General features: G+C 42.7%; 1 protein-coding gene across 1 annotated transcript; it reads left to right on the top strand.

Moving 5' to 3' along the window:
• The first annotated feature begins 738 nt into the window (after positions 1 to 738).
• On the top strand, positions 739 to 102,125 carry LOC124184626. The gene is made up of 8 exons (XM_046574564.1): positions 739 to 931; positions 1,221 to 1,355; positions 12,171 to 12,486; positions 87,203 to 87,516; positions 87,602 to 87,781; positions 97,132 to 97,304; positions 98,197 to 98,603; positions 99,625 to 102,125. The coding sequence occupies exons 3-8, from the start codon at positions 12,225 to 12,227 to the stop codon at positions 99,840 to 99,842; spliced, it is 1,554 nt and encodes a 517-aa protein (XP_046430520.1). The 5' UTR covers positions 739 to 931; positions 1,221 to 1,355; positions 12,171 to 12,224; the 3' UTR covers positions 99,843 to 102,125.
• Positions 102,126 to 124,849: the final 22,724 nt, after the last annotated feature.

The raw sequence follows: 124,849 nt of genomic DNA on the forward strand, positions 1-124,849 counted from the left end.
CTGACGTTTCAGTGCTGTCGAGTTGACTGCAAAGTGGAAGCGAATGAGGTAATTGCCGTTAAATTGACGAGTTTAATTATACCCGCGCTTGTTTTTTCTCGATAATAACAAAAAAGATGCTTCCTAGACGCATCAATCATCGGACTCTTGAAATATGAGCTGTAAAATTAGATGAGAAATAACGTGGATTAATTGATTGACAAGTATTCGTAATATTATTACTATTAATATTATTATAATAATAAAAAAAGATACGAAAACAAAAAAGTTACTGGAATTTTGATAAACAAGTGCTTGGGTGTTAATTTTTCGTTACAAACTTCTTCAGATCTCTTAAAATTTTGTTAAAATCGTAAAATTGATGCGAAACAATCGAGGCAAATGACACGAGAACCTCGCAATGAAAACAACAAATAGCACCGATATTCGCGAACCCATATCCTCAACAATACCGTCAAGTTTCACACATAAATGCCGAATCCGCTTCGTCGTTTCGTGTCATGTACTCCAGAGCTATAATCGACTAATTGTAGGCAGAGCTTTTTGCCGGTTGAAAGGACGCGGCGTATCGTGAAAGAGAAAGAGGGGGAGAGAGAGAGAGAGAGAGAGAGAGGGAGAGGGAGGGAGGGCGGGAGGGAGGGAGGGAGGGAATCTCTGTGCCAATAACACGAGAACATGCGCAAAGCTTCGGCGTCGATACACGAAGGCGAAGTCGAGTCGCGAGCTCCGCGGGAAAATTCTGAACATGGAACAGTCTCGCGTCGTTCCTCGAGCTTGCAGCGTCGGCGTCGCGACGCACTTCGAAACGCGCGACGAAACGTGAAACGTGAAACCGCAACATCTCGAGCCTTTTTTCGACCTCTCGAATCGTAACCGCGGTCAAGTTTTCCGTGTCAAATTAGTGCCGCCCTCAGTTTCTGCTCAACTTGTCGTACGACGTATTTCACGTTTTTAAATTGTCGTGGGGAAATTTTAATATTTCTTCTTTTTTTTTTTTGTTTTTGAAAATTATCACGGACACACGCGTAGTTGTTGATAAACAAATGAATATTGTAAAAGAAGACAAATTGTGAACTGTGCCGGTTTTTCTTTCGGTTTCTATAATTCAGTCGTGCGATTTTGTCGTCCGTTTTTCTGTTGTTTAAATTCTTTTTATACAATCATTTCCTTTTTTTTTCATCTTCCTTCTTCTTCTTATTATTATTCTTCGGTAATATTAGTAAGATTTTTACCGTGAGGTGATGTGAACGTCGACGATGGGTTCCAAGCCAGTTTGAGATAGAGAAAAAGAAAGAGAGAAAAGGACAACGCTTACTTACCTCAAAGAGGGAAAGAGAGAGGATATCGCGGACAAAGTGAGTCATCGTCCTCCTCAAATACTAGACCTATTTATACATCCACCATTTGGACATGTATAACCAACTGTTGTGCAGTACGTTCATTTTGTGATTCTCCATTCGATTATTCCACGACTACAAATTGATCAAATAAATTGACAAAGAAATGGGTAAATTAACCTTCGGCTGACACCTTCGTGGATTTTTAATCGAGATCATCGCAACTTGAAATTTTCTGTCTTTGTAACAATTTTCTACTACGTTAAAATGAAAAATTATTATTGCGACCCTCCTCATTTCGACCAAGGTGACAGCAATGTTATTTATACCAGATAAAGGTTAATTTACGAATAAAAATCACTCGTTTTATTCGGAATTCACGCTGTTCATTTGGGAAAAATTTTCATTACCATGTATTTTTCATTCGTCATACTTTTAATCCCAAATTTTCAAGTAAAACGAATGCGAGTAAATTGCGCTAATTAATTACAAGCTGCCCGGTCTGAATTTGAAACGTTATTATTTCACGTGTGTAAATTGCAACAATAGAATAAACGCGTGGCTAAGTAATTACACTCCTGTATATTTATTCGCCTCGTTATTTCGTTGTACGGTTATTTTACACTCGCTAATTGCACTCCCACGAGTCTTGTAAGGTATGTGTACGGTGTAAACGCGCGGTTTTCCGGTTGATTAATCAAGAGAATCTCATGCAGCCGCTACGGGCCAAGCCGAACTTTATCCCCTGCGTCGAACACCGATCGAGGGAATGTTTATTTTCGTTTCTTTCTTCCGCACAAGTTACCCACAAACCATTGCAACCAAACAAACAAGTTTCGTTACAGCAACGCTTATTCGGTAATCCTCGAATCAGCTGACAAGATAAAAATCCAATTTTCATTTTGCGTATGGGAAGATTTTTGTTTTTTCATCTTCTTTCTTCCGAAAAGGCGAAAAGATTGAAAAAAAAATCCTTATTGATTAATGAATATTTTCACGCCGTTTTGAAAGTGGTTTTGGGTTGCATTTTCTCCACGTGCCGAAGAAGGCTGCAAGCGCTTCTTCTTCTTCTTCTTCTTCTTCTTCTTCTTCTTCTTTTCCTTTTTTTCCGGCCAGTCTTGCGCGCGCCGTTTTATCTTTTTCCAGACATAATGCATCCTAACGACTTCCCGACGAGTCGCGTGCCGCAAAAACTGTAAATTCGAAGAGAAGAGCAGCTGCGTTGCAGTCTTCTAGTCTCACGTATCGTCCCGTCTCGGAGGAATGAGAGTGAAAAAGTGCCGCTGAATTTCCGACTCGCATATCTCGATTTCAGAAGGCCGAAAATTCGATAATAAAAATTCCTCACCCCCGCTGATTCTTCGCGTCTGTTATACACGTATAATAAAATAAGTTGCGAAAAACTTAAGCTCGCGCCAAATGTTATCGCGCAACTTGTAGCTGATGCAGATGCCTCGTGTCTGTTATACGCCCTTTTTTTCTTCTTCCTCTTTCCAATTCTTTCTTAAATAATGAATATTTAAATTTCGATCATTTTACTGATTTTTCGATAATGGAATATTTCATTAACTAAAAAAGTAGAGTAAATCGAACAAACTGATTTTGCGTTGCAATTACCAAAAAAGGAACGACGATAACGCAAAATGGTAACGCGTACCTCGTTTTTCGTAATTCCAAAAATATTGAAACAGTTTTTTTAACGATACTTGTTTTACTGAATTTTTTCTAGTTACTGTAAAAAATGAAATTTGTAATTCCGGCTTATTTCGCACGTGGAATTAAACGTAACTTGAAATTCTTCTCTGTTTTTCCTTTTGTTTTTCACCATCTTATCAGAAGAGGGATGAAAAAATTCTGTGACAATTTATTGCATGCAGACATTTTTAATATATACTATAGAAAAAAAAAAAAAAAAAAACGGTAACGTCTTTTGAAGAAAAGCGTTTGTTATCCACGCCTAGCATGTATCCAATATTCAAAATCTGGAGGAGAAAGTATTTCAATACCGCAAGTTTCTACGTCGGATGAAAATCTTCCCCCCCCTTCCTGTTCAGTATCCTCGATCCCGAGCCGTTCTTTTCATATATATTATACGTAATATCAGAGCGCGAAATAATGTGCGTCAAGTTGTCCTCTTCTTTTTTTTTTTTTTTCTCATTCTTTTCCTGCCTCGTCTTTTCTCCATTCCCCTCTACGTTTTGAACGAAACTTTGCAATCTCTCGGTCGTGAAAATCACATAATAATAACAGTCATGCTTCAATTTCGGGTGTGTATAATATACGCATGTGATGTATGTACGTAGGCCAAAAAAATGAGAAGTAGAAAGAAGAAGGAGCTAAAGATGAACAGCAATTTGACCGTGGAACGAAAAGTTATATATAATGATCCAAAGATTGCTTTGGATATTATAACGTACATTCCTTGGAGGGAAAAAATATTTATCAAAGTGATAAAGTATACAATTTATATACGTATATGTATATATGAGTGCATTATATGAACGGAGTTTCCGAAGAGTAATCACAGTTTTTTATTTTCTACTTCTTTTATATTTCTGTTAATTTTCGCTTCTATTCTCCGTTATTATCTCATAGCAAATAATTTTACATTCGGTGTGTCGCAGCGAAATATTTACCCGACTATTACAATTTTACAATATTCGTGCAATATTGGTGTTGATTACGTGAGAAATTTTTAATAATTCCGTAAACGGGAAGTATTTGTTAAACTGCCTGTAACAAACGTGATTCCTTGATTCTACGAAATGATATTCAATTTTATCCGACTTTACTCGAGTCACGTTATTCAAATAAATTGTTCATTATAATTTCACTCATGATTGGTAAATCATTTCTTTAATCATCTCAGATTATTCCACACGGTACGACGGTCAAGAAATTATTCGTGTACAGGTACCGCATATTCGTATAAAGGCAATAGAAAAACAGCGTCAAAAAAATTTTCTTCCTCTCCAGATCGCAAATAATCGCCGGGATATTCATTAGGGTATAAAAAAAAAAAAGAAAAAAGCGCAATTTAGGGGTGGGAGAATTTATATATTTACTTGTAAGGAATTTGGCGAGCGCATGAGTCGATTTTGAAAAATTTTTAAACAAAGACCACCCCGATACTAAATATTACATGATATGTAGAGGGAATTCTTTTTATTAACTATTTCCATTTATTTATTATACGCGTGAGGGGGGGGGGGGGGGGAGAGAGGCGACCCTAGAAATCCCGGATAAGTCGGGGCGGGTCTGAGTGCAAGCGCCTATAATACCTAAGAGGCCGAGAGGCCGAGGATACGCCGGAAAGCTTTGAATAACGTTTGAATAAAAAGTGAAAAAGTTTTTCAGTTACCTGCAGGTATATACCTACATTCACCCTCCGCGTCCGACCGACCGTTCTGACTTTTTCCGACTTCTTATATTCTTTTTACGCCCCTTCTTGTCGTCGTCGTCGTGAAAGAATAGAGATGATCTGAACTAAATATTCGCGCGGGTAAGAAGGGGGGGGGGGGGGGGGAGGAATAAAAATAAATATAAAAACTTCGACGTACCGTGTCTTTACGATTATACATATATTTTCAAATTCTTGCTCGATCGGCCGGCCAAGTTTCCTTGCTTTTGCTTTTACTCTGAGAATGATCAAAGATAATCGATTATTTTTTCCCGATTAATCGACAGACTCGATTGTTTTTCGTCACAATAAGTTTTTGTGTTTTACTCCCACGAATTTTATGCAATTCGGTATGAATTTGGGTGTTTTTAAAAGTATCGGTTGTTATCACGATTGTCTTACTTGACCCAATACGTACCTATTTCATATAACAAGGGAAAGATGAATGAATATTTTACCCTGAAATTGACAAATATTTTGTATGAAAGTTTAAATGATGAAAAAACTTTACCGCTAATGAGACTGCATACTGATATTTACGAAATTATGGTTTCATATGCACCGTTTCCAACAAAAATGTAATAATGGATTAATCGATTAATTATTACCGATTCAATCGGGTCATGTTCGATTTTTTTAATTCTCGACTCGATCAATCGATGCATCGATTATATTTAGCTTTTAGCGGCCGTCGCAATTTTACTCTTGACTTTTAGCTCATAGCGCACCGCATTCGTACCTAGTTTAAATATTATTTTCATACTTCAGCGCTACAAAATCTATAAAAAATGAATATTGCTCGAGAAAATATCTGTTCCCGTACTTATCGTCGACACATTTCGGCTCGTTCTTTTACACCGACGTCGTTATATTTTATTTATCTATTTTTTTCTTCCTTTCAATCTCCCTCCCCCCGATTTCCCCGGCGAAACGAATTTCCGTAACGCCGTAACGCGTAATACTTACGTGTTATAACCACTCTCCGGAATTTGTAACTCGAGCCACGAACTAAAATAAACTCTGTGTATACGCGCACGTGCATTATGGGTATGCACGGTATACCTGTACATGCACACAGGAACGTTAAAATGCTGCACCGCACGTGCAGCGAGCGGTGCAGTTAAATGCTTATATTCCCATACGATTCCCTCGGCTAAATTATACCTACACGTATCTCGATGTACGTATACGTACGTATTATACCCACGTATTTAGTTCGGTGTTTCGAAATAGGTATGAATATCCAACCTGCAGAATTTTCTCGTTAAATTATACGGTTTTCAATTTAAACTTTGCCTTTTGCCGCGGGTGATGCACCGATTCAATTCAATGTTTATAATAGCTGTAGAATTTCAACAGTAACGTTATAACGTTGTCACGGGCTGCAGTTTTCTTTGCAGATTTTTCGTACCTGCGTGTCTCTCTCTCTCTTTTTTTTTTAAACGAACTTAAGCCATCTGTCTATCCATGTATCTATTTTTTTACATTTGACGAAATGTACCTTTTGCTCGTACGTAATTTCTTTTTCATCAACGTCACTCGACGTGGCCGGTCTTAAGTCATCTGTACGCTCAGGCCAGGGACTGAAGATAATTAATCATTCAGCGGCTAATCAAGGATATTTTTTTTCCCCCTCGCCACGTTTCTCCTTTGCCCGATCCACACGAGATGTTAATTTTTAATCATGTGTGACCGAACTTGCGTCTAGTATATCAACCGCCGCAGCCATTCTCGGATCTTGAACATGTAATATCATACTCTTCGTATAACTTTTCATAGCTTTATTATAATCTTCCTTGCTCGACTTTAGTGGAAAAATTCGTCTATGAAATATGTATGCGACGGAAAAATTCTGTAAATATTCTTTTCACATTTTGTACGGACGAATTTCGGAAAGCTTTTGGAGTTTTTCGTCAAAGAATGTTTCAGAGAACTTCGTTGTAAGAATGTTGCGAAAAAGAAAATAAAGACTGCGACCATATTGATTTTATGGGGTATATTACAGGTAGAATAAACAACATTTTTTTGAAATGATCCCAATCTTTTCCAAGATTTTACGGAAAATTTATTTTTGGAAAGTTAGCTGCTAAAAATTCTGTACAGTTTTATTGGTTTTTTTTCGGTCAGTCATGCTCCAAATGATAAAAAAAAAAAAACAATCTCGCACATTCTCTGAAAGAAGTTGGACTGCATCGAATTTGTAGAATCTCAGGAAATTATAAACCGCCTCTTTGAATTACGTGTAAATATTAATTCAGATCGAAAGTTCTTTTTTGCCAGGGTGCAGAGAATATTCTGGTGAGCTATATTTACAAGTTGATTAGGGATAACAGATTGACGAGAGAAAGAATTATAATGATGCACAGAAAAAAGAAATTGTCTTCATCTGTTTTGACGAGGTATTATAACAAAGCTTCTTTTCGGTTTTTTGGTTATGCGAAGAGGCGACAAAGACGTTCGATAATACGACTGCGGTTGTACAGATATAAAAAGGGAGAAAGTGAGAGAGAGAGAAAGTAAGAGAAAAGTCTGGTTAATAAGAAGTGAAAAAGTTTTTCACTCAAATCGCGTAAGAGATCGCGAAAGCTAGAGAGAGAGAGAGAGAGAGAGAGAGAGAGAGAAAGGGAAAGATAAACTTGAACAAAGTCCCAGCGGGTAGAACCGAGAGAAACGAGCTGTGCGAAAAAAGAAACACACACACATAAAACGAAAGAAAAGTAAAACACGCGTAAATAAACGGAAGAAAAAAAAAAGAAATGAGTGTGATAATAAAGAAAAATATGGGGGAAAAAATAAGCGAAGATACAAAAATGAAAAATAAAAAAAGAATTAAGCTTTTGGTAAAAGTAAAATAAAAGTAAATACAAAACGACCTACGGGTATAAAGACACGAAGAAACATCGCTCGGAAATTCTTCTTCATCTTTTTCTTCTTCTTCTTCATCCGACTTCGTGTAATATCGAAGCTGCACGCAGCTTAATGCCAAACCCCGCGAAAATACGGCTCTCTATAAACCGGCCAGCTCGTAAACATAAAAATTACACTAATTAAGAATTTTTATCCTTCCGGTAGAAAATTAAAAGATGAATATATAATTTAGACTGCCCGTTCGAAAAAATGCTTATGCTCCGAGTTGAAAAATCTTAATTTAATCTTAAAAAAAAAAAAGAATATCCCGAAAGTTTCAATGCTCTATCTCACTGTTACGAGGTGCGGCTGATTTTTTTCTTTTTACTCTTTATTTTTGTTATAAAATAAGATTTTATTTGTTTCCAGACCTTGATGTATTCAAAATTTATAACGATTAAAAAGATTAAAATAAAACAAACGGTAGACAAGTAAAACTGCGATTGAAAATACTTTTTGCTCAAAGATTTTCAATTTTTCATCATGGAATATTCAACATGGCGTTCAAAAAAAAAAAAAAAAAAAAAAAAAAAACGCAACAGTATAGAAATTAGTCTGTAAAAAATTTTAAGAACGCCTAGAATAAAAAATCAAGTGATCAAAATGGTAAAAAGTATTTTCAATCCCAGATTTTCTGTCTACAGTTTGATGTTTTTGAATCGTTGCGAAATTCAAAAAATTCAAGATCTGAAAACAAACGAAATCGTTTTTTATAAGAAGATGAGAAAAAAAAACATTAAACAAAAAATTAACGGCCTTCCTTAACAGTAAGATACAGCATTGAAACTTTGAGGATCTTCTTTCTTCAAGGCTAACTCGGAATTTTTCCACTTGGCGCATAAACATTATTTTGAACGGCCAGTATATTATATATAAAGAATGTGAATATTGTACACGCGCATATTCCTATACGCAATATATCGACGAAGATTCGAGAAACGTCGAAAAACGCAGAAATAGATATATGTAGAGAGAGAGAGGGAGAGAGAGAGAGAGAGAAAGAAAGATCGAGATTATAAGGGCAGGGGTGGTAATAAATAGACCGCTGATACCCGCGCGAAGAGGGGGCTGATTTATACTCGTTGGTGGATGCGATCAACTCCGGAACCCCTGCAAAGCCTCTTCCAGTTTTTATTTTCAGTAAAAAGAACATAAAAAAAAAAAAGAAAAAGAAAAAATTATACACATATAACAATATAACGTATAGAGCGAGGAACGGAGCTTGCAGGTCCCGAAATAAATTATCATATATGCTGAACTTGTGAACCAAACTGTAAAATACAGACCTATCATTTCGCAAATCGTTTTAATCGAATTGTTTATAAACTCTGTACAGTACGAGTCCTCCAATTTTATATTCCGCATGATGACTCATTTTATTCGTGAAGGCTAATTGTAAGACTTTCCTCCTCAGCTTTATACCAGTTATAACAATCGTACGATAAATAAATCTCAATTCGTACGTAGAACTGTGTATTATACCTGCGATTATCTCGTGATAAAATTTATGAAAAATTATCGATTTTTGTCCATCTGTTACGTGCGCATGTATAATGCGTTAGTATACGTGAGTATTCGTGTATGTTTTCATTTACAATTTGCGAATCGTTACGTCGAAACTCTACGCAAATTGTAATTAAAAATATTTCGTTAAAAAGGAATGTTGTAGCAGGAAAAAAATTGTATGCGCACTGGATGTGTGTAAATAATAAGGCGCGTCAGGAATGCAATTCGCAGTAACGAGGTGCATCTATGCATGTAAAGCCAGTTCCACACGTTTCAATTTCAGCTTCGTTTTTATTTTCTTTTTCTATAATTTATTTTCTTTTTCTATAATTTATTTTCCACGGTTTTTTTCAGTCTTGTTTACTTGTTCTTCCTCATTTTTTTTATCAACGACTCTTTACTTCCGCGTTTTTGTACGACAACGAACCGTTTCCTCCCCCACTTTTTTCTCTCTCTCTCTCTCTCTTTCCTGATTCTGACGCTGCTCCGATGCAACGTGTTTTATACTCGCCGAGTGCCTTTGCCAGGCTTATCAAAAGAGAAACATCGCGTCGGTAAATTTTAGCCCTTACTTTTTAACCAAAATTTTATCAACCTTGTTCATATTTTTACTCCGTACAAGTGTTATTTAGTTATATCGCTAAAACGTGCTACAAGAATTTTTGTTTTCGCTTTTATTTCACTTTATTCAAGATATTCAAAATCGCACTATTATTTTCTCTATCCTTTCACTTCGTTTTATTTCTTTTCTTTCATATTTTACCCCACACAGCTGTGCTAGACAGAATTTTTCAAGTCTTTAGCCAAGATAACATGTAACGGGAAAATTTCGATTTACCTAATAATATGTATAATAACAATAATAATAAGTTTGAAAGAATCCACAACAAGGAACGAAAATTAATTATCGTCACGTTATTTCCTCAGTTCGCTAATTCTCATTCTCTTCTTAGGTGTTCCAATTAATTCTTAACGATTTACGAAAATTAATTCCAACACCTAATAATGTTACACTTGCACACGGATTGTATTTTACAAATCGATGCAGTATCTCATTCTTACGAGAAAGAAAGAAAGAAAGAGAAAGAAAGAAGCTAGTCACACGCAATCGATGAAACGTAAAATTTGTACCATTTTTACAAAATGTCGCGATTACAATTTTCATGCAACGAACACGAGCTAAATTCGTGTAAAAAAGGAGTCACAAATTTCATCGAGCATTCTCGGGCGGTGTTCGATTCAATTTTTTTCTTCTTTTTTTTTTTTTTTTCTTTTTATCAAGAGAACGTTGGATCCGGACACATGTTATACCTTATATCTACGGGACAGAAGGCGGAGCTCCGAGCAGTCCGACAGAACTGAAGGGGCTTTTTACCCCCTTGATTCGGCACCGTTTTCTCCTTCTCTCTCTTCCTCTCTCTTCCTCTCTCTTCCTCCCTCTCCGTCTTCTCCGGAGAGGCGAACCTTCGCCCAGTTTCTTTGCGCGGCGACGACGGGAACAGGATTAAAAACGAAAAGGGTCCAGACTGCCTCCCGTCACCTGTCCCGCTAACTTTCAACGCCTGGCGATGAATCGAACCTCCTCACCCTTATCCTCCGATTCTCGTCCTTCCTCCTCTCCCTCTTGGCGAGAAGTCCGTATACTATGGAATCTATTTGAATTTCTAACGGCGACACTTAACGATACCTCGGAATTTCCATTCTCCTGATTTATTCATCCGCATTCAATCGGCCCAATCGGTTACTCCTAATTGTTATCTCGAAACCTATCGCCCCTCTGCATATTGATTACACACTGGCCAACAGTGCTTTCGTTGCCCTTGATATTTGAGTGCTCTTAGCGAGATTTGATGTCAACGATCCTAGGAGTAAAAACGTAGTTTTTCGAAATTTGATTTATTGTCTTTTTTTTTTTGATTTTATCAACATTTTCATATATCGTTATAAAGAATAGTAACGGATACCAGACTTTCCGGTAACAGCTACAAAACTAATTTTCATTTTTTACCCAGAACTACATTTTTCGATCGTGGTAAAAAATGAAAATAGTCAAGGACTGACCGGTAACTGGAACAAAAAATTTCTCTCAGTGTAGTTACACATCCGTATCTAGGTATGCGTATTTTACGGTACATCTATAACTATATACGAGTATCCGAGGATTGAAGGGAGTAAAAAAGGTTGATAGGAATGCCGAAAAAATGTGGATTCGATTAGGCACTCGAGCCACCCCCTCGACTCCCCTTCGACCACGGCGGCGTTCAACCTTATATAGTAAATCGAACCCTGCAAGCACCGCCTTCGAGCTCGTAACGCGTAGTCCTGGGTCAGAGAATTACGAGAAAGAATTTCAATCACATTTCGAATCACGCCTCGAGTTCGCTCCTGTGGATCCTGATGGGTGGGTGGTGGGGGTTCGACGAAACGCGGCTGCAGAGGTCACGTGGGATTGACGGAGCCGCGTTTTTACATCCCCGAGGTGAGGAGAAACGAGAGAAAAAAAAGGATTTGTTGCTTTTTTTTTATTTTTTTTATTTTTTTTTTCGTCATCTTCTTTCTCATCCCAACGAGGTTCTTCTTGGCCAAATATCTAAACTTTTTATTCATTTTGTTACGAGGTGATCGCGTGTCGAGTATGTGTACGTATGTACGCTTGTCGAATTGTCTTAGGTATATACGCGAGGCTACGAAGAACTTTTCAACAACGTAAGATTGCAAAACATTGGAATTGCGAACGTATCGATGCTTCATTTTTTTTTTTTTTTTTTTTTTTTTTTTTTGGAACAGTTTGAAAATTGCTGGAATTATAGTAAAATCGTTTGATTTCACTCTGCGATTGTCGTATTTTGTCGAAAATACTATTTTTCATTTCGAAGATGAAAATTTGACAGCTAAATAAATTGTAAATTTTTTTCACCAACTGCAATCTCTTTAACGTGTACTTTTCATATTCTAAATAAAAATCGTACGTCTCTCCGCGTATATCGTTATTCTCATCGTTCTTCTCGTCATTCTTTCAGGGACGAAGAGGTGGAGGAGGATAAGGCGGAGGAGAGGCTGGAGCGCAGGGAGCGATGGTGCGCGAGAGTTTTAGAAGGCGGACCGGATCCTCGGGGGTTTCCTGCAGGCCCCTGATACTCCTGGCCTTCGTTTTTTCGGCTCTATCAATTTTCGCCGGCGTCGCCGAGGCTCAGTGCGGCGCCTCGGGCTCGAGTTCCTCCCAGCAGGACAAGCTTGCCCTCTACAAAGTCACCGTTAGAACTCACTGGTCCAGGGCTCGTTTTCCTCGGCATTATCCTGAGTGGCAACCGCCGGCTCAGTTCGGCAAGCTGATCGGTAAGTTTGCAGAAGTAACAAGAACCCTCAGGAATAGTCGGGGAATTTCGCCTGTCGTGAAAAGTCGGAGAAATGAAAAACGTACTTTTTTTCGACCTTAGCCTAAGCTCCCTTTCCGAAATGGTTGCGTTGCGATTTTCAGCTTTTAGTTGCAAAAGACGACCAACCTTATCAGAATTTTTAATTTTTCGCTGGAATAAAATCGGGGAATTTTATTCGAGGAAAATTGTCACCACCCTGTTTTTTTTTTTTTTTTTTTTTCTCTTTACACTCCGCAAACAATCGTTTCGTATATTGCGAAATTGTTTTTCTTATTTGTCGTCGTCTACCGCGTGTGAAAAACACTTTCGAAAGAAAGGGACGTTTTTTTTTATTGCCAATAAATTTCGTCTTGTCGATCGGTCGGAATCGCTAAAGCTGCAAAATACGAATCACCAATATTATGGTTTCGATTCGGAGGAGCGGATGTGTCGTCTGCCAAGAATCGAAAACCTACGTCTAGATTTTTATGGCACAGTGAATTTGCAGAGTCAACATTCAGACAAGCTCAGAATGGTGTGCAGAAAATGACGTGTAACCTGGAGCATTGTAAAATACCTAACACATCGACGTCATGTATGTGAATCGTAAATTTCCCTATGGGAAAGAATTTTCCCACCGTAAATTACGTGCAACGTGTACCTAAGATCCGTGCGAATCAGGCTTTTCTTTTTTCCACATTTCGTTCAACCCGTTATTTTTTTACGTTTTTTTCTCGTTTCGCAACAAAAATATACGCGTAATTGCTTATTTATCTATTTTCGCGTCTCTTGAAATTGATCAACAAGCCGTGAGAAAAATTTTAAGCGAATGAAAATGGGGCTGAAAAACTTTGGACTCAGCGATGCTTTAAAGCTTGAGTTATATACATATTGGAAACGTACATAGGTACATACACGTATAATAATGTCGGAATGCACAATGGGAGAACGGTTGCAGGTCATGTGTTGCAGGCGGAAGCAGAAAGGCGAAACTAACGTGGCGTAAAGGAGTTTCCATTAAGCTTCGCTATATCTACCCGAACAGAAATTCTGACTCTGTAATTCTTCGGGAGAATCTGGCGAATCCCTGCATGAAGCGATTTCGCGCCACACATTCGCAAATTCACTGCAGAGTTGGAAAAACCTGTCAGGTGTAAACCGGAAGCTCCGGATTTTTCGGGATTAAAGACGGCTGCGAAGTTTTACTTTTCATTTTGCATCTTTTTTCACCGTAATTTAAACGAAGTCCAGAATTTCGGTCGACGTATAATTAATTACGTGTGAAACGTTAACGACGCCTTCATTGCGAGTTTTATAACCGTTGAAATCTCATATTGTTTATACGTCGGTACGGAGAAAAAAGAGAAAAGAAACGACCCCGAAGTCCGAGCGCAAAGTTTGAAATTATCGCCGTAAACACGGCAATGTTAAACGCGCGTTACATCCTGCACACATAATGCGAAAATTGTTGTAATTTTAGGGCATTTATCATTGGACCGTTTCGGTCGAAGTTTGACCGTAAAACGCGAACTGCTCCGACGATTTGTTTTGTCGGATTTATTACGCAACTCTTGGCTCGTGGTAATAATTAAATTAGATCGTATAACGGGCCGGTGCATTGTCCGCCTCTGTGCATAATATATGTAAGTACCCGCGGTGGTAAATTTACAACGGCTGCGTTTAAACACCCTCCGTAAATGGCATATTGCGGCTCCAGATACATGCAATTGTAATAATTTTATTGTTACCGCGGATTATTTTATTGCTCTCGATGCATCCGCATCACGAGTTCAAGTACATTTGTTTGCGTTATACGTTGTGAATCTAAGGTAACTGAATACCAATTATTATAAAAGCAAAGTATATTGTAATATATTTCCAGAGAGATTTTTTATTCGAATCAACGTTTCAATCTTCTTTCGTATTTGTGAGTTATACCTACGGACGAAAACAATATTCGTTGTATAATATCGTAATTTTGATATTTGAATATGTATATATTCTGCAACTTTAAATTCCGTTTCTCTACCAACAGTCAAAAAGTCAAAACTGTACGTACGATAAATTCGTGAGGGGAAGCGGTAGGTAAAAAATTATCTTGACAAAAATACAGTATCTTTGACAAATGAATCGCGCTTGATTTGACGGGGGTAATTTTTCGTCAAAAAAAACCAAAAAAAAAAAAAAAACCGGAGGTTAGCCGGAGGCTGCTTCCCCTTGATTTCTTTTCGACGCGTTGAGAATAACTTATAAATAAGAATCATACTCGCAGGATTAGTCTGTTTTGACGTCGACTAGAATCAGTCAGAGGTAATGTAATACAGGCGACAAAGTGGAAAAGGAAGAAAAAATATTGTCGGAAAAAAGCGAAACGAAGGGGCGAAACCGGGACTTCCCGTGTACTTCTTAATTACTTCTCCGAGAACTCTGCTTCACGTACACGAAATCGTCACAAACACAGGGAAATTTACCGCGTTACGCGTTGCTTCGTTATTTTTTACTTACGGTAAGAGGATGGCGCGGCTGCTGGTTCAGATTATTTTTGGACCTCGTTCCGACTCTCCCGACTATCCGAGGGTTGCGTCTTCGCTCTCGCGATTAGATCCGCCCTCGATGCAGAGCTCGGTGTAAAAGCTCAGAAGCTCTTCCTTCTTCGCTCGGAAGTGTTCGGCTTCACCGCTCATTTTTAGTCCCACGTACCGTTTGTCCTTCGTCTCCGATCAGTCGACCTGATCATCCTCGGTTTTCATACCACGCTTGAACCGCTCCTTCGACTCTTTTCCGAACCTCCTTATCCAGGCAGACTGTGCAGCTATTTCTACTCTGTTATCTTTACCGAATTTACCTCGGGCTAATGCCACCTACGGAAATAAACCCCGTCTTACGACGTAATAATTTGGAACAAATATAGACGGTGGACTCGAATGTCTGACGCGCTGTGATTAGATTGGGAATTGCATGATACGTCGGGATTCGTTCGATGTTTGAGTAACCGTATCAATTTAAAGGCTGAGACGAAAGTGGACCCAGTGATATAATCGCGCAATGTCAGACCCTAATTTTATCAACTCGCAATGAGGTTCGAGTTTATTAGATAACGTATAAACGATTAATTTTAGGAAAAATATCTGTAATTTAGTAAATCATATAATGAAGCAAAACGTAATGTGTGAATATGAGGCATTCCACTTGATCGTTTTTATTTTCAAGTATCGTGTAGAGTGTACGGAAAAACGTCTTTCACCGGGTTTTAGTTTTCTCGGACCATGCGTTTGATTTTTACTGCTATCAAAAACACAAAAACCCAATTTTTGAATAAACAGCCATAATCGATTGGTTTCAAATTTTTCTGATGTAATCTTTGTTAAAGAAGGAAAGTTTTCAGAAAGTGAGAAAAAACGTATAAAATGTAAAATTGTATTCTTGAAATTTATATTTATTTCGATTTTTCTCACTTTTTGATGACTCGTTTCACCTGTAGCTTCTAAACCAAAAGCTTGCCTACTTCCATCTTGGTTTCAAAATTATCATTTTTCAACAAAGAATTTACGAGAAAAATTTATAGCCAATAACTTAGGGCTGTTCATTCGAAAATGAGATTTTTCTCTTTTTGTGAGCAGTAAAAATCAAACTCCTAGTTTAAAAAATGTTGAATGTTTTTTTTTTTGTACACTCTACACCGTACTTGAAAATAAATAAATTCGCCGAGGATCAGACTTAGGTCGGTTTGGGGTGGAATGCCTCGTACATAATATTGTAAAAAATGAATTTTCTTCCAAACTGTTTATATCAAGTTCCAAAACGGTGATTTTTCTCCCAATGAATTTCGCGGACATTGATGTTACCAATTTCAACCTCGTTCGCTCGAAGCCTTCTCCAGCTGTAAAACGTTTTCCGCATCGCAAATTTAATTTGTAAAACTTCACGCGCTCGCCCAGCTCCGCTTTCAGGTGGCAATCAGTGTAGTGACTTTTTTTCCAACGAAGGGCTGCTTCCGGCGGATCCCAACTCTCGGCCCTTACAGATAATTTTCCCCACTGTCATTCGCTCGGCAAGTTAGCGTGAGGCGCGTCTGCCTTGCAGGCTTCTTCCTTCTAATTCTCTTTCTTTCTTCTTCTTCTTCTTCCTTGTTTTCGCAAAATAACAATTCGGCCACTCGAGGCAAAAAAGTAGGATGAGAGAAGTGCTCATCTAATCTTACGACTAGCTCGTGATCGGCGACGACGATGTCGTTTTTTTCCCCCTCTCTTAATTCCCTTTTTTCTCGTCTTTTCTTTCCAACTTTCTTATTCCTTCTTGTATTCTTTTTCTCCGTCTCTCACCCCGTCTATGTTTTTGATACCCATGCTTATTTCAAATTTTTTCCTCGACGCACGCGTTTGTGTATCTTCTTTTTCATCGCTTCTAACGTTGACACTCGCGAATTGTAATATTACCGAATTACGATGATTGATAAACAACCGTCTTGCAATTATACGATATCGAGATATTAAGCCAGCGTGAGCATCTAACAAGGCATCACCTGTGAAAATGGACCGTTAACTATTGTTACAACAAGTCAGACTCGAGGCATGAATGGCGAACGAACAATGCGTCATGAATTGTTCGACGAATCAGCACGGAGAGAGTTCCGGTCTGCCAACTTCAGTATAATGTTCCGGTGAATCCCCGCCTCCGATGAAATCCTCGCAGCCTCTCGTGAGGGCTTCGATTCTGTACGAAACAAAGCTGCGGACCAGACTCGACGACCAGAAATACTTGGCCAGGTGAATTCATCAAAAAAAACTGACTCATATTCGTCAAAGTGATCGTGGTCAGTCGAGTTCGAGGCGACTGTCAACTCGGCGAATGCAGCTCAATCCTTCATTCCCGCAAACTTGATAAGCTTCGGTGTCTGATTGTGAGCTTTGAACTTTTTCATTTTTTCGATCACCCGACAAAATAAGAAAGTGGAATCCTCGTTCATCCGTTCGTCAACGATCAATGATTCCTGAATGAAGAAAATGGAGTCGCTTTTCTGCCGCTGAATATCAATTACGTCACTTTATGCTCTCTTGCTTATTACAATCTTGACGATCAGTTCGTTTTGCAGCAAATATTGCCATTCTTTTCAGCGACAATCGCTTGTACTGTATTTTTTTTTTTTTTTTTTCTTTGTGCGATAATAATTTTACCACGTTTTAACATCGACACGATAATAAACCAAGGCCACTTATCAACTCTCGCGTCATCGCGATACGAGGGTATCAAATTTCGCACCTGCCGTTTTTCCCTGCATTGGCTATCATGAGTGTTCGATCGAATCCTTTTCGAGGATGTTATAGCTCTCGAAGCTCAAGAGTCAGTTACACGCGTGTTCGTCTGTAGCTTCGCTCTCGACTTACCCCTGCATGTACGTATGTGTATACATATACAATATATATATACACACACACATATATCTTTCTCGCTCTCTCTCTTTCCCCCTACTTTATTCTTACGTTCTTATTTTTACTCCCACCCACCGCACTTCGCACTGTGCACCTATTCCAAAGTGCAGTGCAACTCGCGAGATTGACCTCTGAAGTCTACTTTTAGTACTCACTCTAGTGCGATATAAGGTATTTCACAAGGAGAAGTTAACCGAAGCTCCGCAACTGCGCGTTGTGTACATGTACATATGTATATATATGTGCTTACACTCCGCAGACTCCATGGGTGCGGAGAATTTTCTCACAGTGAATGTTGTTGGGCTTAATTTTTCCATTTTCTTTTCCTTTATTTCGTGTCATTCTTCATTTTTATTATCTTCCAAAATTGCCTTTACGTCTGTGTTTTTTTTTATGTAATAAAACTGTGATTTAATTTCGATTCGAATTTTTGTTTTTACGTGTACAATATATTGAGATTATTAGACGAGCTGCTTTTTTATTTGAAATTTGAATATTTGTCCAATTTAAGGCAAGCCAGGATCTTGTGCGGTTTTCCCTATCTTTCTACGAACCTTGAGATCCTTAATTACATTTTCGGGTCACTTCACCCTGTATATAGACATAGGTATGTATACGATATATATACCTATATATTAGGGAACGTCGAGATATTAGACGGTACGGCGATTTCGGGACTAAAAGAAACGTGGAGATGCCACGCAGTTTTAGTTTAAGAGGCTGCCCTGGTCGATTTCGACGTGACGTATGCTCATTTATTTATTTATCGAATAACGAAAGTTCACACAAGCATCAGAAATATTAGTAAACCCTAACGGAGTTAAACAAGTTACCTGTTTGTAGGATTCGAGTAACAAAGAATTGATAATAGAACAATATCTCCAAATATCGAAGTCCACTTATCGCGAACGCAAAAAGGGGCCTAAAATTCACATTCTATACACAATACTGCAAAAAGAAAAAACTCCAAAAAATTTTCATAAGACACAGAAATAAAGAAATGGCACGGATTCTACGACATTGCGAATAAATTCATAGAATTCGTAGATTGTTTGAAAATTAATCAATCTGTTATCGTATGTACTATTATATGAATTGAAAAGAAAAAAATTACCCATTTTCTATACACTCGAATTCGATTGATATCTCTATATGTAATATCACAATCTTGTGATTCTTCCGCACAAGCCTCAATTTCTACATCCTGCGGATATTTGCGCCGTGGTACAAAAGAAAAGACATGATTAAAGCTTAAAGTAACACGAGTGAAGTTTAAAGCAAAGAAAAAGAGCCAGAGGTACTTTTGCGGGTTTTGCAGCGCAAGTCCGGAGCGAGGATTCGATTCCGGTTTGCGAGTGGAATTTTATTCCATTCCGAAGCACTTGATTCGCATCAACGTCAAATAATCATCCCTGCTCATTACAGCCGCGATCGAAGGCTAATTAATTTCCCGGTCTGCTGATCCATGTATGTAGCTTGGGATCAGACGTTGGACAGGCTTTCCTTTCCAGCTTGCTTAATTAATATCGAGCTGTTTCCGCGACAAATATAGATCCCCCGATTCCGCGCCCCCGGCAACCCTCGGCACCCTTTCGCCGGCAACAAACGACAAACGTATCCCTACAACGGGGCATTCAGCCCTCCGGCTTTTGCAGCGCAATTCCTACCGGAGCTTCTCGGGATCTCGCTTATATTCTACCTGGACGACGGATCCATGGAGTCGTCCGTAGTTCGACCCGATTTTACTCCGATAATCAACTCAGCGACTGCAGCTCTGCTGCTCCGCGGTACATTCACTGCTGATTATCACTCACGTGTACTCAATTGTACTTTCAGTTGAGTAAATCCTCCACATTTCGCTCGTCTTGTCTGTCATATATTTTGCTTCACTTTGACTTCCGTTGGAATGCACATTCTCAATTTTGCTTTGACGTTTATCGCTCGCAGAGTACATGAACTGTGAGTGAAAAAATTAATACAGAAAACGCGAAACACAGAGGAAATGCATCGCATATGGCGGTGAAATTTTCTCAAATCTTTGCCTTCGTGTTGTTATTCTTTTTCTTTTTGTACAAGTCACATATAATGCAAGGATTATATTTGGCCATGTTGGGACATTTCATTCGTGAAACAATTATCGAAAATCAATTGATTTTTCGGTTTTTCATCTCGTTCCAATTAGCTTCGAGGTTTAATATTGGTTGGATGATCTGTCGACTCTTAGCGTTATTGTAAAAATGATATTGGTGATCAATCACTCGGATTTAACGATCATACGTTGATAAACATTTGAATCATAGTTTTGCTGATTCAGAATAATTCTAAAGCAATTAACTTTGGAAATGCGAGTGTTTCGGCTTCAGTACATTGTTTATTCAATTTCCAACAATCCCAAAGTTGCAAAATAATCGAAAAATTACCGTAAAAATGTATCGGCACGTTGTAACGTTCGTACAAACTTCAACTTGATCGCGTATCGGACTCGGAAGTCCTCGGCAGCAGTGGGCCATCGGGGCTCAGGGCCGCGACGAGCGTTTTGTCATTCTTTGGAAAGGTTAATTTTGGAGATTTTCTAAAAATACAAGTGGTAGGTGGGTCGCACGGTGGCAGGATGATGCCGAAGTCACTGCCTGCAACAGCAGGCACACGTGTGAACCTGGGAAGCAATCTCGTAACCCGGAATCCACGGAAACGAAAGAGGCGAAACTCGAACGGTACTACTGTTCGGATCCCGCAATCGTCGTGCAACCATTTCACCTGCAACTAATATTAATGCCCCCATCTTGTGCCATTGCCTCGTATACGCTTCTTTCCGAACCCACACTAACCCAACTCGATTACCCCTGCACCTTTATGAAACTTATCGACGCCGTAACGTTCTTCCCTTCGATTTCTACCGACTCGAATATACACATCTAGATGTTGCGATTTGTCCTGAATCGAATGTTGTTTGGTGCGAAAAGCTTTGCTGGGAAAAGTTTTCTGTAGATAGGTAAAGCTGGTTCTGGATACAAATTCCGTTACCGACGCTTAGCCAAGACACAAACCCGTTTATAAAACGTTCGAGGGTGCGGAATATCCCCACCATGACTCTGTCTACCGATCATCGAATCAATCTAAAAAGGGGTTTGTATCTTGGCTAAGTGTCGGTAACGGAATCTGTATCCAGGACCGGTTTTGCCTGCCCACTGCTTTCACTAGGCAACTAAATCTTGAGATCAATGCTCGTTATTTGGCGAGTTCCGAGATTATATAATAATAGCCGTGCATACGGGGAAAGTAATCCGTTCTCTGCAAAGTAGCGATCCCCGAATCGAGGTTCTGTGGGTAAATTATAAGTATTGGATGCGATGTGAATTGTTTCGATTCAAATTCTTTGCAAGCTAAAGGTGAAATAACGTCATTAAAATATTCGTGAATATTAATAAAAAACAGTATAACCCAAGACTCGAAGCACTGTTATAGGATGTAGAAAAAGTTTCGTGCATAGTACCACTTGGCAGTAATACGATTCTTCCACTTCTGCATAAAATCCGTATCATTCTCTCATTCGCTCAGAGGTTGGTGCACTTCTGATGACAACTCTGATATTTTCGACCCGAAGTGACTCATCCGTCTAATATTACGTGCCGCAGTTTCGAGATGCTGCCACGCAACACGGCTCTGTTTGTGAAGCGGAGAGCGTGATTGTAACCTCCATCCTGTGAAATCTCCTCCCAATGACGTTTAAAGAATACCAAAAATCACGGATCTAACTTTTAGATCTGAACGACAAAAACGTTGCGTTTCGTGTATAGTGTAACAGGCGTATACTTGTACGTATGTTATCAACAGAGATTTGAAAAGCAAAAAGCAGGCAAAGAAAAGCACGTTGTGCAGAAAAAAAAAAAAAAATTAACCATTGCTCGAGGCAAGGGCTTTGAGATTTAGGTGATGCGGATAATACGTCTCGAGACGAATCGAGATCCGCGACATCGTTCAAAGTTCTGCGTATATTGTAAGGCAGCTAAATTCATGTATAACACGGGTTATTCGATGGCGGCGGGGGTGAGAACAGCTCCGTGTTACAGCTTATACATGCCTCGACTGCAGGCCATATTAACCCGGGCTTTTGACGCGTGCGTCAGAGTTTGATGGATCACGTGATCTATCACGGCTCGGTAGACGCGATACACGTATCAACCTCTCTCTCCCTCTATCTCTCTCTGCTTCGCTCTCTTGCCGTCGCAAATCACCCCCCTCAGGCAGGCAGGCGCCCCGTTTCATCAGATGGGATAAATACCGACGGGGGGATGGCGAAGGCAATAACACTTATGACAGATTCGCGCATATCTCCCGAAGTCACCGACGGGTCTTCTTGTTCTTCGTTTTTCCCTCATCGCATCCCCCGGAGCTTGCGGGGCTCTGATTTGAATAATTCTCCTGCCTGGCTCTAGCGATGTTATTATATTATACGTACATGTATACTGCACGGCAGATGACACTAGTTGCGTACCCTGCGGAGCTGATCTTCTTGTGTGTGCCTCTCTGCTTTTACACCCCGAACACGGATAGAGAGAGAGAGTAAGAAAGAGAGAATGGCTTGAGGGAAAAAATATAATGCGAAGGAGATCTGGAGGAATGGAAGACGGAATGGAGAAGAAACAACACCACGGGCAGACGATTTTCTCTGCGTCGGGACGACGACGTAAAACATCGTACGACTCTACCTTCCTCCCCCACAATTGACTCGGAGACGTCTCCTTCCAAGATGAACTTCATCTGCTGCTCGGCTGCTGTTCTTATTTCAGGAATTTTTACGCCCTTTTAACTACACTCTTACTACCGATTCTCTCCGAGGTTCGAGATATTTCTTAAAACTTTCATTTCCAACTTTTTATTTGTAAAAATTAACTACTTGCGCTTGGGAAAGAAATTATTAACATAAAATCGACGAAACCAGTCGCAGGCTGCATATACCTAATGATATATATACGCTTCGAGTCCTCTGGATAAAATATATTCTACTAATGAAAGCAAAGAAAATAAGCTCAGATCCGATATTTTTTCAATTCCAACCGTTGATATTTTTTTTTTCGTTTTCTCCGCTGCGAAGAATCTTTTTTTGTGCTTTCTCTCTCTCTCTCTCTCTATCTGTATAGGTATATGGCTCGGTGGAAAGTTTATTTTTATTTCTCTCTTTTTTTTCTAGACAGAAATACTAGGATAAAATTCTCCTTTTCATTCCTGAAATAACTTCTATTCGCTGGTCATAGTGGCGTTGCTGCTTTTACAGCATATTACGTCGGGATTTTTTTTTTCTACTTCTTTTGTGACATGTTATTTTCTCTTGCTTTTGTTGAGGCTGTTAAAATCGGCGGTATTGTGTGACAACGCTCGATTTCACTCGCTGCCCCTTTCCCAAAGTACGCCTCAAAGCTCCGCAACCTCACCTACGTATGTATGCGTCTATGTGTTTGTATAGTACATATATATATATATATTTTATCATCTTTATTGAAGTACCAATTCATCGGGCCCGTAGCCCTTCGGAATTCAATCGCTTCCAAAATAGAAAATAGGTTTATTATATATATGTATATAAAAGAGAAAAATAATGTAACAAAAATAATAAATCGAAAGGTAAAATATCGGACAAAAGAACCTTTTTCGGTAAAAGCCTCCGGCGTCTATATTCATAATAACGAGATGTATAATGGCCAGACCAGTTCGGATCGGAATTGACCTGTAGCTCCGCTAAAAAGCGCTGCATCGGTTTCGTACGTGTGTACAACGTGTATAAATATCGATGATAAATCACCGTCGGTAAAGTTTTAACTCGAAATATCTTAGCTCCAACTGAAGAACCGGCAAAGCCATTAGTTTTCTCGGCGTTGCATTTATGTTCAGCTTTTCTTTTTCCAAATGTTTATATACATACATATATTACCTCTCTATCTGTATACGCAAATCTAAAATTGGCGAACAGTTTTGAAAAGTTGAAGAGAACAATAATAATGCCGATATTAGAGACAATCTGTCCCTGTAGCCTTAATGGCTCGGCTCTGTCGTATCGTGTAAATGTTGGTATAATATAGTACGTGTGGCGAAGTACCTACTTTGTATGTAACTACTTTGGATGCATAAACTTTCGTCACGTCGTTGAAAATGCTACGGCAACATGGGCACTTATTTTCCAACCTCGATAGTCGGACGAGCGAGGCGCCCATTAAGACCGATTAATCAATTGGATTTCGCTCCGCGACGCTGCAGTTAGTCGAGTTAACGAGTCTCTATCTCGTTGCGATTCCCCCTTTGTTTCAGTCTGGTTTATATGTATACCATATATACGTCGACCGAGACACGCCGGATTTCGTCGATCCTCGGTGAAAGAAATCGGCCGAACGATCAAGGATTTTTAGAGCTTTCTTCGGGAAAGCGGTGTACAAGCGAAAGTAAGTGCGGTCTTATAGATCAGGCCGGAAACTGGGGAAGTTATAAATTACCGAGAACGTCTCGATAACTCGGCTTTTTCTTACAGTCGTGCGCCATTCGCGCTTCGCTGATTCCCCGCCGCCCTTTTTTCTCTCAACCTTACAGGGCGCGCTTTTCGCTACTCAAACCGACCCCGGGTCTCTCGTTTCTTCAAAAGTTCAAACCCTCTATATAAGGTGCGGTGCAGACACGATTTCCGGCCGCCTTCGTTGCCTTTCCTCTTTTCCGCGCGTGCCTTTACGTATTTTCTTTGCTACTTCGTTCTCCATCTCCTGCAACTTTGCAGCCTTTCCTTAGAACTCCGGTGTATCTGTAATATCCTGCAGTCGGGCTTCGGAACTTGATCCTCGTAGATTTTCCCGCGGGACTCTGTACTGTAAGTACGCTGCAACACGTACGACTTCAATCTTGAAATATTTCTGTACCTGCAGTCGCTGCGGTCTTGATATCGGGGCTAATTATTGGAAATATCAGGGTGAAACAGCAATTTATGACGTGATCCGTGAATCGGTTCATCGATGTTATAAGAAATGTAAAATAATATGATTACGTGATTTCTCTGATGACGTTGTAAACAAGAGGATCCGTTGAGAATTGAAAATCTACATTTCTTTTCACTTTACAAGAATGTTTACAATTCGATTCAGCTCGATTATCATAAGTTTCATACTTCTTAAATCTTTCCTATTCGTCCTATGAATCCTTAAGCCGTATCAAACCATCTCCCGTTCCTGCCTCGATAAGCATGAGAAACATTGAGAGTATAAATTTAGACGAAAAATAAATAAATATTTGGCAACGCGAGTTGTGAGTTAGCGATGGACTTTGCAACGTGTGGTAATTTCTAATTTCGATAAGCCTCGCAAAATTCCCGCGTGGCATGTAAAATGTGAACCCGTGTTTCGCGGAATTTGGCTTCACAGAGAATTCACTTCTTCCGTACCATTCTGAACCCTTCAATGGAATCCAAGGGACAGGATGAAGTCTTGCCTTCGCAAGGCTCACGGGCTTTGTCCTCGCCGGCAATAACCATAGAGTCCATAATTGACGTCGAGTTAATTGAGCTGCGGTACCGAGTCCCGCAGGGACTCCAAGGGACGCCGATAATGTACACGATAGATGATGTGGATCGTCCTGAATCGAAGGCAGTTTGGTGCGAAAGACTTTGCGGAAAAAAGTTATCGGTAGATTGGCAAAGCCTGTTCTAAATACAGATTCCGTTACCGACGCTTAGCCGAGACACAAACCCGTTGATAAAATGTTCGAGGGTAGGGGATATCCCCAATATAACTCTGTTTACCAATCCTTGAATCATTCCAAAAAAGGGTTTGTATCTCGGCTAAGGGAATCCACTTTTTCCGTACCATTCTGAACTCTTCATAGGAACCCGAGCGACAGGATGAAGTCTTGCCTTCGCAAGGCTCCCGGGCTTTGTCTTCACCGGCAATAACCATAGAGTCCATAATTGACGTCGAGTTAATTTAGCCGCGGTACCGAGCCCTGCACGGACTCCAAGGGACGCCGCGCCACCGCTACACTCCGCAAGGATAAACCGTACAGTCGGGGATGCAGATTAGAGGGTCGTTGGAGCGGACACATCGCTTCAATCCTGCGGGGGCACAACGCCACCCCTCGTTGTCAGGCCGTTGGGGAGTGCACCCGCTGCCTGAAATAATAGCGATGAATTGTTGATGGCAGTAGCTCTCGCTACTCTGTATTTATGTACCGAGGCGTCCCAATCCTCCCTTCGACCCTCCGCCTCTGGTTCATAGCTGGCCACGCGTGAAAACTACCCTTTCAAATATGCACTGACCCCTTTCACGATGCTCATCATCGACTGCCCGCGACTCTCTTTACAACCTCGCTAATGTTCGACCTCAACGCCTTTTGTTGGCGTCATCCGGCATGCATACTCAAACCCTTCGGAATGCACTACGGAAAAGTTATTTCGTAGATAGTTTAACTCCGGCGAAATCGTTTCGCGTCGTTTTATGGAGTCCGAATGTTGGACGACTCGAGTTGCCACTAATGCTGACAATGAGTTCCAATAACCTGGTTACGATTATTGGAGTGTACCTGTAATACCTGACGGTGATTTAACAACTGATTATTATTGCAGCGGTTTATTCATTCATCCTTGAAATTATTTTTTATGAAGCTTGATTGATCGAAACTTCACCTATATGAATCTGATCCTCAGGTCAGTGCTCTGGCTTACATCATAAAAGAACCATTATAACCCTTCGGTGCAAATCTGACATTTCCAGAATAGCTTATGCCGATTATGAGGTAAAGACACTGCGGTTGACAGTTGTCTTTCTTGCTTATGGAACACCGTTCAACTATCGAATTCATCATCAAAACATTGTACACCATGGTGAATAATTAAACGGAACTTTTCAGTACTTACAATCGTTCAACGATCAAAGCTGATCAGACGATACAACTGGCACCGTTTGTCTGAAGACAAGCTGCGTTCATAAAATCTACCCTGTAATTCGTTTAAAAATTTTCGGGATCGATATCTTTCGAGACGAGTTCGACCTTGACGGTCCCTCTTTTTCGGATCGCCGAATTTTCCCGCAAGTCAGATTTCTCCGGCGGGTAAAAATCATCGAACCCCTGTCAACTGCAGTCTTGGTATCGGGTCTACACGTCACTCCGGATCCGTTGCTCACGGGTGGAAAGTTTAAGGTACATACAGGGTTACGTAGGCGGCGTTTAAGGCGAGCTGCCGGATGAGGTGGGTGGAAGAATTGTTTTAGAGCCATCTCCGAAAGTTTGTTTTATATTTTACGGGGATTGGGGGAAGATTGTAGAGGTAGGCTGGTACTTTCGAGTAAAAAGGCGAAATAATTTTGGTCGGGCGTTTCGCTTTATGGCCTTGGTTTTATTATTTTACCCGGTAGGCCGGGCGGCTCGTTCGTTCAGTAATACAGTGCGAGCTGAGAGAGAAAGAAAACGCGAAAGAGAAAAAGGGAGTGGAAACCTTGTCTGCGGGGGAATCAGGAGAAATCACCGGCTGGATTTCCTCCACCTTTAACATCAGACTCTCGGGAATTACCCGGCGTTTGAGGTACACAAATCTCGATGAACTCGCCTAATTGGTCGTCTCACGAAATTTCCCAGCGCCAAACGAGACTCCTTCCTAATTCCCTGAAAGAACAAACAGCTGTTGGCACTGTTTTCCAATCCTCGTATAAGATCGGCCTACCGATTTTCAAATCCAAATTTAGCCCAAGCTCAAAGCGATGCGCAAGGTGCAAAGGAACGTTAGCCTCGCTGGTACAGTACGGGCTGATTATTAATGCTCGAACAGCTAATTCCACGCCTCCACCAAACTTTGTGTAGCATTAACGATATAAGCTCGGGCGTCTTTGATCCGCGCGAAGTTCGCTGTTGCAGCAACCGATTTTCTTCGACTCGGCTCACCCTCCCCTTAGAACTCGGCGACCCGAAATCCTACATGCGAAGTTTCTAATCACTCGCACACGTCAAGCACGGAAAACGCTAGAAAGCGCGATAAAAACTGGCTCGAAGCGACCCAGATCCGACTGTCTGGCCGTGCGGAAAGCGCTACGGAGACGTAATGAATAAACGAGGCATACAACACACGCGAAACGAGGAAACGCGTGTATCAATAGAACGGAATGTTTCCGGCCGCTATGTGTGGGGATGGCGGTTGTAAAAGCACAATAAATATTGGCTCAAAAACGGGAACGGAAGAATCGCATCCTGTTTATGGGAAAACTTGTCCAATAAAAACGTATAGTGGATGGAAAGTTATAGATGCACAGCCGTACAGCGAAGTGGTTAGAAAAGAGAGAAAGAGAGGATTGCACAACCCCGATCATTTATGAAAAATTGTTATGGGTATACATTGCGTATTATATGGAGGGGGGGGGGGGGGGGGGGGGGGGCAACAAAAAGCGTAGTTAGCACTGGTTACAGATTCCTGAACCGACATTGGGCGTGTCGGTGAAATGTCGGTACAGGAATCTATATCTGACATTGGGAGTGTCGGTAAGATGTCGGTACAGGAATCTGTAACCGGACCAGGTTTTGCACCGTTGCTAGCACTGCGCGAATGGTCCCGCGGTTAGCGATGACAGTTTGAACAACTTCATTCGCCGGATGAAAACCCGACGTTTGCACCCTGATCTCACCCCGCAACACCTTCTGCAGACTGGATTACCCGGTCGAGCGGACAAAGAGACCTGCTCTGCACTTTGCTAATCCGTTATCATCCCCTCGGTCTTACAGTTCGCAATCACCAGGGGCTTTTCCCCTCCAATTATTAGACCATCCAAAGGGTTTGTGGAGCGAAATTACCAAGGGATCTCAAAATTACGAATAATTTGAACGCACGCACGTTGCATAAGGAAATTTGTCGTTAAAATTTGCCGGCGAACACGAGATTTCTGATCAATTTCCAAATCCAGATGGTCTCTTAGATGCACGCAGAATCGTAGTTTGTTGTACAAAATTCACACATGCAAAAAAAATTTTCTTACATTCAGATATTTTTTCGCAAGTCGTCTATTCGATGTTTTACATGTATAACATGTATTACTCACCGAGTAAATGCGATAAAGTTGTACGGAACCATTCGGATAATTTTACGCGACCCCCTTGAAGTCTGCATACGGATTCGTGGATTCGATCTTTCAGTCGGCTGATAAGATTGGGCAGACTTTTCGCCATTCAATCCGCGCTCGACCCTTCAATGAAATTGCCAAATCACAAAGTGACCGCCGGAAATTTTTCTCCCCGAGAATTTTGAGCCAGAGGATAAGGTCATTCGTTCGTAATGATCATTGACGAGCGGGCTATTTTGGTGGCTGTTTGAATTTAAATTTTCCCGGGTTTCTCAGGGCGGCTAACGACTCCCGTATAACGACACCCTTGGCTCTAACATCTCGCCATATTCCTCGAATCGTCGCTCGTCGCTGGCTGACGTTGCTTCTATGCAAAATCATCCCCCGAACTTGACTGTAGCTCGAGATAATTCGGTAAATTATCTGACCATTAAACCGAAACCCCGAAGTCGAGTCGTCGTCTTGGCCATTGCACTCTCAGACGACGGTCTGACCCGATAACCCCTTCGTTTTTTTTACACTCCCCTTATTTCTCCCCGCCCTCGCCTCGTAAGAATTTATGCAGAGAATCTCGGGAATTCTCGGTTAGCGAGCGAACGAACAAGCAACGGATTACGTTCCTGCGGGATTCGAAAACTCAGATTCACTTTCTTTCTTTCGTTCGATTTCTTTTTTCTTCTTTTACACTTTAATATTTCGCGCGACGAGGAACTCTCACATTCATTCAAAACGATATTCCGGGTACTCAAATTAATCCACTTTACCACTGAATCGAGGTGAAAAAAGTCACTCGAATCATTGATGAATTGATTATTTTCATTCAATGATTTGTGCGTACCATTCGGCATTATTGATCGTTCAATAAATTTCTTTCCGAACCTCGAGGGTGAATTACAGCAGTGATTGACGAATCGATCAATTGAATTTTCATGTTTCGCAGGTCAATGATGATGGATTAGTTATCAACCATCGCATACTTCGTAAATATAAATCGAATCGATGGAAATAGACCGTCAATTCAGTTCCCGGAATGAGAATTCCTGGTGAAAGTAGGGGTGTATAAAACGGGGACGGGGGTCGGTACCAAATGGTTTTGGTGCCACCGTGCTCTTGTTTATTATCGGTGTTTCGACGGTTTGACGGCAGGTATAACATGGATTAAGCTGCTGCAGCATGGCGGTTAACAATCCTGAGGGGATGGAAGGGCTGAATAGTATTTCGGTCGTTGGTCGCATCTGGGTTTTGATACCCGGCCACCACAGTCACCGGGTGGAACGATCTTTGACTTAATACCGGTCCCTCGCCTCTGCTCCTCTCCTCTCCTCTCCTCTCCTCTCCTCCGTTTTTTCGCCAGATGTCACCTCCGGGCGGTTATTGTTCATTTCGTTTAATGACGTGAAACGCGTCGAGTCCTGGCGATGCGACGCGACGTTTCGGAAAAGAGCTGCGTGGATGATAAGGAAAAAATAAAATAAGTAAAAAGAAAAAAGAAAGAGAACAAGCAAAGCAAAGTCCATTCTAGGGGGGTTGGAAATTTGCGCGGAAGTTCGATCTTTTCCAGCATCGCTGCCCTTCCACCCCGAATCCTCGTATCGCCGATTTCGAGGCGTATAACTGTATCTAACGCTTCGCTTTCAATCCCACCTTTCATTCCGCTCGGTTTAAGGACTCCGATTCCGCTCAGCTGTTCAGCTCCTCTATCCTTAAGCCTTTTGGATTACCAACGAATCGACCGTCCCTTTTTGTCGTGTACCCTTAACGCTGTATTAAATTTCACCCTTTCTTCAATCAGACTCGCAATTAGTGTCCGACGACGGAAAATCCGATGTGCGTTTTATATACAACGCGCGACTTTCGGTGATACGACGTGAAAAGTACGTCAAACGCAGATCCTTCATCAGCGGCATGACAACTCTGTGCGTTTGTGTGCCTTCAGGTCTTTGAGTGATAAGGTGTCCAGACGTTTTGCTTAAAATTCATAGATTTTCCCTACAGCGTCACTTTTCAGTCTGTGTATACAGAGGAAAAGAAAAACTGTTGAAAATGTTTCCTCTTCAACAATGTATTATAATTACATATCTTTCGTTTTACACCTCGACGAATATTGAAATCGTACACTTCTGCGATTTCTTGCCTTTTAATTTTTCCTCACTTTTGCAACGGTGCTACATGGAGGGAAAGCTGGTTTATTATACATGTATACATATGCGTATGCGTGTATTATATCTAGAAGGCATATATATATATATAGAGGGTCGCAGATCTGGGCGGGTTTCCGGTTGGGTATACCATGGGCAAGAGATAATACTTGATCAATACCGTCGTTGCTGAGGTGCAGGGACGCGATGAGGCCGAATTTCCTGGGGACGGAGAATAGAAGATGATGATAAGACCGGAATGTATATGTATGGTAGAACCGCCCGGTTACATCCTGTCTTTCTGTCGTCAAACCCGGTGTACGTACATATATATTTTATATATATATATATGTATACACCGCCCACACCTATATATACGCTTCACCTACCTGTCCATTGATCGACTATCGACTTCCTTGAGGTTGCCGGAAGAAGGCTGATTTTATTCCAAATTTCCCTCTTTCAACCATTGTTTTCCACCTTTTTTCCATTTTCTTAACAAGTTTAACCGTAGTTTCGAAGATTTGCCGAAAAGAATAACGAAACATGTGGGAATACAACAGCGCAATTGGGATTTACTTATTTTTATTTTTATTCATCCTTTATCCCGGATTTCGGATTTTACAAAAATTAATTATTTCCACACTTTCGATATCAAATTTTTTAAGTATTGTTCATGAAATTTATATATAATGTTTCTGAAAGAAATAGAAAAATTATAGGTATACGATATTTATTCTTGTTTGCACGAGGATGAGAAGAAAGGGTTATTAATTTTCTCTTCAATTTCTCTAGGTACGCCATTTTTCACAGCTTCTTTTTCCTCGCTCTCTTTTCATGCTTCTCTCGGCCGACCAACGTGACGCCTGGCGGCAATATTACCACCGGAGTGCGTGCAGCGGGTGAGAGGGAGGATATTCGTAAGAGTATCCCATAAAAGTTGGCCGCGACACGGGAAGGGTTTTGCGTTTATGGTGCGTGCAACTTTTCTATGGCCGCTGAGCGAGCCGGGTTTGACTTGACGGTCTCTGCGGAGTCTGCAGCAAGAAGTGCGATATTTTTTTCACCCTTACAGACCGGAATACCTGTCGACGTGTCTTTTAAAACGGAGTTTCGTCCAGCATCATCCCCTGTTAGAACAATCGTCAATTTTCTTTTATTCTCCCTCTCTTTTTACTTTTTGCGTCCTTATAATTTATTCATTTTTACTCCAACTTGTGCGGGCGGAACTCGGAACCGAGAACTCGAGTTGAAAAGCGCGTACGGAATCTCGAATTTCTCCATTTGTTATTCCCTTTAGATATTATTACGCTTCTCGATCCCTGGGTAAATGAATCCGGATTAATCACGGTAAGAGATAATGGGACCGGTAATTTTATATCACGTTGAATTTCGTGATCGAAATTCTCAACGCCACGAGCGTGCAAGCTCGAATTTTCATAAAGCGAGGTGAAAATATACGAACGGTGTTTTTTTTTTTTCTTGTACAAAAAGTCGCAACGAAAATTCAACAATAATATGACAAACATTCGAAATTTCGATCTGCCTCGTATACCCGCGGAAAGAGTACGTTGAAGTTGATCTTAATTTTGTTGATAATGTAACGAGTAAAAGAAAAACTCGATACGTTTATCAGCAGAGAAATTAGAGGCACGTAGAAAGATTGAATAGTTGAGAAATTTTCACCGTCTTTTCACGGTTTTTTACAATAAGAAGGGACGGTGGAAAGAAGAGAAATTATATAACTCTCGAAAGCTCAAGCGGGCCTTTCTCATTTCACCGTCAAAACGCAAGCGCTGCTTTTATTAGCAATATATTGCCGATCGATGAGCGGAAAATTCATAAGCCGCCCTCGCATTCTCGTGAAATACCGCATTATGAGAGAAGAAAAAAGACAGAGAGAAAGATAGAGGGAGAGAGAGAGAGAGAGAGAGAGAGAGGTGCACTGTATTTGCCGGAATCCTCGCCCTTATGAACGACTTATATCTTTCAACCATCTCCTCGCCTTTCCGCGAATCTCTAATCGATCCATTGTATAATTTCGTCGGACACTTTTTTTTTTTCTTTTCAATTATTTTAACCCGCGTATCCTCCCCCGCCCATCTTTTCTGTAACGTTATAAATGTAACGCGATTGAAAAGAATTTTCCAATTTCCAACGCGAATATATATTATGTAATTCTTTGCACCGCGCATAATAAAATCGGAGGAGGTCGCTTCCCTTCCTTGTCACGAAACACTTTCTAGGATATTTTCAAGTGACTGCACGATTTTGGCGACAACTGTTGTTCCTTCGAGAGGAGGAGACGGAGACAGAGAGAGAGAGAGACGGAGGGATGGTATAGGTGCGAATATGAACTAGTTGTCACGTGTTGCTACTTGATTCTCGCCGAGTTTCGTGCCAGGGGTTTGATTTTACGAAAACCCGAGATGAATAAGAAGAAGAAATCGTGAATCGAAAAAGAAACAAAAAAAGAAAAAGAAAAAGAAAAAACGTAACAAATATACGCGTTATGTACTCGGAGATTAAAATCGCGATGAAATATGTATAGCTCTTTTCTTCCACTTCTCTGCTGCACCATTTGACGATACAGAAATATCGCTATAATATTCGTCAGTTCTTCTCCCCGCTGTTTTTTGTTTTCTTCTTCTTCATCTCTATCCTCTCTTTGTGCACAATATATACACTCGGATCGGATCTTCGTCCCGGGCACCTTGATACCTGGTTAATATTTCGCCGAAAGCTTTTTCTTTTTCTACTTTTCTTTTCCCCTCTCGTACGAGAAAAATTTGAACAACCTTGGTAAACGGATATTTAACGTGCGAATTCGTGCACGCACAGCCTGCAGGAAACGTAGAAGATTTGAAAAATCTCAATGGGAAATTTATATTGGCAGGAAAAAATTTTTTAATCAAAAAGAAAACGAAAAATGACGTACGAATTGACACTAAATCAATACGCAGATGTGGCTTTTTATTATTCATTCAAATTATCAGACTCCTCGAATCGGCTTGTTACAAACCGATGTCCGACACGCGTTACGATTCGATGAATATACAGCCAATTTGAAGAGGTAGAAAAGGGTGGTGAAATTTCGCTTTTCCATTAACGAAACGTGCCGGCGAACCGGGGTTATTTTGAACTCGATATAACGCAGCGGTAAAATACCGCGGGTATGAAATTGAAGTAGCCGTTTTCAGCGAAATAATTTCCTTCATAATTGAAGGGTAGACAGAATTCGGGGACGGAGTGAAGTGTGTACTGCAGGTAGGCGCTCCAAAGCGGGGGGGGGGGGGGGGGGGGGTTAAAGAGGGATGAAACTGCGAAGTGACAGGTGAGTAACAGAGGGAAGAAGTCGAGCTGGATCGAAGCACTCGTCTATGCTGTACATATATACATATATATGTATATACATATACATATACATTTGTAACATACACAAGCCGCTGCTGCTGCAGGCGTTTATTGTGCGAGGAAGCGCCGCAAGCTCGATTCCGATCTTTGTTGGGAAATCTTCTGGCATTTCAATCTCATCCGTCCCTCGGCCTTCCTTAATTCCTTACATTTTATCCGCCGTGAGTCTCGCGGCAAAGTTTACCGTCAAACATTTTTGGCTTAATCAAGGCGAGATCGGCGAGTCGACGAAGGAACCTGTTTTGCCCTTTCGCACCTTGGCCCTTTTCGTTTTCCATTTATTACCCGCAAAAACTGCGAGCGTAATAACGTCTGAAAAGCAAGAAGACCGTATGTTTCTCATTCTTTGAAATAAATGAAAATAAAAATTATCGTTATTACGTATGAGGTGAAATTTGTTCATCTCGGTGCTTTGTTTCTAACCGAATTTTATCGCGGAAAAAACGGAGGGAAAGAATATCGCGTTATTGTTGTTCGAAACGAATGAGAGTGTTATTAAGGTTTCGTTTAATGCGAAATATAATTCTCTTTGCTTTCAATTTACCGAACTCGACGATCCCTCGGTGAGGGTGTAGGGTATTATATAATGTACAGGGTATGAGCTACGAGGAAGTTTTATATGTATGCGCGTGTACAGGAAAATTCGAATTAAATCAGCAACGGTTGAAAGTACGACGCGAGTCGCAGGCGGAATATACACGGCTGAAAATACGACTGATGAAAATCAACCGACGCGTTTTAGGGATGAATTTCACCTGAAAACTGTTCAAGTTTTACTTCGGGTGGAAAACTCGAGGTTGCCTAGTCTCATTGGGGTAATTTAATTGAACGTTTTCTCTCTCTCTCTCTCTCTTTTCAATTCACGCAATTATGTTATACCCGTGTAACACGTCTCCCGCAATTTTCTACCGCCGTACTTGTTATTCTGTGGATTTTCATTCTTCTCAGATTTATATAATCGTCAACTTTGTTATTGCATCACGTCGAGAGGAATATATTTTCATTACACATTTTGACAATATAATAACGGCAATAAAATACTTGAAAACTTGTCTCGAGCTAATTTCAATTCCTATATAATAATACAATACAACATAATGTAATATAATATAATATAATATAACATAAAGCAAGAGAAAATCTCTTACGTGTACTCTCGACTCGAGCTGAGATTAAATCTTCGTATTGAATGAGTCGCGGCGGCTCCGCGTACTTTTTTATGTAAACTTTATAATAAACAACGGTGGATGGGAAAATCCTTGCGTAGAATACGCGATACCCTCCAGCAGCACAAGACTCGGGTAACTCGGCTCTCCGAGTAGTTTGCTTTGTAATTCAATTACGTTTCCTTAATTTATCTCGTCTGCTGCCGCCTTCTTCGTCTTCTCTCTTCTCCCTTCTCCCTTCTCCTTTCTACTTTTCCTTTTCCTTCTCGTATCTCGACACCACCATTTATATGCATTCTTTGATACGCCCCGATGATACCTCATACTTTCGAACTTTCCTCATCTTTTTCTCCTCCACAGCAGCAGAGCACGCCTCGCGATAAATTTATATCTTCTCGACGATGCTGCGTTGCTGCTGTCGCTGAATTTCTTTTCAATTATTTTTGTATTCATTTTCATACTGGTTACGTTATAAGCACGATAAATAAATCTTCTGAAATCGAAGTCGAGTAAAATCCTACACGGAAATCTGACAAATTATTTTCCAACGCACTTCAGGGTTGAAACAACGGTGCGAAAACGTAAATAAATATAATAATTATAGAAGATAAATAAAAGTGTGAAACAAATCCGGAAGCAGCCGAGAACCTTATTAAATAAAACACCGTATAAAGTTGGCATTATTTTTAATTTATATTCATTTCTTTGCTCCCGTAATTTCGTATAATATACATCCTCAAGAAGAGTTCCTCGGAGTTTTGCAAGTTTAACCCTCTTCTTTGTCCGCGGAGTATTATTAGCTTAAAATTTCGAAAATATATGCGAGGCTCTCTACGTAGGCACAATACAGCCGCTATTCCGGGTGAAGATTAAGTTTCAATGAATATCCCACGATTAGATCCGTTCGTAATACGTGTCTTTGAAAAAAAGTTCCTGCGACTTTGGCAATCCGTGTAAAATAACTTGATTCTCTTAATTTTGCCACTGTGCAATGGCGACTAATTACTGAAAAAACTTTTCGTTCATCTTTCTTTTTCTTTGTTTTTTTTTTGCTCTCATCTTTTTCTTCTCTCTCTCTCTCTCTCTCGCTCTCTCGCTCTCTTTTGCCACCAGTTTATTACGCGTGACATTCAAATTTGAATATCATTCGATTAGGAGGGTGTCTGAGGATTTTCCCGCGTCCATTCTGCAGGTCCTCTCAGGCTTTTTATTCAAATTTATTCACTTGACATTTAATTTTTTTTTCTACCCTCTTCCCTCCCTTCACCCGCCTCTCCCGCGTGGTCCTCGCGTCGCGTTATTTACGGTTCATAATTCAACCTACAAAAAGAAGACGGCGAACGAATGCGTGGGGGGGAGGAGGATAGGTGGAGAAAAAAAAATAGTGATAAAAAAAAAAAAAAAAAGAAAAAAAAAAATGGGATCGAGAGCTTCTGATCGCCTGTCATTTTTTTTCTTCCATTTCCATTATGTTCTCACCTTTTTTCCCTTCATCGTTTTTCTAATATTCACTCGGTCACTCGGTCGGAAATTGATCCCCCCGCGTTGACCTTCTTTTTTCATCCCTTTCTCTCTGTTTTGTCTGCATTTTTTTTTTTTTTGATTTAAAAAAAAAAACTCGGAACGACAATTTTCTTTTTTTTTTTTTTATTTCCGTGCGCAGAGTGCGCGTCAGCGGTGATAACAGCCACGTGTCGTATTGCCAACACGTATGTACACGTAGATAGATACGATCTGCCCCGTGTAGCTGTGCGTTGAAATTTAGTTAAATCCCGTTCCCGCTGCATATTGATTAGCTATAAATTTGGATAAATGAATTGATAAATTGGTAGCCGCGCGTTCAATGGGTTACGCCTTTGAATTAGGAGGCGTATTATTAAATTCCCAATATCGGATGCGCATCGCTGCCGACGCCTCTTGGTCTGCAACCCTATTTGCATACACCCTTCATCAGTGTCCAATAGAATGTCCGAACTCCGGGAGGGGGAAATTCGTGATCTGATTTTTATCAATCTACACACGCGCGTTATAATATAGTACGATATAATCTAACATTGATCGGTTGCTTCATCGATAGATTCGATTTAGTTCAATACATCACAATTTTTATCGTATTCATTTTTCTTATTCGTAAAGCCTTACAACATTTCATCAAGTATATTTGCGTACGATTTATCTATTTAATATTCGTATCGCAAGGTTGGAACGAAAAAATCTCTATCCGTGTAAATAGCGAAATGAGAGGGAATTAGGTTTGAATCAGAGACGTATTCTACCAGTGAAATAAAATTACGATGCTGTGTGTGTGTGTGTGTGTGTGTGAGGTGCCGGTGAATCTGATACGAAAACAGGGTGTTGAGATGCCGTTATATATACGAGTATATACACACACAATAATATATGCTGTTGAGGGGAAATAAAATCATTCCTTTATTGCCTTTATACACACATGCATCCTTTGCTTTCTTCCCACGAAAGCTCGGGCAGACACTGATTGGCCAAGACTCACCTCGCGCCCCATTTCGAGTCTCCAATTTCTTCACTTTCGCAATATTCTCATATCTGGATATATTATATGTGCGCGCGATAAAATACGTTATACGTATAATACGAGTCCACACGCACATGTAACCTATGTCGATCATTTCGTAGTTTTAAGAAAAGTTTGCACGCCCCGAACCCTTTACTTGTTTTTTTTTCTTTTTTTTTTCTTTTAAATCATCCGGAAGTCTGATATAATTATTTATAATGGTTCACAAGTATACGCTTGAGTCGCGACTTGAGTCTACTTTGATCTGATCGATTATTATAAATTTGTCGAGTTGAATAATTATATCGATAATTATACAAGACTATTATAATCGGTTATCTTTTTCGCTTACGGTTCATTTCCCGGTTTTATAATACAATATACCTTTTTTTTAGTGGTACGAGTTTTATTGTTAAACAGCTTATTTGTATAGATTGTTGTAAGATTAAATGGCATAATGATAGTATATATTATTTAATGAATTCGAAATCTTTCGTAACTAAAATAAACGTGGCGAAATTTGATCCTCGAGTAAAATCCGCGTTTAATGGATCAAATATTTGTGGAAATTGTCGGTGAATATTCATGCCATTTTTCATCTTTGTTTTTTTTTTTTTTTTTTCTTTTCATTCTCTTGTTCTTCGGCTTTAATTTTGAAGAGGCTATGAAAACGGTATTTCACAGAGGACTGCGTATATAATTGACGTTGGGTAACAAAAATTTGAAACATTCCGAAACGGACGAACGTCTACAAATTGACTCTCTAGTCGGGTGTCGGAGAATTACACAGACGGAAATGTACGGCGCCACTGTACCTGCGGACTATTTATGGACAGCACGGCACATAAAGAATACAAAAAGTGACAAAACCAGAACACGCGTTGCGTAATTTCTGAGGCTTGGAAAGAGGAGAGAAAGAGGAAAGGAAATAGAGAGAGAGGGAGCGAGAGAGAGAGAGAGAGAGAGAGAGACGGAGACGGCAAGAGATGAGTGACTGACGACGAGAGTGTGGAGCGAAAGGAAAAAGGATCAGGGACAGGGCTAGACGAATATATTATGCATTTGTCTATTTGACAAAAAAAGGATAGAGAGCAGACGATGAAAGGGAAAGATTTTATGATACCAGATATATATTTATTTACGTGTAGCGTATCCTTCAGGAAACGCATTATACGTATTCACCTATAAATGTCATAACTTATATGTATATATAATATATTATACATATGAATAAACACGGGTTAAATAAAAAAGTTTAGACGTGTGGGGGGAAAATTTTTCAACACGTGGTACAAAATAACGTGATAAAATAAATCTGAAAGGTTGTGGATATATACGATCTCGGAATATCGTTTCGTCGACGTTTTTGTAATATTTATCTAAACGTTTACTGTTTAGTGAAACAATTTTACAAATTGTAAATCCTTGGAACTCCGCCATTGCTCGTCGTCGTGGTTTAATATTATTACTCGACGAAAGTTGTAGCTACCTATAAAAGTTTCAGAACAAACAACGTCAGTCTTCATTTTTAAGTTCTGAATCGGATGACGGAAGAAGACGGTGAAAAATAATAATATCAAGAAAAGTGTACAGCGTAACGTGGAAAAGCTTCTCTTTTTCGTAGAACGTTATGAAAGATAGATCTCAAAAACACGATGGCTTAATCGTATCGAAGGTTCTGATTATTATAAAAACTTTTGCTCAAATTATTTATATCACGTTTATTTTTATTTCATATAGCGCGGGAATGTTGATTCATTATTTGTCAGCAATATTAATCGCACAAATAGGATTGCCCAAAATTTTTCATGAACAGTTCTTTCCGTCTTCTCAACTTTTGATTCAGACGGTCCTACCGGACGATCAATCTTTTGGAAATTGGAATTTCCGTAGCGAAGCGCGTAGAAAAAAGTCGGCTCGAATTGAGTCTTTTTTCAAATTCGCCGCATCGTTTCAAGTCGTGGTTCGGGAAATAGCGATATATTCTCTTTCGAAATGCGACGTGAAATGAAAGAGAGAGAGAGAGAGAGAGGAAACCGGGTGTTCCTGGACTACCTTCTAAAAATAACACTCTCCGCGAAGTCGAACATCTCGACGACCCTCGACTCGACTCTCCAGTTTGAGTTCCAATTTCTGCTGGTTTGAAATGGTCGATGGTTCCTCGGGCACTCGATTACTGCAGCCGAGACCGAGAGAAGTTGACGAAATAAACGATGGAATATAAAAAGGGAATACCTGAAGAATGAATGCGGAATACGAGAGGCATGAAAGGAAAAAATGCTCAACCGTCGGCTCTTATACTCCGGTCACGATCCTTATCCAGTGATCTGCCGCCACCAAGTGATCAGTCGATATTCTTTTCGGGTCTTATTCAATGATAAGGGTCGAGCCAATTAACTCTCTCTCTCTCTTTCTTTCACTCTCTATACTTTGTCGGACCACTTCGAGAACCAAAGGAGGGAATAATAAATAAAAATTCATTCAACGAGAAATCTCATTCTGTATATATATAATATTATTGTACGTTTTTGAACTTTTTTAAAGGGAAAGTGTAACAGCCCCGTCTAGATAATTTAACATCAGGGAACGCGTGTTTAAATGTGTCCATTTTTCACGCTTCAACTTTTTCTTCATCAGACAGTTTGATTAATTTTTCTCGATATTTTATCGAGGCAGTTTTTACAGCAACAACAGATGTCGCGTTGAGTTTTTTTAACTTCCCGCTGCTCTGTTTTCAGAGAAAAAAGGAAATTATTGTAATCATCCGGAAAATTAAAAGTTGAGGTTTCATCAGATCTTCACGTTTTGAAGCTCAGAGAATCATCTCCAATCATTTCCAGACGGATGTTTGACTGTGTGTATGTATTTACGTATGTGATCAATTATTTTCTTCGACGATATCTCGAGGACGAGTTATCGGATTTCAATGATTTTGGTCTCAATCAACGTCGTTTTTCCAAACTTAGATCTCGTTAGATTTTAGCTTTGATCGGTTCGGTACTTTTTCAATTATTTCAGTAACAAAATTTCAAAAAATGAAATAAAAATAATAATATCTTGAGAATGGATGAATGGTCTTGAATAAAAATTGGTACCGTTAGATTTTTTGGCTCGCTAATCACGAATCTGAAGTCAGATTGCGAAATCCAAAATGGTGATCCAATGTGGTGGTAAAAAATTTGAAAATATTGTGATTTTGGTAGAAATTGGTAGGCGAAGGTTTTTTGAGTCACCGTTAACCAATCCAAGATCAGACTTCCAAAATTTGCAATGGTGGATCCATTATACTGGTTCAAAATACAAAAACTCGTCATATTTTCATGTAATATGGTACCCAAGGGCTTTAAACCGTTAATCACGAATCGGAATTCGAAGTTGGAAATTCAAACTGGATATATAATTATTTTTTTTTCCTTACGAACTTGGAACCTGCAGTGCGAGAACAGGATGTTCGAGGGCTGGCTCACAGCCAGTCTAAAGCCGCTTGTTTATGTTATTCTGGATGACTGTACCGGAAGTTTTCTCTAAAACAATACGAAAATCTAGCTTCAAATCCCAATTTACCGTCGTCGAGAGGCCAGCTTAGCAGAAACGTCCCGGCGTAATAAAACCAGGCTACAATCCCCAAGGTATTGATAATAATATGCGACGCGTTTTTGTTAATCCAATATTTGACTGTACAAATTTAACATTCGTAAAAACTTCGTCGTGATATGAAAATTGTTGCGAATTTGAGAGTTCGGCATCGGATTTTCCGCATTCGCGTATCGCGTCGACTCTGGAAAGGCGAAACGTTCGCTCTGGGAGCTGGATTACGCCGCGGGCGGAAACGCACATAGCTAGAGGGGTGGAGAAAACGGAAAGGGGTGAAAATCACGGACGAGAGAGCGGGAGACCGAGTGCAGCGAACCAATTTCGTGTTTCCAGGCAAATTGCGCGCCTGTTGACGTCATGTCCGTTTCCGGATCCTGTACAACCAATTGTTATTGCTTTCCAATGATACACATACTCGCGATTCTCCCTCCCTCCCTCCCTCACCCCCTCCGCAAACCCGAGGACCACAATACCTCCCTTTCCGCCCTTCACCCTCGGCCTCTCTTCCGCAGCACACGTATAACGTGTACCTGTTCCCGGGGAAATTGCAGTCTGGAGAAAGCGTTGAATAATAAAATACCGAGGTACCTGCCTGCCTATCCCGGCACTTTTCACCACGTGAATACCGCCCTCTACTCGAGTCGTGGGAAAAACTCACGGCTCAAACCGCGGGATAACAAACAGACGCATAGCGAAGTCGAGTCTGTTTTTTAAATTGTATAGAAACTTTAACGCGCCTGAATCGTATGATGAAAAATCGTGTGCACATCTTATGGTCGAGGATTGATTTCCAATTTTTATCATATTCAAAACGTTCACGATTTGGAGAAAGAAAATCTCGGTGAAAACTTTTGACGAAATTCTGAGTCTACCGTTTTCTTCGCACGTGTGTAACCTTAGCTTCGGGATATATGGAACGTACAGTCAAGGCAAAAATAACAGAGTATAATTGATAAATTCGAGAAAAAAAATTCCTGGGATCTGTAATAGGAATAAATTTAAAACATTAAATTTCAGTCTCAATCACGTTGTTTTTTTTTTTTTTTTTATTATCATTTATCGATGTTGGAAATATCTCATTATTCTGTTATTTGTTCACCAAAATCTATATATTTAAAAATAGCTCGTTTCAATTAGAACTAAATTCTCAATAACTCGGGAAAAATAGATTTTTTTTCTTGGGCTCGTCGGTTGGTAAAAAAAAAAAAAAGAAAAGAGTAAAAATTGAGTATTTAAAAATTTTGTCCCCGTCACTGTGACGTTTTTTCATTTAAGCTTGCGTTTCGTCACTTTTCCCACCCGACTGTACACGTACCCATACATCCCTAAGTCCCAGGGTACATTTTGGTATCGTTGCCAAAGCGTTACTTTGGTGTATAACTCAACACCCTGGTTGGAGAGAACGTGGTTGCGTACATTCCGAGGCTTTAGGTAGAGTTTCTGGTTGCTCACCGGCTGTTTTGGAGAGGAGTAGGTTTCTCGCGAAGGAGGAACCTGCAACCGAGTTCAAGTCCGAAGTTTGTCTAAAGCTTGCGGGAAGTACCGAGAGTTGTTGCGTGTAGGTGTAGGTGTGGGTGTAGGCATGTTGTACCTACCTACCTAGGTGCTGCCGGTTCCACCTTCGCGTCTTTGCACGCCGCTTATACCGAAGTTGGACGGAAGGGAATGGATGCCGGCTATAAGCGGCTACTCTCCATCTCTGTCTCTCTCTCTCTCTCTCTCTCTCTCTCTCTTGGTCTTATCGGTGCGAAATTAACTGGAAATTAGCGGGAAATGAGCTAAAAGCAATTAGCTCGATGAGTTTAGCTCGTATAGTTGCTCAACCATACGACGCGTGACACAGTTCTGCCTAACTTGCATCGATCGTTGAAACTGTCGCGATAATTTTCTACCGCCAAGTTGCGTCGATATCCGTAACATGTCGTACAGATTTGCATTGGTTAGCGACAAACGCGAGAAGCGCATGATCGATTTGCGTCAAACTTGCACGAATGCCTTTTTTCACGTCCTCCGGAGTAACGTAATCTGTCTACAAGTTACGCTGACATCGGATTGTACGGACTTGATGGAAAGAAATCGATCCTTGGTAGGCGAAACATCCTGGGATCAAGGATTTAAAAGAATGTCGTGCAGGGATTGTTCTTTCAGGGAATTGTTCAGGGAATCTTTTGAAGTTTGTTCTCTCAAAATCGTGAGTGTACAAGACGAACCTTGACTTGGGGTCACCCGAGGGACGGGAAGTTGGAAAGATACTGCACTGCGGTAGCGAAGCTTAATCCGGGATCTGAGAAGATGCGCTGAAATATATTGTACGAGAGAAAGGAAGAGAGGGAGAGAGAGAGAGAGAAGTTTTTACGTGTACGCAGGTATAAATTCAGGGGTCTAATGAAAGGGAAGTCTTTTCATATTTGAGGAAAAATGGTCCGCTCAACGCCTCGCTCGTTCGCCTCTCTGTTTTACTTATATCTCTCTCACACACACACACACACACAACCGCACAGACAAATGTATCTGTGTAGCATGTAAAAAGAAAAAAAAAAAAAAAAACGGCAAGAGGCCGCGCGTTATTGTCGCGTCGGCGGGTCACCAGCGTCGCGCGCTTATGGTATTTGCATTTGCAATTTTGGCGAACCGAATTATGAATTATTCATCCGAAAGTGCTAAGCTCAAGTAATATTTCTAGTCGGATTATCCCCTTCCACCCCCCCCATTCTCAGTATACACACCTATGTACATTGTTGCGCGTGCGTGTGTGTGTGTTATAAATACGCATTAAATCGTTACATACGCAACGATTCATCGACGATGTGCGAATTTATGCTGCAAACTGAGCCGGAATTCCATTCCATCAACGATCATTTTTCACTGCAATTCAAGATTCTTTTTCGTATAAATGTACGCAGGTACGTAAAGAATGTTTCCGATAGTTACGCGAGACGTATATCGTTAATTTATATTTTTGATCCGCAAACCGGTCGAGGAATTAAAATTTAGAGCATTGATGCGACGCTGGGACGCGAGCTTTTTGCCGCACATGCGGCGGAATGGGTTTCAGGATAAAATGAGAAATGCGTTTAATAAACCGCGTAATCTGCACACGTTCCAAGCTTCCCACGCGCTCGTCGTGGGCGAAACATTCGCATTCAACATTCGCCTGTGTGCAGCAGCGTGCAATCATCATCTCTTTGGCGGCAGATTGCGATAAAGTCGTTTAGAGGATTGCGGCGGAGAATCTTCATTAAGGACGACGTTGCGCTTTGTGCATGTGTGTGTGTGTGTGTGTGTGTGTGTGTGTAATATTACATACCACGTATACGTATACGGCGTATGCAACAGCATTCGGAGATACGGAATTATCGCGAGCGGTACTTTTCATAAGACTTTTGCTTTTTTTTGCAAGCTGCACGTTCGTTCTGCATTCGTTCGTGAAACAGCTGCCGCGGAATCGTATATCGATGACTAACGCGCGGTACAGTGTGCGTGTATGTAACTATATCGTGTTATACGTACATGCACATTACACGCACACACACACACGCAAACATATTTTCAAGAAGGAACCGCGAAGCTTGCAGAAAAAGCCCATTTGTTTTTCGAGACGTTTGAAATTGGGGTGTTGCCTCATACCTCTTGGTTGCATGGGAGGCATGCTTCCGTCATCCATCAAATATAATTGTGTCGGGGAAGCTTCGAGTTTTTATTTATTCCACCTGTTTTTTTGTTTTTTTTTTTATTTTTTTTTATTCTTTCCTATATACCCTCGCGTCAAAGGTGTTTTATTCAGTGTACCTACCTATATTTTCACAACACGGTATTATATACATCCTAGATAAACGATATTTTACCTCATCTCCTCATTAGGAATTTTTTCAAGCCTACCTATAAATATTAGGTTTAACGAGCTGCTTTTTTTTCCTTCTATACTTAGAGATTAGCAACGTTTCGCCATCGCGTTTTAAATTGGATTTTCAAAGGATTTTATCTCAGCCCCGTCGATGAAAAAGAGGATAGGGTAAAAACTTGAATTATACTCTTAATTTATCAGTCTGAAATGTACCTTTTTTTTTTTTTTATATATATACCAGATCCCCAAATCACAGCTGTACTATTTCTCTTTTGTTAACAACACGCTTGTTTCAATTCTACATCGAAACTTGAACTAATTGTTGGTAAAATAGAAATCGAAAATCCCAGACGTGGCTCAACTTTACAAATATCAAGAAAATATCAAAAAATAAATAAATAGATATTCGATTGATATTGATTTTTTTTTATTTTCGCTTCGCGTCATTTTAAATACAGATTGAAACAGAACATACAACCGTCCTGCCCTTGTAACCAAACCTAACCGACTTTGTGCCAAAAGCGATGTGTTTTCCGGTCCAATCAGTGCAGTGTAACGAAGAAATCTCAAAGGTTTGTAAAAGCTGCAGGGCGAAACGGGCTGCGGCGTCCTTCGAACTTTGAAACGAGGCTCATGTATAAAGCGAACGGGGAAGTCCCAAAGTTGGAAAGGAGGGGGATCGGGATTCTTTTTACTTCATTTTTCCTTTCCTCTTCCTCTTTTCCTCTTTTTCCTTTTCACAGCGGGGGTTGCTCGTGACATATTTTCGATGTCTATTAATCTTTCCCGCAGGGCGGGCGTTACAACGGCGGTGGTTCTGAATTGTGCGGTCGACAACGCGGTCCTGACAATTATTGTAAAAAATGAGCCTTGTTATTTATTTTTTATGTATCCCCCAAAGTCTAAGGTGGTTCGTTCGCCTTGCGGCGCGTACGGGCACGTGCCTACTTATTTCCTAACAAGCGCAATATCCCGCCGCTGTGTTGTTACACGCAAGGATATTATACGGACGTACGATGCACTTATCATTTTCAAGCAGCCCGATGACAGCTGACGTATTTTCTTCGTTGGTATAAATAACAACCACTTGTTCAGGGATTTTTTCATGATGCATGTATAGGCTCTGTTATCACTGACATGGTTGAACATTGTTCATTATACTCGCTTGTATGAAAAGTTTATTTTCATTACGTGAATTTCACAAATTGAAACTCTCTCGATTCCGTTCTTTTCTCTTTTCTTTTCTTTTCATTTCATTTCTTTTCATTTTCTTTCGATCTTCCTCGGTATGTAAAGTAGAGAAAAATAAAGAGAGAGGAAAATTGATAAATTGGAAAAGAATGAGCGGAAGATTGTACAAAGGAATATTCTGTATTCGGTCGTAAAAATAAATTGCGAGTAAATTTTCTTCGTCATCGTTGTCGTTGTCGTCGGGCGGAAAGAGGGAGAGAAAATGAAGGCGAAGAAACTAACCTAGTCACGATATTATGCAAGCCACGCTGCTTCCTGAAAGAAGATCGTTCTGGCCTGCAGCGGTGTGGTAACATATTGATTTTCAGATTTTTTTTTTTTTTTTTGAAGGATTGTGAGCTGCTGCAGTAGGAGAGTGAGAGACAGAGAGATGAAATTACAGACTTCCGTTTCATCTACTTCAGGGATTTAGAGAGAAGTAGGGATTTGCAATATCGCATTCTATTCTATTTTATTTTTCACCTCGCTCCTTATCTCATTTCCCCGAAGGGGATACTTCGTTAAGAAAATTTTTTTTACTCCATCAAGCTCTGTCTTTCCGCATTTAAAACGGGATTATTCAGGCTCTACGCGGTAAAATGAACGCTAGGTATAACAAACGCCATTTCAGATGCAGTGAAAGCCAGCTTAAATTCGTTATATCTAATATATCGTTTCGCACGTATGCATACAAGTGATATTCGTTACGCAGAAAGTTTTCATCAGCGATTTCAAACCCCCTAAGACGGTGTGAAAGTGATTTTTTTTTTAGTCCTAAAAACGTACCGATCGTACGAATACCTTATACGTTTCAATTATACTCAGCGATTTTTACGGTCAAGAATTTAATAGGGTCGGTGAATACAGCTGCAGGCAATAATCGGAGAAATTCTAGTCTAGGCAAATTCTTGAGTAAACTCGTCGAGCTCGGCGAACGCCGTGCAGGGATGGACGGAACAGCTTGGCTGGTCCGAGAGGGACGAGGGAGCATCGACTATTAGATTATTTAGCCCGTACGAAATTAGATTTCACCACTCGAGGGCGCCCGGATTTAGGGAGGGACTCTGCCCGAGGGTATGAAAGGCTAGTTTTAGAACCGACCTGCAATAGAACAGAAACGCCGCGGACAATGAGGGACGTCGGTTTTTCCAAACCCTCGAAAACGCGTCACCGAGAGAGAGAGAGAGAGAGAGAGAGAGAGAAAGGGACTTTTCTTTTCCGAGTCGTCTTTTATAATCACCGAGTCAGGATAGAAAAGATGAAAAGGTTCTTTAGCAACGATGGAGATTAAACGGACAGAGAAGCAACGAATAAATCCGCCTGCTTTTATGCAATTTGAAATACTTATCCCAGACCGAAATCCGCCTACGTCTATGCAATTCAAGAATTTATTTTACACAAATGTACAAACGGTTGTCGAATTGCAGGCGATTTTCATTAAAATGTATTTCGAATTGCGTAAACTCGGACGGATTAATCGTATACTTTTGAATCCCATGTACGTAACGTTTTCGCGAACTAACTCTGTGTTTGCAAAAAAAAAAAAAACAAAAAAAAAAACATTCTCAAGGACGGAGGAAAGCGAATGAATTCCGCGAGCGTTCCTCGAGAGAGCGAGGAAAAGCAATCAAAGGGAATGACGATGAGGTTGAAGAAGAGGGACGTGAGTTCTTGGTATAGGTGTAGGAGAGAAAAAAGTTTTCGGTTTGTCCCAGCTATTAGTCGGGCTTCCGGGGTGAGTGACGCCGCGAGTTTGAGCTGTTCGGGAAACAGCCGATCCGGAAACCCGAGCCAACTAACCCTCTGCTTAATTTAATCATGCCTGGAATTCGATAGAGTAACATTGGCATCGGGGATGGTTGGCGGAAGGATGCCGTTCCGATTTATCCTCTATTTCACTCTCTTTACTCCTTCTTTATTTCTTACTACCCTTCTCCGCAACGAGTACCTACAGTAGTTTCTGGAGAGTTTCCTTTCATCTCAGATACCTCGGACCTTCTCTCGAAGCCTCTTATGAAGCCCCGCTCGTCTTTCGTCCCCCTGTTTCACGGAAAACTTGTTGGTCCTCGCCACTTCCGGTCGCAAAATGGCGCGTGTTTCGATTCTCGATCAATCTTTGCGGGACGTCGCGTATGTAGGTATTACGATTCTTATATCCTGTTCGTATATACCTGTAATAGAAATTTGGATAATCACGCTTCTCGATGACTTCACGAACTCTTACGGGTATAAATCGTTCCGAAACATTCGTCCCGGGCTTATAACTCCGAATCCTCCGAGCTTCCGTTTCTCGCAAAGGCTGGTACACAGGTATCAGGGAATTCATACGGTTATGGGAATACAGCGTGATGAGAATGGAGTTTCGGATCACACTGCGAGTATGGCTTTGGAGTACTTGAACAAAGGGTAATGCCGCCGGAGCGCATGCCGCGTCGTTAAATCCGGGATCTTGATTCCGGGATCTTGAATATTGAGTACCCGAGCGTATTGCGGAGCTCAGAGCTACGCCTGGGAATAGAATGGTTCAATTCCGAGGGCGAAGAGAGGGGCAGAAGCCACGTCGCCGAAGCTGCGAGCTGCAAAAGCTACTCGATGGAAGGAAGGCAGCGACCCGCAAGTCTGCGCTCTCTGCATGCAGTTATCCTGCAGCCGCATCGCGGGACAATGGCTTCCGATGCATCTTTGATGACGTCGGAGTGCAGGGCTAACCGGGATAACTTATAACGCCTCTGGGGTTTTACGCAGGCCTGCAATGTACACGCGAAAAGTCGCTGCGTTCACCGAAGCACTCTGTATAAACGTCCCGCGATGTTTGTAGGGAAATATTTTAAACCCTGCTGTGTGTACGAAGTCAGAGGAGGGGGCGACGTTTACTCGATCGAAAAATCGTTTCCAATGCATAATCCGCATTTTTAGATGTTGCGAAAGTAGCAGGTGTAGGTTTAATCCGCAACTATAACAGGCGGAAAAGTGTCTTATTATCAGAATCAGGGAAAGTCTGTTCTTGCTATTCCCGTTATTTCCAGAAAATATACAAGAATTTTTCATTCAAATGTTTTCACTTCGTCGCAAAACGCTCAGAGATGGATCGGCAGATTTTTATGAAAATCGGATCAGGTTTAAGCTTGACGAAGCAGCCGAACAGTCCATCATATTTCATCCAAACCGATAGATTCGTTTTCGAGTTATAATTATTCCACAAAACAATCAAATACATTTTTCGCAACTGGCTCGAGAACAAAAGAACCGATTTTGCTCGAAATTTGATCGGATTTATAAATTCCGAAGAACGGCATCGACTGAGATAAAAATGACCAGAAACCTTATCGGTATGCTTTTAAGACATAGTTGGGAAAAAATTGATCTCATCTTCCATTCTATGCGTACTTGACACACGAATTTTCATTTCAGGAGACATTACGACAACTTTCTTGTATTCCGCTTATACATACGGATAAGCCAAAAGTTCCAAAGCTGACTTTTCTCCTTCTCTCTCTCTCTCTCTCTTTCTTTTTCTCGCTCTGCGACGTTTTTTACAATTACTTTCTCTGTTCTAATTTTCTGCATTTGGCACGCATCGTTTTCTGTTCCCGATTACTTTTGTAATACTATCCAGCATCGTTGTGAATAAACAAATATTCCATCCACCCATCCGTCTATCTATCTCGCCTGAAATTAATACCCACACTGCACGGCGTGAGGTATGTAAATGGATCATGGATTTGCCGATAATTATTGCACAAAGCGGAGATCGGTTGAGAATCACGAAATCGAAATAGCGCTCTGGCGCGCTTATACGCGAGGGATCAGGGAAACTGGCATCGGTGCAAATCGCCTAGACGTACCTGTGTATGGGTCTATAGGTATATACGGACAGTTATGTTCCACCGAACGACGAGGTCGGGACTCCGGTTCAACTAACTATTGGAATAAATTAGTCGGGATTGGCTCCCGGTCGAGTGTGAGAGAGATACGGGGCTTTGAGGGTGAGTGCCCTTCGCGTCCACCTATATACACGTGCGGATAGAAACTTTTACCCACTTCTAGGTATCTGTGTGTGTGCCTGTGTATATATATACGTAGTATTGTAACGATATAGGCATTACAGAATAAATTAAACAGGTTCGCGAGCTTATGAAGCGAAATTGGAAAGGTAGGGAAGAATGGTTTTATTGGTAAATACGTGTTGTCAGTTTAAAATTTGAAACAAGACTGTTTTTAAAATAACGTCGTTTGACGCGGCAACTTTATAAATACAAAATAATTAACACGTATACCGGGAAAATCTATTCAAAACTATTTTGTTACACATTGCCGTGGAGCTTAAATTCTACCTCTATACAATCGGAGATTTTTCATCTCGTATGAATTGTACCTACCCTATTTTTCACAGAAACTCGAGAATGGCGTTGGAAAATTTCACACGAATATAGTTAACAAAATAGATCGATGTGCGTGTATTAGTTGTAAAAAAATTGAACGACAAATCTCAATTATATATTACATCGTGCAGAAAATGAATTGACACGCGGAGGAATCGACTGCTATTAGCGTTTTCTTATACGTTAATATTATTGTTACACCTGCCTATATATTTATATTTCTACGGTGCAGAAGGGGTTGAGAACGGAGCTGCATTATCACGTCGACGTTCATCCCGCATAAAAAGTGTGTTTACTTTGCTTCGAGAATATTTTCCCATGTATCCCTACTGTATCGTAGATACACATGCTGCGGGGCTGTGCCAGTATACGTTACTACACGCCGTCGATGCCATAGGTATACCTACCATCTCTATCGTTCTCAATTTAAATTTAAAAATGAAAGTAGAAAAACGATCACGAGGAACGGAGAGACGAAATATCTATACCATGCAGTACTATAACCTCTAACTCATAAATAAATATAAAAAGGAGAAAAGAAAACTATCGACCTGTACCTAGACTCCGGACTTCTTCCCTCTTTTTTTTTTTCTCTCTTTTTTTTTATAAAAACGATCCGCAGTCGCTATATACGGAATTTATCGCCGAACGTGGGAGGCTCCTGCACCGAATTACACCTTCGAAGCTGTGCAGCCTCGGGACTCGGGGTTCGAAATTGTTCCGTAATACGAACGGTGAGAATTTTTTACCTACTCTTGATCGGAATTTGTGCAGATCTTGCTTTTTCGCGATTGAAAATCGGTGCGTGATTCACCTTCTTCGAGCTTGAAACGACGAAAGTAAAACCTTATATTATACTCGAACATTTAATAAGGGCCGAATGAAACGAGAGAATAAACACGGGGGATTAGGAAAGTCAATTATCCGTAAAGAAATTCGTCTAGACGAGTAAACTGGTTAAATATTCCAAACTTGTCTGCTGGACGGTTATTGTAAACTCGAGCTGTAGAAGCTATAACTTAAAGACTTTATATTCTTCAATAATCGAGAGGTCGAACGGTTTGAATTTTCTGCGGGTAAAAGTTACGGCATCGTTCAGACGAAAACTCCGAGTAATACTTAAGTAGTAGAGCCGCACGATGCGATCAGCCGGAGGTATTTCGACCAGACGAAACAACTCCAGAGTTTCGGAGCAGAGGGCCAGTTTATTTTATTTTATTTCTTTCTTTTTTCTTCGATTCTATATCTCCTCTTTTTCCGTTCACCCTTTTTTAATTGTCGTTTCGATGTTTCTTTGCTTGTTTTTTTTTTTTTTTTTCGTTTTCCTTTTGAGAAAACTTTTCGCTTCCGTGTGAGGAAATTTGTGGCGAAGATGGTTACAATACCGATCTGTTCGCTCGCCACATAACGAATCTATACGATAAGAAAAGTTCGATAATGCAATTTGACCAAGTTTCAGTATCAGTTCATATCAATAGCAAAGGATCTTCATTTCTTTGAGCAATCAACCATTCGCCGGACGTCTGTACATTTTTTTTCTGTAGTCGATTGTTAAATTTTTTCTTGTATCACCGATCGCGTGAATTTGAAATAGGAGATACGGACAATTTTGCAAGGAGTGAAACGGAAGTGACAATGATGACAAAAAAGGAGTAATATTATTTTTTAAAAAACATTGGGATGTATACAATTTTGCAATGGACAAGAAAATTTTACTAATAAGAATAATAGTAATGCCATCGAACCTAAACTAAGTTAGCAAAATAAACACGATCTTACAATCGAATGGCAGTGCGAATGAAACGGAGAACGAAAAGCTAGAAAGAAAAAGAAGAAGAGATAGAAAAATTGTCGAAGAAATTTCGCCTTTCCCAGCAGTTTTCAATCGTTCAAACAAGATAAAATACGTTTAGTGTTAAGCCGGCGTATCAATACAATATTTCATCGATATAATACTTACGCATAAAACATTATACATATACATAAAGCAAGCGATGGCGAATTCTGCTCTGATTCTCACGGTTGCAAGTACCAGGATTATTATACCTATTTATATGTGTAAAATATATCGAACGCGGTGAAATATGTATTTTTCATTCGTCCTTATAGCAGGGCAAGCAGAGTGCCTTTGCGCATATTTATCGTCACCCAAGTTGCAGAGAAAAATACAGTGTGTAAGAATTCGTAAAAAACTGAGTCGTCTTGAATTTCAGCAGATGCTTGCGATTTTGTGCACCACAGGATCTTTCATGCTCTGAAATTAATAGTGGCGAAAGAAGAAGAAGATAAAAAGTCTCTTTTACTTCTTTCACTTCGTTCTTTGATGTCGTATTGTGGAGTCGTTTTCAATTCGTCTCGTACTTTATATTTATGTTACTTGTTACATTTTTGTCATTATAAATTGTCACATCGACCTTGAATTAGTAATTTTCGGTTTTATTTTACTTGGCAATACATATTCACTTCAAATGAAATGATGCAAAATTAATTACACGAAATAACTGAAATCGGAAATAATTTAACGATTTAATCGTAAGGAATTTCGGTGGAAAATCTCAGGAAATTCTAAACGCACCGCAGTTCGATATTGTTCGGACCCACGGCAGAATGGTGCGAGGGTAAAAACCGGGTGGATTAATATTGATATCTCGTTTGCGGCTGTTTTCACCAGCTCTCGTCGTTTTTCACCGCGTTCATAAATCAACCGGTTTCGCGATATCCCGACACCGATTCCAATTCCCGGCAGAAACTCTTTCCTAGACGGCTCTTGCACGTGTTGAGAAAGGGAAAAAGAATGAAAGAAAGAAAAAAAAAAAAAATGCACCAAGAAAAATAAAACACGTGTGATTAATTACAGAATTCTCGCGCAAAATTGCCTTTATATATATATATGTATATATATATACACATAATAGTCATAATATAGATATATTATTATACAACCCGCGCTGATTACGGCGCTTAATTACCGCATCCGTGATCGAATCGCGAATATGTGCCGCCACATACCTATATTATGTAATAATAACACCGGTTCTAATTAAACCGTAAAATCGAATACATGGTACGACTGTGTTTTTCATATTTTTATCTTTATTTTTATGTTTATTTTTGAAGACAACTTCGTTACAATTAAAACAATAATTTTAACTCAGTATGTACATTGTATATACTCTCACGGCTCGACGTTTTTCTCCCATTTTTTCAATTTATGTTCAAAAAAGCAGCTGCACTACGGTATTCCGCGATGTAAATCTGGAAAGAAAAATTCGATTTACTCTCGATTCTCTTGTGAATATCAAAGTACATTACGAAGAGAAAGAGAATGAGAGAGAGAGAGAGAGTGAGAGAGAAATAAATAAAGCAAAAAGCACGGTAGAAATGGCAAAGAAAATAGAAGTTACATATGTAGAATCAGCCTCTCTCCTCCTCGAAAAACAGAACGTGTCTTAGGCACTCGAACCGCGCCTCGTCCTCACCCTAAAATTCTTGAAGGAATTTAGACAGGCGAGGTACAGATATAGGCACAGAGAAAACGACGAGATTTGCCCTCGTCCCGCCGATACAATTCTCTTCGGTATTGCTTTCCTGTATATACATATACACACATATATAAATACACACACAGCTGTACTTATTTCATTTCTTTTTCCTTGTTTTAAATTTACTTCTTGCTTTTTTCCGTTCAATCGTAAAATGCTTTACAGCGTTGTTTACGAGGCGGGCGGATATCGCGGAAACGGCAAAGCTATACGGGGAAGGTATCGTTGATTGATGTTATCGAACGAGAAACTAAAACGGTTTTGTACTGCTCTGCTGCCGGGGGTGTCGATTAAACCGGGCAATTAAACCGACCTCGATTTTATCCCGACTTTACAAACAGGTATTGATATATATGTGTATATATATATATATAAATATTTATATATGTAGATATATTTGTATAGATTTTATTTATTTATTCAGGTTTTTCTTTGTCACGTCGATTCTTGAGGAGGTTCGTTTACCAAAAATAGACAACTTTTCATCAATTTCATTCTCCTGCCACGTTTCACGTAGTCACACATTCGGTATTTATCAAATTATTATATTTACGCATTGTAAAACTCGAAAATACTGTAAATATAAATAAAGAAGAACTTGGATATCGATGATTCGTTTCGAACAGCTATAAAAATTGTTCCAAATCTAGTAGATTTGTTCGATTTCACTCTACAATGGGTTGATTCTATACAGAAGACTGGTTCTTTCTTTGATTCGTCACTTCAACACTGCCATTCGTTCAACGCAATCAATATCGGGTCGATCTATGTTTTAAAACTGAATATTTAACGTTATAAACGTTACGTAAAAAATCGTTATTCGGTAAATTCTTGGAAAATAGTCTTATGAACAAAAACTGCCGGTCGTAGAGTGAAATCGAACGAGTTTAGTGAATTTTTAACGATTTTGGAGCGATCGTCACTGCAGTATTTCCGATTTTTACATTCTACAATGATTTTCATACCTCAGAAATGTAGTACTTACTTCGATAAATACTCGAATACTCAACGTATGACCATTTGGTAATAAAATGACTAAAGTGAATCTATTTTTTATGAAACTGACCTCCTTAACTGTGGTATAAATTGGAAATTACGTCCTCTGTACATTTTACCAGCATCGTCTCGAACCGCACCCATCATATATCGTTACAACGACAGGATCGTGAAACGAAACGTGTGGAACAGCAGCGACAGCCCGAGGTTGTAAAAAAAATTTTCCCCTGCAACAGCCATGAACTTTATGCGTCGATTCGCGGTCACGTCGAAAGTCAGTTGCCAGCCAGTGGCTGGGCGGCCGCAGAAGATGATGGTTTGAAAAAAGAAAGAAAGAACAAAGAAAACAAAAAAAAAGACGCGGAAGAAAAATATTATTTTTATATTCTTCGCGCTCGTAAACTGCGTTCATTATTTTTCCTTTCGATGCCCGACGACGGCCATTTCAGCCGATGTGTGCAATTTTCGATCGAATCAACGACATATCGTGCGTCCGACTCGCTTGCTAAGGGAAACGATATCTCGAGGATGGGCCAGAATTACCTCCGGACCGCTCGAAATCTCGGAATCGTTAACGAGCCGATCTCAATCTTAATTAGCAGCCGATATACGGGACTCCGCGTCGCCGTTTGAGCAATAATTTCATAGGTAATACCTAAGCGGGGGCGAGGGAACCAGATTGGAAAATACTGCGGATTGCGGAGAAACGGAGATATTTTCCCCGATCGAAAATAGGCTGCGGGTATCGCAGAAATTGAGAATGAAAAATCTTGAACTTTCGTCGGTAAGTAGTTGATCAACTTCATGTCGCAATATCTCGCAAAAGAGTTGTAATTTTCAGAGTGACAAAATCGAAATTCGTTTCATTTTTTGCTAGTCTGTACTTTACTTGTCGTTTGAAAACTAGAGATTAGTTATCGAGCTTCGAGCTTAGAGCTCAGTCCTCCGACACCTCACGCTGAACGATAACAATTAACGTTTACAAGTTGAATCCCGAGGGAAATCCGATTTTCATACAGGCTTTTTATTATACTCCAACGTAATCGGAGTATCAATTTTACTGACGACGCGTTTTTATTACACGTCAAGAAGTCCGCGAGGACAGCTGACAGCGAAATAACGTACACATGTACGTAATATACGTATAAGCAACGAAAAATCACCGTGGTGTACAAAACATCGAACAAATAAATTGTTACATTCGATTAGCTGGCTTACAGATTCGGAAGTTTCCGTAAATTTTAATCGCATATTTTTCTGCGCACGTAATTATTTACATACCTATGCTCGTAGAAAAATGTATAAATGGAATATTTTATTCCTTGAAAAAAGTCCGAATCTATTTCAACCATCATTTTTGGCAAAAATATTTAAACGATAGTATTTTTTTTACGCCATCGGTTCGAAAAAGTCGTTTGAAAATTCGCTATTCCAAGATGTTTCGCGGCTTTCACTCCACTCCGGGATTATTTCGAGACCCTGCGGCTGCAGGCCGAGCGAATCGCGGTGTATTATTCCAACCCCCGATGAGAAATATCCTCCCGGTCGTCGCAGGATCAGCCCGGAGGCGGCAGCCGAGTGGCAATATACCAATCAGCGTTATTAAATTTCGGTGTTTCCAATATTGCGGAAGGTAGCCTGATCCAATCACCCCGACAGCCGAGGACCGAATCTCAGGGGTAGAAATTTGACGGGGTTCAAACGTACTTAGACGGGCTTCCTGCCTTCCTGCAGCCGACCCTTAACCGGTTAAATACCAACCTACAGCTCCGGTTCCTGCAGGAAATTAAGGAATCAGATGCAGGCCGTTTCCGCCCCGCCGAAATACCTCCAGAAGTGCAGCGGAATAAACATTGACAAACATTTCTAATTACCTTGTAATTACCGCACAGTTATCAGGTGTTTTCATTTTTCAAACGTAAAAGAAAACGATGCAAGTTTTGAGTAGAAAATTCTGAGCTTTAAGGGTAAGTCGTAAATCAAATTCAAATTCGATTTCACTCTACGAAAGCTCATTTTATTCATAACACGTATATTTTCTACAAATTTAAGTAAACAATTTCTTTTTCATCGTGTTGGAATATTGTGAAATATTTTTTCATATTCAAATGTAGATAACAAGTTGCCGTTCTTTGACGAGAATTTTAATGCATAATAAAATACGGTCAACTCGGTGTTACTTTGCCTGAAAGAAGAATGTAAAAATCCAAGGCTACAGAACTAAATCTTCTCGAATCCTAAATATAGATATAACAGAGGGTATCGCCCTTCGTTTGGCAAAATCTGCTCCCAGGGAATTTATGTTTGCATAAAAAATTGCACTTGTCTTGTAATCCCGAAACAAAGAATAATCCGTTGTCTTGAAAATCAGGCGGTTCATTCTTTTCACTTTCAAGACGCGCTGTAATATTCGAATCAGTCGTTCCGTGGCCGAAGTCAAAGCTGTTATGAGAAGATGAAAACGGGGTTGAAAAGAGGGTAAAAACTGAAAAGAAATACGAAATACCTCGCTCTTTGTAAAACATAAATGACAAAGAAAACAGCTACCGATTCGAATAATCCGATAGTCCAATTCGCGATTCTCCGATCCTCGCATCGCAAAATCCTCCGTCCCTGATTACTTCGACCGCGAACATAAAACCCTTGTATAATGTTTGAAAATTTGAACACCGAACACGACGCAGTGCACGCGATAACTTTCTTCACCGAGTTGCAGTGTGTACGAAACATGCCGAAAACAAGGGAAAATATCCTCCGTAACCGTCCAATTTTCCCCTCAGGACATGCACCACCTACCCCTGCACGTACGTGTTACACCCCTACGAGTGGGCGCATTCACCCACCCCCTCACTCACACACGTCAACGTTTCGGGGATCGATAAGTCAGTCACCTCCACGTTGAAGGGAAGCCTGCGTCACGTGCGTTTTCCACGTATGACCAGGTGAGCGTGTGTCGGTATGTAAGGTAGGCAACCACCTCTGTGTATGGACGGGCGGGTTGTATTCCTTCGGGAAATCATCCCCTAGGCCTTGAATTCGGCCGTCCCAGACCTGCGGGATGAGGAGGCCGCGGGACTCCCTTCGGCGATTGATACACGAGCTTAAATTATACACCCGTCGATATTTTTACGGTATATGCCGGGGTATGTATGACTTGTACAAATTATGGCTCGCTTATCCGTTCCGATCTTCAAATAATAGAAACATTGATCGTTGGTTCGTTCCTTCATCGCTTTGAATCGAATTACGTCTAGTCTCTACGTTCAACTTTCGACAATCTTTTTATATTTCAAAATGTTAAACGGGATATATAGATGCGATTGCATCACCGAAGTGCTTGCGGTAAGGGACGTTAACTCTATCCTGTTTGAAATCCTCTTACACTTCGAAAAGGTCCGACGGCTAAGAGCAACTACTTATAACACACCTAATCGTCTTATTAGAAATTGGTCTAAGCTACCTCCAAGCCCTCGCTCTTTGGACAGTCTTGAATCTTTTAAACAAAAAAACTGTAAAATTAATCTAAAAGTATCCTAAAACTCAATCACTCAGTTTTCATCTCCTATTATATTTCTGCTACTTCTATATGCATTTTGTTAATCGTTTTAATTATCCAGTCCTGCCACGCTGTTTTCAATTTTACATGTAAAACGCAAAGTTTTCTCCACTTTCCTCAAAGATTGTAATTTTTCCGGACATCGAAACCGGTTGTTTCAGGCAAACGAAGCACGCCGTTTTGCCAAAGTCGACGAAAATCGCTCCAACTTTCGTGATCTTAGCACCTGTTCGGTACCGGCGCTTTGTAGCGTCAGTGGCGCGGTGTTTGCCTAATCCCGTTCAAACGTGTAACGCCGAGTTCTTTGTTCTCGCGAGATTGCAGTACGTAGCCCGGCAATATCGTTCGCTGCACAAGGTGGCTCGTAATTCTCTCCTCGGTATATAAGCGACCCTCCGAGCAGAAAAGTAATGAAACCGGAGTGAGTTGCATATCTTTCTTCGTGTTTTCTTCTCCGCCTTTTTCTTTTCTTTTCACACTTTCTGCCAACGAGGTTGAAACTCGCGTTAATAAAAAAAACTCTCCGCGAAATATTATCGTCAGTGTCACAGATTGTAAATTTCATCGATCTCTCATCGAACGATAATTTTAATCGGGGTCTTCAAAACTTTCGGATAATAGTTACTTGCAGAATCGTTTCGAAAATTCTTCGCTCAGTTTGAGCATCAAGTTCGATCTTTTAGGATCAACGAACTCATCTTCATTCGTTGGTTGGATCACCCTAACTTCGTTTTCACGATTTCGGAAGAGAATCTCGCTTCACCTTTGACTCGTAAATCTTACCATTGATTTCGAATATTATTTATCCATGAAAACCTAAAATCATTAAAAAAGAAACAACAATAAAATGCTTTGTCGTCACTCGAAAATTGACTCGCAATATTGACGTTGGGGAAAATTGATTGGAGGTAATCACGAGCGTTACGGTGAGCCTTTGAGCTGATCGGCGTGCCGCGGCTTAGCCAAGGGAAAACAGTGACATCGATCATAGGTTCGAAATTAGTTGGATAGATAGACGGAATATAGATAGTGGTGGAAAAGCCATTCGGCCCGCGGCGTGACGAGCTTTGCCGTCGGTGTCCCGACGACGATGACGTCGAAAAAAAAGAGCACCCCATTATCAACCCCGCGTTCCCCATGAAAACAACCAAAAAAAAAAAAAAAATACAGAACGCTCCATCCATATGGAATATGAGTATATATATACGCTGCAGCGGTCCTTTGTTAACGCTCTCAAAAACGTGGAGGGGTGGAAACAAGAGGCGAGAGCTGCAGGGTTGCTGTGCGGATAGAAAAATGGCATTCGAAATCAGCTGTCGAGCTTGTGGCGGTATAACGAGATTTTTTTTTTTGTGTTCCCTCACTTTTTTGTAACAAACAAGAGAAAGAGATAGAGAGAGAGAGAAAAACTTCGCTTCCTCGTGTTCGTCAAACTGTTATTCCGGATCCGGGCACGTGGCGCGATTTCGAAATGCCAGAAACAAAAGCACAGATTACATAACGCGTGTCTGTATGGAATTCGCTCGCGATTTCGTATTCGCTGCATCGATGGAACGATGGGTCAATAAATTTCTTTCCTGAAAGATCGATGGGCGAATAGTTGACTCCGCGGATCGTTTCCCAGGCAGTTTGATTACTTTCTAAAGAAGAAAAAGAAGAGGGAGAGAAAAAAAAAAAAACGGAAAAGAAGAAATTTTCTACCGATTCGTAACATCTGTCGGGAAGTTTTAAAACTGTCCAAATCTCGTCCGAAAGCACGAGGGTTTCGACCTCGAGCAAGCTCACGTTGATTTCCGGCATGGAACGCCGTTGTGACTCAAATTCTGGGATTCTTCTTCTCCTATGGCTATTTGAATTTTAGTCCATTTTTCAAGAGGAAAAGAAAACAACGCCGACTGAGACAATTTTCTGCGCAATTATTTTTATTTATTTTCATTTTGTTGTTGTTGTTTTTTTTTTTTTTTTTCATGTACAATATACTGGTAACTTTAAAGCAATTACACAAACTATAAATTTGCGTAAGTTCTTATCCAAATTTATGCGAGTCCTGGATTTCCGATAATCTGCGATTTAGCCTCTCTCATCCCCCCTCACTCTTTGCCCGCGTAATTCGCGAGTTGTTGAAGAGCGTGGCGCTGCAGTTTGCGTCGTAAAGTTTAATTCACGATCGCGTATCGACATACCTGAACATAAAAGCTGATGAAATTCAGTAACCCGCCCGTGGCAATCTGGTCGCTCTTATCAGTTCTCGAACGACGAGAATGATCCCTAATTGTTTTTCCCCTCGAGACATAGGTATAATACAGACAATTCGTACAACGTCCTTCTAATTATTGTTATTATTATTATTATTGTTGTTAGTATCATCATTATCGTCATCATCATTATTATTATAGAAAGTAAACCTCAACAATGCGGCAGTGCAGCGGTTTCCGTAGGTCGCGTTGACTCAGCCTTTTCAACTCGCCCTTATATTAAACCCTCTTCGGTTATCCACGGATTTTTAATAACGGGATATTAAATGTAAAGATATAAGTACTTAATCGCTCCGAGATGCCGGGAGGAAATGCTGCTTTGAAAACTATCCACCTCTGGTTCTTCATAACAAATTTTAAGTTTACAGACGGCGCATATTGCGGTTACGATATTATAAACGCAGCTAATTCCGTGGTAAATATATACATAAACACGTATATGGAATAGTTTTCGACAAACGACGCGGTGTGAAAGATTTCGTGATCATTGGAACCGAATTCTTTTAAAAACAAAAACGAGATAGCGAAAATTGACAGTCCGTCCAGTTGAAAAGCGTCGGTACAATATCTAGCCACGTATCACAGTTGGTGGGAAATAATTCAAAAGAATATTACGAGGAAAGCTTTTAGCCGTTATTCATCCCCCGCGTATGCGGTACACAAACCTCCACTATGTACGTGAACCGGAGTAAAGAGAGACACGTTTGCGGCTGAATGCACCGAGGCTTTTTCCCTATCTGCAAGCACACACGACAGCGTACGTCGACTATAATCCGAATTCCCTTTGAGCTTTTTTAACTCCGCGGTATATCGTCAATGGTGCGTGTGTGCCGCGGGTCCCGGGGGCACCATCGAGTAATAATGTTTCCATCGCATATGCGAATCGACTGCGGAAAACTACCCCGCCGCAGGCGTGTATGGACTCGATAGAAAATATCTCCCCCCCGCCTCCGCCAGTCGTTTCTGGGGGAGGAAAAGTCGGACGGGTGCCTGCAGCTCTACGTTAAAGTTGAAGTCGTTTGCGGATAACTCGAAACTGTACGAAGCGGCGACGAGTCGAGGGCTTCGCCGCTTCTTTCGATCGAAATTGGAATAAATTCTTGACCCGGTTATCCCTGCAGGCGAAGGGTTCCTCAGCCGACCCTCGGGAGCCGTCAAACACGTCCGTACGTCGTTCCGAGCTTTTCCCGCGGTGAAGGTGTTGCCCCCAACCCCTCGGGGCAGAGAGTGTGCCATTTCCGGTTTTTACGCCAGGCAACCCTTGCAGCGCGCCGCGACTCCCCGATTGCTCCACTCGACTGGAGCTCGGCCAGATGATCGACTCTCTCGGTTATACTTCTTCTTCTTATTCCGAGGGAGTTTCACCCCCCGTTACTCGCTTCTACAGATACCGATCGCCGCCCCTTAAATTCGTCGTAAAACGTGACGTAATGCACCGTTGCTACGTTACTACGTTACCACGTTACTACGTTGAGTCTTGTACCTACCCTCGAAAGCTGCACCTACGTTCTGGTTATGGAATATTCGTTGCACCTGCGGCAGCGCGGCCTGATATGTACATATGTACCTTACCTACCCGGCAACTTACGAGACTCTCGAAAGTCGTCATCTGCGCTCGAGAGACCGAGCTCAACTTCTCTTCGGTACGGTGCAGGGTGCAGCCTGCCTGTGTAACATGTCGCAAGTTTCTTCGTGGAAGGAAAGAGCGATCAACTGTAATACCCTGTTGTTACGGTGCGAATATCGGGGTTAAGGAAATCATCTCGAGAAAAGACTCGCCGGACGTAACGTAACGAGCTCGATTATTTCCGGTCCATTCTTCGCGCAACCTTCCTTATACCTGTATCGTAAAGAGCGTCGATTTGGAAACACGCGTCAGAGATGATTAACTCCGATTTGTCACAAGGACTGTTACCGCGCTTCGGACAGATGAGAAACACACGGTGGTCGATGATGATGGGAAAGGAGAGATCCCCGAGTAGAATCGAATCTTCTTCTCAATGGCTGGCGCAAATCGGGGAGAAATTCTTGTCGAATGAAAAAGGTAACTGATTAATCAAGGGAAATGAAAATGACGGAGCTGCTTCACGGTTGGAAATACGGAACAGCTGATGGACGAGCTCGCGGGGTGTCTGTCATGGGTCTTGCGTTAAGAGGGAAGCTTTCGGTTGGCCGCTTCCGGTATCCCCAGGGATTCCCCTGTAGTCCTTTACAAGCTCACCGAGCAACTGACCGGAAACGCGCTCTCACGATAGCGTGTAGGTATATATACTCGTACACAAAGTCGGATAGGATCCGGCTCGTTGAACACGCGTTGTTCCTTGTCCGTCCTTCGGCGAGTCGGTCGCTCCTGCGACGCAAAGTGTGCGGGAAAATAAGCCTTGCTTGTATCTACGTGCCGTTGAAGAGAGAAGCAAAAATAACAAAAAAAAAAAAAAAAGGCGAGATGAAAGAACGGAAGAGTTGTGTCGGTCGAGTGACGCCGAGCTTGAAATGAAAAAGCCGAGTGCAGATGAAGAGTTTTTAATCAGGACGCCAAGTCGGCTGAGCGACGCCATTTATTTAACGTTTAAGCGGGTTCAACTCCCTTCGTTTCGTGTTGTTGGCGTTTGCCGTTGGAAGCCGAGCAACCGCAGGTTGGTTAACCTGGACGGTCATAAATCTCGGGCACAGTGACGTGGCAGAAGAGCGTTAGGAAAAACCGGAAGTCGAGGAAAACTCGGGGACCTACGTATCCGCACCAACACCGGAAGTGAATGGTCCACGGTCTGGGTACCAGCGCCAGGATTGCACGGAGAGACCCACACGATTACCGGAAGTGCAACGGCTGCTGATCCATGATTTACGACACTCAACCCGCAGACCGCGTCGCAACGCAAATCAGGAATCCATTGTTTCCGACTTTCGAGGAAAGTTCGGTGAAAACGTTCCGTCATCAGCTACCGTTGTACACGTTCGTGAATTGGACAGATCACGGTAGTGTGACCTTATCTCGTGTCACTCAAAGTCAAAGTAACAAATAACTATGGTGGGTAGAGGTAAAGAGAAGTCTCATGTCACATGGATTTTCAACTGAAAAAGGTTCGACAGGTCACCGGAATGACGCTCATAAGGAACAAGGGAAACAATTTAATTGGCGCTTAGCAATCAGGGATCAATTGGATTCAATCCGAATGGCGCTTTGTGGAACTTTTGCTGCAGAAATGCCGTATTGATAACCCTTCTTACGTCTACCCTCCGTACTGATGACTTGTCCCAGCTGATCGATCCAGCAGTTGATACCGACGAACAGCGGCACTTGGACGAATTTGCAGAGCGATCGTACGACTTCCTCGGGAAGACGATGATCAAGGCTCACCGATAGCGGGTCATCGGATAGCGTTATACGGGACCCGAATCGCGAACTCTGGAGTAACTACTGTGTACCCAGCACCGATATTATTCCAATCTGCATAACAAGTAACCACCACCCCGCTCGCATCAACTCCAACTACCCTGGGCTCTGCAGGAAACGAGCTGCAGACCATGTGGTTCACAGTGCAGGGTAGGTTGGCTTGGTTTTGTTTGCGGACTGTCAATTATTCCGCTCACGTGATTCATGGAGGCACGCTTTAGCCCTTTCTCTCTCTCCCTTTTCTCTCTTCTCTTTGCCGGTATACGTCGCCGGTTGTTTTGTCTGCGCGGAGACCGCGGTGTAACTTTGATATTAATGATGCGGAGTCAGAGGCGTAAGAAAGAGGCTTCGGAATTTGGAAACCCGACAAAATACGAAGGGTTTAAAAATGGACCGAATGAAAACCAAGGAAAAACCAGAAGGCGAGGACTAAAAGAGAGAAAACTGGCTGCGGGGATTTTATTTTCTAAAACTTTCTTTTCACCCTTCCTCCCTTCCTCCTTCCCTCCCTCGCGATTTCGCAACGGAAATATCCTAACGGTTTTTCCTCCTCGACCTGCACACGGTGACAGTCAAGTCGACGTCTAACGACCAGGAGACCCCATAGCCAGGACCTCGAGATATTTCTTATCTGGAGTTCCCGAAACTTCAAACCCAAAAGCAAACCGGTGATTTGAACCCTCGCCGACGCTTTCCAGGCCCTCCGGTTTTTCTCGCTTTCTTTCTTTATTTTTCTTTCTCTCCTTCTTTCTTTCTTTATTTCTTTATTACCGCACCCCACTTCGTCCGAGTTCCCAGTCCGTTGTTTCGTGTATCTCGAGGAGGCTCGCAGAATTCACGCGAGACGCTGAGGAGAGACATGAAAATTTTGCTCCCCGGGAATTTTAGAGCCTGACGTTGGGTCGCGGGCGTCGTTTCGCCGGTGACAACAAGACACAGGGTCTCGTGAATATTCAAAAAGCTTGTCTCCGCGTTTTTAGAGCATAACTTTGCCCCACCCACCAGTCTGTACTCTAACGTCCACCGTACACACCTCTATACATGTATCCGTTACGTACCAACCTCTCGCATTTTCCTCTCACGGTCGTTCCTTCCTCCCTATTGTTTCTCTCGTTTTATTTTTCGACTTGTTAACATATATTCGGCCCGCGACTATTGCGGAGCAGTCGAGAATGGTAATCGGGGGCCTTTTCCTAACGTGCCAATTGAAAGGATAGCGAAGGTGTGGATCATATCTACGTGTACCGGGACAATCTCTTGAAACTTGAAGACCAATTGCGCATGCGCGGTTGATTTTCAAGCTTCGAGAGATTGTCCCGGTATGTAGCGGTGCGTTCGGAAAATGACGGAAGTCATTAGTGATGCTTTCCGCGGGCAATGCTCTCGACAAACAATCGACTAACGGGCTTCGATTTTCAAATTAACGAGTGTCAATGTACGCTCCCGTAAATATTTCCAGCTGTATACTGTACCTGTGTATGACACTATAGTCCAGCCGACGTGATTTTCTAGCTGCCAGATTCCATGCTTTCCGGGCTTTCCACGGCACGTAATGAAGTTAACTATATTCCGAACTCGACGTTTAAACTGACAAGAGTCGGGGAAAGGTATTGTAAAAAATGTGACTTCGGTGTACGGAGTTCAGCTTTGCATAATTTCTCGATTTATCCCTTGAATTTCACATGAGAAAAGAGAAAAAAGAATCGCTTCAGACTCCATTCGACCGATGTACGGATATGTTTGTTGCACCTATTCCATGTATGTTGCATTACATTTGTCGGTTCTTTACTAACCATTCATGGACATTGATTACACCTAATAATAAAGAATGAGCAGATTTGCAAAGCTCTTCGCAAGCTTAAAATCCGCAATTCTGTGGGTCGTTCAATATTACAGTTTGCAAGCTATTAGCTATATTATTTCGTATTCGAATTTTACGACGTGCGCGATTCGTGAAAACGGATCAGCCGGGCTGAGTGACTGGCAATTTTAACGCCAGCTACCGTTCGAATCGAGCTTCTGTTTCCGCCATTCGTTCACCGTGAAAAGGTAAACGACATTGGGGTTCCACGCTGAATGGAATACGAATTGGAATTCTCACCGTTTGTCATTACGCCGCTCGTCATCCGTCTTTTTATGAGCTCGGGGTTCACAGCAACCCTTAAAACTTTCGCGTATTATACACCTTAAAAGTCCCAAAATAGAAATAATGAAACGGAGGGGACGACAGCGACGCAGAGTTCAAAAATAATGACGACGATAATTATGTAAAAAATTAACAATCACGCGCGTATAGAACAATAACGCAAAAGTAAACGAGCGACGAAATTTCCGTGTATTATATATGATACAATAAATGCGATACGTATATTCTCTCATTCCAATTCATTGTTCTGCGAGGTTGAAAGCCTGCAGGTCCGAGGGTGGTTTAAAAATTGGAAACGGTCTTGCGGTATCTGTGTTAAAATTTCAATTATGAAGCTGTTATACGTGTAGTCTGAAATAATTGTAAAATTCGCTTCTCTTTTTTCTTGTACCGGCAAAACCGTTGCTCGATCCATTGTTCACTTTCGTATTTCTTTTTCCGTTTTTTTCCCCTACGGCCTTCGATGCTTCGTAAAAAAACAAAAAAAAAAAATGCGGATAAAACAATAAAAGAAGAAACACTGTTCTGTACAAAACCTTTTTCAAAATTTATTGTCGTAAGAATATATACACACAGATATACATATAACGTATAACATATAATAATATTTTACCTAACCATGCGTAAATAATTGCAGTATCGAGAAAGCATTCTGTATTTTTACGAGTATAGCAGCCCTCCCTCCCTCTCTCTTACTCTCACATGGGAAGTTTTGTATGTCATATTCTTGGCAATTTTTCGCTCTTCGTTTCCCCTTCCTATTTTTTCCTTTTTCCTTCTTTGTGTTCTTTCTTTCTTTCTTTCTTTATTCCTTTCCCTTTGCTATCTTGTTGATTGTCAAATTCCCGCCCCGAGGAAACAGGCAGTCTATTTGCTGAAGTATCTGGCAAGGATCGATGTGTTTCACCGAAACGTCAGCACTACGTAACACGTATGTATATGGATATATCTATACCTGGTACGTACCTACCGTACTTTACAGGTACATGCATAAAAGATTCGCGCGAAAATACGTGTTCAATATTTGTTATTCCAAATCTTACGTTGTTTTCTTGGGAGAGCGCGAAACCTGTAAAAACGTGAAACGCGCCAGAAGAAAAAAACAAAGCGAATGTTAACGAACGGAAAGTGTCGTTATTATCATTATTCGTTATCATCGTTTTTATTATTATCATCATTTCAACGGTTTTATCCACCCCCGGCTCTTTGCCTCTGCACGGAAGCCTGTAACCCGGCCAACAGTGTGGCTGCTTAATCTCAGTGGATGCGGATTTGGGGAGTGTCCTTTTATAAATTGCCAGAGCAGAATTTAAATATCCAGCCTTACCCGCGTGACTCGACCAAACCCTGCGCTCTTCCCTGCCTTTATTTATCCACACACTTTTTATTCCACCGTCGTTCATGGGAACCGTAAGCCGCAAGCTCTGCGTGTAGCTACTCGTTCCCTCATAAAAACGACAGTCACTCGATGCTTTTTATGGAATTGTTCTTTCAGTTTCGTCCCGTCTTTTTTCAGACATGGAATCTAAAGTAGGTATACGTTGGCGATAAAGAATATATTTCTACATCGCGGCGAGGTATTGATTTTTTATTACTTTCACAGTGATAAATGTTTCGCATTTTTATCTTGAGACATCGAAAACGCAAGTGAAAAGTTGAGACGAAGTTTTGATGACAAATTCAGGAAACAGTAACAAAAAAAAAAAAAAAAAATGACTACACATTCAAGACAAGCAAGCGTGTATATTACGTAGACAAAAAAGAAGAGAGTCTTGAGTACCGTAAGCCATGATCATTATTCAACTATCGTATGTACGCTCATGTGTGGGAAAGGGGCGTTGCAAGCTCGCAACAAATTGAACAGGGTCAAAGCTTTCAGGGAAAGCGACAGAGCGAAGGCAATAACTGACAATGAGCTGACAAGTCCATTGCAGTCACTTCTTTTCGCTCATTCATTGCGTTGTTCATTTTCTTGAGTTTCTCAAGAAAGGAAAGAGTCAGATCCTAACGCCTGTTGTACCCGATAAGGGCGAAGGTTGCAGCAGCCAGCGGCTGCAAGAGGCGATAAGTGAAATGACCTGGGCACGAAGCCGACCCGCAGGAACCACGCGGGAGAGAAAAAAGAGGAGAGAAAAACCACCTGCTCGTTAGAAACGGGTAATTATCGCACGGAAATGGTACCTGCGGACACTGATGTTGTGCGCATTTGGAAATGAAAATCGCCGAGCGTCTTTTTTCACATATTTCAGCAGATAGACTCTTGAATCGTCGGAGGTGAAAAACCTCTCGGTGCCTAATTTTATAAGCAGAACGTGGAAAAACCTCCCCAAAGACAAGTGGCAATCTTTCGAATCCGCGGAACAACCGGTCAAGTAAAAGCTGCTTGAACGCATTCGCGAAGGCGGTAAAAATAGAGAGAGGAAAAATTTCAACGGTTCAAAGAACAGTTTCGACTTACGAATGAATCGGCACGGAATGCGCTACTGCCGGATATACCAGGTGGTCCCGGTTGAAACGACAAGTGCGGAATGCTGCCCGCTATGCGGAAAGGGAACGGGAAGAACTAGAGCAGACATATTCACGGCCGAAACTTTATTCGAGTTTCAGTTTGGCCTGAAATAAGTAACTACAGCTAGTACAGACATTGTGCAAAACATATTTATACACGGTGTCACGGACGAGAGTGACGACGGAAAATCTGTTACCGGATGAATTCAAGGTGACGTATAATCGTCATCATCGTCATCCGAATCATTCGTTTTCACTTTCGCGAGAGTTCTTTGACTTTTATTCTGCAGAAATTGCATTTTTCTCCAAGGAATACCGGACTCTTATATCGTCCGTTGGAGTGTGTTTGTCGCTGAACGTTGCAGGAAGATTACCGTTTGAATGTCGGGTAATCCAGTCAGCTGATCTAGTAGCTTTATCCCGAAGCGAAGTAGAAGTCTGGTGCATGCAGTACCAACGTGGCTTTCCTGCAATTCCGTTGGCCATTATTCTGCCCCAATAACCGCTCGAGATTCACCGAGTAAACGTTGCCCGTGCGGGAGAAATTTTCTCCTCGCGCGTATCAGTATTGAATACGTACGTATAGTAACAGAGTTTCCATTCCTCGAGTTCTTTGCCGTTGCACAGCCGGGTAATATATGTATACTTCCGAAAGGCTCGTTTCGAATCGCATAACTCTTCTTCGACGGTGGTGCAACTGTATAATATTGGTTACATCGTCGAGTTATCGAAACGTTACGTTTTTACCCCGGCGAAAGATGTGATACGTAATTTGATCGCTCGAGATATTGCAACCTGGTTCTGCCAATATCCGATGGAAACGTCTCGCCGAAGGGAGAATTCACGCCGCTGCCTTCCGCGAGGCACCGAGTCCTGATTACCTACACTTCGGAGGTGAAACATACTTTACTCGTTTCTCCCGCTGCTCCCGTGCAGTTCTTAGCCAGCTGTCGTTTTTCAAACGCGAGCGATGAGGTTCTTACTCGTACCTACGGAGGACGTCTCCGAGGATGAAAAAGACGGGAGGAAGAGAGGGACAGGTGCTTAAGCGGAGACGCTGACACCTTGTGAGAAATAAAGAATACTCCACCCTCCTTATTCCTCTCTCGCGACGGTTTCCCGAGGTTCGCGGGTTCATTCCCACTTCTCGAAAGAAGCTCAATATTTTATATTCCGTTGTTGCGGTTCCTCCGCACCCCATTCTCCGGGCCTCTGCATTATATAAGTATATTTTTATTTTACTTTACTTTCTCGCTTTTTACTCCATCTCTCTCTCTCTCTCGTCTCTGAACTTTATTTTGTTTCGAGCACAACCACTAGGACCAATCCGGTGTATACCGTCGTACACACAGACACGTATGGCATATTCGCCACGCCTTTGCGCCGAGCAGCGCACTCTGTTTTTCAAGAAACTTTTCGCAAAGATTGCAACGCTGCCGCCGCCAGCCGTATCCATCGAAGAAACTTAAAATAAATGTTTCCACCTTCCAACTTCTTCTGTAGATTTGAATAAACTTGAGGTGCCCTACCAACCTCCGCCTGCGTAGAGGCCCAGGTATTTCTCCCCTCGTTTCTCCCTCTCTCTCTCTCTCTCTCGGCAGCCACGTTCACTCACCCTTGTACACCTCCTCGACATCCCGCCCTCCCGTACAACGAGATCTCTTTATACACACACCCCATTCTAACCGGGATATATAAATGTATGCCGGGGAGTTCCCCGAATGATACGCGGCGCTATCCAATGATACAAAACGAATTCAGAATGTCAATCCGTGTCGGAAACGAGCTCTGAATCTGTCACTCTATTGAATACGGAGAAAAGGGGGAAAAGCGAAGGGCAACCGACGTAATGTATTGTCATATTTATCACCGGACTAGGAATCGTTTATACGATATTGACGAAATCGTCGAAATCGGTGGCAGACGAATGTGGAAAAAATTCCCAGGTAGGATAATTCACGCGTGTATAACGACGCGGAGAATTTAATCCTTGATAAATTAGAAACGTTATCGAGAGGTGCGACGATGCGGCGGTGCGGCTGGGGGTAAAAATTTCCGGATTTAGGGGCGCGGCAAACCGTCAGGGTGCGAAAGCTTTTCCGCCAAAAGCCTCGCCGACGTCGAACCGAGGCGTTGCTTTACCGCGTTCCGATACACCCTCGATCTTTTCCTCTCCCTTACCTGCTTCTCTACCTTTTCGCCATCCGTGCGTGGAATGATCAAACAGGCGTGCATGTATACCTGCCTGAGGTGTGAGGTGAAAGGAGAACGCGAATGAGGAAAGGAGAGAGGAGAGCGAGCTGAGGAAGAATAAGAAACAGAGGCGTGCCGGCCGAAATACGATGTATAATCGAATTTTCATTTATTCAAAGCTTTTTCCTCCCGGTATGTATGATATGCAAGCACGCATGAATCGAGAAATGTGCCGTTATAAAATTCCGTAGATCGATATATTTTAGAGAAACCCGCATACCTCACCTTTCGGCGATATTTTTTATTCAATATAACTGCCTCTTATTCCGGTGCAACCGGAGCTTATGAAAAACGAATGGAAAAATGCGATACGGGTATTGGCCACACGACGCGTGTAGACCGTTTTAAAAAAGCTGTGTCCTGCAATCCGAGCTCCTGCGGGGGCGAGTTTCGAGCTCAGCCTTCGGGCCAGCTCTGCGGAAAATAGCATATTCAAATGGGGGCGGTTTTGTCGAACGAGGATCAGCGCCGACCCCGAGGCCCTGCGGGTGGTGACCCGATCGGATCCGTTGACTTAACGAAACGATCGTTGCGCTACCGTCGGAAACGCTTTCGAGCTTTTCCTAACGCGGCCGAATCCGTGTGCCGCGCGTCTCGCAGTGGCGGGAGGAAGAAGGGAGGAATCGATTAGTTTGCTTAGGATAATTGAGAGCGTTGATATTGCGCGGAAGTAACACGTGCCGGGGCGAGGCTGAGGAGGCGGGGGTATCGCGAGCTTTTTAAAAAGCTTGAAAAACATGGGATAGGACAGTTTGCTCTGCATGAAATTGGATACGGAATTTCGTAAATCGAACCAACCTTCGCGCGGCGGGCACTTTATCCCTAACGCTTGATACGTCAGCCTGCGAGTGAAAGCTCGCAAGCTACCGCCTTTCGTAATTCGGATATTCGAGCATCGGCCCACGTATCACCCCCTCAACCCGAAAATGTAACTGATGTGTATATATATATACGCACCGAAAGCGGGAACGGAGGAAATGCTTCCACCCTCCGTTTGATTAAGGTGCCGATTTCCCGAAGGCGAGTTTCAGAGAAACTGCAGACAATTCGCGTCAGAGCCAATTACCCTTAGTTTCACTACAATCGTGTTGTCGATTTTTTGACGGTAAATTAATCGAATATTCGTTGTTTCAAATGAGGGATAAAAAAGTAATAACGGAGAAAATCTTATCGCTTGTTAAAGCTGTAATTAATTTAGTTATTGGCGATATTTCAAGTTTCGAGTTTTAACGAGTTTGCCAAAGAGATTTAAACACCTCTCAATTATACCTGTATGAATACGAGGCAGAGATGATTCTATTCGGTTTCTAGATACAGCGACACATGCGAGCGGCAAAGTACCGCTAAAATTAGAATTGGTAATCAAAAGTGTAATTTAATTCGGCTAATAAAACTCAGCGAGGGAATTAGGACGGGGCGGAATTTCGAGTGAAAGAGAGAGAGAGAGAGAGACTTTATTATATTCTCGTTCCAAGCAGAATATTTATACCCCGTCCGACAGGGTGAATTTGAAACTCGTTACGACGAAAGTTCGAACTGCTCGTAGGTATAAGGCTGGCACCCTCGAAGCGTCGCGAAGACGGTAAAGCTTACTCAAGACAACGCTGAAAGTCGCATTTAGCGAAAATTATTAAGATCCGACTGCGAACATGCTTTAGAGTCCCTTTCGTCTTCTACAATAAATATTTACCAGAAGAGATCGAAGTATCGTTTTTAATGCGGGATCGTCGCGTTATAGTTAACTAATTCTTCGCCCTTCACCCGAGATCGGCAAATAAACAGTGTGAAAATCGTACGCGTTCGTAAATCTTGGTCGCGTTATTACATTTTTCGATCAATAATTTGAACGAATGACGAATGATGAACATACCAGACAAGAAACGGGAAAACAAACACAAGGCTAAATCATTTTGAGTATCGTCATCCGGACATTCGATTCCCGCAATAGAACTTGTCCGAATGGAATCCTGAATAATACATCAAAGCTCGAAGCCTGCTCGACGGGTTGTTCCGCGTTTGACGGTGACCATAAGCTTGGGAAGTTGGATGGTTCGTCCATCCCGTCCTTTCTTGTACCCTTCTGTAACTCTCTCTCTCTCTCTCTCTCTTCCTTGCTCTCCTTATTCTCTCGAAGCGTTACACACTCGCACATAAAGTCGGCCATCTGTCTCTTGGAAACAAGCAAAAAAAAAAAAAAAAGACAGAAAAAGTAAAAAAAAAAACGGAAGGGACGGCAGAAGAGCGAGGAACCTTTCTTCGCAAACTCGATTGTTCAAACACGAGGGTATAAATGAAAAAGTTGAAGATATATCTGTACGAGTGTCTGATGTAGGTTCGTGGGAAATGGAAAACGGCGCTTTCCGAGTAGAAAGACGTAAAAAGCTCAACTCGAGTGGGTTAAATTCAATGCTGGTTAAATATTGTCCGCATCAAGGGCTCGGACTGCAATGGAAACATAATTCCAGGATCTCGGTTAGAAGGTTTGCGTATCGGCTGCTCGCTTCCTCTCCTGATCCAGGCCTCTGTAAATTCGCCACTTGTGAATTACGCGTCTGCAGTCTACCAGCCGACGATTACAGAGGTTACTTAGGTTAGAAGCCCGCGTTAGGCACGCAGGTGCTTTTCCTAAGACGGAAACGGTGAACCGCAAATCGTAAAGTTGAACCCACCCAGACAGCCAGCCACCTCCTCGAGCTTGCCCGAGCATAAACGCGAGTGTCATGACGCCGATAAGTAAAGCGGAGCCACCCTGTTAGAATTTTCAAACTTTAAGAACTCCCATCAATTCGTCGTTTTGCTTTTTAATTTTTAACTTTCTTACGGTATACCGTGTAACGCGTACACACTTTTCCTCACTTTATTTATACTTTTTAATAGGGGAGAAAATTTCTCTTCGCGCTAACGAACCTCTCATAAAATTTATACGCTCCACTCAAATTACTCTGATACACCTTCCACCTTGCGTGTAGATACCGTAAACTTTCCTCATACACACTCGCCGTGCCCTAGATTAACGATAACGATATGCAGAAGCTGCACGGTCTGTCACGTGAGTCTTCCGCCTTCCGTCTCAACTTCCGTAATCGAAATTCGGTTATCAGCTTGATGTTTGCCAGTCAAACCCTGTCCCCGATGACTTCCGGATGAGGATACCGCGGGAAGATACGCAATTTGATCGAGCTTGCACGATTCAAACTCCGAAAATTGTCTTCATATCGTTACAACTTCGACGGTATATATTCGGAATGGAAGTTCGGGGAAGCATCGAGAACACCTTCGAAATATAGCTGGGTATACCTATATAATACAACTAACGTGTCACAGAGGGAATTTTGTTCGGGAGTTATGGGATACGTGTATTCACATATAGCTATGTAACATCAGCGACGAAGCGTTTGAAGTAGCGAGTTGGACGAGACCGAGAGAAAGAGAGAGAGAGAGAAAGGGCGAACCGCCCGGAAGGCAAGGCAATGATTCGAAGTTTGATACTCGAGCCGGGAACACAGGCGTCGGGATTCGCGACGGCGTCCCGGTATCCCAGTTATCCGGTTTTCCGGTACTCGGGTTTCCCGAGGTGGTGATACGGCGACATTCCCATGCCATATGCAAGCACACCTCGGCAACGCGTGGCTTTAAATTCTTAATATCTCCGACGTAGCACAGCGAGATCCGATTCCCTCGATATTTCGTTAGCGCACCCCTGCAACACAATCCGAGCTTCTGTCCGCAGCCGTGTCAACTTCCGGCACGGGGCTCGAACCGCTGGCGCACCTTGTTGGATACGTAGAAACTTCTGTTCCAATTTACCCTGCCACGAATAACTTGGCGACGTCGATTATATCGCGTGCGGGATGCTATGTACGGAGTCTCTGCAACGGCGAACGCGAATTATTGACAACCGGAGAACCAGCCCCGAGTCTCTCGATCCGGCTTACAGCGAAATCGAGTTTCCGATTCGGTTAATTATTCCACCAGCCCGTCCGCAGTCACCCTCGAACGCTTCTTGAAATCTTCGCCGAAACTCTTGCCTCGGGGATCACGCGATTCAATTGGAATCAACCTAATGGAGCTTCTGACGAGCGTTAGCCGTATTAGCTTATTGTCGGAAATAAAAATATCGCGGTTGGATTACCGGGAGTGTGTAATTTGGGACGAAAGAATGTTCGCGGGAAACGTTCCGATTACGCTGCAGGAAATTACCCTACGTTGCCGATGGTTTGTGTAGTTTCTTAAGTGCAACCGGTATCGTGTATTTCTGTACGTCGTTCACGGCTTCCTCTCGACCTGCGTACGCCGCGGCCATTTGCCTTCGTAAATTATTCTTTAATCACCCATACTTGCACCGTGTTTGTTAGCGATAGGAAACAGAAAAAATAAAGAAGACGGAAAAAGGAAAGACCGCGTAGCTTTACGAACTCGAAGATTTAGACTCTTGTATCGGGCCGCTACTAGACAGCCCGTTATAAATAGAGCGTAGTGTAATTTTCGTAGAAACTTTAACGACTCAAAGCCGCAGATGATGGCGGCTTCGAAACGGTCGTAGTTATTCCCGGGGCCGTGAACGGAACAAATAATTTCCAAACGTATGATGATAAACAAATCGGATATTCATGGGTGAAAAAAAGCTCCGAAACTGATTTTCCTGCCTGTAAGCGGAAACGATTGTTTTCCAATATGGTAAAAGTTTGAAAGCTCGTCAAAAATTATTCGAGTTCGATTAAAGTTCACCTTTGAGGCAAGTAGTGTGTGATTAGCCGTATATACATATAACGGTCTGATAAACTTTTTATAACGCCGCGGGTCAAAGTTGAACGTCAATCAAAGGCAATATTCGCTCAGCCGCAGAAGCTCTCTTTGCCGCCGGCGTAGCCGAATTTTAATTGACTTTATAACAAAACGGAATCTGAACCGGTCGAACAGAGTTGTATATAACGCGTGTGTAGATCCACCTGGCATCGAAGCTTGCGAGCGGCAGGCAGCAGTCGAACTGAAAAGTTTACGCTACATTAACCGTCGATAAACAACCGAGCCATTCTTTCCGAGTACGCGGTACGTAAGAAATTCATCAACAACGCTTTCCCACATTGTTGGTATAAAAAGAGAATCGCTGATCCGAAAAAAAGTTTCGATATTACAGCTGCAGGCAGGGACAACAAAGGACGAAACTGATAAATTTTCACAGCGTTATCCGAGGGCTGCTAAATCCACGTCGGAAAATTTTCTGCTGACCAGATTCAACGGCACAGCTTTGTACGTTGTGCCAAGTCTTCTCCGATCCACTGAAAACTTGACTCGCCGATCCGCCCGTGCCCGGCGAGGATCGTTCTGACATCGAGCTTTTGCGCCACTTGTCGTCGACGTGAATCAACCTGCCGCTCATCGCGTCGTATGAAAATTCAATGCCCGTCCAATAATAACCGTTGACTAATTTGCAACAATGCCGGACGGGCTCGTCCGCTTATTTATGGAAAACCTGGTCGCATCTCGGATCCGAGGAGAAGCTTGAAAAGCCAGTGACATCGACACTTTAAATCTTGGCACCGGATTGGGTCAACTTATAAATATCAGGCGCCAATCTGCCGACGGGAAACTCTCCGTCAAGCTGCAGCAGCTGCTTGCTATTGCGGCCCCACGCCTGCTTTACGTTTGATGAATGAAAATTCCGTAACGTTCCTTCGCAAATTTTCACCATGCAATCACAGGCGCGTGGGAATTCTCCTACCGTTATACGGGATTCCCAAGTTTCTACCGGAGCTTCTCTCATCCATCTTCTGTTAGAGATTATTCGATTAGCGAAAGACGCGGTGTTTACTCGACAAACCGCCTCTTCGGCTTCAGTTTCAATCTCGAGCTCGTGTCGCGAGAATTACGGCAGTTAGCTCTCGGTGGAAACCTCTGTACGAGGAGCCCGTTTGATTGCTGAGGAAAAACGGTAAACCTACAAGTCTGGAGTCGTTAATTTTTGTGAAACTACCGGACGCTCCGTGATAATTACACTCGACTCTTCATCTCCGCTTCCGCGCTTATCCAAGTCAAGGCAAGAGGGTAGGTAACACGATAGCCGAAATTAATATCTCATGGTGTATTTAAGCTGGCGATTCTCCGGCGGATGGACTAAGCCACCCCAAAATGGACCTGTGCGGCTTGACGAGGTTAGACGGGTCTATTTGCACATGTATCACAGTTGCGAGTATAGAGAGATTCGAGCACGACCCATCGAGCGGAAACGTTGGTCTCCTTTGTTAGGGGGGATCACGTTCGTAACAACCTACGAAGAGAAAGGGGAGGAAGAGGCGACATTCGAGAAAGAGGATTTGTCCCTTCGTTGGTTTGCTTGTTCGTCTGTTTGTCGGTTCGTCCGTCCGTTTGCTTGTTTGTTTGTTTGTTTGTTTGTTTGTTTTCTTGTTGCTTTGTTTGTTCGCTTGTCGAAACAATGAAAGTGTCGCAAACATGTGACCCCATTGCGGTAGCCACTCGAAGAAATCTCCAATTTTCCATACGCGACAACAGCCAGCAACGATTCGAGACAGACGACTCGAGTGTAATCCGTCTTGCCGACACCTTTTTCTGCCCATCTACGATGCAAAGTGCTTAACCCCTGAACGTCCTACCTCTGGGACACGCGCTGCCCAAGCTACTTCTTCGAAAATATATGTCCATTAAATTTGCGTACATCAGAATATCATTTCCCTGCCGGTGTAGCTACTGCATCTTCAAGAGGATCACCTCTCACGAGATCATGGAACCGAGAACACTTGCTCCGCTAATTCGAACTTTGGAGAAATCTTATACCCGTAAACGTTGTACAATCGTGATATCCGTCAGACAACGGGTGAAAATCATCTGTCAACGATGGGCTTATAAATGGCCTGGTAAATTTTACGTCTAAACTTGAATATATGTTTTTAACATCCGTCAATTCCTTTGGTTCTATTTTGACATTGATTCCATCCCACACGTCGCAGCTGTCACCCTGCAGGGCCAGAAATTCGTTCAGCTATGTATATCCATTAGCGGGAATATAGTCAAGGGTTCTCGAGACACCCGGTAAACAGCTCACGGAGCACCCCCGATACATAGAACGCATTTACGTGCTATATAACATAGTTACGTACATTGGAAATTACAGCTTGTACACCAAATTACACACTGCTGAGAGAGGACCGCGCATCCATTTACATTTGCACGCCCCGTATCCACCTGGCGCAGTGCTGTAGCTATGGGTAAAGGGGGCCCGGGGAAAAACTGTGCGTTATTTTTTTCCACTTCCGTTCTTCTCCGACTAATTTTCAATCGCGGTTCTATCAAGAGCCACGAAGTCAACCGGACCGAATCCTGAATCCGTTTCTATTAATCGATCGTTGTTAAATGATGCAAGGACTGAGTCGTTGGATCGTGGCTGTCCATCCCGACGAGGCACCGTACCTGCCTGGGTGCTGAATTGTATCAGTCGAAACCTGGACATCGGAGATTCTGAGATAGTGACGTTTCGTCGTCGTCAATGCCTGCCTGCCAACCTCTGTTCATTGATCTCCGCGCGAATTCCGGGGCTTGTTCAGTTTATTGGAATTCGCACGGCCCTGCGAACTGACACGTAGATTCAACATCGCGCTCCGCGACTAACGCGAAACGAGTCTTTGCAGTGTGTTAGTGGGACCGTAACACGTTTACGCGTCTCCGACTCTAGAATGTAGAGCTGAATGCGAATCGCAACTCGACTTCGCTCTTCGGTCTGATTAGAAACGGGAGCGTAACCGGAGTTGGAGCTTGGCGCGATCCAATTTGCTGCGGAAAATGAAAAACTCGTCCGAACTGAATTATTTGGAAAAATAAATTTAAGTAAATAGTTAAACAGGCGAATACGCGAGTATCAACGAGTGCAGCCGGCGAATTCGAGGGGCGATAATTATCGTCGGTGTTCATGATTGCCGGGGAACTGTGTTTGCGAGTGTGCGCGTGTGTGGATTAAATTGGAAACGCAACCCTTTTAACGGAATTATACCATAGTTGAAACCTAATTTGCGAAATTAAATTTCACCCCGTAGGTACGTACATGTGTACAGGAATGATACGAGCACCATAGCGTCGTACATTTCGAGCCTGTTTTGCCAACTCTAGCCGCTGTGCCTGCGCATGCTCAAAGTCATGCGCGAGGGTAATTTGTTTCAAATTATGACTACTAAAAATAGATTTCCATTACTGTAGGCGTAAAGGAATGAATTGTACAGTCGGGAAATTCAACAGAAAACACGTGTTTGAATCGCGTGTCGGAAGCGTCGCGTTACTCGTGTATGTAATCGCAAATACTCATTCATCAGTCGAATCTCTGTTGTTTTTACAACTCTGGCCGTGTTGATATACATGTATATGTATACGAATGAGAATAGCCGACGGTTGGAGCTTTCGGTACGTGAGTCGTTCGTTACGCTGATTGGTGGAGGCAACGACTTGATTTCGCCCTTGTTGGAATTACTGCCATGATTTATGGGGCTTTACGAAAAATGAATTATTATTCTCGGTATAAATATATCCGGCTATAAGGTATCGACGAATCAAATATGACGAGAGATGTTTTCGCGATCTGACAAACCTGCTCTACTAACGCTTTCCGCCTCCTTTTTCTCAATCTTTTTTCTTTTATCTTTCACCTGCTCGCTTGCTCGAATCAGTTTTTTTTTTTTTTTTATTTTTATTTCATCTCATCTATTTACTACTTTTTCTCTACTATCTTACTTACGATATGCACGTTTCTCTGTTCGATGTACATGGATAGAGAACTCGTCCGAACGACACGATGAAACGATTATTAATAATATAATTCGGTATAGCTGCTGTGAAAATATCAAAGCAAGAAGCAAACCGTGCGGCATTGTTTATTCTGGGTATATTTTACTTCGCTAAAATTTCCGGCAACCGCCCACTCGCAAATTTGATTCCGTTCTATCAACAGATTACGAGGGCGGACGTACGCTCGTGCAAAATTGTACACATTTGCACGCCAGTCATTTGAACGCCGTTCTAATTATTGTTGAATCAATGTTTACTACTTTTTCCGACAGCCAATTAGCCCGCACCGGCGGAGCAACACTGTCACGGAAATACGCATAAATCGATTATTTGCTCGGGTTCTCGTGCGTACTGGAAAACGCACGGCACGTTTAGCGCGTAAAAGCGCGCGCCAGATCCTGCAGGATTCGCAAGGGCAGGTGCCTGCCTACTCGCGAAAGTAAGCGCCGCTCGCCCTCTCAACCCTCGGGTCGCGTCCTACCTGGTCATTTATTTCCCCGTTCGCTCGTTTAATTTCCTGAAACAAAGCTCGGCCGGCGGGCGGCCGGGCAGACAGCCTTTCCGGAATGAGAGCCAAGGCTCATTTAGCCTGCTTTATAGCTTAGTTTACGTTCGGGAAATCTTGAAGGCTCGAGGCCGTCCACTTTCGCAAAATCCTTCTCGCCCCCCCCCCCCCCTTCCCTCCTCCTCCTCCTCCTCCTTCTCCTGGAAAAAACCGAAAAATCGGCGACGTCCCGGTAAGAATACGAACGTCAAGTCAAAGAGCGGAGGGATCGGAAGTGGACGGTTTAACAGCGACGTACGAACCGCGCCTCCCAAGGCCTCGAGGTAACACGGCTTAGAGTGACTCACACTCGTCTTGGCAGAAACGCAAGTAAACATCCATTACTCAGGATAAAGTTTCAAAAACGAGAAGGTATGTCTCCAAATACTTTCCGCGAAATAACGTAGGTCAGGTGAAAACTTGGCTAAAGTCATCGGTCGTATTATACTATGTATTTAACAGGCCAATCCGAAAGCAATATGGCCGCTGCTGGCACGTACGCTTGCGATTCTATTTTCGCCACAGGACCGAAATGGTCAACCGCCAAGCGTCGGTCGCTGCTCCGAGTCGAAGAAAATTACGGCAAGAATCTGCCAGGTGTGAATTCACCCACGACGAAAGCTTGAAAGCCGAGAAATTCATCCTGCAAGTGTTGCCGTCGGTTTGCCCCCAGAATCTAACATCACGCATGCGCGCGCGTTGATTTCGGTTGAGCAATTAGTCTCTAGAACTCGTGTAGAAACTTGGTAGCTCGAGTAGCGGATACCGAAGTCTAAGCAAACTGCGAGGATATAGGACAAGGTGTGCAAGGGTACGTGTTTTCCTCCTATTCCTCAAGGTGTATATATATGTGTGTGTATATATATATATATATATATATATATATATATATATATATATATATATATATGTAATAAGACTCAGCGCGGGACAGATAACCCAATTCTGAAACTATTTCGTAGTTGATGCCTTGATCCCGTCTGGGACCAAAACTTCCGCACGGATATACCATCGAGTCCCGGTGTCACCGAATGCTTGAGATGCGAACCGAATGTACAGAGTACCGCTCCGAAAATTGCGATCACGACGCTTTTCACACCCCGGCTCATGGCTTAATTCCCCCGGCGACGCATAACGGCTCGCCTAATGACGAAAACACGGAAATGGCTCTGGGTAGCAGCCAATGCTCACCGTGCGACGATCGCTAAATCATCAGCCAAGAGATCGATGCATTTGTACACCGGCTCCACCAACCAACAAGCCTCGCGATCTATCGCATACACCCGATTCGATTGACCTTTGACACAACCGTGTAGCACCGAGCCGCTGAACAATGGAACCAGGGACCTGAGTGCGTGGCACCATTTATGACAGTTGGACATAATGCGGTCTAGAATTCGGTGAAATGTTGAGACTTCGATGAGTAATCGTCGCGTGATGCAAATGGCGAGGAACATCGGTTGACGGTGCAGGAATTTTCACGCGTATAAACACACACGCACATCGCGAATGGCCAGATGTGTATTAGGAGTAGGTACATGGCAACTTTTGGCAATAAATTACGAGTACAAGGGGTAAACCGCGATTGTAACGATGAGATATGACCTCTGTCCTGGAGGTTTCCTCTACCGCGGGAGTAGCTTGTGCACAAACGTTTGCGCGAGGCCGCCAACAGCAGTGAGACGAAAGTAGGTTCTAGACTCCTTTCGGCGAGCTAAGCATCCTGTCCTCGAAGGATCCTTTTTGGTCCGCAGGAGCCTAACTTGGAAAAGATGAAGCTCTCATCCGGCCAAAGGGGTTCTATCCAACACCGGCTATTAATTACCGAGGCAACCCCCCTTAATTAACCCCTTTGATGGGCAACTTCGAGTTAGAGCAGTCAAGGTGTATAATTTGATACCTAATTCTCACGCGCTTCGACGCCAGTTACGAAATTACAACGACGCAGACGGTGCCAATGACGAGGAGATCCGCGCACCATCCACCGTCTTTCCTTTTACGCCGTTTCAGAGATTCACACGGACGGCTGTGGGACACGTTGGTATAGGTTCGGTACCGAAACAGAGAAGAACTCTCGAAGAAACCCCCGGCTGCTGCATTGATAATTGCGAATCGATCCGTTCGCCTGCAGCACTCGTTATTCGTTTCGAAGTTACTCTCTTCTCGAAGCTCCGAGCGCAAGCACTCGAACCACTCGGGCAAGTTTGGCGAGGCCGGTCCCCTCTCTCCTTATCTCTCTCACCCTCGTGTCTGAAAATTTATCAATTTCACTTTCGTTTCAATCAAGTCTGGCGCGCGGCTCGCTTCGCCCCGAGGAGCTTGAATCCACCAAGCCTTATTTATCAACCGTGAAGTTGTTTGTTCGTGACTAGGCAACCGCGCCAAACCCGAACGTCTACGATTGATCCTAGAAACCCCTGGCAGGGTAATTAGCGGCTGACATTGTACCGGCGTCCTTTGTTCCCGTCGCCTCGTATCGCGGGATTCGGAGCCTTGGGTATCAGATTTTGTCCTCAGCCGTAAACCTTCGCTGGCTGTTTGTTACCTCCGTTCGAAATATTTAACCGCAAAAAGGTTCATTAGCTAACTCTCACAATCAGCCGTTGTCACCCGGTTCAAGATTTGCTCGGTGACGCACGGAGAATATTGCCGGGCGATTATCCTCGATTATTGGAAAGGAGAGTGACCCTCGGCCTGACCTAGTTAATCTCTAATTTGTATGACAACGCCACGGCTGGCGGTATCCGCACCCGGAATCCCGGATCCCGGATCCTGGAGGAGCGGAGAGGATCACTCGCTTTCGAAATTCGCAAGGTTGTCCCCAAGGCTAGCAGTGCGTTGGGGATGATTGGCTACCAGCCTCGAGGTTGAAAGGCGTTTCGTTAGCGGTTACCATCCGAGGCCAGCTTGTCCTTCGATTCGAAAGCATGTAGAGCTCAAGTGCGAGGGTCGTTGAACGTTGACGTCCTTCGCGCCCCACGTCTTATTCCTGCAGATCGTAAGAATGCCTAACCGCGAAAGAGCTACTAAAAATTTCATATCCCGCACCCTTCGGGAGTCGACTTACCCTTCGACTAATTTCACTTGCTTCGCGCCCCACGAACCGAAATAACCAGCAACCTTCTTCTCCGAGGTGCAAAGGCGTTGCGACGCGCGAGGGTTCGGCCTCACGAATTATAGATTCACCCCTTCTCTCGATACCCTTACCCATCCCATCTGCAGCTCGGGCTCGGCGTGTTGGCCAACGGCGTAAATCGAGTATACCCATCAGAGTTTGGATGCGGGTAATAATCTAATTAATGGTAGGCAATTTGAGGCGAACCGCCCCTAATGGCTCCTTCCAAAAGCTTCCGGGGATGTCGATGCTATTTTCGCTGATTTCTAAAGATTAAGTTGCATTTACACACAGCCCTAGGCCTGGAAGGGTTGGAACATCGAGCGTTTCGGGCTAGCCGGCCGACTGCTATCACTGATAAGTAGAACCCTATAACACAACCCCTTTCACCATCTCTATTCGCACACGCCCTTACTTTTCCCTTTCATCCAGCTTGTCGTTACAATTCTTGTTTGCTTTGTCGTCATGTGCGAATTCTTGTTTCCTCCTATTCTTCTCCACCCGTAATAGCGACTAGATTTTTCGCGAATGTCTCAATTTCGGCACGTCAATTCAAACCTGAAAATCACAAGGCATATTTCTGGATGAAAAATTCCTTCTACACCCTGCTACAACAATACCAGTGAGCTTTCAGAGTAATTTTTGAAGAATAAAAGGCACGTCGCGATGCGCATCCGCTTCGCCGCTTTAAGCATATAAAATGAAGAGTTTCTCTCCCTCCCTTTTCGCCGGTATGTTATTATAAGTTGGGTAGCGGTGGAAAGAAGAGGAGACCGTGCAACGGGGAGAGATTTATTACCTCTTCGCTGAGAAATCTCTCTGTATTCAGTTATTAATGCACCGATTGAACAGACCGTCGAAATTATTGTTATTATCATTATAATCATCGTTTCACAGTCTTGGGATATTTGGAACGAAAATTCTCAAAGTTATGCGGTACAATATGCAACTATCCGTACACATTTATACGTATAACGAGAAATTTCGATCCTTCCTTCATCCAATCAAAATTCCTTCACGACGTATTCGTCACTGGTGAAGAATATCGTATCCACGAACTCCTTAGCAAGGGGAAGATAAAAAAAAAGCCATGATTATCTGGCGCACTCAAAGTGGCAAAGGGAAAGGAAAAGACGAATGTAAAAACATTTCTCTTTTACATGACATGGCGGTTGTACAGCCAGAATGTTGGGCTTGCCAAACCGAGCTTCGTTCCCTGGTTCCGTCGCCATGGGGACATTGAATATCTCAATCCTCGAGGGTACCCGAGAGAAAAGGCACGGCGGAAAGAAGAGCTGGTAACGTCACTAGGAAATCAGGTGACGTTGTTTAATACACGTCTAACGCTCAGCTGCAGCGACTCGCCTTTCCTGACTAAGTAAATCTCTATGGGACCGGTTAAATTTCCTTATTAATTATATCACGCCTTTGAGATGAAATTAAGGCCGATGTTTGCTCCGAAGTTTCTTCGCCTCACCCCATAAAACCTGGCAAAGACGAGACGAACCCGCGGCGTGCTTCCTAGTTCTGGGTTGACGGTGGTGTAAGGTGCGGGTTAGTATCGTCGTGCCATCCCGGCCGTGAATGATTTGCAAAATAAAGACAAACCCCCGGCCACCTGCAGCGGCATCTCCTCCAATTATCATGTGTTCGTAGCCGCTTTCCCTCCAATGAAGAGCATACCGTGTATGCGCAAACAGAGAGAGTCCTTTGATCAACTTCTCAAAAACTCTGCTGCAGAAACTCGTCGGTATCTTATTAGTCTCACGTATAAACTTGTACGATGCGCTCGTTACCGTGCGTATAATTTTTCGACGACGGAAATCGAGGAGACCTGGATGAAAAGTTTCTACAACCTGAAGAATGCACCTTCCTCGAGGAATAGTCATTGCGTAACTGAATCCACGGTATTTTCAACCGTTTAACAAAATAAACTTGCCTGAATTGTGATCTTCCACCCTCGCGCATCCATGCAAACGAGACAACGACGCTCCTCGTCGGGTTTTTTCCCCTCCTGCAACCATAATTCACAGATTTTTTTCACACAATGCTTACGAGGTTAGTGTGAAGTAAAAAATCTGTGTCTATAACCCCTCGCCACTAGACCAAAGACACATATATTTTCTCGTGGAAAGTGGGACAATATTGACTTGGCTAGAGTGGAGATAGGACGAAAATATGCTTCAAGGATATGCAGGAGGGTGCATTTTATATCCTATGTGTATAAAATTTCCAGGAGCTAGAAGAATTGGCCGTTGGTTGAACGAAATTGAGCTATTCAAGCCCTGAAAAAAATTATCATAAATTTTCTAACGTTGCTTTACGAAAATCTAGTTCGTGTCAGGTATAATTTTGATGTCTTTTTTTTTTCTTTTTTTACACGTACAATATTTCCTCGTGACTGTTGCGACAATTTGAATCAATTGTGAAAGTTATAAAAGCGTCGTCAAGACTCTTTATTTGTATGAAAAAGCTGTATCACACTGAAGAAATATATTTTACACATCACAATGACCAGAAAACGTAACGCCGACAACTATTATCTTTCTAAATAGTAACTTTTAGATCTAATATATTCCTGCTTCTCGCTCGAATAAGTATTCGATAAGTTTGCATACAATTTTCCATCGTGTGGAAAAAAAAAAAAAAAATGAAACGATCATTTAAGGGTACACTACGAATAATTCATACCCACGTAAATCTGGCACGAATTAAACCCTGTCCACGATCCTCGCAACGCAGCGTAAAAGTAACGAAATCGGCATCCATTAACGTGCGACCTTTTCTCGGTCACGTTGCAGGTCGGACCCACGACGCGTCCTACAGCCTCTATCGCCTCGGGGAAAGACTGTCCCAGGGTGCGCGTCAGTACGTGGAAACGGGTCGTGCGGACGGTTTGGACGCGGGTGGAGACGCCCCGAACACTCTGCACTCGTTCGTCGGGCCGCCGGTGCCCCAGGGTGAGGGAACGAGCATCGGACGTGCCTTTCTCGACGGCAACCACACCCTGGTGAGCGTCATGGCGCGGATTAACCCGAGCCCGGATTGGTTCGTCGGCGTCGACTCCTTCCAGCTATGCGTCGAGGGAAATTGGGTGGACACCGTTACAGTCGAGGTAATTCTCTCGCCGATTTTCATTTCCGAAACGAATCCGAACACGCGGCGACGTAGCTACTTTATTTCCTTTTTCTTATTTTCAGCTCGATCCTCTCGACGGCGGCACCGACAACGGATTCACATTCACAGCCGCCAACTGGCCGACCCAGCCGCAAGGCGTTGCCTACAGAATCACGTCGAGGTACCCGGCGCATCCCGCGGGAAGCTTCTACTACCCGAATCTGCCCCGATTACCTCCGCTGGCCACGCTCACGTTCACCAAGGTAGTAACTGACACCAACTGTCAAACCGTCGCGTTGCTTTACGCCTGATGTGAATAAATGAGGAGAACGCACGAAACTTTGGCTCGAGATCTTCGCCAGGTTTAAAGAACGACGTTTTTTTATTATTATTATTATTATTATTATTATTGTATCATACTTGAAAGAACTTTTCGGCAAGGATATATAGATATAACAGCGACTTTGCCAAACCATGGTTCGGCGTTCGGTTCGGAAGGTGAAGTTGGAACATTGATACGAATTGCACCGGATGTGATTCGGCAAAGCGTGACTACACGCTGATATCGTTTCGCTTTGAAGATAGTATCGGGATATTATAGCAATCATTCAATTCGGCACGAAAATTACTCGGGATCAGATTAATCTACAGGCTCTTGGTTCAATATCTTCAGCTTGTAATCAACAACGCGAGAGCCGCGATGGGAAACAATTTATTTGAGGAATAGTTTGTATCGAGATATCGTGGTGATAAATTGTTAGGATAGACGCGGAAGGAGCGAATCTCGGGGCGCTTATGCCGAAATCAGGATTACAAATAGCCCCAGAAGTTCGGAAAGGTTATCGGGCCAGCAATCGCGTACAGGTTACATACATATATACACACACACGTACACATATACGCGTGTGTAGGAAAGTTAATGAACACGGATAACGATAAAGAAGCCGCAAAGCGCGACTAGGAGAATAAATCCTGCACCTCGTTGCCGTGTGGGATATAATGAATTTCAGCAGTAGCTGCAGCTTGAGCGAAAATCACGTAGAATCTGCGCGAGCAGAGTGTTTGAGGAGCCACCTTGCAGAGCTTACAGGCGAGCCGAGTTTAGCGCAGGGACGTTGGCTAACTGGGTTGCAGTAGCTGGCAGCTTCGCTGGGAAATGAAAACAAATTAACAGACTGCAAGTTTCGAAGAACAGGTTCGCCGTTGCGATACAAAATAATTAATCGAATTTGTTAAGTGCAGCTTCGAGGGGCGAGAAAGAGAGAGAGAGAGCGTAGAGAGCGAGTGAATAAATGAATTCATCGAGGCCGATTCTCTCCTGTCGAGGTTATGGCTTGTTTCCGACCCTCGAAGCGCCCCCCCGGAGCTTATATATACGAATCGCAGAAATCTAAGATCGTATCCAAAGGCTATTAACCTGGCGACGAGTTTTTTTCCCTCAAATCATTGGCCAAATCTCTTTCCAATTTCTTTCCAATCAACCCGTAATCCGCCTCGTACTTTTGCCCCCGTCTTCGTCGTTCTTGAAGGACCTATCCGATCTCTGAAATATATGTAAGGTCTATCAGATTGCGACAAAAGTTTGGTAATTAAGTGGTAAGTCAAGTCGACAGCTTTTGCGCATCGACGCTACGCAGCGGGTGTATAGGTGTAGGTACGTAAGATATAACCGAAACTCCACTCGCCGGCTTAGGCCGGCGGGGAGAAGAAAAAATAAGAGAAGATGAGAAAAGGGGAGTGAGATAGATGGGTCATTAGCAAGTTGAACAAGCTCCCTGGTATAACGAAACGCCGGTTCAGCAGTCTGCCAACTCTTGCGACACGTTCTACAAAACGAACTTCTTTTTTTTTTCAGAAAACACCCGATCGCAGTTGAACCTGAAAATTTATTCGCAAAAGTCAAATGACGGTAGGACGTCGATTTTTTGTTTTTTTTTTCTTTCTTGCCCGAGAAACAAACAAGTCAGCTTATCGGTGACTTGTCGCGTTACCGATATCGGCTGCGACTGGCTCGTCCGGACTTCGTTATCAGGTGATAACGCTGCTTATTACACCGACAGCGAAAACGCGATGAGCGGAAATCTGATGAATAAATATTGACACGAAATCGGAGCCAAGGGTGGGGAGAAATGTGGGATGAGGAAATTTATTTTCGCGATACGAGATCGCTGCAGAGTTCTTACAGCTACTGCGGTCCGGGTGTAATTTGATGCGGAAGAATCCGATTATTTTCTTCTCCCGGCGGCTCTTCGATCGAGTCGAGATTATGTATCGGAACCGTGAAATACAAAGAAGGTCGTAGATATATAACGCCGGGGGAATCACGCGGCGCGGGATATCGGAATAAGAGGAAAAGTTTTCGCCTGACGAATGCCGACGGGCACTTCAATTTCCACACCGTCGAGACTGCAGGACTCGATTAATCACCCCGAGACTTTCACTCGATATCAAAAAAACCAACCTCGGTATTTCTTCGTCGAAAAGACGCCGCGGAATATAAAAGAAAGGCCCGGCTTTTTCTACGCCAACGTTTCGTACGGGTCGCGATATTTTCGCAACTTTTCCGGATAACGCCCACGACGATGTCCCATCCTTGGAAATATCGTTCGAAACACTTTGCCGGCGAGCAAACAACGGCGCGAGGAAACAGCTTGAGGAACTCTTATCCTTCACCTCTGGTGCAGGTCGAGGTGTGAGCGGAAGGTCGGCTTGCGGTTTTCCAAGAGGATTGAGACGGTGCAACTCCGTTGCGGTGAGGTTGGAGATCCTCAAAAGAGTCGCCAGATGCGCTCTCAGATTTATTGGTTCCCGGTCACCGGGCTGACGGGGCTCGGCAATCCTCTTATTTCACGGATTCGATTTCCCCTTTATTCGAGCCGGTCGGAACGACATGTGTCACGTCCGTTTATCTCGCTCGTATCGAACAATCCGGCATGCGGTACGAGACACTCGGTATCGTACGTACGGGTATCCGTGCCGACGGAAAAAGGGACGCTTCGCACAGGATTGGCTTCGCTCTCTTCAACCGCAAATGCGGCCGATCCGGACATCGTTCAAACGCCCGGGGCACTCGTCGTTTTCGGGTGCAACACGCGCACTTTCGAAGAACCTCGAGGTCGGGCGCAGAATTCGATCTACTCGAACCTCGGTTGCTTTGGAAAATCGATTTGACCTCAAACGACTTTTGACGTATCCGGATGGTAACTAACCCAATTGGACGAACGTCTCATTGTCGGATAAATTCACCTCATCCGGCGCTTATCTCACAGACACATCGTCAGTCTCGTTTACGTTTCATCTTCCCGTAGATGGATCTGTAAATGGACGATACTCTCGTTATTTTTCACCTTTTGAAACCCTGACGTTTAAGGAACGACGAACCTCTCGACGGCGCTCTAAGCTTAAAGCGTTTACAACTTGGTTTCGAATCATCGATCTCTTCCCATTCTTAAATCCGCGAGACTGTTATCTGGTTTATCTGCGATCTAACGCGCGGCGTCTTGTCTCCAAGGGAGTGTGTGTATCATGTATACGTACATAAGCCAAGCCAACGCAACGCCGGGGGTTCTATACTGCACGGTTTCCGAAACCCCACAGCTTCTTCCCTTGCGGCCTCCGGCAGACCCGAGCCAGACGGCACTATTGCTTCGCTCTAATCTCACTAATCTGTACGGCGGAGATTTGGCTTCGTATCGTGACTCGACTGTATCTCCCCCGAGTCGACGGTCTTTTCGATGGCGAAACGCGGTCTCCCTGCCGAGAGCTAAAGCTCGTTTTTTCGAGGAGGAATCGAAAACTGCGAGAATCGGCCCTTAATTGGCTCGAGACCTTTATCGGTCGACGGGTCGCTTACGCGTTATACAAAAAACCAAAAAACACCAGGAACGAACCGCTGTACCGTTTTCGATCTTTCGACGCCCGATTCCGCTCCCCGGATGCTCGGCCCACGAAATGAAGAAAGAGACGGGCTGCCAGTCAGGTTTGAAAGAGCCGAGATACCGTCGCGTATCAAAAGGCGAGCCTTTTCTCCGGGGGTCACTTCTTTCATTCGCCCTATCGAGCGACCCCCGCTCTGTTTACACGTGTCCCTCTTCTTCCGGGATGATCGTTAACGGCCTAGACACGAGGTCAACCCTCGCTGACCCGTGTTTTTCCCTTTCGCGGTTCGGACATGCCCGTTTGTCAAAAATATTCGCTTGTGTGGCGCGGGCTGCAAGGTCCGCTTTAGCTTGCAGCTATCGCAGGACAATTATAGTTCGAGCCAGTCGCTGTAAGAAAGCCTGACGATGCTAGCTAATTGATAGTGCAAGGCTGATTTGACGCAGAGTTTCGAATTGCCGATTATTTTATTTCAATGATTTCACAAAAAATTACCTACAATGTCTACACGAAACAACGATGAAAATTTGTTTATAATTCGTTGGCATTCGAACGAGCTGAGCAAAGGTTTGTTATTCAAATTCAATTCCCATCGAACACCGTCACCGGCTGTTCGTGTTCGGAATCCGAACCGCATAAGTTTCGAGAACGGAAAATTCAGCCGCAGATCTAATTTTACTTTATGTCTGAATCATAGAATTATTCATCCAACCTTTTTCCATTTCGTTTTATTTATGCATTACCCTTTTACACTTATCCGCGTAACTCGTTACGCACGCGGTTGCAATTTGTAGATACCTAAAAAAAACTTCGATGATATTTTTCACTTCGTATACCTATGTATAATTCAGCCTTAAACCTTCGTTGCGGATGTTAATTCACCCCGCGGTACCTCGTACACTCGTAACGTACCGATCCATTTACGCTCCGATGCACGGACTCAGATTCCTGAATCGTATCGCCAATCCGACTGTCGGGACGAATTTCGTTAAAATAATTAGCGAGGCACGGCATCAGCCGTCATTCGAGCGGTATAAGCGATCGGTCCCTCGGAACGTGTCATCTGCAGGAAACCACCGTAGGGTTCAAAAGTTCAAGGTTCACAGTGAATATCCCCGGTAAAACGTTCGGCAACATGTCTCTAATTTAAATCCATTAGTCTTCTCTCCTCCGATTCTCTCTCTCTCTCTTTCTCTCTTCCCACACCGCAAGCCAACATCGCGTCTCGCACTTTTGCCCTTAAACTTTTTAACCATCGCTCACCGCGATTCGCGCCCCAAGGCAATTGAAAAAAGTGCCCCCTCTATCTCGCCCGCTTTTGCCAGACTACCGAGCTTTTCTGCATTGAAGTTTCGCGAGTGCATCATAAACGGAGTGCAGTGACCCGGGGCAACCCTCCAACCCTCGCCTAATTCGACCCGCTCAAACCGTCGTCCGCATTCACGCGTACGGTACCAGAGAGAAACGGAATTCAGCTGTTGCACGTCATCTGCAAGAAGCGTCGCCTCCTCCCTTACGTATACGTATGGCTATCGGGAGGCTGGGATACGTCGAGGGTTATTTATCGCGGGGTGCAATAAAACCGGGAATACCAAGAGACCACAAATCAATCCCTACTTGTTCTATCGCAACGCGAGGCGGCTGGATGAGGATGAGGAGGATGAGGAGGAGGAGGAGGATGAGGAGGAGGAGGAGGAGGAGGAGGAGGAAAAGGTCAACGTCGTGTCGTGGAGGCGGGCCAAGTCCCGAGGATACTCGAGAGTTCCTCGGGTAGTAAATCAGTGGTAAATCCCGAGCGCATCGGACAAGCCTGGCGAAAGCGATCGGAGATCAACGACGTCTTGCAATTTTGTCAGTGAACGCAATTCCGGTCGCGTACGTGTAACGTGTATCGTTATCGGGATAAACAATTTTAAACTAATAACACGAAATAAACTTACGTATATCGAAAAGATTTTGCCTGCGAACTTTTCTCCTTTCGTACACATGCAAAAAGTACCATGTGCAGGGAATTAATAAATTATTTCCCGACTGTACGACACGCGCGGAAAGCGACAACTATTCCCTCCCTTTTTATACTCCCTTCGTTCGGGAGGGACAGATAAATATACTCCCACGAATATTTCAGGCGCAAATATGAAAGGTAAACCAGTTTCCCTCGTTTAATTTTTCAAAATGTCAACGTTGACGTAACGTTGGCAGATTTTACCTTATACATCTTTTCTCCGTTCCTACCCTGAATTTGCGTCGTTCTATTTTTAACTTCAAACTCACGCGGGTTTTGCGTGGACTCGAATCGTTACGAGGGAAGAAACGCGGCCAAATCATAGGAAAACAAGCCACCCTTCAATTTCGAATATACCTGCGTAATAGGTAAAAAAGAAAAAAATAATTGTACGAATATTTTTTTTCTACTCTTCTCTTTTGCCATTACCGTGTACATATTTACGCATCTTCTTCACGATCCGAGACGGACTAGCAAAGAACTGCGTACACCGAGGTAGCTATAGAATTTGAAGCACGACAGCGATGACTCTTCCAATATTGTCGCTCAATAAATGTCTGCATCGCGACGGAGGCAAAAATCATTTCCTTCGAGCACGAGATAAAACGTTTCTTTTCTTAAAGAAAAAAAAGTGAGGCTCAAGAGTGAGTCGTGTTTGGTTTCGATTTCTCACAGAATTCCTTTATCCCAGGGTTTTACTCGCGGGGCGTTATTTTCGTCTGTATTTTTGAAAGGATCAGAAAATTACATCGCGAAGAGAAAACAAGCGTTAAAAAACGTTCGGGCTGATAATAATTGAACGCCGGTGAATATCTCGTCGATCTCTTTACCGCCAACCGTGGTTAATACTTATCTGTCCACGCCCACGTTTCGTTGGACAAAATAATAACAGCCATGCGTTTACACTCTAATGTAATATCATGATCGACCCGCTATCTTTTCATGCGTAGTCTGAAATGATTAGAAAAAAAAGAAGAAAGAAAGAAAGAAAAAAAAAAACAAGATGTTGGCCAAAAAACAAGTCTGAAGGCTTTTCTCTCTACTAAATCCCAGTGCCAAAAACGGACGCGAGCACCCTGAGACCGGAAGACACGCCGTAGAACAGCGCTGGCAGAAAAACGGGTGCCAAAAACAGAAACCACTGTAGACTTCCGGCGCACCGTCACCCCCGTGAAAATGCGAACAAACCTGCATGCAGAGCGCAGCAGCATTGCACAGCTTTCGCCTTCCGGTTTTGTCAGTATATAACAACATGCACGGTATAACCAGCAGAGATTTTTACCCGCAGCTTTTTATTAGGTACGTTTTAAAAATTCTTTTTCATCCCTTTTAAACGGGCGCGTCGCTGGCTGGGCGCAGCTTTTTATGACCAAGTAGAGTCAAAAGCAACGGTGGCCACGAATTCAAGAGTCCGGGGGGGTGAGGGAGAGGATCGAGGTGGAAAAACCGGCCGGGCGATATTACCAGCTAAAACATATGTGACGCTGCCAGACCTCTAAATTACTCCCGTACCGGGGAGTAGGAATATTAGACGACGTCGGGGCCTTTTTGTTCGCGGTTTGTTTAGCCCCTCAGGAGCCCTTGGACTCCGCCTCCGCCTCCGACCCTCCGGGTACTTTTATGGATGGAGCCACGTACTACACGCGCAAAGTATTAACATTTGCATGGGGGACGATTTTTTACCAACTTCTACCCTACCCCCCCCCCCATCACTTTTTTTTTTTTTTTTTACTTCTTATCTACCGCGCGACGGGGGGATTCGGACGAGACAATTTCTTGCCTCGCTACCTTCGAAGCCGTAGCTCACCCTGCGCTCGTCTCTCTCTCTCAAGCAAAATATCTATCTATCTATGTGCATATATATGTATATATGTGTGTATATATATATTGTATGTATATATTGTAACGTTCTACGACGTTGCAAAAATTAATAACGATTCGTGAGCTTATTTAATGAGGCAAATTAAAGGCGCAAATAAAATGTTGTGAAAAAGCTTTAATAGCAGAGAACGTGTTTCTAGTTTAAAGTCTGAAACAAGACTGTTTTCACAATAATGTTGGTTGACGCAGCAACCTTATTCTTTTTAAAGACATGAGAGGTTTGTAAACTTCTTTTATCTATGATGACTACTAGATCATTAAAAGGGGGTAAGACGGGTGATTTCACCCTTTGTAACAATATGTGTATATATATATGTATATATATATTTCTCTCTTTCACCCCCCTTTCATCCGCTTTCCCTCTCACACTCCCGTTCTTGATGATCCTGCCTGCCCATCCGCGCGTGAATTCCGTCCTCGTCCTTGCTCCCCCGACTCTTGTTCGTCGCGACTCACAACTGATTACCGCCACGGTTACCGGAGGTAATTAATGACGGCCCGGAACACCTTATCAGAATCTTCCTCTCTCCTTTGGGGGTTGGAGTAACCGTGTATAGATATTTTCCGATCCTTAACGCCCGCCGAAAGAGAGAGATAGAGAGAGAGAGAGAGAGAAAAGAAAACACGTCTGCGGGAGAAACTCTGCTAATTGCAAAAAATCTGGTCTAGCCCTTCTCTTCCCGGTTGGTGTTCGGATGTTGTTGTTCCTCAGGGGGATTAAGTGAAATAAAAACAAGAGAAATCGGAACGGAATTCCGCGACCTGGAAAAGACTGTTCCGCATTCCTCTATGGCGGAGAGATTTATATTTATGCTTGTTTGATTGCAAACTGCCGAATAACAGGTTACGCGATTACGAGGGTTTGTTACCCTGGTGAATTTTCTTTTCTTCTTTTCATTTTCTGAGAATAGCGACAATGGTCGACAAGTAGAACGTGGAATGGTCTAATTTTACGAAATTGTTAGGCGAAACAAGGGGGCGCAGAGTGCGAGGGGCAGAATGAAATTCCTCCTCGGAAGGATGAATTGCCCGGATCTCAACCCCGCCGCGTGTGTGCAGGGAATAAGTGACTAATTTCACGTAAGAAATGCCGGAGTGACGGGTCCCTCGGGAACTGGGTATACACACGCGTTCCATTATACCTAATGCTACGGAGATACGTGCAGGGTATTAAGGTACGAACAGATTCTAGGGATGCCGCGTGTCTGTGCGGGACTCTAGATGAAAAAGAATCTGCACCGGCACCGCAGATCCATGCCCGTATCACAAAACGGCTGGCCCTTTATATTGTCCGGCTGTGTAACGTCGTCTATTGGATTACTGCGGTAACGAAAGTACAAATTTGTTTCAATTCTTTCTCCGCGACGCGACTTATTCGCTTCATCCCTAACCCTCTGCAGAAAATATGTTACAGTTACAGGTACAGAAAAGTTCAGTAAAACTGGTAACGTTAAAAAAAAAAACAAACTGTTTGAATATTGTTGGAATTACGAAAAACGAGGTACGCTTAACCATTTTGCGCCATTGTCGATCCTTTTTTGGTTATTGCAACGCAAAATCAGTTTGTGAGGTTTACTCTACTTTTTTACCTAAGTAAGGCTTTGACGTCAATTTATCGTTGCACAAGCATTAAATTTTCCCAACAGTTGCAAGAAAATCTAGCAAGAGTGATCGTAATGAGAAAGAATAGTAACGGATACTAGACTTTCCGGTAACGGCTAGAAAACTAATTTTCATTTTCTAACTAGAACTATATTTTTCGACTGTGGTAAAAAATGAAAATAATTAAGGCGAGGCTACACCGTGTACTACACCACGCTTCATATTTTGCAACATCGTGTGTTCCAGCTCAGGGAATACACTCTCACCGAAAGATACCACGAGGACGATGTAGAGATGGAATTTGTTAGCAACGACGAACTCATGTCCCAGTCTTCGGCGGCAAGGATCATCGACCCAAATCGCGACCTCAACGAGGCCATCGCTGAGGAACGCAGGGAAATGGAACCTTACAGATACAGGTGAAAACTATCGATGCTCGTTAACTCGAACCTTCTACCCGGTTATTTTTTGGACATGATCCATGACCGATTCAACTTGGGGTCAAAATACGCGTGCGTTTGTATGATTCAGGGTATTATTTACAAAAATTCACCTCCATTTCGGTAAAATGTACCCCGAATTGCGTAAAAACAGGCAGACTGTTTTAAAATTTACCTTGAATTGCGTAACTTCACTCTAGGTTGAATTGGCCATGGGTTATTTCCGCGAAATAATACAATCTAAACATAACACATCTCACAAATTGCAACCAAATTAATTCTACAAGTTGAAAGGAAGAAGAAAGATCTCTTGTTGGGTTAATTGTTGAAAAAATGGGACAAACAGTGAAAGAAAGAAAAAGAAAAGAAAAAATATTTTGTTATGTATTGTTACCGCAGCAGTGATCGCACGACTCGGTAATAATTTTCTGTATAAATAAAAAGAGAGAATAAGCGGAGAGACGGGGTGAAAGAAAGAGTGAGAGAGGAGGAACTGGAAGAGGAGGGGAGGAGATGATAGGTGAGTCAGCGAGTGACCAACTGACTAAAATAAATTGAGGTAAGGCGGAGAAGCAAGAGGAAGAGTGAGGTTCGCCGGGAATCGGAGAGAAGGAGAGAGAAAGAGAGAGAGAGAGAGAGGGAGAGAGATTTAGAGACGCTCTCGGAGGCAGCTAAAACGCGAAACCCCGAGACGGTTCGGGGGCGTTGGAGCCCGAAGACGACAAAAGCGGGAGATTATTGCGGCATATACCGACGTATTCGGGGAAGCGTCGGGGTATGATAATGGAATACGCGGCTCGGACCATCGCCTCGCATGAAAACAACCCTTCGCCAGCTTTTTCACCCCAGTATATTATTATTTTCGATCCAGGTACTGGACAACCGACAACAATCAGCTGGTCACCGACCTTCCGAGGGACAACAAGGAGGCCATCCTTCACAGCATAGCCTCCACTTACGCCCAGCGGGGAAAAGCACCGACTCCGACAACCGTTTCCTGGCCGCCGAGGGACGCCTTGGCCAAGACGTCGAAGGCGCCCGGATGGCCCTATTACCATACCATGTATCAGCAACAGCAGCAGCAGCAGCAGCAAAACTCGAACCTTCAAAGGATCCACTCGTTCGATAACAGCCAGCAAAAAATTAACGCCGACGATCGGAAACGGAACTCGACCCTGCTTCGACCCTGGGGAAACTTTACCACCACTGTTGACCGTGCCCATCGACTCAGAGTCAAGCACCACAGGCTACCGTCGAAGGGAAAACACCCCAGAGTTCGTAAGTGACTTTTGTTTTCTGTTTTTTCGTTCCTAAATTTCATGACGCGATTCCAGATATTTTTTTTTTTTTTTTCTCCTCTCTCTGTCTCTATACTTTTGCAGTGAATTGGTAAAATCAAGTGCAGTCTCTACCCTCCCCTAAGCTAATTACTTGCCGTTTGTCATACACACGCATACTGCCCAATGACTCTTTTAACCGATGTTCAATTCGACTTCGAATGATTTTCCAACTGTGCCGAGCCATTCCGATCGCATTTTATGCCTAATTAACCCTGGAGAATTTAATTTTCGCCCTACGCGACCGTGTCGCTGTTTTTTCTTTTTTTTTCTTTTTTTCCCTTTCACCCTTCGTTTTTTTACTCAACTTTCTGAATTTTTTCCCAACCGCGCAATTAACGCAAAATGAAACATTTGCTAGTTGATTAAATTTTTTTAATTGCTGCGCGTATTAGTTCGACGCGTTGTGCCAGAACGCTGGCGGTGAAGAAGGAATAATTTCGTAATTCATGCAACGCGATCGTCGTCGTGTTCTCATTTCGATCCGCGAGTCGAATCCGCAAGGTCTGTCTACATATTATACCCGGTGATTTCTTCGTCAAGAAGGATAAATCAGCTGGCGACCCCGCAGCATAATATCCCGGGTCTTCTCCCAGCGTAACTAATTGGGTAATTAACGCTAGCTGTTTCATTAACCACGAAAAGGTGTCCCGTGCCATTTCCACCCTTTTAACCCTTTAACTGCTGAATTATAATTCAGGTTAGCGACGATCGTCGAACCGAGCCTTCCCTCCGCGCTTCCCCTTCTTCCAAATTATCCAGCAGTTAAAACCCGGCTTCGTATTCATCCCATGATCGCTGACAATTGCAGGTAAATTACGTGAGGACGTGTCGACGTGCATGAAAGAGAGAGAAAGAGAGAGAATGAAAAAACAAATCACCCCCACCAACAAATAAACCCTAGGATCGGTGTCCGCGGAATCTCGGCTGTTACGGGTAAATTTTTTATTTCAACTCCCCAGGAATGCCGAGAAACTGTAAGGTCGGCGAATGGGGACCGTGGAGCGCGTGCAGCAGGAGTTGCGGGGTCGGCGAGACGCAGAGAACGAGAAAGATCAGTGTGAAACCCCGCAGGGGAGGAACGCCCTGCCCTCCTTTGAAGGAGACGAAATGGTGCGGCAGCGCGAGTCCTTGTTCACCGGGCAGCGGGAAGCAGGTCGTCGATATATATCAGTGGTAGGGAAGGAAAATTGATAAACGAGGGAAAATCAAGGGATAGAGACCGAACGCGAGAGTACGTTATACACGTTGTAATGGAGAAAGTTTAAGAAATGAAGAAAAACTTAATAACATAGTAATTATACGTAACATATGATTGTGTGACGATAAGCCAAATAATTGAAAACCAAAGATATGTGAAAGGGCGAAAGTAGCAACCATCCCCCCAACCCCCTCTGTTCTTGTATACATCTCTTTCAGCTGTGCAAGTATGTGTGTACAATTTATATATATATATATTATTAATATTTTCAATCGCGTTAATTCGAGTAAATTTCATATTATATTACATATATATTGGACCGGAATCGCTTATTATTGCTGCAACCGTCTTGATATTCTCTTTCAATACGTTAATTCTTGGAGGGAAATTGAAGAATATTTCAGTCCTCAGAATTTCACGATCGCGTCAATTTTCCAAATTCGTATACTGCCAATACCTGTTGACGCTGCTTTTATAATATATTATATGCAAGTCAATACGTGATGTATGAATATATACATACATATATATATATATATATATAGATGTATATACTGACGCACGACGACGAAAAATTTCTCGCCGAATCCGTCATCATTGTACCTGTTTATTTAAGAGCAGAAATCCAAAGTTTTAGCGTCAACCAAACAAACGTCAACTTTACTGTACGTAGGTAGATATGAAATTTTTCAATTGATGAGTAGAAAAAGAACATGACAAAAACCGTGGTCTACCGCGTGTATAATTTCACGAGACAATCCAAAAGTTGCAATATTATTTTTTCAATCTACGCTACATCCACATCGTATATCATATATTTCTTCTTTTCGAATTATTTAAACGAACGAACTTGATAAACGACAACGCGGTAAAAAAGAATAAAAGAAAAAAAACCTGTAAAACTAATATGTTCACTGCGAGAATGGTCAATGTATATTTTCTGTCCAAATAGTCAAATGATAAAACAAGAAGAAAAAAAAAAATGAACAAATGAATAAATGAAGTTGCATCGAACCCTCTATTTTCATGAAATAAAAAGTAAAAAAAAAAAAGAAAATAAATAAAAAAAGAAAACGAAAAAATACTACAGAATCACGACAACAGTTGTGAAATCTTATTGCCATAAATCGTGTCTAACTATATATATAATAATATATTACTATATATCTTGAAAAACTTTGGGATTAAGTATATAATATTGTATATGTATAATTTATCGAGTACAGAATATAAAGTGGGTGAAAATTTTTACAAAATATCATCAGGTACGGTTAGGTAAGTGTATTATATCGTAGAGTTACCGTTAACGATAATAACTAATTATTAATTATGAATAAAAACAAAAGCTAATGACAAAATTTGAAAATTCGAAGAATAAAAAAAAAAAAAATTAATTAAACGTTACTTACAATTTAGTGTATAATGTATTAAATATAGATGATCATGTACTGCCCGAGACAAGGCTTGACTCTCCGCTACTGCATTCGAAATCTTGTCAAATCTCGTCCTCGAATCAGTGTTTCTGTCGCAAATTTTTTTGTCCGTAAAATACCCCGTATCCCCGGACAACATCCGAACGAAAAAAAAAGAAAATAACTTTGAACAGCCCGAACGGCCGTAAAGCAAGTAAATCAGATTCCATAAAATCGACGGGAAAATGGGCCAAGCCGATGTAACGTAATTTTAAATCTAGGGTACAACGTTTTATATAATACAGATCGTGACTAAGGCTTTCAAAGGTTTGATATTTCTTTTTTCAACCTGAACAACTCGTCCGTACATATGTACTTTGTCAATCGCGTGCAATAATATACCCGCACGTTGTATGCATATACAAGTTTTACGTGAATTATACATATAACATACACATATATATATATATACGCGTAGGTAAACATACATAGACAATTCGGTACGATTGATCGCGATCCTGTATCGATCGCCTTAATACACGATTAGCATCAAATTTTTGCCGTTTATTTTTCTCGCGTATAAAAAAATCGTTATAGTAAAAATTCAAACCGTTAACAAACAACACTAATAATTATAATAACAACAATAATAATCGTAAATATTGGTAATACGATGTAATAAATATTAATAAACGAATAATAATAATAATAATAATAATAATTCTGTACAAGGCACTGTGCATTCTATGGAATAAGAAAATTAGATTCTAGGCTTAGCGATAAGCGATATATATGTAGCGACGTGTAACATATAAGTTTATATTACATAATAAAAATCTATCCAGGAAAACGTGAGTTTTAAATAAAAGTGAAAGAAACTCGGCCGCCTTGTTAGAATATCTAATTTCAGGTATGAAACGTGCGTGCGGTAAACTGTTGAAAGAAGAATGGAGGAAAGCTTCGTCGAAGCTACACGTATAATACCGCGGGTGGGAAAATAAAGTGAGCGGGTGCAGATAAAACATGATTAGGGATGGTTAAACGCGATTAAACGATTGTTTTACTAACTCCATCCCACGCAGGCTTGAGTGCCGAATGAACGATAAGCCCAAACCCGAATCGCGAACCGCGTTTCCTCCCCTCCCTTATTCCCGAGTCCGTCGAGCGAAATATCTGGAAGGCCGGGGTTCCGACCAACACCCTGGGCATCGCTGCTCGCGGCTCGCCGCGTTTAATCATCGCCGAAACATCCCTCAGGCAGAGCGAAGCGAGGCGAAGCCAAGCGGCGCGATAACGTATCGATAACGCGCGTGTCCCGAAAATCAAAACTCTCTTTTATTAGCCCAGTTTTGAACCTCGTTAGAGATCCCTTCGCTCTGCCCGGTTTATTTCACGCCCCTCTGACTTCGATGTTTACCCTACAGTTGTGCTCGGTGCTTGTCAAAAGGGTGCAAAAATATTCCCTCTCACCGACACCCTCCCCCCGCCTTGATCCCGACAAATGCTCGTACACGCGATAAGAGTGTAATTACGCTGCATTGCACGATGCGGGCCTGCTTTCGGGGCATTTCTGAATAATTTGGGTGTCACTTTTTTTACGGGGCATTTACACCCTCGCGCGTAAAAAATCTAGAATTCGTACACTCTCGACCGATCTTCATCCGCCAAGGATTTCCGAGGCAGAACAGATTTTGAACTTTCCGTAATTCTTTTCAAAAGTTTATTCGCGACGAGTTAGGTATAACATAATACTTGTATACCTACACATATGTTACATATGTAAACTGAACAACGTTTCACGGGATAAAATTTCGGGCTTCGTATTCTACCCCGCGGTTTGTCATATTTTGAATGCCGCCTGCGATTTTTATCGCACGGTTATACCTGCGGGACAGAAAAGGGAGCATTTCTCGTTTCTCTTGTTATACAAACGAGAAAACGATAAGCCGATAGATCTCTGCGGGTATCTATCTCTAAAGAGATTTTCGGGGTACAATCTGAAGCTAGATGTGAGAAATTTTCTGGCCTCGAGATGACGGACTAGTTGACCAGATTTTCGGGACCTTTAGATCTGTGCTTTGTCCAATAACCACCCCCAAAACACACACAGACGCACCTTATTCGCCGATTGAAATCTGTGGTTAATTAAATTCGTTGAGCCCCTTGTAACCCTCGCCTAGTAGCATGCCGAAGCAGGGCTCGACGATAGGAGGCCAAATGAATGTCCCCCAAAAAGCGCAGTCCCAAGTCCCAAGAGAACGGTGAAACGATAAGCTCTTCCACTTTACAATCCCTCGGAGGACCGGCCGTAATTCCTTCCAAAAATCCCCGGGCCTGATCCAAATTCGAATTATATACGGTCTTTCTCCGACGTTGCAGTACCGGCATAATAGCGGAAAGAATTTCCAAGGGGGCTCAACCGTGCAGTTTGAAATAAGAAAGTGACGACGTCGTCGTGGCGAGGAGTGAGTGGCGCACTTCAGGTTTATGGGCTGCGAAGGGGTTTAAAGGGACGGCCAAAGCTGTCCTGTGCGTAAAGTAAATTCGCCGATCGACGGGATGTCTCCACCCCCGTTCGAACCTGGCTGCTTTTGAAAAGCTCGCGGGATAGGAAAAGGAGCAAGCGAAAGGAGAGAAAAAGAATTCCTCCGAACCATTCGACATCATGTTGCGGGCGGGCTGAACCGGATAGATTGAATAGAATTGAGAGCCCCGGGATGAGGGGCGGGGGAAATTTTATCCGGCCGCGAAATGGGGATGAAAACGGGTCGAGATTATGATTGGATCCGTTTCCCTTATCCTGCGGGGCCTCCCGTCGAACCCTCCGGAGTAGTTCACCGGTGTGCGAAACCCTATTTAAATACGCGAAAACTCGCGCCCTTATTTCCACGTTATATACCGAAGGGTCGCTCAACCCGTACTTCAGCCCTGTTATCCTCCCCCCCCCCCCCCCACCCCCACACCCCTCCGTCACCTGGGACCGCCCCGTACACGGCATACAACAAACCTACCCCCCGACTCCATTTGAATAAGAAGCACATTTTAGCGAGATTAGGACAACGAAGGGGTTCCAACCCTCCGTACCCTCGGCCCTCGCTTCAACGCCACCGCTCGAATAAACCAACCGAAGAGTGAAATCGTCGTACTAACGATAAACAGGGATGAAAAACCGAACGTGCCGAATGGCCCAATTACCCGGAATTTCTAATGCCCCTCGGTGAGTCGGGCATCGAATTTATCATCCTAGAACATCCCGTGAACATTTTCGAAACCCACCCTCTCTCTTCTCTATTCAACTTTGTAGAATCGTAATTTACCAGCCACAGTAGAACGGTCGCGTTTCAGTCTGTCGACTACTGGAGAAATCCTCAGACTCTGTTCGAAGCGACTTGGAAAGACTTGCGGTTCGGGAAACCGGGAGTGCACATTTAAATGGACATGTCCGTCCGGAGTAACAGTCTCAGTTGAGTGGAAGGAGTAGTCGCGCTTTGCGAGACCATTATTTCTCCGTTTTGAAACAGTGGGTATTGCATAATATACAGTGAGAAAGAAACGGTTTGTTCAATTTTACAGCCTTTCGGTGGAGCACGAGGATGGCAATTTCTCGAGCGAAAAATTTGCCCAATATAATGTACGTGCAATTTAACAGGTTTATTATCATATACATTGCAGGGAAATAAGAATTGAAAGGTTTAATGTAGGCGCTCGGTTATACAATGCTCAGTCGGCAGCTATTAAGGTGTAAGAGAAATTTATGCATTTCGCGTTTTGAATATCATTTCCTGGGATAATATTTCCCCGAGTCGGAAACTCGGAAATGAAAGTGTCTGCTTGGGTGATATTTAAGTGGTACATACCACCCGGATCGAGTTTCTGTATTTCGCCCTCTTCCTCGCTTCCTCTTTCTGGGTCAGGTGTGGGTCAATTTTTCGAAACTGTTATTATACCCGCTAAGAAACCTTCTTACAAGCAAGCTCAATCCTCGGAGATCGAAAGTTACTTGTCGTGTTGTAAAATTTGACCAAGCTGAAGTTGTGAAGTAAAATGTTTCACAGACGATTTCAAATGATATCATGAATTCAATATGGCTGCCGTTTACGCGATTGCAATTCTATTTCGATTATAACATCATTTCCGGTGTACGCTATTGATCCAATCTTATTTCACGTCAAATGAAAAAGTGGTAAGCATCGTTCGAATATCCTTTGACCTTCGAAAATAGTCTAGAATTTTTAATTTCTACTAGCGAAATTTCCTCGCGTAACGTCTGCACATTTTCAACTCTGTAATTTTAACATTGAGAGTATATATTTCGGTGTTTTTATTTAGGTAAGAATTTAATAAATTCGACATGAAATCACACCGTTAAGGCTTTCTGTATTGGAAGTTTTATTCGGAGAATTCACCATACGTTCAATCTACAAATACAATAAATTTACTACACACTTGAGTAAATTCGAATTCCTTTTTTGTATTTTTCTTATAAACTCTAGTAAAATCCAACATTCTTATCGTAATTTCAAGGCAAATACATAGCAATCTACGTCGCTACACCGAATTCGTAAATTTCGAACCTGATTCCGCAATTCGACAACTCTGTTGTACAATAAATGCGTAGTAAAATCAGAATAACTGTTAACAGTGTAGATCGTGAGTACGTAGCTCGACGCGACACGTCAAATAAATGGAGTGGAAAGAAAACCGGATGCGAGGGTCGGTCGGTAGAGCCGGATACCGATATCGGCTGGAAATCCACGTTAGCGAGATATTAATTAGCAATTTAGTCAGCGGGACTGGCTAGCAGGCAGGAATCCAGTCGCCCCGGAGCGCGTATCAATCAGTTCGTATTGCCGTGAAACGCACTCTCGGAATTTGAGAGCACGTCGATGAGGAGGGTGAGGGGATGACCCCATCTCGTCCCCGTATTCGTCATCATCTCGGATCAACGCCCCGCACCGACGTATCCATAGATTTCTCGTTTCCATCGCTGATCGTCCATTTGCATCTTTATAGAGCATTATATTCCCGCGGCATGGATTTCCGAGTGCAGCCCGTATCGCACCTGCACACGTGAGACCGATTTCACTCGTAATAAAGGCGCCCGACGCATCCTCGGTATCGAATTTCACCGAGGCGAGGACGATCCGGGCTGCAGGTATAGCCATGGGGGAATTATCGTGTTACAGAAAATAACGTTGTCACCCTTCCAGCCTTCCTTTTATGCTTCGCTCGGGGAGAAAAATGATCTCGAAAGTATTACAGGTACACCGTGAGCCGATTCCGCGTCCTTGCGGTTTCTCCGCGTGTCTGCAATACTCCGGGATGATTAATCAAAGACCTGGCAGAACGCGGATGTGTTATATCGTGGAAGTAGAAACAAATGAAAATCGTGTACCGTTAATAATTCTGTCAGTTATCGCACAGTTTGTATAATAATTCTGATACCCGCCGTTTCGCGCTACGTACACTTAGGGACAATCAATCTGAGACGGCCAATTTTTTACACCGGACAGTTATGTTGGCAACACAGGGAAACCTACAGCGCCATAGTCGGCCAAGCGCGAAACTAACTCAATATCAATAAACGTAACACAACCCATGACCGTCGAATCTAACCTTAGAATTGAGGTGTTAATCCAGCAAGTCATTATCCCCGCGGTATTCTAAGGTTGGATTCGACGGCCATGGGTTGTGTTACGTTTATTGAGATTGACAATGAGCTTGTTTCGCGCTCGGCCCGCTATGGCGCTGTAGGTTTCTCAGAGTTGCCAACGTAACTGTCTAGTGTAAAAAATTAGCCGTCACAGATTCATTGTCCCCAAGTGTACATACCCGGGTTATCTGTACCTGTTCTATACCTACACCCGTGTAACGTGCAGGTATAATGAGAATAGTCTCGCCATTTTCATATCGTTTCAAGGGCCAAGCCTGCTCCTGCGGGTTGAATCCTTTGGATTTTGGGGTGAGCCTGGCACAATGGGCGGTAGGGTGAGTTACGCGTAATATCGAGGGTCGTCTATAGGCGGTGATATAGGGTCGTTGAAGCGAAAGATTGGCGAACGGAGTACGCGGTAAGTTTTTGCGGGGGCAGCTTTTATCCGCGGGCCGATATGTGTACTCGATCAAAACGCAATCTATTACCGCACTTAATCATTTTCGATTTAACTAATAGCGCGACCGATTTGTAGGTCGTAAGCCGGGTCGTCGTGAGCTGGGGGTTGAAAATCCGGGCGAAGCTCCGCGCTGCTCGAAGCCAGCGAAGACGCGCGGATGCCGTAATGCGTATATAAATAGCGGACGAGTACAGGCGTGTGTGTTAACGCGTGTGTGCGTGAAAAAGAGAGAAAGGGAGAGGGGGGAGGAGGAGCTGCTTTTGTCGGGGGGTGCTGTTTGATGAATTTGGATCGCACACGCACGTCCCTGCGACGCGCGAAGCGGCCTGTACGGTAGGGACCACTTTTGTGCTCGGAAATTCTCAAGTACATACAAGTTATCCGGCAAAAAAAAATTATTGCCACAAAAATGAATTCCCCTAGAGCATGATTTCGTGGCTAGATTGGAATTGCTCTTGAAATTTTCAGCAGCTCTGACGAAAATCTGTGGGACAATTCTCAGGGTGACATTCTTATTCGAACGGTAAGCCAGTTGTTCGGTAACTCGACTTACGAGTAATATTTTGAATTATACATATATATCCCTGGGAATAAATTGAATTCTCCTTTCTAATGAAAGACATTTATTTGCGGTGCTTTGCTTGTCTAATTATAAAGTAGTACAACGTTTTTAATTTTCAGTTTCTTGGGTTGCTCGAAGACGTTGTATGCGTTCGAGAACGAAGAAAGCCGGCGGGTCGCTGAAGTACGGTTTTTAGTGAGTCTCTGGAATAAGCGAGCTAGTCGGCTTGGTCCCCTTCACCAGATACCCGTCCATGACAGCCCCTAATGCTTCGTAATAAAACTCATCATATATTTATGCAGCATGCGAGACCGTAAGCAGGGTACTTTTCAGCCATTCTCAAACGAAAAGAAAGAAGTCGGTTTTACCCTCCCTTTCGTCCAGTCCTAGCGTAGCGAATTTTAGTGATCAAGCACAATGGTGGAGTGGTACAGGAACTGCTGAAACTAAAAAACAGAAGCACTTTTATTGTTCGAAACGAAAGTTTTGAGAGTGGGTGTATTTCCCGCACCTTGGTACCAAGCTATTGAATATCGTTCGCGAACGTTTAATTTCATTCTTATCACAATCGATATCGAACGATCGGCTTACGCGCGAGCAGAGCAGTATCAGAGGAGGGAGCTTAGGCAAGCTTAGGCGCAAACTCAAGGGATCTTACGAAGTAAATGAAGTTCAAGTGGAGCTCAGAGTCTGGTCCCATATCGCGTTCTTTTGTATACGTATGATTATGAATATTCTGTGTCACTGCGGGATATAAAGAGTAACGCGACTTTCGCACAATCTGTGCCCCAGCAGGACTTGACTCGGGTAATTTAAAACGGCTGCGACGCCGCCCTCGTCTATTTTCCATTCCCCGCTTTGAAAGCATTTTCACAATAGCAGCAGCTAGATATGAAAAAAAGCAACTCGGCGGGTCTGCAGATATGTAATCGAAGTGATTCATCCCCTGACAACGAACATCGCGAGATTAATGCGCAAAACCAAACTCCACGATTGGCTCCCTCGGTTGAGTGCCGATTGGTTACAAACACGCAGCGGGTAAATTCCGCGGTCTTGTAACACTCATTGCAGTCATTTTATGACCAGCCAAGAGGTTTCAGCGTCCAGCACCCTCATTGTTCTGACCTCGATCAATCCGGGTAAGAATGAGAAGTCCGATGTATCGAAGGGGTGATTCGAGAGAACTTGATGCTCGAGACTCTCGCGATCAGTTCAATTGTCCGAACTTCGGAAACAGGTTTAGAATAAGGCTACGAATAAAGTTGACGATATTTTGAGATAAGAAAGACCCCGAAGCCTGCGTGATGAACTTCTGGAAAAGTTTTTGAACGCGTTCAAGAGTATAAGGTGTGTGAGATCGTGGAAGATGCAGCCGCGTGCCTGGTAAGTAAGCGAACGTGTAATATATATTATACGGAGGAAAGTTTTCCGAGGGAACAGAAGCTGCTGACACAATGGAGATATTGTTAGAAGAGAGACACACGCTCCTCCTTCGCGTATGCTCCGTTAAACCTGCCCGGACCGAAGGTTCATAAAATTAATAACCCATAAATTTCTCAGGATATTACAGAGAAAATTACCTCGCCGTTTGTACACATATATGTATGTATATATATGTAGGCGTAGCTGGCATTCACACAGCCATCTCGCATCGCCCAGCCTTTACCCTTCTAAATTGCTCGCGGTGCACGAGCTTCCTCAACCTAAGGAGCGGCATAAGTGAGAACACGGTACTTAGTACACGAGGCGATTTACGAGGCAGCTCTTACAGAACCGAGGCCCCCAAGGGGTGCCAATTAAAAGAAAAGCGAATAAGACAGGGAGGTACGGCTGCTCCTTTGGGTCAGCCCTTATCTCCGTCTTTGATTATTGGCCGACGGTTGATCCTCAACTTTGGGGGCTTCCGGCTCACGGTGCTTGAGTAACAACGCGAGGAAAATTCTTGAACGAACAAATCTTCCGCCCAGCTAAATCGAGGATTGCGTGTCTTTAACCATCCGCTGCTTGCAATTAGACCCGAACCCTCCTCCCAAAACGGCCGCTACCAAATCTCCTACGATTTATTAGGAAAAATTCAATATTCGGAAGGGTTATTATACGTCTACCTGCCACGGTGGAAAACTCGGGAGTGTGAATCAAGCCGGCTACGTTTTATCACGCGTGTAGATGTGTGGGTGAGATTTAATTTTTTAGCGATTTTTTTTTTTTTTTTTCTCTCTTCTACTCTTTTACATCGGCAAAAAGAAGCCCGTCTTCACTCCGCTGACAATGAGATCTCCTCGAACCATTTGCCTTTCAGATCCAGAATACGCTCGGTGAGTCAATTACGATGAAAAATTGAGATAAAAAGTCTGGCATCTGCACCTCCTTCTTCACTTCCATCGAGCAAAGTGTGTGCGTGTGTGTGTATAGAAAGGTTTCATCCCATCCACCCACCTGCCTGTCTGACAGACTTGCCTGCCTTACACGGGCCATCGTGAATCCCTTTTAATTATTGATTTTAATGTGACTTTGAAGTTGCAGACGGTTACAAGTACGGTAATGGGTTTTAAGTGACCTTTATGTCGCCTATCATCCTAATGAAAATTGACTTCACTTAAACATATTTTATACATTATTTAATGGCTATTTATAGATAATTAGAACCTCCCGCGTTGCACTGTGACCTATTTTAATTAGAACCTCAACGTCGCGCGATATTTTTGTCCAATTGCTCAGAGGTATTTATACATCCTGTCCTCGTAAAAACTCTGGAATAGAAACAAAAATGAAAAAATAAAACCGAGCGCAAGATCATTAATGCGGCTCGATTCTTTTCCTGCTATGACCGGCTCTGTACATCTCTAATTAATTTATCATTTTTATTATTCTTGTACTATTTTAACATAGTACGCTCTTATTTATACCCAGCCAAAGAATGCTCTGATTGTGAGACTGAACCATCGGAAAAGGTGGGGAAAAAAAATTAATAAAATTGCAATATTAGATCTGTAGTACATTACAAGTTTCGAAACAAAGTTTAACTTTTTCATGGTCAGTGAATTTCGCAAACGTATATCCTCCTACCTCCTAATAGATTATTATGTTTACACGCATATAGAAACTTATTTTCAAAATAATAAAATACTTACATCCTAAGTCCGCGGAATCTGAAAAGTTTCGTATTCCGGAGGAATATTGAAGAATGAATGAGCGCCCGAACGGAATACGAATCAATAAGCGAATCGACGATGCGGCGGCGGCGGGATCAGCCAAGTGAAGGTACAAACAACGAACCGAGCTTATTACATCCGAACAGCAGTAGTTCAGCGTCGTTATCAAGGGTTATCAGATCCGTTAGATCTCTATCGCGTTTTCAGCTGTCCATAGCATTTGATTCACGACCGAGCGAAGAGCGTCGAAATCGTTTTCGAGGCAGTCACCGCCGTCGAACAGCGGCTGTCTAGTACCCAGAAAAATACGATCCCGACGAAGGAACACGCAACGCTTGTCGTGTCGTACTCCGTGCGCGTTACAAACTGTCGAAAAGATTCGCGTGTCTGAGAGAATCCACCGTCAAGCCGGAGCTTTTACCTCGTCTCTTCTTATCCAGCCCGCTCGAATTAGCCGGAGTTTTTCCCTCGGCCGTCGTATCGCCGTCGTCTCGGGGCCGCGCGCGTTTTTCTTCCGACCTAAGCGCGCCTCGGAGCTTTTTTTCCAAAGGGGTGAGAAGGGCTCTTTCGCGGACCCATCAAACGTCGCTCCAGCATCCGACGACCGACTCCCGCACGTCGGATTCGGCACCCTCGCAATTTCGTTCACGAGCATCAAATTTCCGCAGTGGAAGCGCCTCTTTCTACCACCCCTCGTGTGGGTTGCACCCCATCCCTTGTTATACCCACCATGGCCGAGTGAAACGCGAGTAAAGCCTTTCTCCGTGGTAACCCGGTTGTAATTTAGTTAGTAAACTGGATCCCTAGTTTCCCGGACGCGTAACGTCTCGAGATTGCTAGCCCCGATTCCACCTCATTTCGCCTCGGATCCACTCTTGCATGGAGCCTATTTTATACATCCCCGTCATCCTGCATGTGCGCCGCATCTTCTCTGCCCGTTTATATGATTGCTGTGCGGCTCGGTTACGCGAACGTGAAATGGAATTGTGCCACTGTGCGCTGGAGAACAAATGCCCTGCATTCTGAGACACATCCGTGTCTTTGGACCAGAAATATGGATGGGAGTGAACCACGGTTTCATACGTGAGCTCGGATATCTGATCGGTCGACGTCACTGGCTGAATCTTCCGTTGAGTGTGAGATTACGATATCAATTACACAGGCCTCCTATGGTTTTTCAGCGACAAAACTAAGCAGCAGTTTCGATAGATATTAGGTAATAATCTATGAAAACAATATTTCAAAACTTCTGACACGTATATTTTCCATGATTTTTTTTCTGATTTCTTAGTATATACTAGAGTTAATTTCCAATTTCTGTGTTAATTATATGCATTAATGGTAGTGTTGTTATTTCAATATTCATCTACCGTCACTGGTTGTTGTTTACGGTGATTTTGAGCATATTTAGAGCTACGTAAGTACAACAGAAAAAGATTAAACAGGAGTTTTGGAGAGAGTGAAGAAAGGTATCATAAGTCTTTTTGATTTATCTGGTCTCTTAAGTCTTGTTTAAAAATAATGCTGTTTATTTTGTAACTAAGCATTCAGTTTTATATTCGTTATATTTTATTTTTTGATAAGAATTATTCAAAAGTGTGTAAATATGCATATCGTGCATGAAAATAAATCTCTATGTGCTGTGAAGAAACTAGCGCTATATTTTAATTCAACATACCTAAATACATAAAAAAAACGCATTATTATTTTAATGTAAATTAAAATTTATATTTCGCAGGCTTGTGTTATCTATTCCTGCCGTGGTCGGCTTTGAAGATAAGAAGTGCTTGATCATTCTCAAATGCTGAATGCGACCTTCACGCAGCTGAAATGGAAATGCAAGCGTGTCGGTAGCGACCGTGTTAATTTCATATCGCCGTGTGTAAATTCGTCTACAAAATACCCTGTGCAAAGATTTCTTATGTAATTTAAGCCAAGTTTTCAGTTGATGTTTCCTACATTTTTAAGCCAATTAGTTATTTGGATGCAAGAATTGTACTGTGTGTGTGTGTGTATGTGGATTCTCAATATGAAACAAATAGCATTCTTCAATAAAGGAAAATTTCTTGAAATACAATAAAGATCCCATTTCTTTTCCCGAAAAGTAACTTGAATGAACTTGAGAAAAATTGACGAGCTTTATTCCGCGCCCAAGAAACGTTGAGCTTAACGATCTTGAATATAAGCTTCATAATATATGGTTGTAGATTGAATATAAATGTTAACACCTAGTCATTAGAATGCCGGTGTTGAGCTCAGTTTTTAGACCATGACAGTGACTGTGGGCGAGTACTTGAGCGGAATCGAACATATTTCATCCAGTCAAGTAGAGCGGAAGAATTAAGAAAATGCACGAATCACATGGACCTCGGGTGCAATTTTAATTCGGTAAAGTGCTGTCTAGTGGATATTGAGTTTACAGGGTACAAGTTGAAATGAATGCTGTAGAAAAAGCTAAGAGAAAAGGGAAAAATAAGAAAATCTATAGAATGCCTTCATCTGGCCCTACATACAGCTTCAATTTGCGGTTGCCTTTATATACTTTCGACTACGGCGTATTTCGGCCCTCTCTTACTTCCTCTTTCTATACCTACGTAATCTCTCATACCCCCGGTCGACTTTCTTTCTTTTTGGCAAACTGCGTGTCTCAAGAACTCTCCCTGTCGCCTTTATACTACACGCGGAACCCTTCTCGTCAAGAGAACTAAGCCTGGGTTCAGTACATACACTCTGCACCATTAGTCCGACTGTCTCATCGGCAGTGGAATCGACAAAATCCAGCAAGAGACGACGATTCAGTTGCAGAAAAATTTGCGTACGTACGTAGAAACTCAGAGATTTTGGCAATGAGCATTGATTGAACAACGACGCGAAGTAAATGATACAAGGTGCGAATCTACCATGTACGTAACTCGACACGTAATTTGTCGAACAAGGGCCGATATGCTATGAAACAAAACGAAACTAAGCTAACTGTAAAATTACTTTATGCTCAACTCAACTGCAGTTGGTCCGAGGCTCTTTTCGCTCGCAATTTCTCTCCTGTTGGTCCTGCGCTCTTTTCGCTGCGATTTCTGAGTTCCTGGGGATCCGATTGGTCAGATGAGGGTCGTTTAAATCGAATCTAAGACCAAAAATTTTTTGCCAAAAAAAAAAGTAAGGCTAACCCCTTTCCATTTTCGGCGAAATCTTTCGCGATTTCGAAAAGTGCTGCAATCAATTGATTATAGCACTGATTGGACGTAATTTTGCGAGAGAAATCGATTGGGCGCAGTCCCAATACGCTGCGATCAACGCATCAAAAGTTACAGCCAAAAAACCAGAACCTGAGTTTTCGACATTTTTCAGCAGGTGCTTTTTCGCTCGTCATTTCTCTCCTGTTGGTCCTACGCTCTTTTCGCTGCGATTTCTGAGTTCCTAGGGGTCCGATTGGTCGGATAAGGGTCGTTTAAATCGAATCTGAGACCCAAAGTTTTTTGCCTAAAAAAAAAGTAAGGCTAACCCCTTTCCATTTTTGGCGAAAATTTTCGCGATTTTGAAAAGTGCTGGAATCAATTAATTGTAGCACTGATCGGACGTAATTTTGCGAGAGAAATCGAATGGGCGCAGTCCCAATACGCTGCGATCAACGCATCAAAAGTTACAGCCAAAAAACCAGAACCTGAATTTTCGACATTTTTCAGCAGGTGCTTTTTCGCTCGCCATTTCTCTCCTGTTGGTCCTACGCTCTTTTTGCTGCGATTTCTGAGTTCCTGGGGGTCCGATTGGTCGGATAAGGGTCGTTTAAATTGAATCAGAGACCAAAAGTTTTTTGCCAAAAAAAAAAGTAAGGCTAACCCCTTTCCATTTTCGGCGAAATCTTTCGCGATTTTGAAAAGTGCTGCAATCAATTGATTATAGCACTGATTGGACGTAATTTTGCGAGAGAAATCGATTGGGCGCAGTCCCAATACGCTGCGATCAACGCATCAAAAGTTACAGCCAAAAAACCAGAACCTAAATTTTCAACATTTTTCAGCAGGTGCTTTTTCGTTCGCCATTTCTCTCCTGTTGGTCCTACGCACTTTTCGCTGCGATTTCTGAGTTCCTGGGGGTCCGATTGGTCGGATAAGGGTCGTTTAAATCGAATCTGAGACCAAAAGTTTTTTGCCAAAAAAAAAAGTAAGGCTAACCCCTTTCCATTTTTGGCTAAAATTTTCGCGATTTTGAAAAGTGCTGGAATCAATTAATTGTAGCACTGATCGGACGTAATTTTGCGAGAGAAATCGAATGGGCGCAGTCCCAATACGCTGCGATCAACGCATCAAAAGTTACAGCCAAAAAACCAGAACCTGAGTTTTCGACATTTTTCAGCAGGTGCTTTTTCGGTCGCCATTTCTCTCCTGTTGGTCCTACGCTCTTTTTGCTGCGATTTCTGAGTTGCTGGGGGTCCGATTGGTCGGATAAGGGTCGTTTAAATCGAATCTGAGACCCAAAGTTTTTTGCCTAAAAAAAAAGTAAGGCTAACCCCTTTCCATTTTTGGCGAAAATTTTCGCGATTTTGAAAAGTGCTGGAATCAATTAATTGTAGCACTGATCGGACGTAATTTTGCGAGAGAAATCGAATGGGCGCAGTCCCAATACGCTGCGATCAACGCATCAAAAGTTACAGCCAAAAAACCAGAACCTGAATTTTCGACATTTTTCAGCAGGTGCTTTTTCGCTCGCCATTTCTCTCCTGTTGGTCCTACGCTCTTTTCGCTGCGATTTCTGAGTTCCTGGGGGTCCGATTGGTCGGATAAGGGTCGTTTAAATCGAATCTGAGACCAAAAGTTTTTTGCCAAAAAAAAAAGTAAGGCTAACCCCTTTCCATTTTTGGCTAAAATTTTCGCGATTTTGAAAAGTGCTGGAATCAATTAATTGTAGCACTGATCGGACGTAATTTTGCGAGAGAAATCGAATGGGCGCAGTCCCAATACGCTGCGATCAACGCATCAAAAGTTACAGCCAAAAAACCAGAACCTGAGTTTTCGACATTTTTCAGCAGGTGCTTTTTCGGTCGCCATTTCTCTCCTGTTGGTCCTACGCTCTTTTTGCTGCGATTTCTGAGTTGCTGGGGGTCCGATTGGTCGGATAAGGGTCGTTTAAATCGAATCTGAGACCAAAAGTTTTTTGCCAAAAAAAAAAGTAAGGCTAACCCCTTTCCATTTTTGGTGAAATCTTTCGCGATTTTGAAAAGTGCTGCAATCAATTGATTATAGCACTGATTGGACGTAATTTTGCGAGAGAAATCGATTGGGCGCAGTCCCAATACGCTGCGATCAACGCATCAAAAGTTACAGCCAAAAAACCAGAACCTGAGTTTTCGACATTTTTCAGCAGGTGCTTTTTCGCTCGCCATTTCTCTCCTGTTGGTCCTACGCTCTTTTTGCTGCGATTTCTGAGTTCCTGGGGGTCCGATTGATCGGATAAGGGTCGTTTAAATCGAATCTGAGACCCAAAGTTTTTTGCCTAAAAAAAAAGTAAGGCTAACCCCTTTCCATTTTTGGCGAAAATTTTCGCGATTTTGAAAAGTGCTGGAATCAATTAATTGTAGCACTGATTGGACATAATTTTGCGAGAGAAATCGATTGGGCGCAGTCCCAATACGCTGCGATCAACGCATCACAAGTTACAGCCAAAAAACCAGAACCTAAATTTTCGACATTTTTCAGCAGGTGCTTTTTCGTTCGCCATTTCTCTCCTGTTGGTCCTACGCACTTTTCGCTGCGATTTCTGAGTTCCTGGGGGTCCGATTGGTCGGATAAGGGTCGTTTAAATCGAATCTGAGACCAAAAGTTTTTTGCCAAAAAAAAAAGTAAGGCTAACCCCTTTCCATTTTTGGCTAAAATTTTCGCGATTTTGAAAAGTGCTGGAATCAATTAATTGTAGCACTGATCGGACGTAATTTTGCGAGAGAAATCGAATGGGCGCAGTCCCAATACGCTGCGATCAACGCATCAAAAGTTACAGCCAAAAAACCAGAACCTGAGTTTTCGACATTTTTCAGCAGGTGCTTTTTCGGTCGCCATTTCTCTCCTGTTGGTCCTACGCTCTTTTTGCTGCGATTTCTGAGTTGCTGGGGGTCCGATTGGTCGGATAAGGGTCGTTTAAATCGAATCTGAGACCCAAAGTTTTTTGCCTAAAAAAAAAGTAAGGCTAACCCCTTTCCATTTTTGGCGAAAATTTTCGCGATTTTGAAAAGTGCTGGAATCAATTAATTGTAGCACTGATCGGACGTAATTTTGCGAGAGAAATCGAATGGGCGCAGTCCCAATACGCTGCGATCAACGCATCAAAAGTTACAGCCAAAAAACCAGAACCTGAATTTTCGACATTTTTCAGCAGGTGCTTTTTCGCTCGCCATTTCTCTCCTGTTGGTCCTACGCTCTTTTCGCTGCGATTTCTGAGTTCCTGGGGGTCCGATTGGTCGGATAAGGGTCGTTTAAATCGAATCTGAGACCAAAAGTTTTTTGCCAAAAAAAAAAGTAAGGCTAACCCCTTTCCATTTTTGGCTAAAATTTTCGCGATTTTGAAAAGTGCTGGAATCAATTAATTGTAGCACTGATCGGACGTAATTTTGCGAGAGAAATCGAATGGGCGCAGTCCCAATACGCTGCGATCAACGCATCAAAAGTTACAGCCAAAAAACCAGAACCTGAGTTTTCGACATTTTTCAGCAGGTGCTTTTTCGCTCGCCATTTCTCTCCTGTTGGTCCTACGCTCTTTTCGCTGCGATTTCTGAGTTCCTGGGGGTCCGATTGGTCGGATAAGGGTCGTTTAAATCGAATCTGAGACCAAAAGTTTTTTGCCAAAAAAAAAAGTAAGGCTAACCCCTTTCCATTTTTGGCTAAAATTTTCGCGATTTTGAAAAGTGCTGGAATCAATTAATTGTAGCACTGATCGGACGTAATTTTGCGAGAGAAATCGAATGGGCGCAGTCCCAATACGCTGCGATCAACGCATCAAAAGTTACAGCCAAAAAACCAGAACCTGAGTTTTCGACATTTTTCAGCAGGTGCTTTTTCGGTCGCCATTTCTCTCCTGTTGGTCCTACGCTCTTTTTGCTGCGATTTCTGAGTTGCTGGGGGTCCGATTGGTCGGATAAGGGTCGTTTAAATCGAATCTGAGACCAAAAGTTTTTTGCCAAAAAAAAAAGTAAGGCTAACCCCTTTCCATTTTTGGTGAAATCTTTCGCGATTTTGAAAAGTGCTGCAATCAATTGATTATAGCACTGATTGGACGTAATTTTGCGAGAGAAATCGATTGGGCGCAGTCCCAATACGCTGCGATCAACGCATCAAAAGTTACAGCCAAAAAACCAGAACCTGAGTTTTCGACATTTTTCAGCAGGTGCTTTTTCGCTCGCCATTTCTCTCCTGTTGGTCCTACGCTCTTTTTGCTGCGATTTCTGAGTTCCTGGGGGTCCGATTGATCGGATAAGGGTCGTTTGAATCGAATCTGAGACCAAAAGTTTTTTGCCAAAAAAAAAAGTAAGGCTAACCCCTTTCCATTTTTGGCTAAAATTTTCGCGATTTTGAAAAGTGCTGGAATCAATTAATTGTAGCACTGATCGGACGTAATTTTGCGAGAGAAATCGATTGGGCGCAGTCCCAATACGCTGCGATCAACGCATCACAAGTTACAGCCAAAAAACCAGAACCTGAATTTTCGACATTTTTCAGCAGGTGCTTTTTCGCTCGCCATTTCTCTCCTGTTGGTCCTACGCTCTTTATGCTGCGATTTCTGAGTTCCTGGGGGTCCGATTGGTCGGATAAGGGTCGTTTAAATCGAATCTGAGACCAAAAGTATTTTGCCAAAAAAAAAAGTCAGGCTAACCCCTTTCCATTTTTGGTGAAATCTTTCGCGATTTTGAAAAGTGCTGCAATCAATCAATTGTACTACTGATCGGACGTAATTTTGCGAGAGAAATCGATTGGGCGCAGTCCCAATACGCTGCGATCAACGCATCACAAGTTACAGCCAAAAAACCAAAACCTGAATTTTCGACATTCTTCAGCAGGTGCTTTTTCGCTCGCCATTTCTCTCCTGTTGGTCCTACGCACTTTTGGCTGCGATTTCTGAGTTCCAGGGGGACCGATTGGTCGGATAAGGGTCGTTTAAATCGAATCTGAGACCAAAAGTATTTTGCCAAAAAAAAAAGTAAGGCTAACCCCTTTCCATTTTTGGTGAAATCTTTCGCGATTTTGAAAAGTGCTGCAATCGATTAATTGTAGCACTGATCGGACGTCATTTTGCGAGAGAAATCGTTTGAGCGCAGTCCCAATACGCTGCGATGAACGCATCAAAAGTTACAGCCAAAAAACCAGAACCTGAATTTTCGACATTTTTCAGCAGGTGCTTTTTCGCTCGCCATTTCTCTCCTGTTGGTCCTACGCTCTTTTCGCTGCGATTTCTGAGTTCCTGGGGGTCCGATTGGTCGGATAAGGGTCGTTTAAATCGAATCTGAGACCAAAAGTTTTTTGCCAAAAAAAAAAGTAAGGCTAACCCCTTTCCATTTTTGGCAAAAATTTTCGCGATTTTGAAAAGTGCTGCAATCAATTGTACTACTGATCGGACGTAATTTTGCGAGAGAAATCGATTGGGCGCAGTCCCAATACGCTGCGATCAACGCATCAAAAGTTACAGCCAAAAAACCAGAACCTGAGTTTTCGACATTTTTCAGCAGGTGCTTTTTCGCTCGTCATTTCTCTCCTGTTGATCCTACGCTCTTTTCGCTGCAATTTCTGAGTTCCTGGGGGTCCGATTGGTCGGATAAGGGTCGTTTAAATCGAATCTGAGACCAAAAGTTTTTTGCCAAAAAAAAAAGTAAGGCTAACCCCTTTCCATTTTTGGCAAAAATTTTCGCGATTTTGAAAAGTGCTGGAATCAATCAATTGTACTACTTATCGGACGTAATTTTGCGAGAGAAATCGATTGGGCGCAGTCCCAATACGCTGCGATCAACGCATCACAAGTTACAGCCAAAAAACCAGAACCTGAATTTTCGACATTTTTCAGCAGGTGCTTTTTCGCTCGCCATTTCTCTCCTGTTGGTCCTACGCTCTTTTCGCTGCGATTTCTGAGTTCCTGGGGGTCCGATTGGTCGGATAAGGGTCGTTTAAATCGAATCCGAGACCAAAAGTTTTTTGCCAAAAAAAAAAGTAAGGCTAACCCCTTTCCATTTTTGGCGAAAATTTTCGCGATTTTGAAAAGTGCTGCAATCAATTGATTATAGCACTGATTGGACGTAATTTTGCGAGAGAAATCGATTGGGCGCAGTCCCAATACGCTGCGATCAACGCATCAAAAGTTACAGCCAAAAAACCAGAACCTAAATTTTCGACATTTTTCAGCAGGTGCTTTTTCGCTCGCCATTTCTCTCCTGTTGGTCCTACGCACTTAGGCTGCGATTTCTGAGTTCCAGGGAGACCGATTGGTCGGATAAGGGTCGTTTAAATCGAATTCGAGACCAAAAGTTTTTTGCCAAAAAAAAAAGTAAGGCTAACCCCTTTCCATTTTTGGCGAAAATTTTCGCGATTTTGAAAAGTGCTAGAATCAATTAATTGTAGCACTGATCGGACGTCATTTTGCGAGAGAAATCGTTTGAGCGCAGTCCCAATACGCTGCGATGAACGCATCAAAAGTTACAGCCAAAAAACCAGAACCTGAATTTTCGACATTTTTCAGCAGGTGCTTTTTCGCTCGCCATTTCTCTCCTGTTGGTCCTACGCTCTTTTCGCTGCGATTTCTGAGTTCCTGGGGGTCCGATTGGTCGGATAAGGGTCGTTTAAATCGAATCTGAGACCAAAAGTTTTTTGCCAAAAAAAAAAGTAAGGCTAACCCCTTTCCATTTTTGGCGAAAATTTTCGCGATTTTGAAAAGTGCTGCAATCAATTGTACTACTGATCGGACGTAATTTTGCGAGAGAAATCGATTGGGCGCAGTCCCAATACGCTGCGATCAACGCATCACAAGTTACAGCCAAAAAACCAGAACCTGAATTTTCGACATTTTTCAGCAGGTGCTTTTTCGCTCGCCATTTCTCTCCTGTTGGTCCTACGCTCTTTTCGCTGCGATTTCTGAGTTCCTGGGGGTCCGATTGGTCGGATAAGGGTCGTTTAAATCGAATCTGAGACCAAAAGTTTTTTGCCAAAAAAAAAAGTAAGGCTAACCCCTTTCCATTTTTGGCGGAAATCTTTCGCGATTTTGAAAAGTGCTGCAATCAATTGATTATAGCACTGATCGGACGTAATTTTGCGAGAGAAATCGATTGGGCGCAGTCCCAATACGCTGCGATGAACGCATCAAAAGTTACAGCCAAAAAACCAGAACCTGAATTTTTGACATTTTTCAGCAGGTGCTTTTTCGCTCGCCATTTCTCTCCTGTTGGTCCTACGCTCTTTTCGCTGCGATTTCTGAGTTCCTGGGGGTCCGATTGGTCGGATAAGGGTCGTTTAAATCGAATCTGAGACCAAAAGTTTTTTGCCAAAAAAAAAAGTAAGGCTAACCCCTTTCCATTTTTGGCGAAAATTTTCGCGATTTTGAAAAGTGCTGGAATCAATCAATTGTACTACTGATCGGACGTAATTTTGCGAGAGAAATCGATTGGGCGCAGTCCCAATACGCTGCGATCAACGCATCACAAGTTACAGCCAAAAAACCAGAACCTGAATTTTCGACATTTTTCAGCAGGTGCTTTTTCGCTCGCCATTTCTCTCCTGTTGGTCTTACGCACTTTTGGCTGCGATTTCTGAGTTCCAGGGGGACCGATTGGTCGGATAAGGGTCGTTTAAATCGAATCCGAGACTAAAAGTTTTTTGCCAAAAAAAAAAGTAAGGCTAACCCCTTTCCATTTTTGGCGAAAATTTTCGCGATTTTGAAAAGTGCTGGAATCAATTAATTGTAGCACTGATCGGACGTCATTTTGCGAGAGAAATCGTTTGGGCGCAGTCCCAATACGCTGCGATGAACGCATCAAAAGTTACAGCCAAAAAACCAGAACCTGAATTTTCGACATTTTTCAGCAGGTGCTTTTTCGCTCGCCATTTCTCTCCTGTTGGTCCTACGCTCTTTTCGCTGCGATTTCTGAGTTCCTGGGGGTCCGATTGGTCGGATAAGGGTCGTTTAAATCGAATCTGAGACCAAAAGTTTTTTGCCAAAAAAAAAAGTAAGGCTAACCCCTTTCCATTTTTGGCTAAAATTTTCGCGATTTTTCAAAGTGCTGGAATCAATTAATTGTAGCACTGATCGGACGTAATTTTGCGAGAGAAATCGATTGGGCGCAGTCCCAATACGCTGCGATCAACGCATCACAAGTTACAGCCAAAAAACCAGAACCTGAATTTTCGACATTTTTCAGCAGGTGCTTTTTCGCTCGCCATTTCTCTCCTGTTGGTCTTACGCACTTTTGGCTGCGATTTCTGAGTTCCAGGGGGACCGATTGGTCGGATAAGGGTCGTTTAAATCGAATCCGAGACTAAAAGTTTTTTGCCAAAAAAAAAAGTAAGGCTAACCCCTTTCCATTTTTGGCGAAAATTTTCGCGATTTTGAAAAGTGCTGGAATCAATTAATTGTAGCACTGATCGGACGTCATTTTGCGAGAGAAATCGTTTGGGCGCAGTCCCAATACGCTGCGATGAACGCATCAAAAGTTACAGCCAAAAAACCAGAACCTGAATTTTCGACATTTTTCAGCAGGTGCTTTTTCGCTCGCCATTTCTCTCCTGTTGGTCCTACGCTCTTTTCGCTGCGATTTCTGAGTTCCTGGGGGTCCGATTGGTCGGATAAGGGTCGTTTAAATCGAATCTGAGACCAAAAGTTTTTTGCCAAAAAAAAAAGTAAGGCTAACCCCTTTCCATTTTTGGCGAAAAGTTTCGCGATTTTGAAAAGTGCTGCAATCAATTGATTATAGCACTGATTGGACGTAATTTTGCGAGAGAAATCGATTGGGCGCAGTCCCAATACGCTGCGATCAACGCATCAAAAGTTACAGCCAAAAAACCAGAACCTAAATTTTCGACATTTTTCAGCAGGTGCTTTTTCGCTCGCCATTTCTCTCCTGTTGGTCCTACGCTCTTTTAGCTGCGATTTCTGAGTTCCTGGGGGTCCTATTGATCGGATAAGGGTCGTTTGAATCGAATCTGAGACCAAAAGTTTTTTGCCAAAAAAAAAAGTAAGGCTAACCCCTTTACATTTTTGGCGAAAATTTTCGCGATTTTGAAAAGTGCTGGAATCAATCAATTGTACTACTGATCGGACGTAATTTTGCGAGAGAAATCGATTGGGCGCAGTCCCAATACGCTGCGATCAACGCATCACAAGTTACAGCCAAAAAACCAGAACCTGAATTTTCGACATTTTTCAGCAGGTGCTTTTTCGCTCGCCATTTCTCTCCTGTTGGTCCTACGCTCTTTTCGCTGCGATTTCTGAGTTCCTGGGGGTCCGATTGGTCGGATAAGGGTCGTTTAAATCGAATCTGAGACCAAAAGTTTTTTGCCAAAAAAAAAAGTAAGGCTAACCCCTTTCCATTTTTGGCGGAAATCTTTCGCGATTTTGAAAAGTGCTGCAATCAATTGATTATAGCACTGATCGGACGTAATTTTGCGAGAGAAATCGATTGGGCGCAGTCCCAATACGCTGCGATGAACGCATCAAAAGTTACAGCCAAAAAACCAGAACCTGAATTTTTGACATTTTTCAGCAGGTGCTTTTTCGCTCGCCATTTCTCTCCTGTTGGTCCTACGCTCTTTTCGCTGCGATTTCTGAGTTCCTGGGGGTCCGATTGGTCGGATAAGGGTCGTTTAAATCGAATCTAAGACCAAAAATTTTTTGCCAAAAAAAAAAGTAAGGCTAACCCCTTTCCATTTTCGGCGAAATCTTTCGCGATTTCGAAAAGTGCTGCAATCAATTGATTATAGCACTGATTGGACGTAATTTTGCGAGAGAAATCGATTGGGCGCAGTCCCAATACGCTGCGATCAACGCATCAAAAGTTACAGCCAAAAAACCAGAACCTGAGTTTTCGACATTTTTCAGCAGGTGCTTTTTCGCTCGTCATTTCTCTCCTGTTGGTCCTACGCTCTTTTCGCTGCGATTTCTGAGTTCCTAGGGGTCCGATTGGTCGGATAAGGGTCGTTTAAATCGAATCTGAGACCCAAAGTTTTTTGCCAAAAAAAAAAGTAAGGCTAACCCCTTTCCATTTTTGGCTAAAATTTTCGCGATTTTTCAAAGTGCTGGAATCAATTAATTGTAGCACTGATCGGACGTAATTTTGCGAGAGAAATTGATTGGGCGCAGTCCCAATACGCTGCGATCAACGCATCACAAGTTACAGCCAAAAAACCAGAACCTGAATTTTCGACATTTTTCAGCAGGTGCTTTTTCGCTCGCCATTTCTCTCCTGTTGGTCTTACGCACTTTTGGCTGCGATTTCTGAGTTCCAGGGGGACCGATTGGTCGGATAAGGGTCGTTTAAATCGAATCCGAGACTAAAAGTTTTTTGCCAAAAAAAAAAGTAAGGCTAACCCCTTTCCATTTTTGGCGAAAATTTTCGCGATTTTGAAAAGTGCTGGAATCAATTAATTGTAGCACTGATCGGACGTCATTTTGCGAGAGAAATCGTTTGGGCGCAGTCCCAATACGCTGCGATGAACGCATCAAAAGTTACAGCCAAAAAACCAGAACCTGAATTTTCGACATTTTTCAGCAGGTGCTTTTTCGCTCGCCA

Source organism: Neodiprion fabricii, chromosome 6, assembly GCF_021155785.1.
Source record: "Neodiprion fabricii isolate iyNeoFabr1 chromosome 6, iyNeoFabr1.1, whole genome shotgun sequence".
NCBI classification, from domain to species: domain Eukaryota; kingdom Metazoa; phylum Arthropoda; class Insecta; order Hymenoptera; family Diprionidae; genus Neodiprion; species Neodiprion fabricii.

What these genes read in the sequence shown, in the direction of transcription:
- LOC124184626 (XM_046574564.1), top strand. Translation starts at nt 12,225, where the DNA reads ATGGTGCGCGAGAGTTTTAGAAGGCGGACCGGATCCTCGGGGGTTTCC. An exon ending in TGGACACCGTTACAGTCGAG is followed by an intron (nt 87,517 to 87,601) that starts GTAATTCTCTCG and finishes TCTTATTTTCAG; the next exon opens with CTCGATCCTCTCGACGGCGG. An exon ending in CCACGCTCACGTTCACCAAG is followed by an intron (nt 87,782 to 97,131) that starts GTAGTAACTGAC and finishes CGTGTGTTCCAG; the next exon opens with CTCAGGGAATACACTCTCAC.